Genomic DNA, 105,491 nt, shown 5'->3' with positions numbered 1-105,491 from the left:
ATAAACCATATAACATTCACTTTTCAGACTTGATGCCGCACCGCTTCCCACAATGATCAGACGCCTAAAGAACCCTACTAACCCAAAGTTGGGAGCAATGTTAATTGGGTGAAGAATGTCCAAGGAGACTCTTCCGCTGTGGGACATCTCATTGAGATGTATATCAGGCCTGAGAAATGCAGATTTCTTGAGAAAATAAACCACTCTTTCGACTCCCATTGTTTCTGTTCTGCAGGACATCAGGACTATTTCCTCTATGAGCTGAGCCAGCTGCCACCTGGGCCCTTCAGGGGCTCGGAGGAAGGGCTTTCTAGCCCCGCTGTCGCGGCTTAGTACTCGATCTGCTCCTAGCACAGTGACTGATCCCCAGACGGCACTAGCTCTCTCTGAATTTGCGCAGGGAAGGGGGCCACATCCCACTCTCTGCAGGTCTTGCGGGGAGGACCCCGGTGATGGCGGCGCTAAGGAGGAAAGGAAAGCAGACAGTCGCTGGAGCCGGTGGCAAGAACTCAGCGGCTTGCTCTTCGCCAGGCCAGAGGGGGTCAGATTCTTCAGGTTACTTTTGAAGAGTCTAGCTGGGCCCCGGGCGTTTCTAAAATTCAATTATCCTCACCCCGTAATTACAGTGCTGCAGTGGGTATGGGAGCAGCGGTGATATTCCTCTCATTTATTTTCCAAGTGATTTCAAAGTAATGATATCTCTTGCCGAATTTCCCTCAGAGCCCCTTCATCTTTGTAATAACCCTATTTCTCTCTTGGTTAAACTTGGTGCTTTCCAGACATTATGTCATCCGTTTGGGACTCTCATCCCACTGTAGTGGGCTGTCAGAAAGGGGCCAATCCCCACCACACCTTTTGTTGAAGCACTGGAAAAGGAGTGAGAAGTCCACCCAGAGATAAAGTGAAATAAGCATGCTTCCAACACACAGAGCTCTGAAGGGTATGAAGCCCGTAAACACGTATCCTAAAGGAGTGTTAATCTCTTAAAACCAAAGTTGGAGAGCAATCCCATGGCTTTTCCAGGCTAGTTGTCGATACTATCCACAGGAGAACTAGGCACCCTTCAAGGAGATTGCTGGGCAGAGAGGGGGCAGGACCAGACACCCCACCACCGGGCCTATCATGGCGTTCTCACTTGTTTTCAACCACACTAAAGGTGGAGCTGTCAAAGTCCACATAGGCAAGCAGAGCTGATAAGCTATCAGTAACCCATTAGGGAATACAATTAATTATTAACAAAAGGTCTTAACTCTCCATATCTTCCCACACACAAAATTCTTTAGGTATCACCTAAATCCTTCCTTGTTGCTGGGTAGTTCTCAGTTTCTCATTCCTGGTGCCAGGCTTGGAGACCCACTTCTCTCTGCTCCCCACTTTATCATTATTATTATTATTATTATTATTATCATTATTTCGAGACAGAGTCTCACTCTGTAACCCAGGCTGGAGTGCAGTGGAGCAATCTCAGCTTACTGTAACCACCCCCTCCCAGGTTCAAGTGGTTCTCCTGTCACAGCCTCCTGAGTAGCTGGGATTACAGGCACCCGCCACCCTGCCTGGCTAATATTTCTATTTTTACTAGAGACACGGTTTCACCATGTTGGCCAGGCTGATCCCAAACTCCAAGCTCAAATGATCTGCCCACCTCGGCCTCCCAAAGTGCTGGGATTACAGGCGTGAGCCACTGCGCCCGGCCTCTGCTCTCCACTTTTTCCTCTCATTACTCATTTTCACTTGTCAAAATTCTAACTCCCCAAAGTCACCTCTCATCTGCAAACTTCTGGATTTTTCTGAATCCAGAAGTCTGAACTACCCTTTCATATTTTTTGACTGTAACCCACATTAAAAACATTTAACACTGCAACTCCAATATAAATAACAATATAGCAAACAAAAATTTCACAAAATATCCATAAAGATATGCATTGCAATGCATATTTTTTTTAAAAAAAAGTGGTAACAAACCCACTAAGATGACTTCATGAGCATTATTAGGTTGTAATCCACAGAATTAAAACTTTATATGGTTTATGGTACTTATATTTTTTCCCTTAAAATTATTTCACGGCCGGGCGCGGTGGCTCAAGCCTGTAATCCCAGCACTTTGGGAGGCCGAGACGGGTGGATCACGAGGTCAGGAGATCAAGACCATCCTGGCTAACACGGTGAAACCCCGTCTCTACTAAGAAATACATAAAAAAAACTAGCCGGGCGAGGTGGCGGGCGCCTGTAGTCCCAGCTACTTGGGAGGCTGAGGCCGGAGAATGGCGTGAACCCAGGAGGCGGAGCTTGCAGTGAGCTGAGATCCGGCCACTGCACTCCAGCCTGGGCTACAGAGCAAGACTCCGTCTCAAAAAAAAAAAAAAAAAAAAAAAAAAAATTATTTCACTTTGCTGGGCACAGTGGCTCACGCCTGTAATCCCAGCACTTTGGGAGGTTGAGGCAGGCGGATGACCTGAGGTCGGGAGTTCGAGAACCCCCTGACCAACATGGAGAAACCCCGTCTCTACTAAAAATACAAAATTATCCAGGTGTGGTGGCACACACCTGTAATCCCAGCTGCTTGGGAGGCTGAGGCAAGAGAATTGCTTGAACCCAGGAGGCAGAGGTTGCGATGAGCTGGAGATCACGCCATTGCACTCCAGCCTGGGCAACAAAAGCGAAACTCCGTCTCAAAAAAAAAAAAAAAAAAAATTATTTCACTTTAATCTCCAACTAGACTTTAATCTGCCTTGATTACATGAGATTTCCCTATATACCTGTATCTCCTAATGTAACATCTTGCACATAACACAGTTTCAATAAATATTTGCTGGATGAATGAACGGGCTGGCTCACTAAAAGTTTGGTGTTGGGCAATACTTAAGGGAACATAGCACAAAAATCTGACATTTTCATTGCTACTGTTTCGCTTCTGACAAGACACCACAGCTACCTGCCAAAAGATACGTAGCCAGATTTCCCGTAGCTGAGGTGAACGGAACAGCCTTGGGAAATCAGCCAGAGAAATGAGATTCCAGCCCTGATTGTGCGGAGAGCGGGCTGGGGACTCCAGATGAAAGCCCTCTGTGCGGTTTGTGGTGACAAGGTAAGCAACTTGATCAGGTGGATGGGGCAAAATCCCTCTGCATCCCAGGTCTTAGGCCAGCTTTTCTTTTTTCTTTTTTTTTTTTTTTGAGATGGAGTTTCACTCTTGTTGCCCAGGCTGGAGTGCAATGGCGTGATCTCTGCTCACTGCAACCTCCATCTCCTGGGTTCAAATGATTCTCCTGCTTCAACCTCCCGAGTAGGTGTGATTACAGGTGCACACCACCACGCCTGGCTAATTTTTGTATTTTTAGTAGAGACGGATTTTTGCCATGTTGACCAGGCTGGTCTCAAACTCCAGACCTCAGGCAATCCGCCTGCCCCGGCCTCCTAAAGTGCTGGGATTATAGGCGTGAGCCACCGTGCCGGCCTTAGGCCCGCTTTTCTTAGTCTGTCTGGAGGTCAGTGACCAGATTTCTCTGGTACTTTCTCAGGGGAAAATGAATTTTCTGTTTTGGGATGGCTTAACAAATTTAAGAGGATTGGAAGGAATGTGAAGGTTCTATTCAACCCCAAATCATGTCAGAGGACTCAAGTACTAGCTCCCTGCATTGTCAGCTGAAAGAGAACAGTTTTAACAATTGTTCATTTCTGTTGTCATCTGATGGTTTTGACACACAAAAAAAGACAACTGGGAAAAGTACTTGGTTTAGTAAGCTATAGAAATCTGTGCATTTTAGCTAAGTTGTCTAATTTTTTGGTAAACAACTGTTCATAGTATTCCCTTATAGTATATATATTTTTTATTCCCTATAAGTTTGGTAGCAATATGCCCTCTTTCATTCCTGATTTTGGTAATTTGAGTCTTTTTTCTCTGTCATTCTAGCTAAAGGTTTGCCCATTTTTCTAATATTTTCAAAGAACCAACTTGTTTTGTTGATTTTCTCTATCGGTTTTCTGTTCTTCATTTCATTAATTTCTGTCCTGATCTTTATTTTTAAAATATTATTTTTGTCCTCACCTGTGAATGAATGTTTAGTTGGGAATACAATTCCAAGTTTACAGTTGCAATTTTTTTTTTTTTTTTTTTTTTTTTTTTTTTGAGATGGAGTCTCGCTCTGTTATCCAGGCTGGAGTGCAGTGGCACAATCTCTGCTCACTGCAACCTCTGCTTCCTGGGTTCAAGTGATTCTTCTGCCTCAGCCTCCTGAATAGCTAGGATTACAGGTGCACGCCAACACACCCGGCTAATTTTTGTATTTTCAGTAGAGACGGGGTTTCACCATGTTGGCCAGGCTGGTCTTGAACTCCTGACCTCAGGTGATCTGCCCACCTTGGCCTCCCAAAGTGCTAGGATTACAGGCATGTGCCACTGTGCCCGGCCTACAGTTGCATTTTAAAATTTCTATTCCTCTTGTCTTAAGGCATCTACTGTGGTTCAGGAAGTGTATGCTGGTGGTTTGACTTTCTTTGTAAGCAATCTCTCTAACTTCTGGTTGGTTTTGTCTAATTGACAAATAATAATTGTACATATTTATGGGGTACAATGTGATGTTTGGATACCTGTATACATTGTGGAATGATCAGATCTGGGTACTTAGCATATCTATCATCTCAAATATATATATAATATATATATTATATATACATATTCTTTTTTGCCTTGTCTTTGTCAGGCTATTCCTTTAAAAAAAATTCATTCCTTTGTAGTGGGAACATTTGAAATTCTTTTCACTATTTTAAAATATACAGTATTAGGTGGGGCGTGGTGGCTCACGCCTGTAATCCCAGCATTTTGGGAGGCCGAGGTGGGTAGATCACCTGAGGTCAGGAGTTCAAGACCAGCCTGACCAACATGGAGAAACTCCGTCTCTACTAAAAATACAAAATTAGCCAGGCATGGTGGCGCATGCCTGTAATCCCAGCTACTCGGGAGGCTGAGGCAGGAGAATTGCTTGAACCTGGGAGGCAGAGGTTGCAGTGAGCCGAGATCACGCCATTGCACTCCAGCCTGGGCAAAAACAGTAAAACTCCATCTCAAAAAACAAATAAACAAATAAAATATACAGTATTAACTACAGTCACTGTGCTGTGCAATGGAACACTAGAACTTATTCTTCCTAACTGTAACTTTATACCCATTGACCAATGTCTCCCCTTTTCCCCGTCAACCTCCCTCTACCCCCACCCAGTATCTGGTAACTCCCTTTCTACTCTCTACTTCTATAAGTTTGACTTTTTTAGATTCCACATACAAGTGAGCTCATATGGTATTTGTCTCTCTGTGCCTGGCTTATTTCACTTAACATAATGTCCTCTAAGTTCATTCAGGTTGTCACGAGTGACAGAATGTCCTGTTTTTTATTTAAGGCAGAATAGTATTCCATTGTGTAAATGTGCCACTTTTTAAAAATCCATTCATCCGTTGATGGACACTTAGGTTGTTTCCGTATCTTGGCTGTGAACAGCGCTGCAATGAACATGGGAGTGCACATATCTCTTCGGCATACTGATTTCTTTCTTCTTTTTGCAGACCGAGACTCGCTCTGTCACCCAGGCTGAAGTGCAGTGACACCATCTCGGCTCACTACAACCTCTGCCTCCAGGGTTCCAGTGATTCTCATGCCTCAGCCACCTGAGTAGCCGGGATTACAGGCGTGCAACACCGCACCCAGCTAATTTTTGTATTTTTAGTAGAGACAGGTTTTCAACAGGTTGGCCAGGCTGGTCTGGAACTCCTGGCCTCCAATGATCCACCCTCCTCGGCCTCCCAAAGTGCTGGAATTGCAGGTGTGAGTCACCACGCCCCACCCAGCATACTGATTTCAATTCCTTTGGGTATATACCCAATAGTGGAATTGCTGGATCATATCTGGCTGTTTTGTTTTCATGATTCTCAGTCCTTCATGTTCTATAGTTTCACTATAGTTTATCTAGCAATGGATATGCTTTTTTTAAATTTATTTTTTTGAGACGGAGTTTCACTCTTGTTGCCCAGGCTGGAGTGCAATGGTGCAATCTCAGCTCGCCATAACCTCCACCTCCCCGGTTCAAGCAATTCTCCTGCCTCAGGCTCCCGAGTAGCTGGGATTACAGGCATGCACCACCACGCCTGGCTAATTTTGTATTTTTAGTAGATACGGGGTTTCTCCAGGAGGCTGGTCTCGAACTCCTGACCTCATGTGATCTGCCTGCCTCAGCCTCCCAAAGTGCTGGGATTACAGGTGTGAGCCACAGCGCCCAGCCATATATGCTTTTCTTTATCCCCAGTACGTTTCTTCAGTTGGATGATTTTTTTTTTTTTTTTTTTTTTTTTTTTTTTTGAGGTAAGTTCTCACTCTGTCACCCAGGCTGGAGTGCAGTGGTGCGATCACAGCTCACTGCATCCTTAACCTCCTGGGCTCAAGTGATCCTCCCACCTCAGCCTCTTGAGTACCTGGGACTACAGGCATGTGCCACCATGCCTGGCTAATTTCTTATTTCTTTTGTAGAGACAGGGTTTCACCATGTTGCCCATGCTGGTCTAAAACTCCTGAGCTCAAGAGATCCACCCACCTTGGCCTCCCAAAGTGCTGGGATTACAGGTATAAGCCACTACACTGGCACATATCTTTCATTCTGGAAAATTCTCAGTCTTTGCATCTTCCATACTGTGTGCCACCTATTCTATTTTAACCTGCAGGAACTTCTCAGACACATGTTGGACCTGCTCATTCTCTCTGCTCTCTTCTCTTCCATAGGTCCTATTTATACCTCTTTGTGGGACAATCTAATGGACTGCATTGGTGTCCACAAGGCTCTGGAGCTTTCACAAGTCTGGGCCAATCTTTATGTTAATTTTTCAGCTTGTGGCCCTTCAGCATGCTGGTAACAAAAATTCAGGCTACACACATCTGTACGTGGTCCAGGCTTGGGGATTTTTCATGGATGTCTTTTTCACCGTATCCATTTCCCTGGTCAAACACCACATTTCCCTGTGGCTGCCCCAGCATGATTGGCACAGGGTTCTCTAGTCCCCTTCCAGCTTCCTGCTCTCTTCATGCAGGAGACTCAGCTGTAGCAATCCTGCACTTCGCAGGGGCTCAGGCTGTTATGTCCTGGCCCTACCTGGAATGAAACCAGAATCCTGGGAGCTGTGCTAGTACCACTCGGCTTCCCTTTCCTTCTTGTAACAAATATTAACCTTCCTCCCTTCCCCACTCCCTTCTCCTTTTTTCCCTGGTAAGTTTGTTATCGCTGATAAACCTACACTGACATATTACCCAGAGTCCATAGTTTACATCAGGGTTCACTCTTGGTGTACATTCTGTGGGATCAGACAGATTCATAATGACATGTATTCACCATTACAGCATCACAATGAATAGTTCCACTGCCCTAAAAATCCTTTGTTTCTGCCCATTCATCTCTCTCTCCACAATTGCTGATCCTTTTTTTTTGAGACAGAGTTTTGCTCTTATCACCCAGGCTGGAGTGCAATGGCGTGATCTCAGCTCACTGCAACCTCCGCCTCCTGCCTCAAGCGATTCTCCTGCCTCAGCCTCCCGAGTAGCTGGAATTACAGGTGCCCGCCACCACACCCAGCTAATTTTTGTACTTTTAGTTGAGATGGGGTTTCACCATGTTGGCCAGGCTGGCCTCGAACTCCTGACCTCATGATTTGCTCACTTCAGCCTCCCAAAGTGCTGGGATTGCAGGTGTGAGCCACTGCACCTGGCCAAACTGCTGATCCTTTTACTATCTACACAGTTTTGCCTTTTCCACGATGTCATGTGTTGCAGTCATATATAGCCTTTCCAGATTGGCTTTTTCCAATTAAGTAATATACATTTAAGTTCCTTTATGTCTTTCCATGACTTGATAGCTCCTTTCCTTTTAGTGCTGAATAATATTCCACTGTCGTGGTGCAGTTTATCCATTCACCTACTGAAGTACATCTTGGATGCTTCCAAGTTTTAGAAACAATGAATACAGCTCCTATGAATGTCCGTGTGCAGGCTTTTGTGTAGACATGAGTTTTCATCCCCTTTGGGTAAATAAACACCAAGGAGTATGACTGCTCTACCATGTGATAAGATTATGCATGTTGTTTTGTAATCCTGTTTACTTTTATTGAAAACTCTCTTCTCAAGTAGCTGTATCAGTTCCTGTGGCTCTGCAACCTCACCAGCATGTGACGTTGTTAGTGTTTTGGATTTTGGCTATTCTACCAGGTATGGAATGGGTACCTTGTTTTAATTTGCAGTTCCCTAAGGATATATGATGTGGAGCATCTTTTCATACGGATATATGATGTGGAGCATCTTTTCATACGCTTATATACCATCTGTGCATCTTTGGTGATGTCTGTACAGGTCTACTGCCGATTAAAAAAAAAACTGACTAGCTTCCTTATTAAGTTTAAAGAGTTCTTTGTATATTTTGGATAACAATCCTTGATCAGATGTGTATTCTGCAAATATTTTCTTTCAGTCTGTGGCTTTTGTTCTCATGCTCTTGATGTTCCTCATTTTTTGGAAAAAAGAAAACTCTAGGCAGGAAAAGTTACTAAGTAACTCAGCTAGCCACAGAGCCAGAAAGAAAAAACAGGGTCTTCTCTAATAATCCCAAGTCTCTAGAAAAATTAATTTCAGGCCCAAATTTTAAGGTTTTAAAATACACAGTCATTTCTAAAATTCCTTCATTTTTCACACCATTCAACAAAATGCTGCCCAAGTAAAAAGGACCCTGTCACACCGTACAGCAGTCCCTCCTTACCAGGGTTTCATTTTCTGAGGTTTCAGTTGCCCTTGGTCAGCCAAAGTCCAAAACTATTAAATGGAAAATTCCAGAAATTCATGTTAAAAATTGCAAACTGTTCTGAGCAGTGTGATGAAACTTCACGTTGTCCCACTCCATCCCCCGGGAACATGAATCATGTCTGTCCAGAATGTCCACACCAGTGATGCTACACATTAGTCACTTAATAGACATCCTGAGTTTCAGATTCAAATAACATAGTACCATATATGTAGGATTCAGTACCATCTGAGGTTTCAGGCAACCGCTGGGGGTATTCAAATATATTCCCCATGGATGAGAGACTACTGCACAGAAATGAGGTTCTTTCTAGAATGAGTTCAGGAAGCACAGAGTTTCTAAATACATAGGAAAACTGTAGTATTCTAAAGAAATGTAGTGCTTAAGTGAGCAGCTAGGTGCTTTGGGAAGGTACTTGAAACTTTTAAATTTTTTGGATACATAGTAGTGGTACGTATCTATGGCATACATGTGATATTCTGATACAAGCATATGATGTGTAAGAACCAAATCAGGGTAACTGACTATCACTTCAAACATTTATCTTTTTTTTTTTTTTTGAGACAGAATCTTGCTGTGTCACCCAGGCTGGAGGGTGGTGGCACAATCTTGACTCACTGCAACCTCTGCTTCCTGGGTTCAAGCAATCCTCCTGCTTTAGTCTCCTGAGTAGCTGGGACTATAGGCACACACCACCAAGCCTGGCCAAGTTTTGTATGTTTTGTAGAGTCAGGGTCTTGCTATGTTGCCCAGGCTGGTCTTGAAGTCCTAAGCTCAAATGATTCACCCACCTCAGCCTCCCAAAGTGCTGGGATTACAGGCATGAGCCATGGCACCTGGCTCATTTATCATTTCTTTGTGTTAGGAACATTCCAATTCCACTCCTGTATTTTGAAATGTACAATAAATTTTTGTTAACTATAGTTGCTCTACTGTGCCACTGAACACCAGATCTTATTCCTTCTAACAGGATTTTTGTACCCAGGGAAGGTATTTCAATGGTGGCAGACACACAGTGAGGTGCATGTAAAGAAGGGCAAGCGTTAAAAGAGTGGAGTGGTGAGGAGGCTGCCCTTGCAAGTGGACGCACTCTGGCTCTGACTAAGGTAACAGAAATTGTCTGATGGGAAAAAGAGAGCTAAAAACCACACACACACACACACACACACACACACACACACACACACACACACAGAGTAAAAGTGCCTCATCTGTCCGAGAAGTGAGGCGGCTACTGTCTTTTTCAATAAGTCTTCTTATCCAGCTCATGATGAAATTACCTGACTACTAACACTGGAGTTGCACCTTAAAGCAGAGTAATGAGTGTTTCTAGGAAGTGCTGCAGCTCTCTGAAGAAAAATAATTACATCAATATAATAATAAATAAATGACATTATTTCAAACACAACTACACATTGTTATACAAAGTTGTTTTTATTTCCCACCCCATGACCCAATCATTTGGCATTAAAACCGAAAAACAAGGCAAGAAAACCAAGAATAAAAAGTGAAGAAATTTTTGTATTATAATGTATTCAGCCATTTGTTCTGATTATCTAAGAGAAAAAGACTATTAGGAAGTCTAACTTCAACAGAAAAATTCAAAATGCTTCCAAAGAAAATCAGAAAACTGATCTGTTTAGCCAGAGACCAGTGGTTCACAGTGTTTGATTCCGTGGTTTTTAAATTCCAGGTCCTTGTCTCACCCTAATGTCCCACACTCCAAATGAAACCAGAAGTGCACCAACAACACCTATCCCTCCTCAACCTCTGCTGGGCACCGCAACAAACTAAAAACATTCTTGGTTTTCTTGTTTTAAGGAAATATTTTTTCTTTTTTTCTATATGCTAATCTTCTTTATATCATTTCAATTTTAGTATATGTGCTGCTGAAGTGAGCACATTTTAAGGATTTTTAAGCTAAAGTTTCTTTTCTCACACACTGTCATATAAAAGGGGTATTTCTGCTTTGTCCCCTCCCTGCCATTATACCAAAAAATAAATAAGTACATAAATACAAATTAGAAAAGGTTAAATAAGACTGGCTTTTAAAACCCAATAAAGCAAGATAAGACAGAACTAGGCCCAAAGAGACTGGGAGAAGATTCTAAAATGGAGGGGGGGGGGGGAAAAAGCAGAAAAAAACGGCTTTCCAAAAACACTGAAACCCATGGTATGTGACAACTTTCTAAACCGTCTGGACTTTGGTAGGAGTGTCACGTTTTCCAAAGCTGACTTCTGGAAATCTTAACCTGGATTCAGAACAATTCCAGCAAAGTGAGCCAACAGCCAGGAAGAGGTTATTTTGTAAGAGAAAGGGGGTCACTCCATTTACAAACATATATAAATAGAAATAAAGGCCACACACTTGGGAGAAAAGCTCACTAAAAACTCCCACCCCAACCTGAACTTTCCTAGCTGCTAGATTTTTTCCACCTGTTAAAAAACTAAAAATTACTGAAGACCAGGCACAAAGAGCAAAAGAGCATGTGTATATTTGGGGGAGGAAGAAATCGACATGGTATGCTGGAAAGTTACGGAAAGCCATGGAAAAAGCTTCATCTGCACTCTTTCAAGAGGCCAAGGGAAGCCATTTTCAAATCCAACTCAAGTCACAGGACATCATCAATTCAATCCCCAGAAAGGATTAGTCAGCAAGGGCCTACCTATGCCACAAACTGATTTTACTACGCACCTTGCACACCTGCCAGTAATAGCAGTATCTACTCGAAAACTTTGCTTCACAGACCTTCCACTGCCTTTCCCAGTTGCCTGACTTACTCTCTTTAGGAAACATGCGATGACTTCATTAATTATCATCTCTGGCTCCAGAAATGGGAACCACTTGGTGGGCACAGCTTAGAAGTGTAATGGCTGCTTCTGCAGGTTTCTGCAGCTCATGTTGGCTTTTTTTTTTTTTTTGAGACAGAGTCTTGCTCTGTCACCAGGCTGGAGTGCAGTGGCACAATCTCGGCTCACTGAAACCTCCGCCTCCCGGGTTCAAGGGATTCCCCTGCCTCAGCCTCCTGAGTAGCTGGGACTACAGGCGTGCACCACCATGCCAGGCTAATTTTTTTGTATTTTAGTAGAGATGGGGTTTCACCATGTTGGCCAGGATGGTCTCGATCTCCTGACCTCATGATCCACCCACCCCGGCCTCCCAAAGTGCTTGGACTACAGGTATGAACCACCGCGCCTGGCTGGAGGCTCTTAATGGTCCCCCAGAGTCACCTGCTCTCCTGCAGAGCGGCAGTACTACCGTAACTTGCTCTACATAGACAACAAGGCCATTTTCAGCTGTTACTTAGAAACTTACTTCTTGGCAATATTAGCTTTAAAAGACAAAAAAGAAAACTTATTCTACAGGGTTGAAGAAAGGGAAAATAACACAAAAGCCCACTTCAGTCTCCGCTGATTCTGCAATAGTCACAGCTGAGTTCAGAGGCTGCCTGTCTTCTCACCAGCCCATCTCCAGGCTGTGCAGTCACAGGAAGAACAGGTTCTCGCACAGCTGGATGGCTGGTTCATGATGCAGGATATGTCCTGACAGGAAAGCTAGCTTGTGGGCATACTTGCAAGGAGCTGGAACTCTGATGGTGCCAGGCCAATTCCAGTACATGTGGCACAGTTTGAAAGTCAGCCTGTAGGCCAAGAAGAATATATAAATCTCATCATCCTCCACCTTCAATTTGTGGCATGCAATACAACACAACACCCATAGGGATACGACACAGAGCACACCTTCCTGAAAACTGGGGAGCAGAGGAATATGTGATGCAGCTTTTTAGAATCATTATTTTTAAGTGGACTTGTTTCTATTCCCACTATTCATAAGTCAGACGACATGGGTAAATCTTCTCAATGTAGGCATTTCCCTGTTGTTTTTTTTTTTTTTTTTTTTTTTTTTTTTTAAGACGGAGTCTTGCTCTGTTGCCCAGGCTGGAGTACAATGGCGCAATCTCGGCTCACTGCAACCTCCTCCTCCCGGGTTCAAGAGATTCTCCCACCTCAGCCTCCCGAGTAGCTGGGATTACAGGCATGCGCCATCACGCCCGGCTAATTTTTCTATTTTTAGTAGAGATGCGGGTGAGGGGTTTGCCATGTTGGTCAGGCTGATCTCAAACTCCTGGCCTCAGGTGATCTGCCCACCTCAACCTCCCAAAGTGCTGGGATTACAGGCAAGAGCCACCGCACCGGCCTCCTGTTTTTATAGGAAAACAAAGAGAAAATATTTCTTGTTTACAAGAAAAGGCTGGAGAAAGGTAAGTACCCTAGTGGAGTATTTATATAATCTGAACTCAATGACGTTGGGTCTCAAGTCTGGCTGTATATCATAATCGCCTGGAACAGATTTTAAAAATACAGATGCCTCAGAATATTTGGGGGGAAGCCTGGCATCAATATTTTTTAAAGCTCTTTAAGTAATATTAATATAAAACCAGGATTTCTAATCACTCCTCAAAAAGACACCAGTATTGTCACAGATATGAAGAAGAAAGTCAAGAGGTAAATATATTTGAGGGTGAAGAGTGAATCCATCTTAGCTAGCACGCCGGAATTATTTAAGAAAGAGAAAGAGTAAGTTACTGACGGGCCCACCTCTGCATATGATCAGGGCTCAGGTTTGCGGTGTTGAGAACACAGACATAATGCGTAGGAATGCCACAGCCCTGCCGTACATGATGGGCAAGAAGGTAGAAATCCACCCTAGGAAGGAAAAACCACAAATCAGTGATATGGTCGGATTCGGCCAGACAGAGCTGGCAAAGATCCTGGAGATCATTCTAGCTCCTTCAACTAAGGCTCAGAGAGGTCAAATGACTAGACCAAGGACACAGAGGCCAGGCCAGGATTAGAACCCAGGTCTCCTGACTCAAGAGGCTACTGAAGAATGGTGGTGGTGGTAGCAGGCTGGGTGCAGTGACTCACGCCTGTAATCCTAGCACTTTGGAAGGCTGAGGCAGGCAGATTCCTTGAGCCCGGGAGTTCAAGACCAGTCTGGGCAACATGGCAAGACCCTATCTCTACAAAAAATACAAAAATTAGTTGGGCATACGCCTATTGTCCCAGCTACTCAGGAGGCTGAGGTGGAAGGATCGACTGGGCCTAAGGAGGTTGAGGCTGCAGTAAGCTGAGATCACATCATTGCACTCCAGCTTGGACAACAAAGTGAGACCCTGCATCAAAAAGGAAAAAAAAAAAAAATGGTGGTAGAAACTCCCTTATCTACCTTTAGAAGTTAAGCATACACTATCTTAGCAAAACAATGTATGTTCAACTTTACACTTAACAGGTAAAAGCTTTCTTGTTTTTAAATCTTTTTTTGTTTTGAGACAGAGTCTCTTTCTGTTGCCCAGGCTGGATTATAGTAGCCTGATCTGAGCTTACTGCAACCTCTGCCTCCTGGGTTCAAGTGATTCTCCTGTCTCAATCTCCTGAGTAGCTGGGATTACAGGCACACACCATCACACATGGTTAATTTTTGTATTTTTAGTAGACAGGGTTTTGCCATGTTGGCCAGGCTGGTCTTGAACTCCTGACCTCAGGTGATCTACCAGCCTCGGCCTCCCAAAATGTTGGGATTACAGGTGTGAGCCACCGTGCCAGGCCCTTAAATATTTTTTAAAGCTTCATTCTTTTAATGGTAGCATCTCTGAGATTCTAGTCCACACCTCTCCAGGAAACCTCCCCATTCCAATACTCAGGAAAGTGATAACATCTCCAACTTATTCTTCCTCCAATACTACATATTTTACTCACTTACCACTCACAGCTTGTTATTGTATGATCTACCACAGTTCCAGGAGTAGGAGTCACAAAGTGCTGAGGAGCAGCCAGATATAGATTAGTACTGATTTTCTTCTGAACTACGAACACCACCATCTTGGGCTGATAATTCTCAAAAGCCTCAAAACACTTCTGTAGTTGAGGAATCTCATAGTTGGCAACTGTCTTCAGTTGGCCATCAGACACTCCATCACGGTATACCACAATCTTCTCTGGTAGACAGTGGTTCACCTGAAATGACAGCCAGGATGTGGTGACTCACAGGGCCCTCAGGCTACGGACCACAGTCAGTGAGAGGCCTACTCACATTGTGCAACCTGGAGTCAGGGCAGATCCTTTTGCAGTTAGTCTCAAAGCTACTGTGCCTAGAGGGCAGGGAAAAAAAGCTTCTGGTAGTAAAACACGCCTGGTGTAGCAAAGGTGTTATAAAACATGAAAGCAAAACAAGCAAGTTATGAGTCATACGCATAAGGCTTATCCACAAACAATGCAAACAATTTCAAAGGAATGGTGGGAAAACTACAGGCTGAACCAATTTTCCTTCTATTGGATTTAACACTAATAACTGTCTGGGCAAAAAATGAGGTAAAGTGTTAGAGAAATTCTAACATAAGACCACATATGCCACAGATCCGCTGCCATCAGATTTTTACCTATTGGCAACATCTCAAGTTGCTGACAAGTAAAAGGACCCTTTACTAAGTATTATCCTACAATCTGGTATGCTGTGAAACATTTTTACTGGAACTAAGTAATGAGCAAACAGCTAGATATGTGAATTGTCTATGGGTCCAAATTAAATTAAATGCTTGCTTGAATCAATTTGAAGAATACTTTTTTCCCCATTTAGGGAATATAATTGTGTTTTAGTTGTGTTCAACTTCTTTTTTCTTTTTTGAGACAGAGTCTGGCTCTGTCACCCAGGCTGGAGTGCAGTGGCACGATCTCGGCTCACTACAAGCTCTGCCTCCCGGGTTCACGCCATTCTCCTGCCTCAGCCTCCAGAGTAGCTGGGACTACAGGCACCCACCACCATGCCCAGCTAATTTTTTGTATTTTTAGTAGAGACGGGGTTTCACCTTGTTAGCCAGGATGGTCTCGATCTCCTGACCTCATGATCCACCGGCCTTGGCCTCCCAAAGTGCTGGGATCACAGGCGTGAGCCACCACGCCCAGCAGGTGTTCAACTTCAATAATTCAAGAAGGGCCAGGCACGGTGGCTCACGCCTGTAATCCCAGCACGTTGGGAGGCCAAGGTGGGTGGATTACTTGAGGTCAGGAGTTCAAGATCAGCCTGGCCAACATGCTGAAATCCTGTCTCTACTAAAAATACAAAAAGTAGGTGGGCATGGTGGCAAGCACCTGTAATCCCAGCTACTTGGGAGGCTGAGGCAGGAGAATCACTTGAACCCAGGAGGTGGAGGTTGCAGCAAGCTGAGATTGTAACAAGAGCGAAACTCCATCTCGAAAAAAAATAAAGTAAAATAAATTCAAGAGGATAAGTTCAGTTCAACTTAAAATGGAAGTTCCCTTTAAAAGTGCTTTAATTTAATTTGGTTTTGATTCTAGTGGAGTGTGGTTCATTCTAAGTTTGTGTTCACACTTACCCTCAAAAACCTAAATTATGGGCTGGGCACAAGTGGCTCACGCCTGTAATCCCAGCACTCTGGGAGACCAAGGTGGGTGGATCGCCTGAGGTCAGGAGTTCAAGACCACCCTGGTCAACATGGTGAAACTCTCACCTCTACTAAAAATACAAAAATTAGTCAGGTGTGGTGGTGCACATCTATAGTCCCAGCTACTCAGGGGGCTGAGGCAGGAGAACTGCTTGAACCTGGGAGGTGGAGGTTGCAGTGAGCCGAGATTACACCACTGCACTCCAGCCTGGGTGACACAGCGAGACCCTGTCTCAAAAAATACAAAAACAAAAACAAAAAAAACCACCCAAAAACCTAAATTATGAATTAGGTTTAGATATAAATTACATATATGTATGCACTGTTCCTTACAGGTTACACTACAAGAAAATGTGATTTCCAAGAATACTTTTAAAAAATAAGCACTTAGAATCCCTTTACAAAGTTCTGAGTTTCAATTTTTTTTTTTTTTTTTTTTAAATAATTGAGGTCTCACTCTGTTGCTCAGGTTAGACTGCAGTGGTGCAATGATAGCTACTGCAGCTTCAAACTCCTAAGCTCAAGAGATTCTCCTGCCTCAGCCTGTCAAGTAGTTGGAACTACAGGTGCTTGTCGCTATGCCAGTTAATTAAATCAATTAATTATTTTTGAAACAGAGTCTCACTCTGTTGCCCAGGCTGGAGTGCAGTGACGCAATCTTGACTTACTGAAATCTCTGCCTCCCGGGTTCATGCAATTCTTGGTCCTCAGCCTCTCAAGTAGCCGGGACTAGCTGGGACTACAGGTGTGCACCACCATGCCTGGCTAATTTTTGTATTCTTAGCAGAGACAGGGTTTTGCCATGTTGGGCAGGCTGGTCTCAAACTCCTGACCTCAGGTCATCCGCCTACCTTGGCCTCCCAAAGTGCTGGGATTATAAGCATGAGCTACTGCGCCCGACCTAATTTTATTTTAAAACATTTAGAACTTTGGGAGGCTGAGATGGGCGGATCACGAGGCCAGGAGATCGAGACCATCCTGGCTAACACACAGTGAAGCTCTGTCTCTACTAAACATATGAAAAAATTAGCCGGGCATTGTGGCTGGTACCTGTAGTCCCAGCTACTTGGGAGGCTGAGGCAGGAGAATGGTGTGAACCCGGGAGGTGGAGCTTGCAGTCAGCCGAGATCGCGCCACGGCACTCTAGCCTGGGCGACAGAGCAAGACTCTGTCTCAAAAAAAAAAAAATAAATAAATTTTTAGAGACGGGTCTCACTATGTTGCCCAGGCTGGTCTCAAACTCCTGGCCTCAGGTGATCCTCCTCCCTCAGCCTCCCAAAGTGCTGAGATTACAGGAATGAGCCACCACTTCTGGCCCAGAATTTCAAATATTTTATTAATGACCCCCTTTCCTAAGAAGCCTCAAGCACTACATTTACAAGTATGTAATTCATCCTCACAGTCTCAGATTACCCCAGTTTATGATACCTTTATTTTTTTTGAGATGGGGTGTCACTCTCTTGCCCAGGTTGGAGTGCAGTGGCACCATCTCTGCTCACTGCAACCTCCACCTCCTGGGCTCAAGCCATCCCTCCTGCCTCAGCCTCCTGAGTAGCTGGGACTATAAGTGTGTGCCACCATGCCTAGCTAACTTTTGTATTTTTTGTAGAGACAGAGGTTTCACCATGTTGCCCAGGCTAGTCTCGAACTCCTGGACTCAGTGATATACCTGCCTTGGCCTCCCAAAGTGCTCAGATTACAGGTGTGAGATACCACACCTGGCCTGTAGTACCTTTAAAATTGTTTTTTGGCTTTCCAGCATCTACTCCATGTTTTCTCAGTAATAGCACTTGAGTTTCCTCCTGTCTGGTGGGACTATTAGTTAACGTGCCCTAACCCAACCCAAGGCTTCCCAACCTGTCACCACTACTGACATTTGTGGGTGGATAATTCTTCATCCTAGAGGGCTGTCCTGTGTACTGCAGAATCCACATTTAACATCATCCCTGGCCTCTATCCACTAAATGCCAGGAGCAATCTCTTACCCTTATAACTAAAAATGCCTTTATATATCACCGGCTGGGAGGACAAAATTGCTCCCAGTTGAGAACCACTTCACTAACCAAAGGATGTGTAGATGACTCAAGCCACACCAACAGACTGCTCCTCCCTTGCTCTCCATCTTGAGTAGGGAATGAAACACAGTGGAGTTTGACCCTTCAGTGGCAGTACCCCTTCAGGCCCCTGCTTCTGAAACCCCAGGAGTTAGCCTGAATCATGCCCATTTTCCAGCCTGGGGCTCCACCTTCTCACCAATCCTCTGAGACTCTGCAGAATCTTGCCAATTTCTATTCTGCTCAAGTTACCAGTTCCTGTTAATTCCCAAAGACTACTAACTGACTCGCTGTGTTAAAAGGTAGATAACCCAGGAGCTCAGATCTGGAAGAAACCCTCATTTGACAGACAAGGAAACAGAGAGTACACTGGATTTTGGATCAGGAGACCTTGGGACTGAGTCTGACTCTGCTGCTCCTTTAACTATGACCTTCAGGACTCAGTTTCTTCAGTTGAAAAGTGAAGAAAAATGATCACCTCACCTTCTCAGGGTTGTTAAAAGGGATAAAGTAAAATCTTAATATATATACACATATATATATGTATATATACTGTACACAAAAGTTGAGACTGAGCTAGATCAAGGATATACAGATATGCCGAAGCACAAAGAAGGGACTTAAAAAATCAACAGAGTGAGAAATAGAGGGCCGGGCACAGTGTGGCTCATGCCTGTAATCCCAGCACTTTGGGAGGCTAAGGCAGGCGGATCACATGAGGTCAGGAGTTTGAGACCAGCCTAAGCAACATGGTGAAACCCCGTCTCTACTAAAAATACAAAAATAAGCCAGGCATGGTGGCATGCACCTATGTAATCCCAGCTTGGGTGGCTGAGGCAGAAAAATCGCTTGAACCCAGAGGACAAAGGTTGCAGTGAGCGGAGTTTGTGCCTCTGCACTCCGGCCTGGGTGACAGAGTGAGATTCCATCTCAAAAAAAAAAAAAAAAAAAAAAGAAAAATAGAAATCAAATTTGACTTTGGTAATTACTGACATCACCTCCTTCTTTAACATTTGCCAACCAACCACTGAGTTCAAGGTACCACACTCAGCCCTATGTAGGCCTCTAACAGAACTGAAAGGAATCAAGGAACTGAAAAATCTAAAAATAATCAACAATGTTAAGCTGTCTAGGTCATCCAGTCTATTTTCTTCATTTTATAAGTTATAAAACTATGGTTGAGGGAGGAGTCAGAATATAAGACAAATTACAAGGCTGAAACATAACTCCTAAACGTGTTTTTTTTTTTCCTTTTTTGAGACAGGGTCTGCTCTATCACTCAACCTCCTGGGCTCAAGCGATCCTCCTGACTCAGCCTCCTGAGCAGCTGGGACTATAAGGATAGCTGGGACTACAGGAATGTGCCATCAAACCCAGCTAATTTTTTTATTTATAATAGAGACAAAGTCTCAATATGTTGTCCAGGTTGGAACTCCTAAATGTATGTTACAAAAACCACTTCAGTACTCAGTAGACACATGAAACAGTAAGTACTGAATGCTCTTGAAAGCAAGACTGTGCTTATTAATCTTGGTATCCCTTGGGCAAGGGTCAGTTAGGCAAAAAATATCTGCTGAGTATTTGAGATGTTTTTATGTGTGGCTCTATTCATTCACGGAACAAATACTTCATGTCCACTAGATATGAGCCATTGTATTTATCTTGGAAAATTAAAACATTATTATTATTTTTGAGATGGAGTCTCGCTCAGTCACCCAGGCTAGAATGCAATGGCATGATCTAGGCTCACTGCAACCTCCGCCTCCCAGGTTCAAGTGATTCTCCTGCCTCAGCTCCCCGAGTAGCTGGAATTACAGACACCCGCCATCATGCTTGGCTAATTTTTGTATTTTTAGTAGAGATGGGGTTTCGCCATGTTGCCCAGGCCGGTCTCGAACTCCTGACCTCAAGTGATGTGCCTCGCTGTCTCAGCCTCCAAAAGTGCTGGGATTATTACAGGCGTGGGCCACCGCGCTCAGCTAAAACGTTATTTTAATACAATCCAGATCCTCACAGAACTCAAAAAGGGGAGGCAGGGAGGCAGACACATAAAATAAATGCCCTCATTATAAATAACATAATAAAGATATAAATAAAATGCTTTGGCAACAGAGGAGTGTAAGAGATTTGCTCCCTAGAGGGAGAAATGTGTCAGGAAAAGGCATAAAGAATGGGTTGGCCGGGCACGGTGGCTCACGCCTGTAATCCCAGCACTCTGGGAGGCCGAGGTGGGCAGATCACCTGAGGTCACCAGCCTGAGTTCAAGACCAGCCTGGCCAACACGGCGAAACCCCAACTCTACTAAAAATACAAAAATTAGCCAGGCATGGTGGCGGGTGCCTGTAATCCCAGCTACTCGGGAGGCTGAGGTAGGAGAATCACTTAAACCCGAGAGGCGGAGGGTGCAGTGAGCCAAGATCACATCACTGCTCTCCAGCCTGGGCAACAGAGCATGACTCCGTCTCAAAAAAAAAAAAAAAAAAAAAAAAAAAAAAAAAAAAAAAAAGGCTGGCAGCAGTGGCTCACGCCTGTAATCCCAGCACTTTGGGAGGCCAAGGTGGGTGGATCAGGAGGTCAGGAGATCGAGACCATCCTGGCTAACACGGTGAAACCCCATCTCTACTAAAAAAAAAAATACAAAAATACTAGCCGGGCACGGTGGCAAGTGCCTATAGTCCCAGCTACTCGGGAGGCTGAGGCAGGTGAATGGTGTGAACCCGGGAGGCAGAGCTTGCAGAGAGCTGAGAGCGCACCACTGTACTCCAGCCTGGGCGACAGAATGAGACTCCGTCTCAAAAAAAAAAAAAAAAAAAAAAAAAAATCTGTTAACATGCTGAATTGATTGATTGATTGAGACAAGGTCTTGCTCTGTTGCCCAGGTTGGAGTAAAATGGTGTGATGATGGCTCACGCAGTCTTAACGTCCTGAACTCAAGCAATCCTCCAACCTCAGCCTCCTGAGTAGCTGAGACTACAGGGATATACTACCATGACCAGCTAACCTAAACAATTTTTTATACATATGAGGTCTCACTATGTTGTCCAGGCTGGTCTTGAACTCCTGGGCTCAAGTGCTTCTCCTACCTCAGCCTCCCAATGTGTTGGGATTACAGCCACGAGCCACTTTGCCAACTAAAAATTTTCCTTAGAGATGGGTCTTGCTATGTTGCCCAAGCCAGTTTCAAACTCCTGAACTCAAAAGAGCCTACAACCTCAGCCTCCTGAGTAGCTGGAACTACAAGCATGCACCACTATGCCTGGCTTATTGTGATTTCTAAGTAAATTAATAAACATTGAAAATTTTACCTTCTAATATGCTAATTATTGACAGATATGTATCCATATAAATAAAAACTCATTGGGGGCCTTCAATAATATTTAAGAATATAAAGGGGCCCTAATATCAAACATTTTGAGAACTCCTGAACTAGAGATACAAATCTAAATACAGATATTAAATTAAATAAATCACATGTGAGCTTAAGATTATCTGGGGGGCTTCAGGTGGTGAACCATGAATTCTGAGAAGCCCCACAACTCAGGACATGTGGAAAAGCTGGGCAAAATATGAAAACATGTAGTTTGTGAAGGCCTTAGATGCGGCACAGCATCAGAGGAGGAAGGACGGGGCCCAGGGGAAATCAGCCAAGCATGCGAAGGCATTCTTCCCTGGCAGGGCTGCTGATTCCACCATGGGAACTAAAAAGCTGTCAGGTGGAGGAGTGCTTTTTACTTTGAACAGCTTTACTGAAATATAGTTTGATATACCATAAAACTCATCCTTTTATTTACTTCACTATTATTATTTTTAGAGACAAGGTCTCACTCTGTCGCCCAGGCCTCAGTACAGTGGTGTGATCATAGCCCACTACAGCTTTCAACTCCTGGCCTCAAGCAATACTCACAGTTTGGCCTCCCAAAGCTCTGGGATTACAGATGTGAGCCAGCATGCCTGGCCAAACTCATCCACTTAAACTATACAATTCAAAGTTTTTTTATACTTTCAGAATTTTGAAACCATCACCACTATTTAATTTTAGAACATATTCATCACTCCGGCTGGGCATAGTGGCTCACACCTGTAATTCCAGTACTTTGGGAGGCCAAGGTGGGCAGATCACGAGGTCAGGAGATCAAGACCATCCTGACTAACACAGTGAAACCCCGTCTCTACTAATAAAAAAAAAATACAAAAAATTAGCCAGGCGTGGTGATGGGTGCCTGTAGTCCCAGCTGCTCAGGAGGCTGAGGCAGGAGAATGGCGTGAACCCAGGAGGCAGAGCTTGCAGTGAGCCGAGATGGAGCCACTGCACTCCAGCCTGGGGGACAGAGTGAGACTCCATCTCAAAAAAAAAAAAGAACATATTCATCATCCCAAAAGGTAATCCCATATCTACTGGCAGTCACTCCCCCAGTGCCTCCTTGACTCCTGGAACCTACTAATGTGTTTTGTCTTCATGGGTTGGACTACACTACACAAATAAAATCATAAACAGTTTATGGTTTTTTTTGAGACCGAGTCTTGCTCTGTCGCCCAGGCTGGAGTGCAGTGGCCGGATCTCGGCTCACTGCAAGCTCTGCCTCCCGGGTTCACGCCATTCTCCTGCCTCAGCCTCCCAAGTAGCTGGTACTACAGGCGCCCACCACCTCGCCCGGCTAGTTTTTTGTATTTTTTAGTAGAGACGGGGTTTCACCTTGTTAGCCAGGATGGTCTCGATCTCCTGACCTCGTGATCCGCCCGTCTCGGCCTCCCAAAGTGCTAGGATTACAGGCTTGAGCCACCGCGCCCGGCCACGGTTTATGTTTAAATAATTTGACTGAACATACTGTTTTCACAGTTCATCCATGTTGTAGTATGTCTCAGTCCTTCATTCCTTATTACAGAATAATATTCCATTGTATGCATATGCCACATTTTGTTTTGTTCATTCATCAGTCTGTGGACATTTGTGGATTTTTAAAATTTCATTTTATTTTTGAGACAGAGTCTTGCTCTGTCACCCAGGCTGGAGTGCAGTGGTGTGATCTTAGCTCACTGCAACCTCTGCCTTCCAGGTTCAAGCGATTCTCTTGCCTCAGCCTCCCTAGTAGCTGAGATTACAGATGCACACCACCATGCCTGGCTGATTGTTTTTGTATTTTTAGTAGAGATGCGGCTTCGCCATGTTGCCCAGGTTGGTCTCGAACCCCTGGCCTCAAGTGATCCGCCTGCCTCAGCCTCCCAAAGTGCTGGGATTATAGGTGTGAGTCACTGTACCTGGCCCATTTGTATTATTTCAATTTCTGGTCATTATGAATAATGCTGCTATGAACATCTGTGGATAAGTTTTTGTGTGGACTTATGTTTTCAATTTTCTTGGGTACACACCTAGGACTAGAATTCTTGGGTCATGTGGTCAATCTGTTTAACTTTGATTTTTATTTTATTTTACATATGGAGTCTATGTTGCCCTGGTTGGAGTACTGTGGCTATTTACAGGTGTGGTCATCACACACTACAGCCTTAAACTCCTGGGTTCAAGTGACCCTCCCACCTTAACTTTAGGAGTAGCTGGGACCACAGGCTTGCACCTCCAGGCCCGGCATGTTTAACTTTTTAAGGAACTGCCCAACTGTTTTCCAAAGCAGCTGCACTATTTTACAATCCCATTACCAATCTATGAAGTTTCCAATTTCTCCATGTCCTGGACAACACTTTTATTACTTGTCTTTTAAATTTTATCCTCTGCCCCTCCAGGTTTTTAAGCAATTCTCTGCCTCAGCCTCCCGAGTAACTGGGATTACAGGTGCATGCCACCGTGCCCGGCTAATTTTTTTGTATTTTTTAGTAGAGACGGGGTTTCACCATCTTGGCCAGGCTGGTCTTGAACTCCTGACCTCGTGATCCACCCACCTCGGCCTCCCAAAGTGCTGGGATTACAGGCGTGAGCCACCGCGCCCGGCTACTTAATCTTTTCCTTTAAAAGATCTTACTCTGTCACCAAGGCTGGAGTGCAGCAGCACAATCGCAGCTCACTGCAGCCTTGACCTCCTGGGCTCAAGCCATCTTCCCACTTCAGCCTTCTGAGTAGCTGGGTCCACAGATGTGCACCATCATGCCCAGGTAATTTATTTTCACTATTTATTTATTTATTTATTTTATTTTTTTGAGACGGAGTCTCGCTCTGTCACCCAGGCTGGAGCACAATGGCACGATCTCGGCTCACTGCAAGCTCTGCCTCCCAAGTTCATGTCATTCTCCTGCCTCAGCATCCCGAGTAGCTGGGACTACAGACGTCTACCACCATGCCCAGCTACTTTTTGTATTTTTAGTAGAGACGGGGTTTCACCATGTTGGCCAGGATGGTCTCCATCTCTTGACCTCATGATCCACCCACCTCGGACTCCCAAAGTGTTGGGATTATAGGCGTGAGCCACCGCGCCCAGCTATTTTTTATTTTTGTAGAGATAGGGGTCGACCTATGTGGCCCAGGCAGTCTCAAACTCCTGGGCACAAGCAATCCTCCCACCTTGACCTCACAAAGAGCTGGGATTACAGGCATGAGCCATCATGCCTGGCCTAAAATTTTTGACATCCTCGTGCATATGATGTGGTACCTCATGGTGTGTCCGTGCGTTCTTAAATTATGAGACTATTTTTTAGAGGAATTTTCAAGTTTACAAGAAAACCTGAGGCAATAGTACAGAGTTCCCATATGCCCTCCTCCCACCTCCTATTCCCATCCATAAACAGTTTCCCCTTTTGTTATCATATTGCATTACAGTACATTTGCTACAACTGATTACTAAATGTTGACACTTAAACTATAGTCCAGTTTACATATGTGTTATACAGTTCTATGGGTTTTGACAAATACATAATGTTAGCTAGTTTCACTGCCCTAAAAGTCCTGTGTGCCACCTATTCCTTTCTTCCCCTCCCAAACCACTGACAGTCACTTTTTACGGTCTCCACATTTGTGCCTTTTCTAGAATGCCATTTATCATATGGCTGGAATCATATATAGCCTTTTCAGATTACCATCTTTCACTGAGCAATATGTATTTAAGATTCCTCCATGTCTTTTCATGGCTCAATGGCTTATCTCTTTTAACACAATTAATATTCCTTTGTCTGGATGCATGACAGTTTATCCACTCACCTACTGAAGGACATTTCTGTTTCCAAGTTCTGGCAATAAGGAATAAAGTTGCTATAAACATTCACGTGCAAGCTTTTGTGTGGGCGTTTTCAACTTATTTGGGAAAACATCAAGGAGCGTGACTGCTGGTATGTGTATGTAAGCACATATTTAGTTTAGTAATTAGCTGCCAAACTGTTTTCCAAAGTGGTTGTACCACTTTCATTCTCACCAGCAGTGAATGAGCGTTCCTGTGGCTCCACACCCTCACCAGCATTTGGCATTACCAGTTTTTGAATTCTGGTCATTTACAGGTGTGTAGTGGTATCTCATTGTTTTAATTTGCAGTTCCCTAAGGGCATGTGATACTGAACATCTGCTTGTATGCTAATTTGCCATCTCTCTATTTTTGAGATGGAGTCTCGCTCTATCACCCAGCTTGGAGTGCAGCAGTGCAATCTCAGCTCACTGCAACCTCTGCCTCCTTGGTTCAAGCGATTCTCCTGCCTCAGCCTCCTGAGTGGCTGGGATTGATTACAGGCATGTGACACCATGCCTGACTTTTTTTTTTTTTTTTTTTTTGAGATGGAGTTTCGCTCTTGTTGCCCAGGCTGGAATGCAATGGTACAATCTCGGCTCACCGTAGCCTCTGCCTCTCAGGTTCAAGCGATTCTCCTGCCTCAGCCTTCCCGAGTAGCTGCGATAACAGGCATGCGCCACCACGCCTGGCTAATTTTATATTTTTAGTAGAGACGGGGTTTCTCCATGTTGGTCAGGTTGGTCTTGAACTCCCTACCTCAGGTGATCAGCCCACCTCAGCCCCTCCCAAAGTGCTGGGATTGCAGGTGTGAGCCACCGCGCCCAGCCGTATTTTTAGTAGAGATGGGGTTTCACCACGTTGCTCAGGCTGGCCTCAAACTCCTGGCCTCGTGATCTGCCTGCCTCATCCTCCCAAAGTGCTGGGATTACAGACGTGAACCACCACACCTGTCCTTACCTATCTATACACTTTGGTGAGATGTCTGTTCAGGTCTTTTGCTCATTTTCGAATTGGGTTGTTCATTTTCTTACTGTTGAGTTTTAAGAGTTCTTTGTATACTTTATATCAGTTCTTCATCAGATACGTGTTTTGCAAATATTTCCTCCTAACCATGGCTTGTCGTTTCATTCTCTTATCAGTGTTTCCTGGCAATTTTTAATTTCGATGAATTTTCGATGAAAATTTACCAATTTTTCCTTTCATGGGCTTTTGACATCATACCTAAAAAGTAATCACCAAACTCAAAGTCACCTAGATTTTCTATGTTTTCTATAAGTTTTATAGTTTTGCATTTTAAACATATGTCTATAATTTTAGTTTTTGCAAAAGGTGTATGGTCTATGCATGGAGTTTTTTGCATGTAGGTGGCTACTTGTTCCAGCACCATTTTTTGAAAAGACCACTGTTTTTCCACTGACTTGCCTTTGTTCCTTTATCAAAAATCACTTGGCTATATTTGTGTGGGTCTATTTCTGGGCTTTCTATTCTGTTCCACTTAGCTGTCTTTTCATCATACCACACAATCTTGATTACCGTAGTTTTTACAGTAAGTCTTTAGGCTGGGCAGCATCAGACTTCTGAAGTACTGTGTTGGCTATCCTGTGTCTTTAGCTCTCCATATAAACCTTAGAATCAAGTTTGTTGATACCGACAAAATCACTTGCTGGGATTTTGAGTAAGATTGCATTGAATCTAGCAATCAAAGTTGGGAAGAATTGACATCCTAATGATATTGAGTCTTACTATCAATGAATACAGAATCTCTCTCCATTTTTTAGATATTCTTTGATTTTTTTCATCAGTTTTATAGTTTTCCATGTGTACATCTTGTATGTAATTTGTTAGGCTGAAACCAAAGCACTCCATTTTCTTCTGCTAATACAAACATTTATCATCTAAAATTTCAAATTCTGATTGTTCATTGTTGGTACACAGAAATGAAATTGACTTTTTTTTTTTTTTTTTTTTTAAAAGCAATAGCCTTTTGTATAACTGTGTATCCTACAACCTTGCAATTCTCACTTACTAATTCTAGCAGGGCTTTTTTGTTGTTGCTTTCTTGGGATTTTCTACATAGATAATCAGGCTATCTGTAAAGATAGTTTTGTTTTCTCCTTCCCCATCTGCAAGGATTTAATTTCCTTTTCTTACTGCATTAGCTAGGACTTCCAGCATGAAGTTGATTAAAAGTAGTGATCTATCTTAGGGGGAAAGCATCTAGTTTTTCACAATTAAGTATGATGTTATCTGTAGGTTTTTTGTAGATTTTTTTTTTTTTTCCGAGACGGAGTCTCGCTCTGTCGCCCAGGCTGGAGTGCAGTGGCCGGATCTCAGCTCACTGCAAGCTCCGCCTCCCGGGTTCACGCCATTCTCCTGCCTCAGCCTCCCGAGTAGCTGGGACTACAGGCGCCCACCACTTCGCCCGGCTAATTTTTTGTATTTTTTAGTGGAGACGGGGTTTCACCGTGTTAGCCAGGATGGTCTCGATCTCCTGACCTCGTGATCCGCCCATCTCGGCCTCCCAAAGTGCTGGGATTACAGGCTTGAGCCACCGCACCCGGCCTGGTTTTTTGTAGATTTTAAAATCAAATTGATGAAGTTCTCCTCTATTCCCAATTTGCTGGGAATCCTTTTTTTTTTTTTGAGATGGAGTTTCACTCTTGTTGCCCAGGCTGGAGTGCAATGGCACAATCTCGGATCACTGCAACCTCTGCCTCCCAGGTTTAAGTGATTCTCTTGCCTCCTGAGTAGCTGGGATTACAGGCATGCACCACCATGCCCAGTTAATTTTGTATTTTTAGTAGAGACTAAAAATAGTAGTTTAGTAGGGTTTCCATGTTGGTCAGGATGGTCTCCAACTCCTGACCTCAGGTGATCCGCCCACCTCAGCCTCCCAAAGTTCTGGGATTACAGGCGTGAGCCACCGCACCTGGCCTGTTTTTTTTTTTTGTTTGTTTGTTTTTTTTTTTTTTTTTTTTTTTTTAAATTGTGAATGAGTGTCAAATGATTTTTCTTCATCTACTGAAGTGGTCATACGAGTTTTCTTCTTTAGCTTGTTGATGGATGGATTGCATTAACTGATTTTTGACTGTTGAACCAGCGTTGCATAACTGGAATAAAACCCACTTGGAAACTAGTTTCCTGGGGCTGCTGTAACAAAGTACCACGAACTGGGTGGCTCAAAACAGCAAAGATTTATTCTCTGATGGTTTCCAAGGTATCAGCAGAGCTATGCTTCCCCCAAAGGCGCTATGAACAAATTTTTGCTAGGCTGCAGTGGTACATGCCTATAACCCCAGCACTTTGGGAGGGCAAGGCGGGAGAACTGCTTGAATCCAGGAATTACAGACCAGCTTAAGCAACACTGTGAGACCCTGTCTTTACAAAAAAATTAAAAAATTAGCCAGAAATGGTGGCACATTCCCGTAGACCCAGCTACTCAGGAGGCTGAGGTGGGAAAACTGCTTCAGCCTGGGAGGTAGTAAGCTATGATCATGCCACTGCACTCCAGCCTGGGTGACAGAGCAAGACTGTCTCAGAAAAAAAAAGAAATAAAAAAACTTTCCTTGTCTATTCAAGCTTCTGGTGTCTCAATCCTTGGCATTTCTGGCTTGTAGAGACATTCTTCCAATCTCTGCCTCCTTCTTCCCGTCACCTTCTCCCGTTTGTCTGCATCTTCACATGGTGTTCTCCCTGTGTCCTATCCCTGTCTTCTTAGAATAATACCCGTCACTGGCTTAGGGCTCACTCTAATCTGGTCTTACCTCATCTTAATTTGATTATATCCACAAAGACCCTGCTTCCAAATATGATCATATTCACAGGTTCCAGGTGGACATAAATCTGGAGGAGCGTTATTTAACTTAGTATAGTCTCAATGCAGAATTCTTTTTACACAGGCTCATTCTGCTAATGTTTTGTTGAGGATTTTTCTGTAGTTTTCCTTTCTTGCAATGTCTTTATCTGGTTTTGGTGTGAAGTGGCATCTCATGGTTTTGATTCCCAACTCCCTAATGACAAATGATATTTATCTTCTTTTCATGTGCTTAATATTTGTATATACTCTTTGAAGAAATGTCTAGTCAAAATGTTTGTCCATTTTAAAATTGGGTTGTGTTTTTCTTGTTGAGTTGTAAGAATTCTTTATATATTCTGGATACTAGAACCTTTCTACATGTATTGGATGAATGACTTCTCCCACTGTATGCACTCTTTTAACTTTCTTAATAGTGTCTTTTGAAGCACAAAAGTTTCTAATTTTGATCAAATCTATTTTTTCTTTGGTTGCTTTTGCTTCCAGTGTCATATCTAATAAACTGTTGCCTAATATTAATAGAGATGGTCACAAAGATTTACATGTATGTTATCGTCTACAGTTTTAGAGTTTTTTTTTGTTTTTTGAGATGGAGTCTCACCTGTCGCCAGGCTGGAGTGTGCAATGGCATGATCTCAGCTCACCACAACCTCCAACTCCCTGGTTCAAGTGATTCTCCTGCCTCAGCCTCCTGAGTATCTGGGATAACAGGCATGTGCCACCACACCCAGCTAATTTTTTTGTATTTTTAGTAGAGATGCGGTTTCATCATGTTGGCCAGGATGGTCTTGATCTGACCTCGTGATCCGCCCGCCTCGGCCTCCCAAAGTGCTGGGATTACAGGCCTGAGCTACCACGCTCAACCAGTTTTATAGTTTTAATTCCTACATTTAGGTCTTTGATCCATTTGAAGTTACTGTTTGTATATTGTGTAAAGAAGAGCTTCAATGTCATTCTTGTGTATGTGGATATCCAGTAGTCCCAGTACCATTTCTTGAAAACATTATTCTTTCCCCCACTGAATGGCAAACTTGCTGAAAATCAGTTAACCAGCCATAGGCACATGGGTTTATTTTTGGACTCTCATTTTTACTTCACTGATTTGAGTCTCTCACTGATTTGAGTCTATCTCAATGCTACTACCACAGTCTTGTTTATCTCTGTAGCAAGTTCTGAAATTAGAAACTGTGAGTCTACTTTGTTCTTCTTTTTAAAGATGCTCTTGATTATTCTGTGATTTTGCATTTCCATATGAATTTGAATATCTGCTTATCCACTCCTGCAAAAAAAAGGTTACTTTTGCAATGGATCTTGTTGCATTTGTAGATTCACATTTGGAGAGTTAAACCAAAGTACTCCATCATTTTCTGCTAATACATAAATGTTGTTTTTATTTATTTATTTTTGAGATGGAGTCTCACCCTGTCACCCAGGCTGGAGCACAGTGACGTGATCTTGCCTCGCTGCAACCTCTGCCTCCTGGGTTCAGCCAATTCTTCTGTCTCAGCCTCCCTATTAGCTGGGATTACAGGCATGCACCACCACATCCAGCTTTTTTTTTTTTTTTTTTTTTTTTGCATTTTTAGTAGGTTTTGCCATGTTGGCGAGGCTGGTCTCAAACTCCTGACTTCCGGTGATCCGCCCACCTCGGTCTCCTAAAGTGCTGAGATTATAGGCCTGAGCCACCACACCTGGCCATAAATGTTGTTTTTAATTTCAAATTCCAATTGTTCATTGCTGGCACACAGGAAAGGAACTGACTTTTAAGAGACTGACTTTTGTGTAATAACTGTGTATCCTGCAACCTTGCTATTCTTGCTTACTAGTTCTAGCAGGGTTTTTTTTGTTGTTGGTTCCCTGGGATTTTCTACATAATCATGCAAACTGCAAAGATAGTTTTCTTTTCTCCTTCCCAGTCTTCCCAATATTGCATCTTAACAATATTGTCTTCCAATCCATAAACATGAGATGTCTTTCCCTTTATTTAGATCTTCAATTTCTTTTTTTTTTTTTTTGAGACGCAGTCTGGCTCTGTCGCCCAGGCTGGAGTGCAGTGGTGCGATCTCTGCTCACTGCAAGCTCCGCCTTTCAGGTTCACGCCATTCTCCTGCCTCAGTCTCCCAAGTAGCTGGCACTACAGGCACCCACCACCACACCTGGTTAATTTTTTCTATTTTTAGTAGAGATAGGGTTTCATCGTGTTAGCCAAGATGGTCTCCATCTCCTGACCTCATGATCCGCCCGTCTTGGCCTCCCAAAGCGCTGGGATTACAGGCGTGAGCCACTGCGCCCGGCCCAATTTTTTTTTTTTTTTTGAGATGGAGTCTTGCTCCTGTCGTGCAGGCTGTAGCAGTGGCATGATCTTGGCTCACTGCAACCTCCATCTCCCGGGTTTAAGCAATTCTCCTTCCTCAGCCTCCCGAGTAGCTGGGATTACAGGCATGCACCACCACACCCTGCTAATTCTTGTACTTTTAGTAGAGATGGGGTTTTGCCATGTTGGCAAGGCTGCTCTTGAACTCCAGCTTCAGGTGATCCACCCGCCTCAGCCTCCGAAAGTGCTAGGATTACAGGTGTGAGTCACCGCGCCTGGCCTACATCTTCAATTTCTTTAACAATGCTCTGTCGTTTCCAGTATGTCTAGTATTATTTATTTATTTAGAGAGAGTTTTGCTCTTATTGCCCATGCTGGAGTGTAATGGCACAATCTCGGCTTACTGCAACCTCCGCCTCCCAGGTACAAGCGATTCTCCTGTCTCAGCCTCCCAAGTAGCTCGGATTACAGGCAAGCACCACCATGCCCAGCTATTATTATTATTATTATTTTGTATTTAGTAGAGATGGGGTTTCACCATGTTAGTCAGGCTGGTCCAAACTCCTGACCTCAGGTGACCACCCACCTCAGCCTCCCAAAATGCTGGGATTACAGGTGTGCACCACCGCACCTGGCCTAGTATCTTTTTTGTTAAAAATTTTTCCTACATAGCTTATTTTTATGCTATCATAAATTGTTTTCTGAATTTCATTTTTGGATTGATCATTGCCAGTGTACAGAAATACAACTGATTATTATGTACTGATCTTGTATCTTCAACCTTGCTGCCCTCATTTATTAGCTCTAATTGTATGTGTGTACTCTTTAGGATTTTCTATATACAAGTTCCTTTCACTGTTTTACTTCTTTTCCAGTCTGGATCCTTCTGCAGTTTTCTTGTGATGGCTTTGTTTGGCTTTAGCATCAGGGTAATACTGACCTCATAGTATAAGCAGGGAAGTGTTCCTCCTATTTTGGGTGAAGTTTGTAAAAACAAAACAAAGCAAAACTGGTTTCTTATTTAAATGTATGGTCTAATTCCAAAATTTCAGTATTTTGTGTATTTCCAGGGATTTGTCCATTTAGGGCATCTAATTTGTTGGTATATAGTTGTTCACAGCATTCTCTTATAATCCCTGCATTTCTGTAAGGTCAGCGGCAATGTTACCGCTCTCATTCCTGATCTTAGTTATCAGATTCTTCTATTTTTCATAAATGCGCTAAGCTAAAGGTTGTCAATTTTATTTCCTTAACCCAACTTTTGGCTTCATTGATTCTTTTTCTAGTCTCCATTTCATTTATTTATGCTCTAATCTCTACTAATATTATTATTTTTAGAGACAGGGTCTCACTATGTTACCCAAGCTCGTCTTGAACTCCTGGGCTCATGTGATCTCCCACCGCAGCCTCCGGAGTACCTGTAACTACAAGCGTGAGCCACTGCACCCAGCTCTCTAATGTCTATTATTTCCTTCCTTCTCCTTGTTTTGGGTTTAGTTTGTTGTTGTTTTCTGTTTCCTTAAGGTGGAAGCTAGTTTGTTTTTAGATCTTTATTTTAAAATACAGTGTTTATAGCTATAAATTTTCCTCTAAGCACTGCTTTACTTACATCCATAAATTTTGATATGTTTTTAGTTTTCAGTCATCTCCCAATTATTTCCTAATTTCCCTTTTAATTTCTTCTTTGAGCCACTGGTTATTTTGAAGTCAGTCTTGTTTAATTTCCATGTATTTGTGAATTTCCCAAATTTCCTTTATTGATTTCAAATTTCATTCTATTGTGGGTTGAGAATATATTTTGAAAGATTAAAGTCATTTTTAAACGTATTGAGCCTTGTTTTATAGCCTATCATGGAGAGCAGTGCCACGTACATTAAGAAGAATGTGTATTTGGTGGCTGGGTAGAGTGTTCCATAAATGTGTTAGGTATGGTCAGACTACCTACAGTGTTGTGCAAATCTTCCATTTCCTTGTTGATCTTATGTCTAATCTAAGACTGAAAATAAAGTTTTGAAGTCTCAAACTATTGCTGAATTGCCTATTTCTCCCTTTAATTATATCAGTTTTTCTTTCCTGTATTTTTGGGTCTCTACTGTTAGGTGCACATATATTTATAATTGTTATGTCTTTCTCATGGATTGACCCTTTTGCTATTATAAAATGTCATTCCTTGTCTCTATTTACAAGTGTTACTTAAAAGTCTGTTTTGTCTGAGGCCGGGCACAATGGCTCACACCTGTAATCCCAACACTTTGGGAGGCTGAGGTAGGTGGATCACTTAAGGCCAGGAGTTCCAGACTAGCCTGGTCAAAATGGTGAAACCCTGTCTCTACTAAAAATACAAAAAAAAAAAAAAAAAAAAAAAAAATTAGCTGGGTGTAGTGGTGTGCACCTGTAATCCCAGCTACTAGGGAGGCTGAGGCAGCAGAATTGCTTGAACCCAGGAGGTGGAGGCTGCAGTGAGCCGAGATCATGCCACTGCACTCCAGCCTGGGCGACAGAGCAAGACTCCGTCTCAAAAAAATAAAGTGTATTTTGTCTGATATTAATATAGCTATTTCATCTCTTTTGGTTATATTATACCTATACTAGGCAGAAAGATTGCTTGAGACCAGGAGCTCGAGGCTGCAGAGAACTATGATCACACCACTGCACTCTAGCATGGGCAACAAAGACCCTGTCTCAAGAAAAAATAAATAGGACTACAGGCACAACCGCTACGTCTAGCCACATTTTTCTTTTAATTTGTACTGTCAAACACTATCTTTTGAGTGTTGAGTCCATTTGCACTTAATCTAATTATTAATAAGGTGAAATTTACATCTACCTTTTTGCTATTTGTTCTTCTATCCCTCATATCTTGGTCATTCTTTGATTTTTCCATTACTGCCTTATTTTGTATTAAACAGCCATTTTCCAGTTACTGTTATAATTCTCTTATTTACTATATATTTTGGAGTTATTTTCTTAGTGGTCCTTTTGGGGATTAACATCTTTTTTTTTGGAGACAGAGTCTCACTCTGTCACCCAGGCTAGAGTGCAGTGGCACAATGTTGGCTCACTGCAACCTCCACCTCCTGGGTTCAAGCAATTCTCCTGCCTCAGCATCCCAAGTAGCTGGGATTACAGGTGCCTGCCACCATGCCCAGCTAATTTTTGTATTTTTAGCAGAGATGGGGTTTCACTATGTTGGCCAGGCTGGTCTCAAACTCCTGACCTCATAATCTGCCTGCCTCGGCCTCCCAAAGTGCTGGGATTACAGGTGTGAGCCACCACCAGCTAAAATTAACATCTTCATTTACAATAATCTTGCCAGGCACAGTAGTTTATACCTGTAATCCCAGTGCTTTGGGAGGCTGAGGTGAGAGAATAACCTAAGCCCAGGAGTTCAAGACCAGCCTGACCAACATAGAGAAACCCTGTCTCTGTCTCTACTAAAAATACAACATTAGCTGGGCGTGGTGGCGCATGCCTGTAATCCCAGCTACTTGGGAGACTGAGGCAGTAAAATCACTTGAAGCGGGGAGGCGGAGGTTGCAGTCAGCCGAGATTGCGCCATTGCACTCCAGCCTGGGCAACAAGAGCGAAACTCCATCTCAAAAAAAAAAAAGAAAAGAAAAAAACTTTTTAAAGTTATTAGGCACAATGGTGCGTGCCTGTAGTCCTACCTACTCAGGAGGCTGAGGTGAGAGAATCACCTGAGTGCAGGGAGGTCAAGGCTGCGGTGAGCCATGATCAGGCCACTGCACTCCAGCCTGGGTGACAGAGCAAGACCCTGTCTCAAAAATATAAAAAAGTAAAATTTACAACAATCTCATTTGCTTGGTTAACACAAAGTTATTTTGGTAATATACAAACACTTTGCTCTCATGTGGCTCCATTCCCTCCCATCTCCTTTGTGTCTTTATTGTTGTACAAATTACATCTTTACACACTGCATTCACATCCAGCTACATTTACAATTACTGCTTTGTTTGTTGGTCTCTTAATCAGAGAGAAGAAAAATTACTAGCACAAATATGTTTTGGCTGTCCTTTATATTTATCTATGTAGTTATTTATTCTGGTGGTACTTATTTCTTCATGTGAATCCAAGTTACTGTCTAGGTGTCACTTCATTTCAGTGTAAAGGACTCCCTTTAGTATTTCCTGTAGGACAGGTCTGTTAGTGACAAATTCTCCCGGTTTTTGTTTATTTGGGAATATCTTAATTCCTCTTTTTTTTAAAAAAAGATATAATTCACATAGCATAAAATCCATCATTTTAAAGTGTAAAATTCAGTAGTTTTCAGTGTATTCACAAAGTCATGTACCTATCAAAATTATCAATTTTTTTTTTTTTTTTTGGAGACAGTCTCACTCTGTCACCCAGGCTGGAGTGCAGCAGCATGACCTTGGCTCAATGCAACCTCTGCCTCCTGGGTTCAAGTGATTCTCCTGCCTCTGCGTCCCGAGTAGCTGGGGCTATAGGCACCCACCACGATGCCCAGCTAATTTTTGTATTTTTAGTAGAGATGGGGTTTCACTGCAGGTGGGAGCCACTGCATTCGGCCCCAAATTTTCTATTTTCATCACCCCAAAAAGAACCTTGTCCCCAGGGCCAGGCGGGGTGGCTCATGCCTGTAATTCCAGCACTTTGGGAGGTCAAGAAGGGTGGATCACCTGAGGTCAGCAGTTCAAGACCAGCCTGGCCAACATGATGAAATCCCGTCTATACTAAAAATACAAAAAATTACCGGGCATGGTGGCGGGTGCCTGTAATCCCAGCTACTCGGGAGGCTGAGGCACGAGAATCGCTTGAACCCACAAGACGGAGGCTACAGTGAGCTGAGATCATGCCACTGCACTCCATCCAGCCTGGGCAACAAGTGAAAACTGTCTCAAAACAAAAACAAAAACAAAAACAAAAAACAAGGCCAAGCGCAGTGGCTCATGCGTGTAATCCCAACACTTTGAGAGGCTGAGATGGGCAGATCGCGAGGTCAAGAGATTGAGAACATCCTGGCTAACACGGTGAAACCCGGTCTCTACTGAAAAACAGAAAAAATTAGCCGGGTGTGGTGGCGGGCGCCTGTAATCCCAGCTACTCGGGAGGCTGAGGTAGGAGAATGGCGTGAACCCGGGAGGCAGAGCTTGCAGTGAGCCGAGATTGCACCACTGCACTCCAGCCTGGGCAACAGAGCAAGACTCCGTCTCAAAAAAAAAAAAAAACCAAAAACCAACAAAAAACAAAACAAAACAAAAAACAAAAACACAAAACAAAAAACTAAACAAAACAACCCTGTACCCAATAGTAGTTCCTCCTCATTCTTGCCCTTCCTCCTCATTGTCTGGAAACCACTAATCATCTGGTCTCTATGAATCTGAGCTATAATTCATACGCTACAATTCACTGAATTAAAGTTTTTTATTATATACCCATATATATGTAACCACCACCATAGTCAATTTTATAACATTTTCATCACCTCAGAAAGAAACCTCATACTTTTGAGTAATCACCCTATCCATACTCCAGTTCCCTCCTCGACCCCAGTCCCAGGCAACCACTAACCTTCCAGTTTCTACAGACGTTCGTGTTCTGAACATTTCTTATAAATATTCAGAAACTTTTTTTTTTTTTTGGAGACAGTTTTGCTCTTGTAGCCCAGGCTGGAATGCAATGGTGTGATCTTGGCTCACCGCAACCTCTGCCTCCTGGGTTCAAGCAATTCTCCTGCCTCAGCCTCCCACCCAGCTAGGATTACAGGCATGCGCCACTATGCCCGGCTAATTTTGTCATTTTTAGTAAAGACAGGGTTTCTCCATGTTGGTCAGGCTGGTCTTGAACTCCCGACCTCAGGTGATCCACCCGCCTTGGCCTCCCAAAGTGCTGGGATTACAGGCATGAGCCACTGCACCCGGCCCAGAAACATTTCTTCTATGTGATCTTTTGTGACTGGCTTCATTCACACAGCATATTTTCAAGATGTAGGTATTGCTTGCTGTTGATCCTGTTTATTTACCTGTATTCTTCTTACATTAAATTTATATTATTGTTCTTTCCTCTCATAGCTTGATAGTTATACTCTTTTACTCTTCCTTTAGTAGCTACCCTAGAGAGTACAACATCTATAGCGTACCAAAGTGTAATGTAAATGAGTACTTTTACCTTTTCCTCAACAATTCAAAGACCTATGAATATTGGGACATCATTTACTTCTTCCTGATATATGTGCTATTGTCATAAATTTCAATTTATAGGTACATACAAATATATAGCCACATGACATTTTTTTCATGTTTTAGATGGAATAGATTCATTTAAATTTACCTTCATAATTGTTACTTTTATTGTTACTTATCCCTTTAACCATTTCTAAACTTCTATCTGGGATCATGTTCCTTCTAGCTGAACAATGCTTTTTATATTTTCCTTCAATGTAAGTCAACCATTGTCTTTTCAGATGTTGTTTCTGCCTTCTTCAACCTACTTCTGAGCCACTTCTTATGTACATATTATATTTTAACCCCCCATCTATTGGCCTGTTACAGTTTGATTATTTTTATTTTTGTTTTTGAGAGACAGAGTCTCACTGTGTAAGCCCAGGCGAGAGTGTAGCGGCACAATCTCAGCTCACTATAACCTCTGCCTGCCTGGCAGGTTCAGGCCATTCTCGTGACTCAGCCCCCAGAGAAGCTGGGATTACAGGGGCGCAGCACCACACCTGGCTAATGTTTGTACTTTTAGTAGAGACGGTGTTTCACCATGTTGGCGGCCAGTCTTGAACACCTGACTTCATGTGATACACCCGCCTCAGCCTCCCAAAATGCTGGGATTACAAGCTAGTTTGATTATTTCCCGCTCACCTATCTTTCAGTTGATTCTTTCCAGCCTCAACTATATCTAAGCTACTGTTATCCATTGTTAGGGGATGAATTATGCCCTCCACAACATTCATATATTGAAGTCCTAAACCCCAGTACCTCAGAATGTGACTGTTTTTTAAACATAAGATCTTAAAAGAGGTACTTAAGGTTAAATGAGGTCATGGGGGGACCCTAATCCAATATGACTGATGTCCTCATAAGAAGAGGAGATGACGACACAGACACAAGAAAGACCAAGGCCCTCAAAAGAAACCGACTCTGCCAACTCTTTGAGCTTGGATTTCTGACCTCCAAAACTGTGAGGAAATAAATTTCTGTTGGGTAAGCCAGTTGGTGGTACTTTGTCAGTCATTTGTAGCAAACTAATACACCCATCTACTGAGTTTGATTTCAGTTAGTGTAGTTTTAATTTCTAAAAATTCCAATTACTTTTTTCATGCTAATTCTTTGTCAAAATTCTTAATGTTGTATTTCATTTCTTTGAATAATTTAAGTAAAAGTCATTTTTATTTTTATTTGCAACAAGGTCTCGCTCTGTTGAAAGGAGGAGTGCAGTAATGCGATCATGGCTCACTGCAACCTTAAACTCCTTGGGCTTTAGAAATTAAAGAAAATAAATTAGAAAACAAAAAAAAAGAAATTAAAAATTAAAAATTTTAATTTCTTTTTTGTAGAGACGAGATCTCACTATGTCGAGCAGGCTGGTTGCAGACTCCTGGCCTCAAGCAATCCTTCCACCTTGGCTAAAAGTTACTTTTAAATGTGTCTGATCAATTACCTGAAACCTCTGTAGTCAGAATTTATTATTTATTTATTTATTTATTTATTTTTGAGACGGAGTCTCGCTCTGTAGCTTAGGCTGGAGTGCACTGGTGCGATCTTGGCTCACTGCAACCTCCACCTCTCGGGTTCAAGTGATTCTCTTCCCTCAGCCTCCTGAGTAGCTGGGATTACAGGTGTCTGCCACCACACCTGGCTAATTTTTTCTATTTTTGGTAGAGACAGGGTTTCACCATGTTGGCCAGGCTGGTCTCGAACTCCTGACCTCAGGTGATCCACCCGCCTCAGCTTCCCAAAGCGCTGGGATTACAGGTGTGAGCCATCTCGTGCCCAGTTTAAATTTCCAGTTTTCAACAAAGAATTATGATGCTTGCCAAGAAATAGAAAAGTAGGACACATATGCATGGGGAAAAAAAGTCAACAGAAACTGTCATGGAGGAAGCCCAGACATTGGTCCTATAGACATAGTCTTTATATCAACTATTTTAAATATTGTTCAAAGAACTAAAGGAAACCATGTCTTAAGACCTTAAGGAAAGTATGAGAATGTGTCTCACCAAATAAAGACTATCAATAAAGGCACAGAAATTACAAGAAAGAACCAAATAGAAATTCAAGGGTTGGAAAGTATGGTAATTGCAATGAAAAATTTACTAGAGATGCTTAACAGCAGATTTGAGCAAGCAGAAGAAATAACCAGCAAACCAGAAGTGATGTCAGTTGAGATTATATCCAGTATAACAAAAAGAAATAAGAAAGAAAAATGAAGACAGCCTCTGAAACCTGGGAGACACCATCAAGCACACCATTATATAAATATTTGCTGTCTCAAAAGGAGAAGAACAAGAGTAAGGGGCAAAAAGAATATCTGAATAAATAATTAACAAAGATTTTCCAAATTTGAGGAAAAACATCAACGGACACATCTCCAAAGCCTAAGGAACACCAAGCAGGATAAACTTAAAGCTGACCTGCAACATCAGCTATCCCGGCCGGGCGCGGTGGCTCAAGCCTGTAATCCCAGCACTTTGGGAGGCCGAGACGGGCGGATCACGAGGTCAGGAGATCGAGACCATCCTGGCTAAGACGGTGAAACCCTGTCTCTACTAAAAATACAAAAAACTAGCCGGGCGAGGTGGCGGGCGCCTGTAGTCCCAGCTACTCAGGAGGCTGAGGTAGGAGAATGGCGTAAACCCGGGAGGCGGAGCTTGCAGTGAGCTGAGATCCAGCCACTGCACTCCAGCCCGGGCTACAGAGCAAGACTCTGTCTCAAAAAACAAAAAAACAAACAAACAAACAAAAACATCAGCTATCCCCTGGGTCTCCAGCCTATTGGTTCATTCTGCAGATTTTGAATTTGCCAGCCTCCATAACTGTGTGAGTCGATTTGTTAAAATAAATCTATACACATGCTCACAACTTATCAGTTGGTTTCTCTGGGGAATGCTAATACAGAATTAGCACCAAGAAGGTAAGAGAGAATAGAACTATACAGGAACAAAGTTTCTATATAATATTGCTATAGTCTGAATGTGTGTCCTTGCCAAATCTCATGTTGACATGTAATTCCCAATTATCAGAGGTGGGGCATGGTGGGAGGTGTTTGGATTATAGGAGCAGATCCCTTAGGAATGGCTTGGGCCATCCCCCAGTGATAAGTGAGCTCTTGCTCTGAATTTACACAAGATTTGGTCATTTAAAAGTGTGTACTACCTCTTCTTTTCTCTCTCTCACTCTCTCTCTCTCATTTACTCCTGCTTTCACCATGTGAAGTGCCTGCTTCTGCTTCACCTTCCACCATGACTGTAAGCTTCCTGAGGCCTCCCTAGCAGCTGAGTGGATGACAGCATTACGCTTCCTGTAAAGCCTACAGAAACATGAGCCAATTAAATTCCTTTTCTTTATAAATTACCCAGTCTCAGGTTATCTCATTACAGCAATGCAAGAACGGCCTGACACAACTATTAAAATTAATTTGGTATTAATCTGAACAAGACTTTTAAAAGTTAATATGCAGAAAAATCATCTGATAAAATCCAACATACTTTCATTATAAAAATACTCAGCAAATTAGGAGTAGAAGGAAACTTTCTTAACATGGTAAAGGAAATTTATTAAAAACTCACAGCTAACATCATATACAATTGTGAAAAACTGAAACCTTTGCCTCTACTATCAGGAAAAAGACAAAGATGCCTGATTTTAGCACTGCTATTCAATACCATAATAGAAATCCTAGCCATAACAATTAAGGAAGAAAAGGAAATAAACTAAGAAAATTAAGAAAGAAAAGGAAATAAAAAGAATTCAAACTGAAAAGAAAGAAGACTCCATTCCCATATGCAAATAACATTCTGTATCTAGAAAATCCCAAAGAATTAAAAAAAAAAAAAGCAATAAACAAACTACTAGAGCTCATAACCACATTCAGCAAAGTTACAGGGTACATGATCAACACAAAAAAACAGTTGTGTTTCTAAATACCAGCAATGAACAATCAAAAAATGAAATTAAAACTATTCCATTTACAATAGTATCCAAAAGAATAAAATACCTTAGAATAAACTTTAACCAAAGAGGTAAAAGACTTATACATGGAAACTACAAAACACTGCTGAAAGAAATTAAAGAAGATCTCAATAAATAGAAAGACATTCTGTGTCCATATGCTGGAAGACAGTATTATTAAGATGTCAATACTCTTCAGAGTAATCTAGATATTCAACACAATCCCTGCTGGGTGCGGTGGCTCAAGCCTGTAATCCCAGCACTTTGGGAGGCCGAGGCGGGTGGATCACGAGGTCAGCAGATAGAGACCATCCTGGCTAACATGGTGAAACCCCGTCTGTACTAAAAATACAAAAAACTAGCCGGGCGTGGTGGCAGGCGCCTGTAGTCCCAGCTACTCGGAGGCTGAGGCGGGAAAAAGGCGTGAACCCGGGAGGCGGAGCTTGCAGTGAGCCGCAATAGCGCCACTGCACTCCAGCCTGGGTGACACAGCGAGACTCCATCTCAAAAAAAAAAATAAATAAATAAATAAAAAATAAATTAAAAAAAAAATCCCTATGGAAGTTCCAATGGCCTTTTTTTGCAGAAACAAAAAAGCCTTCTCTCAAATTCATATACAATTCCAAGGGGGCACTGAATAGCAAAAACAATACTAAAAAAGAAAATAAAGTTGGAAGACTCACATTCTCCAATTTCAAAACTTATTACAAAGCAAAAATAATCAAAACAGTGTGTTACTGGCATAAAACGAGACACACAGATCAATGGAACAGAATTAAGAGTCCAGAAATAAACCCAAACATCTGTGACCAATTGATTTTCGAGTAGGGTGCCAAGATTTCTCAATGGGGAATCCTCTCAACAAACGGTGCTATGACAAGCAGATATCCAGATGCAAAAGAATAAAACTTGACCTTACTTCACCTTGTATAACTCAAATCAGTGACTTATATGTAAAAGTTTAAAAGTGTAAAATTGTTAGAAAAAAATATAGGGACAGCCTTCATGACCTTGGATTTGGCAATGAATTCTTAGATTGAGCACCAAAACCATAAGGAACAAAAGATACAATAAACAAACTGTATGTTATCAAAATTTAAAATTTTCGTGCAGCAGAGACCATGATCAAGCAAGTGAAAATCTACAGAAGGGGGGGAGATATTTGTAAATCATACATTAAATAAGAGCATAATTTCCAGAATATTTTTAAAACTCCTACAACTCAACAACAAAAAGACAAATAGTCCAGTTTTTATATGGGCAAAGGATTTGAATGACACAAATATACAAATGAGCAACAAGCACATGAAGGATGTTCATCATTGGTCATCAAAAAATGCAAGTCAAAACCACAATGAAATACTTCACAACAGTGATGATTCAAGCCTGGCGTGGTGGCTCACGCCTGTAATCTCAGCACTTTGGGAGGCCGAGGTGGGTGGATCGCCTGAGGTCGGGAGTTCAAGACCAGCCTGACTAACATGGAGAAACCCTGCCTCTACTAAAAATACAAAATTGGCTGGGCGTGGTGGTGCATGCCTACAATCCCTGCTACTCAGGAGGCTGATGCAGGAGAATCGCTTGAACCGGGGAAGGGGAGGTTGCGGTGAGCCAAGACCGCACTCTTGCACTCCAGCCTGGGCAACAAGAGTGAAACTCAGTCAAACAAACAAACAAACAAACAAAACAGTGATGATTTAAAAAAACAGAAAAGTCCAGGTGTGGTACCTCACTTTGGGAGGCCAGCAGATTGGGAGGCCAAGCTGGGCGGATCACCAGAGGTCAGGAGCTCGAGATCAGCCTGACCAACATGGTGAAACCCCATCTCTACTAAAAAAAAAAATACAAAAATTAGCTGGGCTACCCAGCTACTCAGGATGCTGAGACAAGAGAATCTCTTGAACTCAGGAGGTGGAGGATGCAGTGAGCCAAGATCGTGCCACTGTACTCCAGCCTGGGTGACAGAGTAAGACCCAGTCTCAAAAAAAAAAAAGTAAAAAAACAGAAAACAGCAATTGTTGGCAATGGTTTGGAGAAACTGAAAACCTCTACGTTACTGGTAGGAATGTAAAATGATGCTTGGCCACTGTGCAGAACAGCTTGTGTTTCCTCTGAAAGTTAAACACAGAACTACTATATGACCCGGCAATTTCACTCCTAGGTATATATCCAAAAAGAACTGAAAATGGGAACTTAAACAAATACTTGTTCAGGAATGTTAACAACAGCATTATTCACAATAGTCAAAACGTGAGAACAGCTCAAATGTTTATCAACAGTGAATGGATCAACAAATTGTGGAGTAAATACAATGGAATATCATACAGCCACAAAAAGCAAAAAAAGTATTAATATATGCTACAATATAGATAAACCTTGAAAACATGCTCAGTGAAGTAAGCTAAACACAAAAGGTCACACATTTAAAAATTACTATACAATATAGGTAAAACAGACAAATCAGTACAGACAGAAAGCTAATTAGATATTACCAGAAATTAGGAGAAGGTGTGAATAAGGAATGATTATTTAATGGGCATGGGGTGTTTTTATGGGGTGATGAAAATGTTTTTAAACTAGAGATCCTCTTACCTCAGCCCCCGAAGTACCTGGGACTACAAGCACGTACCACCACGCCCAGCTAATTTTTCTATTTTCTGTAGAGATGGGGTTTTCACCATGTTGCCCAGGCTGGTCTCAAATTCCTGGGCTCAAGCAGTCCACCTGTCTCGGCCTCCCAAAGTGCTGGGATTACAGGCACAAGCCCCTGCACCTCACCTATTTCACCTCAATTTTTCTTTTCTTTTTTTTTTTTAAGCAAGCAAGCAGGACATGTTGATGGCCAACAGTAAAACCTTCCAGGCTGGGAAGGCGAGTGGAACTCTGGGAATGGATATCCCAGTGTCCTTGCTTGAGGCAGTCAGTCCATCTGGCTCTGTGAAATGAGTAGACGCTGGAGACCTGCAGTAGTGCAAAGATAGGCTGAAGCTATTCTACATGTTCCTTTTGAACCCTGTGAAGCACTGTCAACAAGAACTGTTCTGGCTGAATAAGAGACTGCAGACGGCTATGGGGCAGATTCCCCAGCAGTAAGGCTCTGCACTTGGTTGGCAAGTTGGACTTACTCTGGTAGTCCCAGGAGGCTGTGACAGTGCCTGACATGAGCAGACACTTACTACAGACTGGGTTTTGCATACCTGCTGGTAGATGCAAACGCCCAATACTATGAAAGGACTAAAACAAGGCTGGGCGCAGTGGGTCACACCTGTAATCCCAGCACTTTGGGAGGCTGAGGCTGGGAGATCACTTGAGGTCAAGAGTTTGAGACCAGCCTGGTCAACATGGTGAAACCCCATCTCTACTAAAAATACAAAAATTAGCTGGGTGTGGTGGCGCACGCTTGTAATCCCAGCTACTTGGCAGGCTGAGACAGGAGAATCACTTGAACCTGGGGAGGTGGAGGCTGCAGTGAATCCTCACATCACTGCACTCCAGCATGGATGACAGAAAGAGACTGTATCAAAAAAAAAAAAAAAAAAAGGACTAAATCAAAAGATAATCCATCAATTTGGACCACGGAGTCACATTTCTTCAAAGAACACACTTTCATCGTCACAGTTAACGGTTTGGTAGATAATCAGAATGGGCAACTGAAACATCTGTTGTCTAAAGTGGAGGAAAGAAAAACCTAAAGGGCTGGCTTACACACTTTCATGAGTGTGTGCTCACACTCAACAGGGCCAGGGCCTAGAAAACATCTCCACTAGGCAGATTTCTCCCCTTTTTCTGACGAATTGAAGGAAGAGGAGTGAGCAGGATGCTGTTGTGACTTTATAATTCTTCCCTGGGGGCAGGATGTGGTACAACTATACTTTTCTCTTTCTTTCCCACATGACCTCAACAGTCTTTTTTTCCTACCTGATGTACTCCTGGGATCAGGGCTATACTGCAGGTGCCAGAAGCTGGGATGACTTCTGTATTAGTCTGCTAGGGCTGTCATACAAAACAAGCTCGCTTAAACAACAGAAACTTACTGTTTCACAGTTCTGGAGGCTGGAAGTTCAAAACCAAGGTGTTTACAGCCCTTTTGAGGGTTGTAAAGAAAATGATCTGTTCATGCCTCTCTCCTAGCTTCTGAGAGTTTCGGGGGTTTCTTGGCTTACAGACAGGTGTTCTCCCTGTGTCTTCAGATTATCTTCCATCTATGTGTGTCTGTCTCTGTGTCTAAATCTCCTCTCTTCATAAAAACATAGTTATATTGGAGCAGGGCCCACTCTAATGACCTCATTTTAATTTAATCAGATGCAAAGGCTTTATTTCCAAATAAGGTCACATTCACAGGCACTGGGGATTGGAACTTCATCTTCTTGGGGACACAAACTCATAACAAGCTCTAAGCAAGAAAGTAACTATACTTTTAAACCTTTATGTTAGAGTTCCTAAGGACCTGATGGGGGTGAATTGTACCTTCATTCCATCTGGCAAAACTGGGGTTCACAGGGAATGCAGTTATATTGCCTAGTAGTAGAGAAAGCCCACTAGTTCTATACCTGTGTAACACTGCCCTATATGAATCAGACTGGACTGAGGGGCAGACGTTTGCTAGGCTAGTATTGCTGCCAGTAGTCTAGATCAGCACAGTGGTCAAACTTAATGTCCCTTCCAAAAGTGGAAAGGTGGGGGTATAAATGGAGAAAAGGAAGAATGATATCTGAGGATTAGGGAAAGAACAAATGGTTATACAGTGAGCAAACTCCAATATTCCTTTTTTTTTTTTAGACAAAGTCTCGCTTTTTTGCCCAGACTGGAGTGCAGTGGCATGATCTCGGCACACTACAACCTTCGCCTCCCAGGTTCAAGTGATTCTCCTGCCTCAGCCTCCCAAGTAGCTGAGATTACAGGTGCCCGCCACCATGCCCAGCTAATTTTTGTAGTTTTAGTAGATACAGGGTTTCATCATGTTGGTCAGGCTGGTCTTGAACTCCTGACCTCAAGCCATCCACCCACCTAGGCCTCCCAAAGGGCTGGGATTACAGGCATGAGCCACTGAGCACAGCTCAAAATCCAATATTCTATTGGTGCCTTGGGAGAGGCTTAGAGTAAGATGTGATATTGCTTGTTAGCTCAACTAAACGGGATGCCTAAAGGGGTTACTGACCCATGTTTCTGAGAGGACTCCTGCTTTTGAAACCTGACAATGTTGAATGGAAGCCTACAAATCTAAGTGGCACGTAACTGGGAGACACTTTAATCATGCAGTATGAAGATAATCTGGACTAATTATTTATGACTGAGTATATCTACTATTATGCTACAAGATGAAATAACCCTAATATTGTTGGGAAGATTCAACTAACTCATTGTAAACAAGTCTTACGATGATGCTGATATTAATAATCAATTGTATTGGGAAATTAGGTTAAGGACACTACAGGATGTAATACTGATTAAAAAAATGACTGGGCCGGGTGTGATGGCTCATGCCTATAATCCCAGCACTTTGGGAGGCTGAGGTGGGCAGATTGCGATGTCAAGAGATGAAGACTATCCTGGCCCACATAATGAAACCCTATCTCTACCAAAAATACAAAAATTAGCTTGGGTGTGGTGGTGTGCTGGTAGTCCCAGCTACTCAGAAGGCTGGGGCAGGAAAACTGCTTGAACCCAGGAGGTGGAATTTGCAGTGAGCCGATATCGCGCCACTGCACTCTAGTCTGGTGACAGAGCGAGACTCCGATTAAAAAAAAAAAAAAAAAAAAAAAAAAAAAAAAAAAAAACTGGCCTGGGGAAAGTATCTGGCTCTTGAGATACGAGAGTAATCACAACCTGAGATAATTCTAACAAAACGGCATTCGGCTGGGCATGGTGGCTCAAGTCTGTAATCCCAGCACTTTGGGAGGCCACAGCAGATGGATCACTTAAGGTCAGGAGTTTGAGACAAGCCTGGCCAATACAGTGAAATCTCATCTCTACTGAAAATACAAAACTGAGCTGGGTGTGGCGGCATGTGCCTATACAGGACAGGACAAAAAAGGAAAGGACAGGATAAGGAAAGGACAGGGATAAAGACAAGGACCAGAACAGGACAGGACAGGACGGGACAGGACGGGACAGGACAGGACAGGACGGGACAAAGCAGGGTACTCAGCTGGGTGCAGTGGCTCACAGCTATAATCCCGGCACTCTGGGAGGCTGAGGTAGGCAGGATAGCTTGAGGCCAGGAGTTTGAGATCAGCCTGAGTTTGAAACCAGCCTGAGCAAGACGGTGACACTCTCTCTCTACAAAAAATACAGAAATTAGCTGGGTGTGGTATGTGCCTGTAGTCCCAGCTACTTGGGAGGCTGAGGTGGGAGGATCCCTTGAGTCCAGGAGGTTGAGGCTGTAATGAGCCAAGATCGTGACTCTACACTCCAGCCCAAGCAACACAGCAACCCTGTCTCAAAAAAAAAAAAAAAAAAAAAAAAAAAAAGGCGGGAGGGTGGGAAGGAAACCCATCAAGGAAAAGCCTGGTTACAGAAAAAGGAGAAGAGCAAAATCAACTCTTCAAGGAAAAGGATAAGAATATTTGGAAACATTTATGTAACACAGCTACAAGGCAACATGAGGCAAGATGTTAACAATGAGGGAAAACTGGATGAAGGATGTACGAGAACTCTTATCCTATTTTGCAACTTTCATTCCAAAATAAAAAGCTTATTTACAAAAAAAAAAAAAAAAAGAATATTTGGAAATATTTTATTATTGCATGCGAGTCCAGAGGACAAATGAGAGATTTAGAATGGAGAAAATGGGCTTTGGACTAGCAAGCCCTGAAGCAAAATGGGGCTGAAAATGTGAAAGATGGCAACTGTTTGGAGGTGTTGGAACTTCCGGTGGTTAATGCCATTCCTAGGGGAAGATATTAATAAAACTGGGGATCCAGAGGTAGTCAGAATCTTAGAACCCCAAAGCAAATTTGTTGAGGCTGCTGAGGAGTCAGGATAAGCTCTGGGAGAGGCATGATCAAAACTGTTTATTTTTTATTTGTTTTAGAGACAGGCTTTGTCAACCGGGCTGGCATGACCATAGCTCACTGGAGCACTGGACTCCTGGGCTTAAGGGATCCTCCCATCTCAGCCTCCTGAAGAACTGGGACTACAGGTGCACGCCACCAAGTCTGGCTTATTTTTTTCAATTTTTTTGTAGAGATGAGGTCTTCACTCTGCAAAACAGTTTACACACAAAGATTCCTTCCACTAGGAGCAGAACAATTCAGGAAATGGCAAAAGCTGGCACAGGACTGAAGCAATTCTCCTGCCTCAGCCTCCCAAGTAGCTGGGATTACAGGTGCCCGCCACCACACCTGGCTAATTTTTTTGTATTTTTAGTAGAGATGGGTTTTACCACATTGGCCAGACATAATGAGGACCTGAATCAAATGAAACCTTTTGGCCAGGTGCAGTGGCTCATGCCTGTAATCCCAGCACTTTGGGAGGCTGAGGTGGGAGGACCGCTTGAGCCCAGGAGTTCAAGACCAGCCTGGGCAAAATAGCAAGATCTCATTTCTACTAAAAATTTTTTTTTTTTTTTTGAGACGGAGTCTGGCTCTGTCGCCCAGGCTGGAGTGCAGTGGCCGGATCTCAGCTCACTGCAAGCTCCGCCTCCCGGGTTTACGCCATTCTCCTGGCTCAGCCTCCCGAGTAGCTGGGACTACAGGCGCCGCCCGCCACCATGCCCGGCTAGTTTTTTGTATTTTTTTTAGTAGAGATAGGGTTTCACCGTGTTAGCCAGGATGGTCTCAATCTCCTGACCTCGTGATCCGCTCATCTCGGCCTCCCAAAGTGCTGGGATTACAGACTTGAGCCACCGCGCCCGGCCTCTACTAAAAATTTTTAATAATTAGCCAGGCGTGGTGGCACATGCCTGAAATCCCTGCTACTCTGGAGGCTGAGGCAGAGCAAGACCCTGTCTCCAAAAAAAAAAAAAAAAAAAAAAAAGAATTCTTTTGATTCAGAGAACATTTATATTTAGACGAGCCAGTTTTATTCTAGATTTAAAATTAGATTTATTTTTCCTTTGACCTGGTTCTATGGAGTTTAATAAATACTACTTAAGTTCATAGTTCAGATAAAGAAACAAAGATCAAAACAAACTGTTATTTGACTTAGAATAGAGTTGTGATACTAGAAATTCAATGAAAATCGCCAGGAGGAGTGTCAGCTTAGTAATGGAAGAGATGGAAAAGGAATCAAGAGAGCCCCTGTGCTTGTAGTACACTGCTGTTTTACAAAATAGCCACAGTGGCTGGGCACAGTGGCTCACGCCTGTAATCCCAGCACTTTGAGACGCTGAGCGGAGTGGATCACCTGAGGTCAGGAGTTTGAGACCAGCCTGGCCAACATGGCAAAACTCCATCTCTACTAAAAATACAAAAAAATTAGCCAGATGCGATGTTGGGCGCCTGTAATCCCAGCTACTTGGGAGACTGAGGCAGGAGAATTGCTTGAACCCGGGAGGCAGAGGCTGCAGTGAGCCCAGACTGTGCCATTGCACTCCAGCCTGGGCAACAAGAATGAAATTCCGTCTCAAAAAAAGAAGAAAAGAAAATAGCCGGCCGGGCGTGGTGGCTCAAGCCTGTAATCCCAGCACTTTGGGAGGCCGAGACGGGCGGATCACGAGGTCAGGAGATCGAGACCATCCTGGCTAACACAGTGAAATCCCGTCTCTACTAAAAAATACAAAAAAAATAGCTGGGCAAGGTGGCGGGCGCCTGTGGTCCCAGCTACTCGGGAGGCTGAGGCAGGAGAATGGCGAAAACCCGGGAGGCGGAGCTTGCAGTGAGCTGAGATCCAGCCACTGCACTCCAGCCTGGGCGACAGAGCGAGACTCCGTCTCAAAAAAAAAAAAAAAAAAAAAAAAGAAAATAGCCACAGTAGGTCAGGCATGGTGGCTCACGCCTATAATCTCAGCACTCTGAGAGGCTGAGACGGGCAGATCACTTGAGATAAAGAGTTCAAGACCAGCTCAGCCTGGCCAACATGGCGAAACCCCGTCTCTACTAAAAATACAAAAAAAAATTAGCTGGGTCTTGTGGCACATGCCGGTAATCCCAGCTACTCGGGAGGCTGAGGCAGGAGAATTGCTTGAATCCAGGAAGCAGAGATTGTGGTGAGCTGAGATCGCACGCCACTGTACTCCAGCCTGGGTGACAATGAGACTCCGTCTCAAAAAAAAAAAAAAAAAAATTCCCCCGCAGTGGCTCACACCTGTAATCCCAGCACTTTGGGAGGCTTAGCAGGGTGGATCATGAGGTCAGGAGTTCAAGACCAGCCTGGCCAAGATGCTTAAACCCTGTCTCTACTAAAAATACAAAAATTAGCCAGGCGTGGTGGCACATGCCTATAATCCCAGCTATTCAGGATGCTAAGGCAGGAGGATCGCTTGAGCCTGGGAGGCAGAGGTTGCAGTGAGCTGAGATCGTGCCACTGCACTACAGCCTGGGCAACCAAAGTGAGACCCTCTCTCAGAAAAAGAAAATAGCCACAGCAGTATCTCTGGTGTCACATATTCTTTCAGACCCTTGCCACCCTTGGAGTAGGAGGTGGAATCAACTGCCCTCCCCTCAAAGCTGGGTGGGACTTTGTGACTCCCTGGATAAGTAGAATGCAGCAGACATGACACTGCATTACTTCCACTGTTAAAGCATAAAATGCAGCATGACTTCCACTGGCACTCTGTCTTGTGGAACGTTCAAGCTTTGAATCCAGCCAGCATGCTAGGAGGAGGCCCAGAGAGCCCATGTGGAAAGACCATACAACAAGGCCCACACGGAGAACTGGAGCCCACTGCTGTGCCTTGTCCAGTTCCTGACTGTGAACATTAAACTTGCTCATTTCATGCCACTGAGTTTCAGGGTAACTTGTTACATAGCCATCCATAACCAGTGTTCAAGTAATTTACAACCCAGTGGGAAGGATAAATAAGGATACAAATAACAAATATAAGGCAGCGTAGGGATGGAGCAGTGAGGGAAGAAGGGGAAAGGCTTCACAGCTAGGTCTTAGAAGACAGATCAAACTTCGAAGGAAAACAGTTACAACAATAACAAAAAGGAAAGTCTGGTAGAACTTGGTGACTCAGTAGCATAACATATGGACCTTGCCGGAGACAGACTTAAAAAAAAAACAACATAACCTCTAATAACTGAACAGTATTAAACTATTTTCAGGACGCTGTAGGAAACATTATTCTATAAAGAGACAAGGTAGAGCCTTAGAGACTGACTTCAATCATATGAAATTATTACATTTCTTGCTGCTTAGCCTCTATGCAAAGGTTAAGGTCTAACCCTGACCCTAAGAAATGAAAGGCACTTATCAGTGCTTCCTTTGATGTACTGGGCAAGGCAGAAATCAGTACCTTGCTTGCTCACTGTTCTAGACCCAGTATCAGCTTAATTACAGCAATCCTCCATGGTTAGCATTCTTTAGAGTTCGAGGGGTGATTTATAAGGAGGCATTTGTCTTGAACCAAAATGAAAAGAGCCAGCGCCTAATAAGTTATAAAAAGCTGAGTACACTCATAAGCTGCTTTAATTGCTGAAACTTATCCCCAACTTCCCTGATAAGGGCATGAAGATTATGTCTAGAGACATCAGGCTGACAACCTGAGAAATAATTATTACTTACTAAACCAAATGAAAGCATTTAGCTCTTTAGCTCTTTGAGCTGATCTGTACAAGCTGAAGCCTGAAAGGAGGAGCTCTGAGCTGCCTGCTCAGCAGCAGCTGTTTGGGAGACTCACCTTTGATGTGAGATCCCTCTCAACACATCAGACTTCCTGTAAAGTGTTCACATAGGTAATCCTTAAAAATCCCGAAACTTGGCCAGGCGCAGTGGCTCGCAGCTGTAATCCCAACACTTTGGGAGGCCCAGGCAGGCAGATTACCTGATGTCAGGAGTTCGAAACCAGCCTGGTCAACATGGTGAAACCCCATCTCTACTAAAAATACAGAAATGGACAGGCGTGGTGGCTCATGCCTGTAATCCCAGCACTTTGGGAGGCCGAGGCAGGCGGATCACAAGGTCAGGAGATCGAGACCATGATGAAACCCCATCTCTACTAAAAATACAAAAAATTAGCCAGGCGTGGTGGCAGGCGCCTGTAGTCCCAGCTACTCAGTAGGCTGAGGAAGGAGAATGGCATGAACCGGGGAGGCGGAGCTTGCAGTGAGCCGAGATCACGCCACTGCACTCCAGCCCGGGCGGCAGAGCGAGACTCCATCTCAAAAAAAATTACAGAAATTAGCTGAGTGTGCTGGTGCGCACCTGTAATCCCAGCTACTTGAGAGGCTGAGGCAGGAGAATCGCTTGAACCCAGGAGGCAGAGGTTGCAGTGAGCAGAGATCGCACCACTGCACTCCAGACTGGGCGACAAGAGTGAGACTCCATCTCAAAAAACAAACAAACAAAACAAACAAAAAAACCCCAGAGACCTGAGAATTTCTGTTCTCCTCACCTCATAAAACTTTTTTAAGGAGCCCACGAGGCATAACTTCAGGCTGTCCACAATCTCCTGATGCGGCATCTGGAACACCACCCGGGAATACCATTTTGTGAGGGTGCTGGGGTCAGGGTGAGCAGAGAGACAGAGAGAGGAAGATGAACAAATGCTCAACGGGGACAGCCTATGGCTTGTGTCAGTAACACAGGTTTCTCTATGAATCAATCCAACAACAAATACCTAGAAAATGCATTTATGCTATATGTAAGAACAAGTAGTGATATGGGGAAAAGATATATTTAAGTCATAAGCAGAACATAGATATGTGTACTTGTGGCCGGGTGTGGTGGCTCACGCCTGTAATCTCAGCACTTTGGGAGGCCAAGGCAGACAGATCACGAGGTCAGGAGATCAAGACCATCCTGGCTAACATGGTGAAACCCCGTCTCTACTAAAAATACAAAAAAATTAGCCAGGCGTGCCGGCAGGCACCTGTAGTCCCACCTACTCAGGAGGCTGAGGCAGGAGAATGGCGTGAACCCAGGAGGCAGAGCTTGCAGTGAGCCGAGATCGCACCATTGCACTCCAGCCTGGGCGACAAAGCGAGAGACTCCGTCTCAAAAGAAAAAAAAAAAAAGTGTAATTGTGGATATTTCCTACAAAACTGCTCCAACAGAAAAAATTTAACAACTTAAATATCCACCAAGAGAGGATTAAATAATGATACACAGAATAAATTCTGTGAAGCAGTTGAGTTGGTGGAGATTTATTTGTAATGGTATGGGAAAATGCACAGTTTAAGTGCATATTAAGCTAAGGAATAATGTGCCTAGAAATATCCCATTTGTGTAACTATATAGATGTATGTATGTGTATATATATCAGAGATATATATCACGTGTTAATATATGCATAAAAGAGAATCTGAAAGTATATACACATCAAACCTTTGGCAGCTGTTAATATGAAAAGCTGGACCATGAGGAATTCTCACTTTCTAAATTTCTGCAGATATTTGGAATGAGCATGCCTTTTTTTACAATTGGAACAAACAATCAAAAAAATCTCATTTCTGGGGGAAAAAATGCCAACAACAACAACAACAGGGCAGCACAGCCCCAGCCTTGGAAGAGGCCGCTCTTCAGCTGGGAAGCACATTCACACCGGTGCCAAGTTTGTTAAATAAGCTGCATAGCCAGGTGCAGTGCTCATGCCTGTAATCCCAGCACTTTGGGAAACCGAGGCAGGTGGATCACTTGAGCCCAGGAGTTCGAGACCAGCCTGGGCAACATGGTGAAATCCTGTCTCTACGAAAACAAGCTGGGTATGGTGGCGCATGCTTGTGGTCCCAGCTACTCAGGAGGCTGAGGTGGGAGGATCACCAAAACCCAGGGAGGCTGAGGTTGCAGTGAGCTGTGATCATGCCACTGCACTCCAGCCTGCGTGACAGAGTAAAACCCAGTCTCAAAAACCAAAAAAAGTTGCATAAACAAATTTCACAGCCGGGCACGATGACTCACACCTGTAATCCCAGCACTTTGGGAGGCTGAGGCGGGCGGATCACCTGAGGTCAGGAGTTCAAGATCAGCCTGGCCAACATAGTGAAATGCTGTCCTACTAAAAATACAAAAATTAGCCTGGCATGGTGGTACGCACCTGTAATCCCAGCTACTAAGGAGGCTGAGGCAGGAGAATCACTTGAACCCAGAAGACGGAGGTTGCAGTGAGCTGAGACTGCGCCACTGCACTCCAGCCTGGGTGACAGAGGGAGACTCCATTTCCAAAAAAAAAAAAAAAAATTTTTTTTCACATGAAGATAGAGGAAGAAAATGTTTATAAATCTTTATACTATAATACATAAGACTAAAAAGACTTGCTGGATTTATAATAAGATTAGGCACTAAAACGAAATAATCAAACAAGATGGCACTGTGAGCAGTACTTACAGATTGATGCTTGCCACGAAGCCAACCACGGAGCGCATGCCTCTACTGGGGTCATGGTAAACATCCATCCCGATTACCATTAACTGTTTCTAGTTTAGAAAACAAAAACAAAAACCAAATCCCAGACCTGAGCAATGCATTGTTCCATTTTTAATTACTGTCTGAATCGCAAAGCAACTTCCCCTTACTATTTATACGTGAAAGTAAGTTCTGGGAAAGAAAAAAAAAAAGACAGCAATCAACTTGACATTTTTTAAACACAATAAGCACAGTCAGAGATCTAGACCAGGGATCAGCAAAGGACTAAAGGGTAAATAACTTAGGCTTTGGGAGCCTTATGATTTCTGTAGAAACCACAGGTTGAGTATTCCCAAACCTGAAAAGCTTTTGAGCACCAACATGACACTCAAAGAGTTTCAGATTTTGGAGTGTTTCAGATTGCAGATTTTTGAATTTGAGATGCAAGCAAATGTCCCATACCCCCAGAAATCTAAAATCCAAAATGCTTCTGGTCCCAAGCATTTCAGAAAAAGCATACTTGACCTTTATTCAATTCTTTCTGCTTAACACAAAAGCAGTCATGGACAGTATGAAAAGAAGTACGGCTGTATTCCAGTGGAATTTTATTTAAAGACACTGAAAATTAACTTCATATAGTTTTCATGTGTCATGGAATAATCATCTTAGTTTTATTTTTTTCGCCATTTAAAAACATAAAAACCAGGCTGGGCATGGTGGCTCACACCTGTAATCCCAGCATTTTGGGAGACTGAGGTGGGCAGATCACCAGGTCAGGAGTTTGAGACCAGCCTGGCCAACATGGTGAAATCCCATCTCTACTAAAAATACAAAAATTAGTTGGGTATGGTGGCGGGTGCCTGTAATCCCAGCTACTCGGGAGGCTGAGGCAGGAGAATTGCTTGAACCTGGGAGGTGGAGGTTGCAGTGAGCCGAGATCATGCCATTGCACTCCAGCTTGGGCAACAAGAACAAGACTCCGTCTCAAAAAAACAAAAAACAAAAAACAAACAAACATAAAACGCATTCTTAGATAATTGGCTGAAGAGGCAGGGAGCCATTTAGACTACTGAGTAAGTGTTGAGAAGAGGAAGCATAATGAATAAGGAAAAACAAGAAAAAGGCTTGGAGGATTCTCTGGAGAGGCAAACTGAACCATTTTGGCATCACTCACCAGAGGAATATCCACTCCCCAGAGCTCACCACCCAATTTACAGTTAATCTGAAGTAAAATTTTCTGGGCCACACTCCGAAGCCTGGTGGGCTGACCAATGGTTCGAACATTGACAACCTATAATGAAGGGACCAAAAGGTGTCAGGAGAAGCAGGTCACTACCAAACCCTCAGAAAATCTGAACTCTAAAGTAAACATTACATTTGTTTAAGAAACTCAAGTTTAGAAGACAACATATTTCGCGTTAATAATTCTAATTCTAGGGTTTCTAGGCATGCATGCACATGGGCAAAATACAACCAACACACACACACACACACAAACACACAAACCCAAAACAAAACCAACAAATGAAAACTTTCAAAAGGATCTCACGCAGAGTGGAATGCTTTTTTAACTCCCATAGGAAAAATAGCTTTCCCCTTTCAGAATGAAGACTATACTCACTCTCAGAACTCAGTCACATGAAACCACCTGGTGACTCAACCTCGGAACAAGCGAAATTGCTCATTCGGAAGCATGAGGGCAGCTTATGAAGAGCAATCTGCTCTTTGCCAGGTTGCTCTAATCAGGAGAACCTTTCACCAGAAGGCTCTGCATGTACTGGCTTCTAACAGCTACTTTAGTCTTTGTGAACACACATATCACTCTTTTCAAGCCTCAGGAGAGGTGCCATCTGTGCCTCCTGCCCCAACACCCACTCACCTGGGAGGGCACTGGGGACTGCACACAGCACAGCTTCTTGATGGCCCCATAGAGATCATCACGTGTGCCCATGATGATGCAAACAACCATCTGTATCTTTCCCTTGAAGAGATAAGGTATATACAAGTCAGGCTCTGGAACTCTCTGGGGACTTTCACAGGATTCTAGTTGGCAGTATTCTGAGTACGCAAAGCCATAGGACCTTTAAGGAAGACAGGGAACTGAAATAAAGAGGGTGGACATTCCAACCAGAACAAGGTCCTTGGAGCTGAATTAGCATTCTTTGGCTCAGGGCTGTTCTGAATAGATAGGTAATATGTTACTATTAATTACCCAGAGCTGGCCCTGATTACCAAAAGATTTATCTATTAGGAGACTTGGATGGCTGGAAAAGGACTAGGTTTGAATGCATGGAAGGTTTACATTACTTGCTGCTTCCAACTCCATGTTTTTTACTACTCTCTTTGGTTTACTAAACAACTTGTTACATTCATGCCACAGAACTTTAACTGAGGAAACAGGGAATGCAATACTACAAGAAAGCATTCAGAACTAAATGCAAACTGGAAAGAAGCTATTGCCAAATGCATAAGCAGCCACTCCTAACTCTCTGGTGAAGAGACAGGATGATATTGTCAGCAGCACAGCACATGTCAATATCATCTATCCCTCACCGCTGAAGGGATCCAGTATTGAAAAAAGATGACCTTTCAAAGTCTGACTAAAGAAAAGCAGCATTCAAGCAAAGAAGATTGCCAACCCTTTATGCCAGAAACTGCTACAAATGGTAAATCAGTGGTACCCTGCTCCACATCAAGATTGGTGTGATGTTAAGACTGTTCAGAGGACACATTCAGCAATGACACCAAAGCATTTCCAAAGGCATGAGAACAGAGCTGTGCACTGGGAGCCTATGGACTGGACACAGCAAACAGGTGTGTTTTTTCAGGCCCTACAATGGCTTAAAAGTGTTTATGTTTCTTTAAATTAACATTTAAACATAGGAAGATACACACATATGCAATTCCAGGTTTTTGGCCTTTATTAACAAACAAGCACGTGAAGAATCATTTTGGCAATCCTGGGTTTATATCTCTAGTCACAGGGGTTACCCCCTTCAGTTCATTTAACTCCCCTCCTGGCCTACTTCACTAATTTATACTCCTTATCAGGCTTCTGGAGACATATGAGTTTTTGATTCCTCATACAGATGATAACAGAATGCCTTAAAGATGAACAGAGAGACAGCAAGGCCACTATAAGTTGGTAAGCGATATGAATGAAATTCACATCCATGCCACATGAAAACTGTCAGTTGTACCCTCTCAAAAAGGGAACACAAGAAGTTGTGAAATGGGGGAGCTGATGTACTGGGCTGGGTTATTCTTTTGAAAGCAGAGCAGAACTTTTCTACGATCAGGTCAGAGGGAGGCCATGGTAGAGTATGACAGGCATGGTAGATCAGGATGGAATTATAAAGAGAATACACAGGCTGGGTGCTGTGGCTCACACTGGTAATCACAACACTTTGGGAGGTGGAGGTGGGAGGACTGACTGAGGCTGGGAGTTTGAGATCAGCCTGGGCAACAGAGGGAGACCCTATCTCTACAAAAAACTTAAAAATTAGCCAGGAGTGGTGGTGCACATGTAGTTTCAGCTACTCAGAAGGCTGAGGCAGGAGGATCCCTTGAGCCCTCAAGTTTGAGGTTACAGTCAGCTATGATCTTGCCACTGTACTTTAGCCTGGACAACAGATCAAGACCTTGTGTCTAAAAAAAGAGACAGAGAGAGAAATACACCAAAGAAAGAACACAAGTGTGCTGTTGTGAATGATATACCAAGAGTGCTGGATCAAAAAGAGAATGCTGCTGGGCATGATGACTCACGCCTGTAACCTCACTGCTTTGGGAGGTTGAGGCAGCAGGATCATTTGGGGCCAGAAGCTGGAGACCAGCCTGGGCAAATAGTGAAACCCTATCTCTACGAAAAATTTTTTAAAAATTAGCCAGGTGTGATGGCCCACGCCTGTAGTTCTAGCTACTTGGAAGGCTGAGGCGGGAGGATTGCTTGAGCCCAGGAGTTTGAGGCAACAATGAGCTAAGATTGCACCAGTGTATTCCAGCATGGGTGACAGAGTAAAATCCTCCCTTTTTTTTTTTAAAAAAAGGTCTCACTCTGTTGCCCAGGTTGGAGTAAAGTGGCACGATCATAGCTCAATACAGCCTCAACCTCCCCAGGCTCAGGTGGTTCTCCCACCTCAGCCTTCTGAGCAGCTGGTACTATAGGTGCATGCTACCACACCCAGCTAATTTTTAGATTTTTTGTAGAGACAAGGTTTCGCCATGTTGCCCAGGCTGGTCTCAAACTCCTGGGCTCAAGCAACCTGTCTGCCTCAGCATCCCAAAGTGCTGGAATTACAGGCGTGAGCCACTGTGCACCCAGCCGACCCTATCTCTTAAAAAAATTTTTTTAAAAAGAACTCTATGATGCCAAGACAACTGAATTCTAGGATTGAACTCACCAGAACAATTTACCAGAATCTTCAATTCAAGGGCTAATTACTTCCAAAAGCCTTCCCCTTGCTTTTTTCTCTCCCTATTCTCCTTGTTCTATTTTATTTACAAACAGGTAAGAACCGAAAAGCCTGAATAACTAAGTTGTGAGTGCTATGACCTGGCCAGCTCTAGTGTTCCTGATCAGTCATCAGGACCTAATCAATGGGCCACCTGCCAAGTTCATCACCAGAGTAATTTTAATCTTGAACCAGGCCAGACTGAGGCAGCTCAGTAGTGAATCGTGCAAGACGGCACCTAACCCAAGCAGCTGCTTTCTGAGCACAACGTGTTCTATAGATAATGAACCACAGTTAAGTCAGCTATTCTCTCAGCCAGTTACGTGAGAAAAAGAAGACTAGAGTGAGGGTGCCAACATAGAGTGAGAGAAGCAAAATTAACCAAAGGGCATAAAGAACACTTTTCAATCAGTGTTTCATGTGCACACAGGGAAGACAAGCTCTGGGGCATCATCAACAGCAGATGGATAACCATGGTAAGTTAAAATTAAGTATTTAAGTATTTTTAAATGGACATCCTATAAATGTATTTGAATTACATTTTTACCTCAGCTCCTAACATGGATTGAATGGTTCTGACATAGGTCTCTATCCGGTCATCCTTTAGTTCAACCCAGGCCGGTGGGCTCATATGCATGCCAATGGGGCCAGCTATCTTCTCCAACATGTTGACCAGTTCTCGAGCCTGATCCATTGCTCTCTTTGGGTAAAAAAGTGCCCAGAAATGCATGGGGATCTAGGAACAACCACAAGCTACTTTTAATATTTCTCATAATTTAAACATCCCAATCTCACACTTAAGATTTCATTCTAGAGAATAAATTACTTTCACTCTCATTGCTTGAATCCTGTCTCATCTAACTCCTATTATTAACATGAATGTACATGATAAGAAAACTGGTGTAGTCTCAAAATGGAACGTTATACAGTAATGAGAATGGAAGAGCAACAACCACACCTAATAACAGGATGAAACTCACCAACACAAATTTAAGAAAAGAAGCCAGACATGGAAGAATATATAATCTGTGATTCCATGTATATATAAAGTACAGAAATTGTTGAAACCAATCTGTGCTATGAGAAGTCAGGACAGTGGTTACACTGGGTGTGTGAGGGGTAAGGGACAGGCAGTAACTGGGAGAATGGAGGGGGCTTCTGGAGTGTTGGTAAAGTTCTGCTTCTTAACCCTTGGTGTTGATTACACAGGTCTATTTAATTAAAAAAAAACTCATCAAGTTACACCTTTGTAAGTGTGCTTTTCATTTACATTTCAATAAAACATTTAAAAATATGCATTTTATATATCTGTTTATATATATCTGGCCACGAAGTCCATGTTGGTTAAAAATACAGAGAAGTAATTATACACCATATTGTACTTTGATACAAATAGCTAGTGTATTATTAGTTCCCTAGGTGAGGTACTGTTTTAATCTAATTTAATTTCTCTCATAGATACAAACAGTCTCTAGATACTCCCAGGGAAAAAGAGGGGGAAAAGAGAAAGAAAGAAGGGAGAGTGGGTAACAGGTTAGCACTATGTGAATTACCATAGCAATTTATTTCCTTTTCCTAAGTTTGTGGTCAGGCAAAGGGCTTACCTCTAACAACTCATCAACTGCTCTGTTTGAAGGATCTCTGTTCAGTAGGTAATTTAGAAAGGGGATTCAATTGGCACTTTCTCTCAAAAAGAGGACTCTAGATCATTCCTGCTTCCTAATTTCCACACTTTGGGGAATACTGGTCCTCTCTTTATAACTTCAAAAATCACTTACAGTCAAGATGGAAGGGTCTCTGGTTACTTCCTTAACCCAGTTTAGTTCCTGAGATGTGATAAACGAAGTATTTTTTAAGTTAATTCTTTCCATTGGTAGAACACGTCCTTCAATCTAAACAGAAAATAAACCATCTATGACATGAGCCATTTCAAACACTATTTAGAAAAACACTGCTACTGCTCTATGAGGCCTGCTCAGCTCCACCACAGACACTTGTCCTATTAGAACTTTTGAGACTAGCAGAATAATAAAGTTTCTAGCAGCGAAAGTCTCTGTCAATAAAAACCTACATTTACATAGGTAAAATTATTATAGGTACTAGTCTTTCATTATTGAAGCTTCCACATGATATCCCAAGAGAGGGATTTGAAAACACTGTCTATTTAGAACCACTGAATAAAGGAAAACAATCTTTAAAAAATATTTTAAAGGGGCCAGGCACCGTGGCTCATGCCTGTAATCCTAGCATTTTGGGAGGCCAAGGCAGGTGCATCATCTGAGGTCGGAGTTTGAGATCAGCCTGACCAACATGGAGAAACCCCACCTCCACTAAATACAAAAAATTAGCTGGGCGTGGTGGCACATGCCTGCAATCCCTTACTCAGGAAGGCTGAGGCAGGAGAATCGCTTTTGAACCCAGTAGGCAGAGGTTGCAGTGAGCTAAGATCGCACCACTGCACTCCAGCCTGGGCAACAAGAGCAAAACTCCGTCTCAAAAAAAAAAAATTTTTTTTTAAGGGAAAAATTGAAAGGAGAATATTAAAGGCAAAATTTCTTAATAAGGCTGAACAAAGACTATTATTTTATATTATCCCAGACAAAAGCTGAGGGGAACAAGGCATAAATATAATAAAAAGTTTAAATTATAATAATCAATTAGACCTAAATGTCCCAAAATAGCAAGATAATTAAGCTAATAATACATTAGTATGATGGGCTACTTTGTGACCATTAGTTACTTCCCAACTACATGAAATATGATCCTATTTTTGCACAAATAGTGTATATACGTCACGAAAACTGAATGAGTCCAAACTTAGTAGTGATTACCTCTGGGAGAGGTATAATTATGTAGGACTTTTACTTTTCATAATTTCTACTGTTTGCTTTTAAAAAAACCATTTTGGGCCAGGCGCGGTGGCTCACGCCTGTGATCCCAGCACTGTGGAAGGCTGAGGTGGCTGGATCACTTGAGATCAGGAGTTTAAGACCAGCCTGACCAACATGGCAAAACCCCATATCTAATAAAAATACAAAAATTAGCCAGAGGTGGTGGCAGGCACCTGTAACCCCCAGCTACGTGGGAGGCTGAGGCATGAGAACCATTTGAACCTGTGAGGCGAAGATTGCAAGAAGCCGAGATCGCGCTGTTGCACTCCAGTCTGGGCAACACAGTGAGACTCTGTCTCAAAAAAGTATTTTTATCTAAAATAAAAATGTTGTAATGACTTTCCTAATAACGTAAAAGTCTACTATTATTATTATTAGAATTCTTATTTTTTTTTTTTTGAGACAGAGTTTCGCTCTTGTTGCCCAGGCTGGAGTGGAATGGTGCAATCTCGGCTCACTGCAACCTTTGCCTCCTGGGTTCAAGTGGTTCTCCTGCCTCAGCCTCCTGAGTAGCTGGGATTACAGGCATGTGCCACCACACCCGGCTAATGTCGTATTTTCAGTAGAGACAGGGTTTCATCACGTTGGTCAGGCTGGTCTGGAACTCCCAACCTCAGGTGATCTGCCTGCCTTGGCTTCCCCAAGTGCTGGAATTACAGGCATGAGTTACTGTGCCTGGCCTTTTTTTTTTCCCTGAAACGCAGAATAGACTTTTATAGGGCTGCACCTGGCTCTATAAAACTCTATTATAAAGAGTAAGGCACCCATATTAGCAAAGGTATAAGAGGTAGACTCATGCTCATGAAGCCAAAAAATGTTAATCCTTTCTAGCATAAAATTGGCAACATAAAATAAAAGTATGGCTGGGTGTGGTGGCTCACACCTGTAATCCCAGCACTTTGGGAGGCCGAGAAGGGCAGATCACTTGAGGTCAGGAGTTTGAGACCAGCCTGGCCAACATGGTGAAACCCTCTCTCTACTAAAACTACAAAATAAAAATTAGCTGGGTGTGGTGGCGCACGCCTGTAGTCCCAGCTACTTGGGAGGCTGAGGCAGGAGATTCTCCTGAACCCAGGAGGAGGCGGTTGCAGTGAGCCGAGATCACTCCATTGCACTCCAGCCTGGGTGACAGGGTAAGACTCTGTCTCAAAAAAACATTTTTTTAAATAAATAAATAAAATAGAAGTATTAAAAACATAAACGTCTCTAAATTATTTTACCTTCATAAATTGAACTTAAGAAAATAAACAAGGGGGCTGGGCGTGGTGGCTAACGCCTGTAATCCCAGCACTTTGGGAGGCTGACACGGGTAGATCATGAGGTCAGGAGTTCGAGACCAGCCTGGCCAACATGGTGAAACCCTGTCTCTACTAAAAATACAAAAATTAGCCAGGCTTGGTGGCACGTGCTTGTAATCCCAGCTACTTGGGAAGCTGAGGCAGGAGAATTGCTTGAACCCGGGAGGCAGAGGCTACAGTGAGCCGAGATTATGCCATTGCACTCCAGCCTGGCCAACAAGAGTGAAACCCTGTCTTAAAAAAAAAAAAGAAGAAAAAGAAAAAAGACAATAAACAAGGGCTGGCGTGGTGGCTCACACCTGTAATCCTAACACTTTGGGAGGCCAAGGTAGGCGGATCACTTGAGGTCAGGAGCTCGAGAGACCAGCCATGGCAACATGGTGAAACTCTGTCTCTACTAAAAATATAAAAATTAGTCAGGCATCATGGTGTGTACCTGTAATCCCAGCTACTTGGGAGGCTGAGACAGGAGAATCACTTGGAATCCGTATCAAAAAAATAAGTAACACATACAAAGATTTAGTTATAAGGATGTACATTGCATCGTTATTTTTTTAAATTACTCAATTTTTTTTGAGATGGATTCTCCTTCTGTCTCCCAGGCTAGAGTGCAGTGGCCCATCTTGGTTCACTGCAATCTCCACTTCCTGGGTTCAAGAGATTCTCCTACCTCAGCTTCCTCAGTAGCTGGGTTTACAGGCGCGTGCCACCACACCCAGCTATTTTTAGTAGAGATGAGGTTTCACCATGTTGGCCAGGCTCTTCTCGAACTCCTGACCTAAGGTGATCCATCCGCCTCGGCCTCCCAAAGTGCTGGGATTACACATGTGAGCCAGCATGCCTGCCCTGCATCATTATTTAGAATAGAAAAACACTAAATTCAATTTTAATGTAAAAGGATAGAAAATCGTTAATAAAAAGTATCAGGCAGCCATTAGAAATACTTAGAAAAATATGACCAGGCACAGAGGTTCACACCTGTAATCCCAGGACTTTGGGAGGCTGTGGCAGGCAGACTGCTTGAGGTCAGGAGTTCGAGACCAACCTGGCCAACATGGTGAAACCCCGACTTTACCAAAAAAATACAAAAATTAGCCAGGCATGGGGGCAAACGCCTGTAATCCCAGCTACTCAGGAGGCTGAGGTGGGAGAATCACCTGAATCTAGGAGGCAGAGATTGCAGTGAACTGAGATTGCACCATTGCACTCCAGCCTGGGTGACAGAGTGAGACTCTGTCTCAAAAAAAATAAAAATGAAAAACTTAGAAAAATATTAAATGACATGGACAAACATTCAAAATATACTGACAACAAAAGGAAAGTCACATAAATATTGCACATGTGTGTCTGTACGTGTGCATATACCATCACATTTTCTGGTTTACCTTATGTACATCCTTTTGCAGACGGAGCCCCCAACGCATCAGTTCATTGGTGGCTGCCTCGTTCTTTGCAATTCTCTGCAGCAAGCATTCCAGAGCACTATGGTGTTGCTTGGGGCTCAGGTTGATTTGCTGGGCCAAATCCTAAACATAATTAAAATAAAGATAACTTATAAAAATAAAGATAACTTCACCAACATGAAGTTAAATAAACCCCAGTATGTCTAAAATGTTTCTCTTTCCCATTGAAGTCGGCCGAAATTTTCAAATATCTTCAAGGACTTACTAAATATATCTCTTAGGAATGTGAATGTGATATAAGGTTAAAAATCGACTGAGAGGATGAGGTGGGTGGATCGCTTGAGCCCAGGTGTTTGAGACCAACACGGGCAACATGGGCAAGACTCTGTCTTTGTAAAAAACTTTTAAAAATTAGCCAGGTATGGTGGTGCATGTCCTGTACTCCTGGCTACTCATGAGGCTGGGGCAGGAGGATCACTTGAGCCCAAGAGATTGGGGCTGCAGTGAGCCACAATTGTGCTACTGCGCTCCAGCCTGGGCAACACAGCAAGACACTATCTCCACACACACACACAAAAAAATCGAATAATAAAAGAATTTTAAACGTCATTGACGCTTTCTCTTTCGTGATGTAGAGATTTTATTTCTTTCTCAAACCATGTTTTAACTTTAAAATTCCTAAAAAAGCCTATGAAACAGGAACAAAGGGGCTTGATTATACTTATTTAAAATGTGGGGCCTGGCACACTAGCTCATGCCTGTAATCCCAGCACTTTGGGAGGCCAAGGCGGGAAGATCACTTGAGCCCGGGAATTTGAGACCAGCCTGGGCAACATAGCGAGACTCCATTTGTATAATAAAACAAATACTGAAAAAGAAATAAAATTTGGGAAAAAATGTGGAAAAAATGCCATGGGCGAGGCATCCAGCCAAACAAAATAGAAAACCATATTCAGTCTAACACTATATGCCATAGTATACTAGTCATTTAATGTTACCAGAAGTCACTTTTTTACCCAGAACTTGTCATGGTGTTTGACTCATTAATAGGTACTTGCTAAATATTTATTGTTGAGTAAAATCTGACAGGTATGCAGAAAGATTCTGAATCACATAAGTGAGTTCTTTCTTTATTCTTCTGAGATGAACAAATTGCACAGCTGTTATTCCCTCTAAGGCAGTCATTAGGGTCAGTAAGTCTATAGGGCTATATAGATATAGCTCTCTGATCATAAAGTCATCAGGCAACTAGGAGTTGTAAGGAAAAGGCCTTGACCTTCAAGGTAGGTAAAAGCAGAATTGGAAGGTAAACATGAAATAAATCTCTCACAGGAATTTGGAGCTTCACTTCAAGCTCTTTACAATGTTACTAAAAACTTTATGTGGCATGTGGGTCTAAGACAGACAAGGACTGGAAAGTGAGGCAGCAGAGAGAAGCTCAAGTGTGGACAGCCCCAGACAGAGTGTGGCAGGCTGGTTCTTGGGGTCTGGACTCACGCCGCGTAGGTGCTAGCTGCTGTACCCATCTCTGCTACTCAGCCCTGCCCACAGGAGCTGAGACCAACACCCCGAGGACACTCAGGGACCCACAAGATAAACTTCTATCCTCATCGCCTGACTTGTTTGCTTTTTGCCTCATTATCTTCTCCATGCCTTCAAATAAACTGAAGTCTTTAGAAACATTACAATAACTCAGCGATCTCAAAGAACCTCATTCATGGTCCTATGACCAGTTTACAATTATCCACCTGACTGCTGAGGATGAAGACAGAGTTATAATCCAGTCCCTCTACTATTCTAATGACCTTCAAAAGGAAGTTCTGATACGCTTTTTTACATCTTGTGTGGGAAGGTATCATGTTTCACAGAGGAGAAAACTGGAGCCTAGAAGAATGGACAGGCCCAGGTTACAATGCAAGCCAACATCAGAGTTGGAACGTGGCTCGGTTCTAACTCAAACTGCTAACCAAAAGGCTGCCTCACAAAGTGGGCATTTTCGGCTGAAAACACAGGACTCCGACCTTCATGGCTCTGAAGTCCTTCTTCATCTTCTCTGGGATTCCAGTCATAAAAGAAAGCTCAGGCAGCAGCAGGATTTCCCCTTTTAGCAGCTTTGAAAAGAGAACGAAGAGGGAAAATAAGGCAGTACAAGAGGCTCATGTTCCCCCGACCCATACAGGACATGCCATGGCCAGGGCTGCTCCTGCAGTGATAAACCTAACACATTAAGGAGTAAAAATCCTGGAGAAGAAAGCAGTGAAATGCTAGAAGTATTTTATCCTTTCTCCCTCAGTCACTATACATATAGCCTGTTGTATCAGGTCAAAGGAAAAATATTGAAACTGTCAAAGGAGAGTAAAAACTAGAAAAAAAAAAATCTGTCCTTCTTGGGCCTCAAGACAATGTTAAGACAATGCATCCTATCGCTAAGCAGTGTGCCTCAGTCTCACTGTATCCTACTGGTCTTCAGTCTTCATATTTAAAACAGGAGAGTCAGGTGACAAGGCATCTTCTTAAGCCTCTGGCCCTGTTAAAATAAATGTCTAGGCCAGGCGCGGTGGCTCACGCCTGTAATCCCAGCACTTTAGGAGGCCGACACAGGCGAATCACGAGGTCAGGAGATGAAGACCATCCTGGCTAACACAGTGAAACGCCGTCTCCACTAAAAGTACAAAAAATTAGCTGGGCATGGTGGCGGGCTCCTGTAGTCCCAGCTACTCGGAAGGCTGAGGCAGGAGAATGATGTGAACCCAGGAGGCAGAGCTTGCAGTGAGCTGAGATCGCGCCACTGCACTCCAGCCTGGGCAACACAGTGAGACTCTGTCTCATAAATAAGTAAATAAACAAATGTCTATACCTTTCCTCATGGATTCAGAGTTTTAATCTTCCTTCACAAGAAATTCTCCTTAACCCTTTAACCTAATAGCTTATGTGGATATTTAGTTCTGCCTAGTAAGGACTTCTAAAGCAGATCTTACCAGTGTGAGGGGTGCCTCTGGCTAGATGAGACAGACAAACACTTGCACAGCTTTCCGTAACCACACTACGATCACTACACCACAGCTCCCACAAAGCCATGAGGACGGCTAAAAGCAGCTGACAGGATGAAGAACTTAAGCTGGAAGTGTAGGTCTGACAGTCCTACTCACCATCCCATGATCATTCTGTCTCTCACTGGGCCTGTGAATCAGCAGTGGCTGGTCCTCTTCCTTAATTGTGATCCCATAATTTTTGCTAAAGCAGAGTACACGCAGGAAAAAATTTCAGAAGCGGCATCACTACTCTTAGAGCACCATAGTCTGAGTCTCTTAACCAGTACTGAGGTATATAATTTGCATAACACCCTTGTCAAGGAGCCACTAGAAACCAATCATAATATATTTATAACCAGAAAAAGTAGGCTCAAATTATGTTGCAATTAAATATAGGAGAAATAAGGCTAAAGGTTCAGATTTAACATCAGGCTAAAGGCCTTAGGCAATAGAAACATGAAATGGCAGTCAAATGATTAATGACTTGAATTTAATCTCTCCAGACTTCTAATGAAATCAGAAAAAGAAATACAATTCAAAGTCTGAGATTAATTTATATAGTAACTTCCAAATTACTAAAAGAATTGAAGCTGTAACGGCAGCATACTGAGGTCAAATCCCACAAACAAACTCATTCAATCTTAGACACATTACTAATTCAATTATTCTGAAAGTGTCAAGTGGTATGCTATTGCAGAACTCAATATCCTGCTGGAGAACGTGGATTACATCCAACCCCCACCCTGAGGCCCAAACCCAGTCTCTTCTTGCTACCTGTAGTATTCTAAGAATGTGATCTCTTTCCCATCAGACATCGTGAAGCTATCCTTTGGGGTCTTATTCCAATCCACATCATCAATACGATAGGTACGATTGTTATATCGGGTGATAACAATATTGCCAACCAGAAGCTTAGTACACTCATCCTGGAAGTGTTCTTTATTCTGCTGATAAATGGCATGCCTTTGGAAAGAGACAAAAGACTTTTGGATCACCGTGTATATCCAGAACAGTATGAAAGGGATAGGGGATCAAGTAATTGAGGAATCTAATCACAGCTATATAGCACCAGAAAGCTCCAGTTGTGTTAAAACATGGGACTCTTGGCCAGATGCAGTGGCTCACGCTTGTAACCCCAGCATTTCAGAAGGCAGAGGCAGGAGGACTGCTTGAACCCAGAAGTTGGAGACCAGCCTAGGCAATATAGTGAGACCTTATTTCTTTGGCAGGGGAGGGGAGGAAAAAGCTTAAGAGGACCTGAATTGCAGGAAATAGAGAATATAGGCCTACCAGGTATGATGGCTCACAGCTATAGTCCCAGCTATTTGAGAGGCTAAGGTGGGAGAACTGCTTGAGCCCAGGATATTGAGATCAGCCTGGGCAACATGGCAAGACCCCCATCTCTAAAAAAATTTAAAAATTAGCCAGGTGTGATGGCATACCTTGTAATCCCAGATACTCCAGAGACTGAGTGAGGTGGGAAGATAGCTTGAACCCAGGAGTTTGAGGCTACAGTCAGCTATGACAGCATCACTGCACTCCATCCTGGGTGACAAAGGCCCTGTCCCTAAATTAATTAAAATTGATTTTTAAAAATTTCATACTTCGAAATACTCATCAGATCATAGAAAGTTGCAAAATCTGGATGTAGAGTCTCATGTACAAAACTGCCATTGCTATAATATCAATAACTAGGCTACAGATCTTACTCCATTTTCATTGTTATTTACATACACTGGTGTATTTGTATGTGTATACAGTTTTCTCTCATTTATAGGTTACCACAATCAGATACCAAACTGTTGCATGTCACCACCAAAGGACTATTTCCTGCTGCCCTTTATATTCACACTCCCCCTCCTTCCCCAGATCTGGTTAACTACCAGCCTATTCTTCAGCTTTGTCATTTTGAGACTGCTATAGAAATAGAACCAAAAAGTGTGCAACCTTTTGAGATTGAGAAAACTTAATCTGGGGGTAGGGATGGGAACCCATGGCAAGCCACCTACAAGTGGCAATGGAGAAAAGCAAAGTTCTGTTAGCCTAGATTTGTAGTCTAAGTTGGGGTGAGCAGTGGATCAATCAGAAATTTAAGGGCTAAATCCTGGAAACCATCTATGTTTACAAGAGAGCCAAGAAATCTCAGCTAAGAGTTAAAAGCCAAAAAAAATGGGAGAATTACCTCTAATTTTGAATGCATTCTTCAATCTACACACAGATCCATTAGCAGAGATGGAAGCCTTATGGGGTCATGGGGTTTGAGTATAACCGCTCTCCAAATCATTACCCGAATGACTAAGCTCTACAGACAAGGGGGTGATCGCTAGGAAGCCAGGTTAAAATATGATAATAAGGAAAAACCGAGTAAAGACATCAGCAGCTGCACGCCACAGGGATAACAGACTCTTAGTCTAAATATGGATGGTCAGTTTAAAAAAAAAAAAAAAAGAAAGAAAAATAGGCTGGCTGCAGTGGCTCACACCTGTAAACCCAGCACTTTGGGAGGCTGAGGTGGGCGGATCACGATGTCAAGAGATAGAGACCATTCTGGCCAACATGATGAAACCCCGTCTCTACTAAAAATACAAAAATTAGCTGGGCATGGTGGTGCACGCCTGTAGTCCCAGTTACTCGAGAGGCTGAGACAGGAGAATCACTTGAACCAGGAGGCGGTGATTGCAGTGAGCCCAGATCATGCCACTGCATTCCAGCCTGGTGACAGAGCGAGACTCTGCCTCAAAAAAAAAAAAAAAAAAAAAAAAAAAAAAAATCAGAAAAATAAACAATACAGACTTGACAAAATGCATTAAACAGAAAGAAAAATAAGAGATCTCCAAATATTTGAAAATTACAATACACTCTAAACAACCCACAGATGAAAGAAAGCACAAGAGAAATGAGAAAATATCTTGAACTGAAGGAAAATGAAAAATCAGACAATAAAAAAATCAGGGGCTGCAGCTAATGCAGTGCTCAGAGGAACATTTGTGCCTTAAATTACATGAGAATGAAACACAGAACATACACATTTATGATCAAATAATAACTGACAAAGGTGTCAAGGTCAATCAGTAAGGAAGGACGATCTTTTCAAGAAATAGTGTTGTGATAATTAAACATGTAACAAAAGAAACTCAGACCGTTACCTGACATCACCTGTAAAAGTTAACTCAAAATGGATTGCAGATCTAAATATGACTCGAAACTATAAATCTAAAAAAAAACAGAAAATCTTTGCAATCTCGAGTTAGGCAACGATCTCTTGGATATGACACCAAAACCAAAACCTATGAAAGAAAAAGTATAAATTAGACTTCATCAGAATTAAAAATGTCTACTCCTTAAAAGGGACCACTGGACCAGGCATGGTGGCTCACGCCTGTAATTCCAGCACTTTAGGAGGCTCAGGCAGGTGGATCACTTGAGCTCAGGAGTCTGAGACAAGCCTGGGGAACATAGTGAAACCCCATCTCTACTAAACATACAAAACAGCCAGGTGTGGTGGTGCATGCCTGCAGTCCCAGCTACTCAGGAGGCCAAGGCATAAGAATTGCTTGAACCCGGGAGGCAGAGGCTGCAGTGAGCTGAGAAGGCGCCACTGCACTCCAGCCTGGGTGAAAAAGTGAGACCGTCTCAAAAAAAAAAATAAATAATAAATAATAAAATAATAATAAATAAATGGGACCACTGGCCAGGTGTGATGGTTCACAACTATAATCCCAGCACTTTAGGAGGATCACTTCAGCCCAGGAGTTCAAGAACAGCCTGGGCAATGTGGTGAAACTCCATCTCTACAAAAAAAAAATGTTTTTTAATTAGCTGGGCATGGTGGTGGACGCCTGTAGTCACAGCTACTCAGGAGGGTGAGGTGGGAGGATTGCTTGAGCCCTGGAGGCCAAGGCTGCAGTGAGCTGTGATTACACACTGCACTCCAGTCAACAGAGCAAGACTCTGTCTCAAAAAGAAAAAGTCACCTTTAAGAAAAATGCAAAGACAAGCTACTAAATGGAAGAAAATATGTGCAAATCATGTGATACATGCATATCGTTCAGCTGATAAAGGATTTGTACTTCTTATATGTAATGAATTACTGCACAGCTCAGTAAAAACAACAACCCAAATATTTAAAAATAGGCAAAAGATACAAACAGATACTTCACCAAAGCAGACAAATGAATGGGAAGTACGCACAGGAAAAGATGCTCTACATCATTATTCACTAGGAAAATGTAAATCAAAACCACAATTGGATACCACTGTACACTGGTTAAAATTTCTAAAATTAAGACTGACTAAACGAAGTATTGATGAGAATGTGGAACAACCTGAATTCTCAGGCACTGCTAGTGGGAATGTAAAATGGTACAGACACTTTGGGAAAGAGTTTCTTATAAAATTAAACACACACCTACTATATGACTTGCCCCTCCGCTCCCAGGTATCTACTAAGAGAAATCAAAGTGTATGTCCACACAAAGACTTGTACACTAATATTTATAGCAGTTTTATTTGTAACAGCCAACAGCTGGAAAGAACCTAGAAACAATGGGTGAATAAACTGTGGTAGAGCCACAAAATGAAACACTACCCAGCAATTAAAAGGAATGAACATTTACAACATACAACAATGCAAATGCTTTCAAAATAACACTGAGTGAAAGAAGCCAACTGAAAAACAATAGCAGGCAGGCAGGCAGGTGGGTGGGTGGGCTGTCGGGTGGGTCTTCTTCCTTCCCCCCTCTTATGCCTATAATCCCAGCACTTTGGGAGGCTGAGCCTAGGTAGGAGAAGTGCTTGGGCCCAGGAGTTCGAGACCAGCCTGGGCAACATAGTGAGGCCCCATCTCTATCAGGGAAAAAAAAAAAAAAAAAAGTATATAGCTGGGCGTGGTGGCAGGCACCTGTAATCCAAGCTATGCAGGAGAATCGCCTGAACACGGGAGGTGGAGGCTGCAGTGAGCCGAGGTCGCACCACTGCACTCCAGCCTGGGTGACAGGAAGAGAGTCCGTCTCAAAAAAAAAAAAAAAAAAGGTTACAAAAGAAACACAAAAAAGCACAAGAACATAGTGATTCCATTTACATAAAATTCTAGAAAATGCAGAATAATCTCTAGTGACAGAAAGCTGACCAGTATTTGCTGCCCATGGGGTGCAGAGGAGGAACAGAAGCCGGAAGAGGCTTCAGAGACACCTAAGTACATTTTGGGGCAATGGCTATGTCCATTTTCTTCACTGCAATGTTTCACAGGTGAAATATATCTACTATATATACATATATCAAAACTCATCAAACTGTATACTTTAAATGTGTGTGGGTTTTTTATGGATGTCAACTGTACCTTTACACATCTGAAAAAAGAAATAAATTAATGGAACAGAATAAAAGATCCGGAAATAGACTAAAACAGATTAACACTAAGTGTAGAATAAGGTGGTATTTCAAATTTGTAAGAAAAAAGATTACTGACTGGGCACAGTGGCTCATGCCTGTAATCCTAGCACTTTGGGAAGCTGAGGATGGTGGATCACCTGAGGTCGGGAGTTCAAGACCAGTCTGACCAACATGGAGAAACCCTGTCCCCACTGAAAATACAAAGTTAGCCAGGTTTAGTGGCACATGCCTGTAATCCCAGCTACTCGGGAGGCTGAGGCAGGATAATCGCTTGAACCCAGGAGGCGGAGGTTGTAGTGAGCCAAGATCATGCCATGGCACTCCAGCCTGGGTAACAAGAGCGAAATTCTGTCTCAAAAAAAAAGAAATAAGATCATTAAAAAAACGGGTTAGCCTGCTAGCCAATTTTAGAAAATTCTTTATGAATTTAAGATTAATATCTAAGAAACTAAACAATAAAATTAGATGAAAACATTCATATACTCCTAGGAATAAAATAAAATTCCCACAAACTGGAAAAGATGGATTACTCTGTCACCATAGTAACAAGTAGCCATAAGAATGAGTTTTAAGCCTGTTGAATCAATCTACATCAATTTACTTCAGCAAACACACTTTTGCAAGCCAACTAATCAATGTCATCCCCTTGTTTCTGTAAGCCAGCCAACCAGGGATGACTTAATCCAATACGCATACCTCTGAGGACAAATCAATCCACAAGAGTCTTGCCTGAGTAACCACCCTTCTTCAGAAGATGCTGACCTACTAGTCCATCTGCAAGTCTGCAATCCCTGAACTATACTCTTCCCAAATATTCTATAGAAGACCAATAGTCTCTAACTGCTGTAAGCAAGAAATTCAGCTTTCTTTTTATTTCCGATAGAACAGAGGTCTTATATCCTCTGACAATTTTGGAGGTCCAACCAAGATAATTTTGAAAACTCTTCCCAGGCAACATTCCAGAGATTTTCAGACCACCAATCCACTCACTGGGCCCTTGTGCTTAACTCTTTGTTCTTCAGATCTGCTGTCAAGTGAGTCAATCCCAACAACCATCTGAGGTGTGACTAGTTTCATTAAGCTCTAGTTGCTGAATCTGTTTTGTTATCCCAACATTTATAATCAAACAGCCTTTGTCATTAGCCTTAGGTCTTTATATAAGCCAATTAGACTTACTTCCTTACATAAAATAGACCGTTTGGTTTAGAAGTACAGCCTCCAGTATGTAATCAAACCTAGATCTTTGTGTGAGGTCATTAGCCTTTTTTTTTTTTTTTGAAAGTGTATCATCTGAAAATATTTTTGCCATTAACTTTTTTTTTAAAAAAAATAGGGTCTCACTTCATCGCCCAGGCTGGAGTACAATGGTGCAACTATGGCTCATCACTCACTGCAGCCTTGACATTCCAGCTCAGGTGATTCTCCCACCTCAACCTCCTGAGTAGCTGGGATGACAGATGCGTGCCACCGTGTCCAGCTAATTTTGGTATTTTTTGCAAAGACAGGATTTTGCCATGTTGCCCAGGCTGTTTTTGAACCCATGAGCTCAACCTATCCACCCTCCTCAGCCTCCCAAAGCGCTGGGATTACCGGCACAAGTCACTGCACCCAGTCATTTATGTTTTTCATTTGCTTGCTTTGCTTTTGCTGTTGTCTATACATATAAGGCATTTTTGTTTGTTCTGGACTGTCTTTTCTGCTCCACATAAAGAAGAGTACTCTTTAGAGGAAGCTGGATAAGGCTTCATACCAATTCAGGCCATTCCTGAGAGCTTATGGTTGGAGGCCCATTAGACCAGCAACCCAACTGTAAAAATTTGGTGAAACCCTCTGACTCCAAATGGTTCCTATCAGTAATTTTTCATCCACTGGCCCCGATCCTTCTCCTAGACTATCAATTCCACTTTTCCTTGTTGTATTCTGAGTTGAGCCCAATCTCTCTCCCATCCTGCAAATCCCCATTGCAGGGGTCCTTGTGCCCATTGCACTGGTTCTGAATAAAGTCTGCCTTATCATTCTCTAACAAGTGCCATGAATATTTTTTTCTTTTAACAGAAATCACAACTAGGTGCATTACAGTAAAACTTCAAAAGCCAAAGACAAAAATAAAAAAAATTAAAAAGATAACAGTATCACTAGTGATTGATTTGTCAACAGGAACAATGTAAACCAACAGCCAGGAGCAATAGCTCACACCTGTAATCCCAGCACTTTAGGGGGCCGAGGTAGGAGGATAATGTGATGCCAGGATTTCAAGGTCAGCCTTGGCAACATAGTCAAACTGCATCTCTACAAAAATAAAAATAAAATAGGCTGGGAACAGTGCCTCACACTAGCACTTTGGGAGGCTGAGGTAGGAGAATCACTTGGGCCCAGGAGTTCGAGACCAGCCTTGACAACACAGCAAGACCCTGTCTCTACGAAAAAATTAAAATATTAGCTAGGTGTGGTGGTGCATCCCTGTAGTCCCAGCTACTTGGGGGGCTGAGGTGGGAGGACTGCTTGAGCCCAGGAGTTTGAGAGGCTGCAGTGAGTTGTGATCGTGCCACTGCACTCCAACCTGGGTAACCAAGTGAGATTCCATTAAAAAAAAAAAAAAAAAAAAAGGGAGGAATGTAAGCCAGACAATATTTCTCAAAGTGCGAAAAGAAAATAACTGCCAAACCCAGAATTTTAAGTTAAAGGCAAGATGGTAAACATTTTTAGATAAAAATTAAAAGAATTTGTCACCAGCAGAGTCCACACTAAAGGACATATTACAAGCAGTTCTTCAGGCAAAGGGAAAATAATCCCATATAGAATCCTGAGATGCAAGAAGGAATAAAGAACAAATACAATTTCAGAAGACAACAGTAAAGAAAAACACCCAAAGCTCCCAAAGGGGTAGGATGGGGTGAGGAGAGACATACAAAGATTCTGGAATCAGAAATTAAAACAGCTTTAGATCTTTCAACAGTGAATCCAAAAGCAAGGACGATGGAGTAGTGCCTTCAAAATCCTCAGGGTAAAGTATCTCCTACCTAGATTTATAACCTAGAGTCATATACCCAGTCAAACTAGACAACTACTTTGTAAACTAAAGACATTTTTCAAACATGTAAGGTCTCAAAATCATTTCCTCCAATGTACCCTTCTTCTGGAAATACTGGAGTATATATGCTACACCAAAACAAGAGAATAAATCAAGAAAGCAGCAGTTATGAGATCTGACATACAGGAGATTCCCCATAAGAAGGGAAGAGGAACCCCAAGACAGTGATGGTCTAGCCAGCCTGGAGAGCAACCAGCCTAACTGAAGCCAATAAGGTTCTAACAGACATTTCTAAGATAGTATTGAACTCAGTAGGAATGGGTCACTGAATGAACTGACAACTTAACAGTGACATAATAAAGCAACCTTATTTAGTAAACCTTAGTTGACTCACTACCTTTTGGAAGTATGCAAACCATTCCCGGGTGATGGAAAGAAAAGCTGCTACATTTTCAAACACCGAGCTCTTCTCACTTCCAGGAAAATAAATGCTCTTCTGTGGTTTCCAGTGATCCATGAGAATAGGGAACGAAGGTGGTAGAACACCAAGCCAGTAACAGCTGCAGGGGACAAGGCAGGACAGCCTACAGAGCTCCCTGACAGACATGGACATGCTCTCGGGGCTGAGCAGTTACACTGAGAGCCAGGGTCCATGTCTGACATAACGGGGTAACGCCTGACACAGGCCTTCTCACTATCTTGGAGAAGAGGTCCTCAAAGCTAGATCTAAAGTGATCCAGATCACCCCAAAAATACGGTATTTGGACGGGAGGGGAATGAAACTGACAAAATAGCTAGTGTTTCAATATACAGTGAAGGGATTACACAATTGGGTGTGAATTTGAGCTTAGTGGTAAGTACATATAAAATTATGTACTTAGGAAAAAAAAGGCTGAGCATAGTGGCACAAGCCTGTAGTCCCAGTTACTTGGGAAGCTGAGGCAGAAAGATCACTTAAGCCCAAGAATTCAAGGCTGCAGTGAGCTATGATCATGCCTGTGAATAGCCACTGCACTTCAGTCTGAGCCATGAAATGAGACCTCGTCTCGAAGAAAGAAAGAAAGGAAGGAATGAATTTTTTTTTTTTAAAGTCCAAGATAAATAACCATGGAGAAAATAAAAATAAATTTCTTTTCTTTGCCCCCTAGACAAAGTCTTACTCTGCTGCCCAGGCTGCAGTGCACTGGCACAATCTCGGCTCACTGCAACCTCCATCTCCCAGGTTCAAGTGATTCTCCTGCCTCGGCCTCTGGAGTAGCTGGGACTACAGTCCTGTGCCACCATGCCCAAATAATTTTTTTCTTTTTAAGTAGAGATGGGATTTCACCATGTTGGCCAGACTGCTCTCAACCTCCTGACCTCAAGTGATCTGCCTGCCTTGGCCTCCCAAAGTCCTGGGATTATAGGCATTATGAGCCACTGTGCCTGGCCAAAACAAAATAAATTTCAATAAACATGGAAAGACATGCCATATTTTTCAATAGGAGGACTCAGTGAACAGTCTCCTTCGTCAATGACCATCAAAATGCCAACTTTTTTTTTTTGAGACAGAGTCTCGCTCACTCTATCGCCCAGGCTGGAGTGCAGTGGCATAATCTCGGCTCACTGCAAGCCCCGCCTCCCGGGTTCACACCAATCTCCTGCCTCATTCTCCTGAGTAGCTGGGAATACAGGCACCCACCACCACGCCTGTCTAATTTTTTGTATTTTTAGTAGAGATGGGGTTTCACCATGTTAGCCAGGATGGTTTCGACCTCCTGACCTCATGATCTGCCCACCTCGGCCTCCCAAAGTGCTGGGATTACAGGCGCGAGCCACTGTGCCTGGATTTTTTTTTTAGACAGTCTCACTCTGTCACCCAGGCTGGAGGGCAGTGGCACCATCTTGGTTCACTGCAACTTCTGCCTCCCGGGTTCCCGGGTTCAAGCGATTCTCGTGCCTCAGCCTCCCAAGTAGCTGGAATTACAGGCATATGCCCCCCCGCCTGGCTAATTTTTGTATTTTTAGCAGAGACAGGGTTTCACCATGTTGGCCAGGCTGATCTTGAACTGCTGACCTCAAGTGAGCCGCCTGCCTCGGTCTCCCAAAATGTCAGAATTACAGAGGTGAGCCACCGCGTCCGGCCAAAACAAAATAAATTTCAATAAATCGAAAGACATGCCATATTTTTCAAAAGGAAGACTAAGTGAACATTCTCCCTAGTCAATGCTCATCAAAACGCTAAACGACTTTTTTCTTATTTTCACTAAATTATTCAAAGGATCAAATGAAAGAGTATGTGGGTGACATTCACCATGAAAATTCTGAAAATAAAATTCTGACAAATATCGAAAACCAAAAAAAGTACAGTATTTTAGACAGAATCACATTAGTTTGGACCAATACACCAAACTGAAAGTTCAGAAATAAATCTAGGTATTTTAGCATGTAAGGTAGTGATTTGAATCTGTGGGAAAAAAGAATGTTTTTCAATAAACTGTATAATAGTACAGAGACAACCATCATAATCCCAACTTCCTATCAAGAAAAATCCATAGGGTTTGAAACACTGAAAATAGGCCCGGCGTGGTGGTTCATGCCTATAATCCCAGCACTTTGGGAAGCTGAGGCAGGTGGATCACCTGAGGTCAGGAGTTCAAGGCCAGCCTGGCCAACATGGCGAAACCCTGTCTCTACTAAAAATGCAAAAATTAGCCAGGTGTGGGGGGAAGTCCCTGTAATCCCAGCTGCTTAGAAAGCCTGAGGCAGGAGAATCGCCTGAACCCAGGAGGTAGAGGTTGCAGTGAGCCAAGATCATGACACTGCACTCCAGCCTGGGTGACAGGAGCAAAACTCTGTCTCAAAAAAAAAAAAAAAAAAAATTGAAAATAAAAATAAAAAATAACTAGTTCCGTTTTTTTTGAAGACAGGGTCTCACTTGCCTAGGCTGGAGTACAGAAGCACTATCACAGTACACTGCAGCCTTGAACCCCTGGCCTCAAGCAATTCTCCCACCTTGGCCTCCCAAAGTGCTGGGATTATAGGCATGAACCAGACCATTCCTGGCCAAGTAGACCTTTCAAGGCAGAAAAGCAAAGGCATTCACTGAAAGTACATGCAAGAAAAATAAACATATAAAAGCAAAGGCAGAAACCACAAAAAAAGAAATAGTAGATTTGAAGACACACACTTTTATTTAATAAACATTCTTGAATATTTACTATACACAATTAAATAAAACTTACAGGAGGCTATTGGCTTGGACTGGGCTCCTGCACTAGGCCCAACAAAGCAAACCAAAATGGGGTTACTCATGCTGAAGTTCCATGCCACCAAATAGAAACTAAGATCTTTATCTGACTTTCTGAGAAATCAGGAGAGATAGATAATAGCCAAATCCCCAAACAGGCCAGTTTTAGTATGATGAAGATATCTCCTCTGCTTTAACCTTTATAAGGAAAGTAACAAATGACCAATCTGCTTTTTGTTCTCTGTTTCTGATTCCCTCACCCTTTTCTGTCTATAAAGCCAACCTCCGCCGCTCAGCTCATCAGAACCCTCAAGGTGTTACCTAATTCATGAACTCCCAATAAAAGCCAACAATTGTGTCTTTTGACAGTACTAAGCCTTATATTAGGTCTAAGCGTACATGCTGAGCAAAAAGACATGGCCTCTGCCAGAGGAGCTGACAGTCTAGGAGAGACAGACAGAATAATTACAAAAAAGTTCAAGACATCTTCAGCTTCTCTTTCTCTTATCCCGCATGCAGTCAGGAAATCCACTTAAATGCTACTTTCAAAATACAGATGTCCAGAAAATGACTCCTTACCACCTCCATCGCTACCATTCTCATGGTTCCACCGCATTACCACAGCCTCCTGACTGGTGTTCCCACTTCCAACCTCAGTCTGCCAAGTCTATTCTCCACACAGCAACAACAGGGAACCTTTTACAATCCAGCTCGGGTCTTGCCACTAAAAGTCCTGCATTTCACTCAGTGAAGGTTAAAACCCTCACAAAAGCCCTATAAAGCCCTGTGTAATCAGCTCCTCCAATTGCTCTGCCCCTCCACCACCCTGCTTGCTCACTTGGCTCTAGCCACCCTGTGTGTGCCTGCACTAGGCCCGTTTCTGTCTTAAGGTCTGCGCCTCAGCTGTCCACCCACCAAAAGCTTCTTCTCCCATGTATTCACCTGGCTAACCCCTTACCTCTTTCAAGTGTTTGCTCAAATGAGCTTGACCACTCTACTTAAAACTGCAATTCTCTGCTCCCTTCCCCACTACTTCTGATTGCCCGAACTGTGTGCTCTACTTTTTCTTTTTTCCATGGCTCTTATCGCTTGTAATACATTATACAATTTATTTATTATATTTATTATTTACTATTCATCTCCCCTGGTGACAACAGAGGCTCTGTGAGGGGAGGGATCTTTGTTTTGCTATCTAACAGGTCCTAAGACTCTGGTTCATAACTGGAGCTTGGTAGGTATACACTGAAGCAATGAATGAAATGGTCAGAGGAGCAAACACAAGCCTGACAACACCTAGTGGTTGTACATAGCTGGTGGGAAAAGAAACTGAAACAATCTTCTACAGGGTAGTTTGTCAAGATATAGTTAACTATCATATTATATTAGATATATATTAAAAGGCTTCAGAATGTTCAGCCCTTCCATTAAGTAATTCTAATTCTGAGTACGTGGCCTAAAAAAATCAGATGTACAGAGACTTATGTATAAGATGAGATTTCATACAGCCACTAAAAATTATACACATCTGGCTGGGCACGGTGGCTCACACTTGTAATCCCAGCCCTTTGGGAGGCTGAGGTGGGCAGATTGCCTGAGCTCAGGAGTTCAAGACCAGTCTGGGAAACATGGTGAAACTCTGTCTCTACTAAAATACAAAATATTAGCCAGACATGGCGGCATGCACCTGTAGTCCCAGCTCTTCGGGAAGCTGAGGCAAGAGAATTGTTTCAACCCAGGAGGCAGAGGTTGCAGTGAGATGAGATCATGCTACTGCACTCCTGCCTGAGCAACAGAGAGAGACACTGTTTAAAAAAAAAAAAAGGAAAGAAAGAAAGAAAAAGAAAAAAAATTAGCGCAGGCATGGTGGCCTGTAATTCCAGCTACTTGGGGGCTGAGGCAGCAGAATCACTTGAACCCGAGAGGCAGAGGGTGCAGTAAGCCGAGATCGCACCGCTGTACTCCAGCCTGGGTGACAGAGTGAGACACTGTCTCAATTAAAAAAAAAACTATACACATCTGTATTCACTACAGTAACACATACATTGTATATTATTATATGCAAACTCAGTACGTGCATATATCAAACCAAGTTCTCCTAACCACAAATTTAAATAAAACTCCTTCTCAAAGCAGAGCAGATGTCTACTCAGATGCTTACTTCAGTATGACTAGGGACAAGGGCACATATATTCAGTGTAGTTATTCTACAACTAAAAATCTAAACAGGGCTGGGTACCATGGCTCATGCCTATAATCCCAACACTTTGAAAGGCTGAGGTAGGAGGGTCCCTTGAAGCCAGGAGTTCAAGACCTGACTGGGAAACATAGCAAGACCCTGTCTCTACAAAAAAAAAAAAAAAAAAAATTAAAAATTAGCTGGGCGTGGTAGCACACCTGTAGTCCTGACTACTCGGAAAGCTGAGGTGGTAGGATCACTTGAACCCAGGAGTTCAGGGTTACAGTGAGCTATGATCAAACGACTGTATTCCAGCCAGGGTGACAAACAAGACCCTGTCTCTGGGGGAAAAAAATAAAAAAGAGAACAATGTCTAATGTGTATTATTACCAGCTGTTACTGAACTTTTCAGAAAATCATCAGCAAGTTCAAGATAGATCCCCACTATTCACTCACATGATATCCAGCACAGAGTCATTTCGAATGACCTTATGGGAGACATCAGCTAGCAGGAAGAGCCCTCCATCTGTCCTTCGGATGCTAGCTGCGTAGCCTGGCCAGATCTGCAATCTGGAGAGAGAGGTGGTCTTAACTGTAGGATTTTCAAAGAACACATATACTTCCATGCCCCCATGTGAACAATACTTTGAGGTCATACTGCCCTTCCCTAATAGTAATGAGAAAGCCTCAGGAAACTAAGTTAACTGACATCATTGCAAACTTACTGAAAAACCAAACTAAGGAAGAGATTTAGTTGACAAATTGTATTCACTACCATAAACTACTGCTGAGACTATGGTACTAAATACAATGGTTGTAATGGAAAATTTCTTTCCAGAACATTCAAAAGTGAGGAAGGGGAAAAAAGCACCAACCTGTGTTGCTGTAGTACCATAGCACTTGTAGGGTCATAAAAGTTTCTCCCCACAAGCTTCATATCTAAAAGTTTCATTACCCTGAAATAAAAAGCAAGTATGAGTTTTCTAATAGAAGAGTAATAAAATTATGTTCCATTATTCTTAGCTACATTTGCCTTTGGAAGTCTGAATGGTTAGAAATATTTGTGCTCTTTGCAGAAGACAGCTTTTATGTTGAGAACAATCTTGCTAAAAGAAAACCAAAAACTGCCAAAGCCTTTGACTGAAAAAGTAAAGCAAAACAGTAGCAGTCTTTTCCATTTACTAGCTGACCAAACACTGAGTTGATTTCCCAGGTTTGATGTACATTACTTTTCACCATTAATTATGAAGAATGCAAGAGAGCACATTGCTAAGTTTGTGAATAACAGTGTGGCAAAGGGAGTTACGTTTTTTTCCTGGTAGTTCAGCTTACTAGGTAGAAATTAGGTTCTGTGGGCCGGGTGCGGTGGCTTACACCTGTAATCCCAGCACTTTGGGAGGCTGAGGTGGATGGATCAAGGGAGATCAAGACCCTCCTGGTCAACATAATGAAACATCATCTCTATTAAAAATATAAAAATTAGCCAGGCGTGGCGCCGCATGCCTGTAATCCCAGCTACTTAGGAGACTGAGGCAGGAGAATTGCTTGAACCAGGGAGTCGGAGGTTGCAGTGAGCCAATATTACACCACTGCACCACAGACTGGCGACAGAACGAGACTCTGTCTCAAAATAAAAATAAAAAAAAGAAATTAGGTTCTGTGTTTCATTAAATAAGAGGCAGTTTGAGAATAGCGGCTGTATGAAAATCAGGATGTTTCAAAAGAAGTTAAACAATTATGAGCTATCTGTAATTCAAAAATTCAAGAGACTGAAAAAAAATCCTTCCAGCAAATATTTTTACACACAACCTCTTTAAGTAGCCCCCTTGTTACTGTCACCATTAAATATGCACTATAAACAGCTGCTGTCAAAGTTCCTGAACACACCCAGAGGAACTCATTCTCCTAACCATCTACCTCCAAACCTAATTTCATATATTCAAATCTGGTTTACCACTTGTGAGATAATTTTTGAGTAAGCCCCAATACCATCCATTTATTCATTAAATGCTTCCAAAGCCATCTAGAATACACTGTCACATATTTCCATCCAAGCATCTTGAAGAACATTACTGCAAATACAAGACTGAAGTTAAAGGACAACAGAACTTCAGCTGTTTCCTTACCGACGGAAAACAACATTGTAGAAGGGAATGCACAGGTCAGAGCAAGGCTCCAGGATCTTTGTCATCTGAATCTTAATGCTGATTTCAGCACTGTCTGTTTTCCTTTGACTTTTTAACTCAAGAACCTAATAAATAAATACACACAGGTAAAACAAAATGACAAAACTAAGAACTAATGACCAAGTCCTAATCTAATTCAACTGTATTCTTAAGAACACTAAAATATCTTAAAACATTTTTCTACTTTTCCCCTCACTTTGTTGTCCACACTGGCAAAAGCACAGCATGACGACTACGGTTCAGAAAAATGATTTGGTAAGAGAATTCCAACCAAGTTTATATTTGCATTTTTTTTTTTTTGAGACTGAGTCTCGAGCTCTGTCACCCTGCTGGAGTGCAGTGGCACGATCTCTGCTCACTGCAGGCTTCACCTCCCGGGTTCACGCCATTCTCCTGCCTCAGCCTCCCAAGTAGCTGGGACTATAGGCACCCACCACCACACCCAGCTAATTTTTTGTATTTTTAGTAGAGCCGGGGTTTCACCGTGTTAGCCAGGATGGTCTCGATCTCCTTACTTCGTGATCCACCTACCTCAGCCTCCCAAAGTGCTGAGATTACAGGTGTGAACCACTGCACTTGGCCTACATTTGTAATTTTAAGTTACTCTTTATCACTGAAGTCACAGACTTCCAACCATTCCTCATGTGAGAAGGTGCTTCTTAAGGAATTCAAACCTAAAATGTGCTGTTATGTCCTGCAAAAATGTCTTCCCCTCTATGAACAGAAAAATACAACTCAAACGTACAGGAATTCTATGGTTTCCTACTCGTCAAAACACCAGTGCTGGGCCAGGTGAAGTGACTCACGCCTGTAATCCCAGGGCTTTGGGAGTTCAAGACCAGCCTGGGCAACATAGCAAGACCCAATCTCTTAAAAGCAAAACCAAACAAAAAACACCAGAGCACTCTTAGGGTTCATCTGAAAGCCCATTTCCTGTTTGGTCTTACTTGTTGAAGCTTAACAGGCAGATAGAGAATAGATCCATCAAACGCAGTGACGTTGCCGGTGACAGCTTGATGGTCCTTCAACATGCCGAACCTCATGCTTTTGCACTCCACATTGGGGCTGGAAAATAATGAAGAGGATTTTCCTTCAACTTGACTCACACAGCAATCTTTTTGTTTTTTTGTTTTTTTTTTTGAGACGGAGTCTAGCTCTGTCGCCCAGGCTGGAGTGCAGTGGCTGGATCTCAGCTCACTGCAAGCTCCGCCTCCCGGGTTCATGCCATTCTCCTGCCTCAGCCTCCCGAGTAGCTGGGACTACAGGCGCCCGCCACCTCGCCCGGCTAGTTTTTTTGTAGTTTTAGTAGAGACGGGGTTTCACCGTCACACAGCAATCTTTACCGCAGCTGTGCAACAGGTGCTAGTTACCCAGTAACTGCTGCTCCATCTAGTGGCCATATTAAAAATTATCTATCTGACTAGAACTTTGACTCAAGAATACCTGCTCGCAGCTGAAACATCAGAAAATATAGGTTAAAAAAAAATAAAAACCACCTCTAAATTCTACCACCAAAGGACATCTGCCTTAGCATGTCAGTGTATATTCCTTCATATATACATATTTGTTTTTGAGATGGAGTCTTGCTCTACCGCCCAGGCTGGAGTGCAGTGGCATGATATTGGCTCACTGCAACCTCCACCTCCTAGGTTCAAGCGATTCTCCCTTTGTTTCCTTAACATTTGTCAATCCATTTTCAGAGGAAGGGTTCACCCTGCCTCCCTTTTTTTTTTTTTTTTTTTTGAGATAGGGTCTTGCTTTGTCACCCAGGCTGAAGGACAGTGGCATGATCATAGCTCACTGCAGTCTCAAACTCCTGGGCTCAAGTGATCCTTCTGCCTCAGGCCCCCAAGTAACTGGGACTCTAAGTGTGCCACCAGACCTGGCTAACGTAAAAAACATTTTTTTTTTGCCCTGGCACAGTGGCTCATGCCTGTAATCCCAGCACTTTGGGAGGCCGAGGTGGGTGGATCACTCGAGGCCAGGAGTTCAAGATCACTCTGGCCATCACAGTGAAACCCTGTTCTACTAAAAATACAAAAAAATCAGTGGGGTGTGGTAGCATGTGGTTGTAATCCCAGCTACTTGGAGGCTGAGGCATGAGAATCACTTCAGTCTGGGAGATGGAGGTAGCACTGAGGTGAGACCGTGCCACTGCACTCCGGCCTGGGCAACAAAGTGAGACTGTCTCAAAAACATAAATAAAATAAAATTTTTTGTTGTTGTTACCTAGGATAGTCTTAAACTGCTAGCCTCAAGCAACTCTCCCTCCTCGGCCTCCCTAAGTGCTGGGATTACAGACATGAGCTACTGCATGCAGCCGTCTCCCCTCTTTAATGCTCACCTCTTTGCTGTACGTTTCACAACAAGCCTGTTTCCTAGGATCCAATTTCCCCTGCTTTTCTGGCTACTTCCCTCTACCTGTTGTATGTGCTCAGCTCTGCTTTCTTACCTCATAGAAACTATTAAAGCAAAAAAAAAAAAAAAAAAAAAAAAAAGAAAGAAAGAAACTATTAAAGCAATCCTGCTGCCTTCTATAATTATTCGATTTTCTCATTCCTCTTACAAACTTTTTAAATGACTGGCCAAGTCACTGGCTACTTCTTATGGCCTACGCCCTCCTTTGTGCTTTTCATCCTTCCTTTTTTTTTTCTCTCTACAACTCTAACAAAACTACTAGAAGATCACAACACCCTCAACAAGCAAATCCAGTTGCTTTTTTTCCTGTGGCCAAAGCCAACCACCTTCTCATTATCTTCATTCAAATGAGTCCTTCCTTTGGTCTTTATAACATACCTTCAGAATATTTTCTCCCTAACTGTTCCTTTCTTCTCCCTTTCACTCCACTTCTTCCTCTTGTGTCATCAACTAGCAGCTGTCCTTCATAAATTCAGCCTTCCTAGTATAGCTACCTTTAGAAATAGTATGGAAGTTTCTGGCCAGGCATGGTGGTTCATGCCAGTAATCCCAGCACTTTGGGAGGCTGAGGCAGGTGGATTACTTGAGGTCAGGAGTTTGAGACCAGCCTGGTCAACATGGCAAAACCCCAACTCTACTAAAAAAAAAAAATACAAAAATTAGCCAGGCATGGGGGCGCTCGCCTGTAACCCCAGCTACTAGGAGGACGAGGCAAGAGAATTGCTTGAACCTGGGAGGAAGAGGTTGCAGTGAGCTGAGATTGTACCACTGCACTCCAGCCTGGGTGACAGATTGAGACCCTGTCTCAAAACAAAACAAAACAAAACAAAAAGAAAAGAAATGGTATGAAAGTTTTTCTTCAAAAAGCTAAAAATAGTACTACGTATGATTTAACAATCCCACTTCTGGGTATTTATCCAAAGGAATTAAAATCAGTGTGTCAAAGAGATATATGTGCACTCCCATGTTCACTGCAGGACTATTCACAACAGGCAAGACATACAATCAATCTAAGTGTCCACCAATGGATGAATGGATAAAGTGGTACACATACACAATGGAATACTATACAGCCTTTAAAAAGAAGTACATCCTGTCATTTGTGACAATATGAAAGGATCTGGAGAGTATTATGCTAAGTGAAGTAAGATAGGCACAGAAAAACAAATACCATCTGATCTCACTCATACATGGAATCTAAAAAAGTTGAACTCATTGTGAACAGAGAGTAGGAACATGGCTACCAGAGGCTGGGGGTTGAGGGGTATGGGAAAATGGCAGAAGTTGGTTAAAAGGTACAAAGTTTCAGACAGACAGGTGGAGTAAGTTTTAGTGATCTACAGTAACCACAGTTAACAACAGCGTGTATTTCAAAATTCCTAAAAGAGATTTTAAATGTTTTCACCACAAAAAACAAGTAGGTGAGGTGACAGATATGTCAATTAGCCTGATTTAATATATTATGTATACATTATCAAAACATCATATTGTACTCATATACCCAACTATTTTTCTTTTTTTTTTTTTTTTTTTGAGACGGAGTCTTGCTCAGTCTCCCAGGCTGAAGTGCGGTGGCGCGATTTCGGCTCACTGCAAGCTCCGCCTCCCGGGTTCTCGCCATTCTCCTGCCTCAGCCTCCCAAGTAGCTGGGACTACAGGCGCCCGCCACTACGCCCGGCTAGTTTTTCGTATTTTTAGTAGAGACGGGGTTTCACCGTGTTAGCGAGGATGGTCTCGATCTGCTGACCTCGTGATCCGCCCGTCTCGGCCTCCCAAAGTGCTGGGATTACAGGCGTGAGCCACCGCGCCCGGCCAACTATTTTTCAATTAAAAAAACTGAGACTTCTATATCATCTAATTTTCTTCACAAGTATTTCAAAACACTTATTTTCACAATTCCAGCTAAGAACTTCCAGCTAATGACTCCTCTAAGATATTAAAAGAGAACACAAACTAATATAAACTCTTTTTAAATACTAATAAATTCTAAAACTATTGATATAAAACTGAAGTTATCTTTCTTCATTTTTCTCACCCCTAAATTTAACCCTAGACTGTCACTGGAGAGATGTCAGATGTTGGTATGATGGCTCATGCAGGGAAGGATCCAGGTTTCATGGGGCATGGATTTCACACCACTGGTGGGGGAGGGGGAGGGTTCTTTAAGAAAAAGAATACAAAACTACACATATGAAATAAGTTAAAAGATCACGGAAGACACCTAATGCAAGTTTTAGAAGGCCCTGAACTTAAGCTTCATTAATTTCACATTAAATTAACTTCTAGCCTCATGTATAAATCTATACTCTATGAAGTTAAAATCGGGATTGGTAATATAGCTAAATACATACACAAAGTTTAAGATTAACCTTAAACTTCCTGTAAGGATCTGAGTAAATGCATTATCTCATCGAGAGGTCCACCAGGAACTGTACAGGACAATATTCAGTTATTCCAGGGGAACTATTTTTTTACTGCCCTCTAAGAAGTGAACAATATAAAAGAAAGCTGTGAATACCTGAAAGTCACATGATATTGATAAACTGCTTCATTATGACATTGTATTTTGATGAGGTTCAGTCCCAAAGATTGAGGTGTTCCTTTTGATCCCTGCTTCACAATAAGCTCTCTAGAAAATAAAAACAAAAAGCAACTGCATGTATCAAAAACAAAAAACAAAATAACTAGCCAGCCCACACAACCAACAACAAAAAGATTGGGGGAAGTAACATTTTTTCACATTTTGCTACAGATACACAAATCAAGAATCAACACTTAAAAAAGCTGGCTCTGAAGGCTAATCATTAGCAAGACCTAATTAGATAAGCAAGGTCACCCTACCTTTCCTAGTAACATTACCAAATAAACTAGGCCCATTAACTAAGAACACAAGGATGAGTTCTATGGAGAAAGATGAAGTGTCACGATATTCTTCCTAAATTATTTCCTTATCTTCAATAAGACAAAGAATTGTCTCAATTGGGAAGGAAACGAAAGGCCGTGAGTCCACTCTTTTGTTGCATGCTATATGTCCACTGTCAACCACATTTAACTTTAGAAATTGTCCCATCTTGGCTGGATGCGGTGGCTCACACCTGTAATCCCAGCACTTTGGGAGGCCGAGGCGGCTGGATCACGAGGTCAGGAGTTCACGACCAGCCTGGCCAACGTGGTGAGATCCCATCTCTACTAAAAATACAAAAAAATTAGGCAGGGGTGATGGCGGGCGCCTGTAATCCCAACTACTCAGGAGGTTGAGGCAGGGAATTACTTGAACCCACAAGGCGGAGGTTACAGTGAGCTGAGATTGTGCCACTGCACTGCAGCCTGGGTGACAGCGTGAGACTCCGTCTCAAAAAGAAAAAAAAAAAACTGTCCCATCTCTTTGTCAATCTCCTACTGGCAAAAAACAAAACACCCTGCAATACTTATTACCCAGGGAGGACCCAAGAGAAATAGATTTTACAATACTACACACCAGCCAAAATGCAGAGTTTTCACGATTATTACTAAGTAGAGAAGGCAGTGCTCCTGACTTACTTTTCCTTGTGTTCCACAGTCAGGACCAGAGGGCGATCTGGAGAGTGCAGGGGGGACTGGGGCAGAGCTGGTAGCGATGACAGCTGCGGGGGATCCCGGAATGGTGCGCTGAAGGCACAGGGAGGCTTGTCCACTCCTCTGCCGATACCACCTGCTGCTCTTCCCAGTGGTAATAAAGCAGCATCCGAACTCCCTCTTCCAAGCATCCTGAAATGTGGAGAGAGAGGAAAATCAGGGCTTTTTATAATAGCTATGTCCCATCCAGATTATTCCCCCAACTCCACAACCTCTTCCTGGAGGAATCAGCTAAAGTGATCCAAGTTTGAAATTCTCTCAAACCACATATGCCAAGGCCAGGCACAGTGGCTCATGCCTGTAATTTTAGCACTTCGGGAAGCCGAGGTGGGCAGACTGCTTGAGACCAGGAATTCAAGACCAGCCTAAACAATACAGTGAAACCCCAAACTATAAAAAATACAAAAATTAGCCAGGTATAGTGGCTCATGACTGTAGTCCCAGCTACTTGGGTGGCTGAGGTGGGAGGATCACTTCAGCCTGGGAGGTCGAGGCTGCAGTGAGCTGAGATCATACCACTGCACTAAAGCCTGGGTGACAGAGACAGATCCAAATTAAAAACAAACAAACAAACAAAACACAACATATGCCACCATGACTCATTCACCAACCACTATTGACTGTCAGAGCCATCTTCCATAGTAGAATAGAGGAGAAAGTTTGACTCAACATAATTAAAGAATCACGATGGCTGGGTGCAGTGGCTCACGCCTGTAATCCCAGCACTTAGGGAAGCCAAGGCAGGATGATTGCCTGACATCAGGAATTTGGGACCAACTTGGCTAATATGGTGAAACCCCATCTCTACTAAAAATACAAAAATTAGCTGAGTATGAGGCAGAGGTTGCAGTGAGCCGAGATCGCAGCACTGCACTCCAGCCTGGCGACAGAGTGAGACCGTCTCCAAAAAAAAAAAAAAAAAAAAATTAGCTGGGCATGGTGGCACACACCTGTAGTCCCAGCTACTCGGCAGGCTGAGGTAGAAGAATCACTTGAACCTGGGAGGCGGAGGTTGCAGTGAGCCAAGATTGCCCCACTGCATTCCAGCCGGGACAACACATCGAGACTCCATCTCAAAAAAAAAAAGAAGAAAAAAAAAAAGTCCAGGCACAGTGGCTCATGCCTGTAATCCTAGTACTTTGGGAGGCCAAGGCGGGCGGATCACTTGAGGTCAAGAGTTCAAGACCAGCTTGACCAACATGATGAAACCCCGTCTCTACTAAAAATACAAAAAATTAGCTGGGTGTGGTGGCACATGTGTAGTCCCAGCTACTCGGGAGGCTGAGGCAGGAGAACTGCTTGAACCTGGGAGGCGGAGGTTGCAGTGAGCCAAGATCAAGGTACTGCACTCCAGCCTGAGCAACAGAGCAAGACTCCATGTCAAAAAACAAAAAAACAAAAAAAAAACACCACGATCAGGGTAATTTTTTAAGAGGACAAATGAATTTCTGAACAGCCCAGGGAGAACTACTTCTTACCCTTTTCCAATGTCTAGCTGTATTAACAGCTGCTGACTACTCTTGGGAAATGCACATTCTTTAGTATAAAACCAGACATTGATTGTTTATGAGCTGACACAACCCTTCTTAGAGTTGCTCTCTGAACTTACAGAGATATTCCATCTGAATTTGATAGTTACCTGAGAGGGTAACTTTACCCACCTATTCCAACCAACGGAGGCCTCTGCCATCTTGCTGTCCCCAGCTGCCAACACTTTTGGATCCCAAAAAGTGGGAGAGAGTTCCTCCTTGTCCTTGCGTATCAGATTAGCAGACAAGCCTCGACCTAAAATGCCTCTACCTGAAAGAAAGAACCGAACCCCAGCAATGACTATGAGTTAAACGTGTTTTACAGTTTTTTGTTTTTTTTTTTTTAAAAGCACAGTTATGTTTCTGAAGATAAACCATTTGGATTTTAGAAGAAACCAATCATATATATCACTGAATTTCTCAAGTTAGTTTTCCACATACCTGATGGAGGCATTTCCCGTTTCAGAGACGTCTTAGAAACTGTTTTAATGCCCAGGCCTCTGAACATGGAGACCAAACCCACAGACTCCTGTGGAAAGTCAAAGAATAAAGTTCCAAAAGGTAGTTTAAAACCCCAGAAACAAGAGCTTTCTTAGTCTTAGTATATAAGAAAAACCATCTTCAAATTCTATAAATGTTTTAAGAATAAAGAGAAACATTTTATAAACTTTAAAAAATACTTGTAACTATGTGATATTAGGTCTTAAAGCACAGTTACAGTTATAGCCCATGATTTGATATGCAGTATAACAAAACACAACAGAACAGAGTTAACTTTTCCATTTTGATTTGATAAACAGCATAACAAAATGCAACAGGACAGAATTAACTTTTCCATTTTTCTACTTCCTGCATATTCAAGGCAAGAGAGAACAAGTGTACTGGTTAATAAATTTCAAAAAAACTGGATCATTTATGAGTATCACAGGTTTGGGTAACCTGCTACTGTTTTCCTATGGCAGTCCTGAAAGTCTACTACTGTTACACCAGTTGGATCTGACCTGAATAAAAGCTACGTATAGACTCAAGCAATTCATTTGAGTCAACATGTAAGATTACTGTCATAAACTTTTCTCCTTAAAAAATATTACATTTGACAATGTAAACTCTACTTAAAATAATCCTAACTTCATTATTAGGTTCGTCCTACATTTGCTAACTCTCTTTGACATATTAATTATAGACAAATATTATTCTTGAAATTACTTTATAATTAAAAATTGAAGAACATACACGTTAAGTGTTCACATAGCAGCAACAATAACTGAAGATCCTGTTTTTCTTTAAGATTTGTTCATTGGGCAATGAGCCTTCCAAAATGAACAAATGTTAAGTATTATTATCTCAGAGGCAGGAACTGCTGCTACTATCATAAAGTCAAAACCAGGGTGAAAATCTAAATATTCAGAAAAGAACAAGAGGTTGTACCTTTAGCCCTAACAATTACAGATGGAGGGATGGAGGGATGATTGGAAGCTAGAGGACCTATGGTACTTACCAAGTCCATCTAGCGTTCATTATGCGGTACTTTTTCATACCTCTAGCAACTCTAGATTTGAAACATCTGCCCAGATGTATCTATTTGTTAAAGAAAAATAAAAAAAGACAACCTTGTTTCTGTTTAGGGTTTCCCAGTTTTGCAAGCACTTTGTTGTTGTTTGAGATAGAGTCTCGCTCTGTTGCCTAGGCTGGAGAACAGTGGCAAGATCTCAGCTCACCGCAACCTCCGCCTCCAGGGTTCAAGCAATTATCCTGCCTTAGCTTCCTGAGTAGCTGGGATTACAGGCGCACACCACTACGCCTGGCTAATTTCTGTATTTTTAGTAGAGACGGGGTTTCACCATGTTGGCCAGGCTGGTCTTGAACTCCTGACCTCAGATGATCCACGTGCCTCGGCCTCCCAAAATGCTGGGATTACAGGCGTGAGCCACCGTACCCAGCCCTGCAAGCACTTTGTAATCCATTACTTCTTCTGACGGCAGACAGACAGGTAAGCTATATGCCTCTCCTATGCATCCGGAAGTGGTCTTACCCTTTGTGCTGGCCCCCTCTGTGTGCTTGGCTCCTCTGGCTTTCCAAATACATGGCCTCTGCCTGCAGGTACTCCCCTGCCCAGAGCTGGGTCCAAAGGTTTAGAAGCTTGTAGCCAACAGCCTGGCATCCGTACAGCCTGGCACTGGGATGGGTGGACAGGAGACTGGCCCCTGAACGATGGTCGGAAAGGATCCATGGAAAGGCTGTAGAGAACACGTGTTGATCCTGTTGTGGTTAATTACCTGCCAGCATTTTCAAAAGATTAAGGTTCCCAACTGTTTTCCTTTTCCTTCAAGACACACTCACAAAGCATTAAAATAATATTTTGAGTCAGCCCAGTAACATGCCCAGCTTTCTACAACATATTCACTTCAAAGGCTTCTATCTGATCCGTAATATTTTAAACACCCTTCATTAACAATTCCTTACAGCAGTGGTCCCCAACCTTTTTGGCACCAGAGACTGGTTTCCTGGAAGATAATTTTTCCTTGGACCCAGGGGTAGGGGGATGGTTTCAGAGTGACTCAAATGCACTACATTTATGGTGCACTTTATTTCTATTATTACATTATGATAATAAAATATAATGATTATACAACTCACTATAATGTAGGATCAGTGGGAGCCCTGATCTTGTTTTCCTGCAACTAGATGGTCCCATCTGTGGGTGATGGGAGACAGTGACAGATCATCAGGCATTAGACTCTCATAAGGAGCACACAACCTAGATCCCTCAAATGTGAAGTTCACAAGACGGTTTGCACAATGAGAATCTAATGCCACCAGTGATCCAACAGGAGGCAGAGCTCAGGTGATACTACGAGCCATGGGGAGTGGCTGTCAATACAGATGAAGCTTTGTTCATTTGCCAACCTCTCATCACCTCGTGCTGTGCAGCCCAGTTCCTAACAGGTCCCCAACCAGTCTGTGGCCTGGGGGTTGGGAACCCCTGCCTTATAGGCTCACATCCTCCTTGAACTTATATTTTCTACCCAAATAGCCTCTCACAAAACGCAATCCTATAAGTTAACTAGCTGTTGCGTAAGGAAGCAGTTTTTTGGGAGGGTCTCCCTCTGTCGCCCAGGCTGCAGTGCAGTAGCATGATCATGGTTCAAGTGACCCTCACATCTCAATCTCCTGAGTAGCTGGGACTACAGGCATGCACCACAACACCCAGATAATTTGTATATTTTTTGGAGAGACAGGGTCTTGCCATGTTGCCAAGTCTGGTCTCAAACACCTGGGCTCAAGCAATCTGCTGCCTCAGCACCCCAAAGTGCTGGGATAACAGGCATAAGCCACCACACCTGGCTAAGGCAGTTTTTACGTACGGTGATGACTTTGGTTTATAAACAATTTTTTTTTTTTTTTTTTGAGACGGAGTTTCACTCTTGTTGCCCAGGCTGGAGTGCAATGGCACAATCTCAGCTCAACGCAACCTCTGCCTCCCGGGTTCAAGTAATTCTCCTGCCTCAGCCTCCCGTGTAGCTGGGATTACAGGCACGCGGCACCATGCTCGGCTAATTTTGCATTTTAGTAGAGACGGGGTTTCTCTATGTTGGTCAGGCTGGTCTCAAACTCCCGACCTCAGGTGATCAGCCCACCTGGGCCTCCCAAAGTGCTGGGATTACAGGCGTGAGTTACCATGCCTGGCGTATAAACAATTTCATAGTTAACATAGCCATATCATAAAATTATTGTCAATAAATATTTATTGAGTTTTTGCTTTGTTTTTAGCCTCTCTTTCCTACATAAGAGTCCTAACTTATTTCCAGTCTATGACTGCACTAACCTCTTTTCCTTGATCTGTTTAGTTGCTTCTCCAAATCTCTATCCAATTCTTCTTTACAAAATTCTTCCTTCAGGCTGAGCACAGTGGTTCATGCCTGTAATCTCAGCACTCTGGGAGGCCTAGGTGGGAGGACCACTTGAGGCCAGGAGTTTGAGGCCAGCGCCTTAGGAACACAGCGAGACCCTGTCTCTATAAAAAATTTAAAAATAGAAAAAAAATTTTTTTTAAACTCTCTTTCTTTCAGACTCCAACAGAAGTCTCCAGAGGACGCAGTCTTTCTGTTTCGAGCCTACAATACTTGCTCAGTCTCACAGGTTGCATTTAACACCCTTCTCTCCTCCAAGTTACCAGGGGTGAGGCTCTCCCTGGCTTCCCCACCAAATCTAAAGCCCATCAGGTCTCTTCAAAATCACTTCATAACCTGTAGGTTGGGCGTGGTGGCCCATGCCTGTAATTCCAGCGCTTTGGGAGGCGGGTGGATCACTTGACGTCAAGTGTTCAAGACCAGCATGGCCAACATGGTGAAACTCTGTCTTTACTAAAAATACAAAAATTAGTCAGGCGTGGTGGTGCATGCCTGTAATCTCCACTACTCAGGAGTCTGAGGCACCAGAATCGCTTGAATCCAGGAGGCGGAGGTTGCAGTGAGTCAAGATGGTGGCACTCCAGCCTAGGTGACAGAGCAAGATTCTGTTTCAAAAAAAAAAAAAATCACTTTATGACCTACAGATTTCAAGACACCCTCTTTAAGGGGTTCCTCTCATTGTCCTGACTTGCCCCTGATTCCTGAAAAATATTTCTTAACGGAAAAGATTTTTTTTTTTTAAGACAGGGTCTTGTTCTGTCATCCAGGTTGAGTGAAGCGGTGGGATCTTGGCTCACTACAGTCTCAACCTCCTGTGCTCAAGCAGTCCTCTTCTCTCAGGCTCCCAAGTAGCTAGGACTTCAGGTACTTGCCACCATACCCAGCTAATTTTTTTGTTTGTTTGTTTTTGAGGCGGAGTCTCGCTCTGTCGCACAGGCTGGAGTGCAGTGGCCAGATCTCAGCTCACTGCAAGCTCCGCCTCCCGGGTTTATGCCATTCTCCTGCCTCAGCCTCCCTAGTAGCTGGGGCTACAGGCGCCTGCCACCTCGCCCGGCTAGTTTTTTTGTATTTTTTAGTAGAGACAGGGTTTCACAGTATTAGCCAGGATGGTCTCGATCTCCTGACCTCGTGATCCGCCCGCCTCAGCCTCCCAAAGTGCTGGGATTACAGGCTTGAGCCACCGCGTCCGGCTCATACCCAGCTAATTTTTAAAAAATTTTGTAGAGACGGGATCTTACCATGTTGCCCAGGCTGGTCTCAAACTGCTGACCTCAAGTGATCCTCCCACCTCAGCCTCCCCAAATGCTGGGAGAAGCCTCTTCTTAACTTTCAAAAAGCCGTCTTGGCCAGGCATGGTGGCTCACGCCTGTAATCCCAGCACTTTGGGAGGCCGAGGTGGGAACCCCACAAGGTCAGGGGTTCAAGACCAGCCTGACCAAAATGGTGAAACCCCATCTCCACTAAAAATACAAAAATTAGCCAGGCATGGTGGCGTGCGCCTGTAATCCCAGCTACTCGGGAGGCAGAGGCAGGAGAATTGCTTGAACCCAGGAGGCAGAGTTTGTAGTGAGCAGAGATCACGCCACTGCACTCCAGCCTGGGCAACAGAGTGAGACTCCGTCTCAAAACAAACAAACAAAAATAAAATTTAAAAGCTGTCTTAAGTATTAGTTACAGAGAAATCACATACATTTAAAGAAAAGATTAACACACAATTCCCAAGTCCACATCATAGTGCAGACAGTTCAAGAACCTGAAAAATGTATTGAACTAAACTATCCTCTTTCACACTCTAAATGCAAGATATGACTCCCTTTCTTGAAGGCTATATTTAACTGCTAACACCCCTTTTCGGTGAGCCAGGCCTCTGCTCACACCTCCTCAACACCACCCAAAGAAACCCAAGCAATCAGTATGTTAAGTTACATACTCAGAAGCGCTGGACAGCCTCCCTTAAGTGACATCTGGAACCTTCCTCTCTGTCCATGTTTCCCTCAACCCCCAGCATCACTTCTATAGATTCAGGTAGCTCCCTCACAGGGCCCTCTCCCAGTGTGGGTTTCCCCTGGGATCAGGTAGCAGATACTTGGCTGACCGAAAGGTTCAATGGGAAAGGAACCCAGGATGGGCTGGGCCTGTCTCCCTCGCATCCCTGAGAGCGCGCTCCGTGCAGAGGCCTCACGACTCGGGCCTAACCAGAAGCAAGGCCCCCGAAGGGGAGTCCCACCCCCTTTCCACCCCGAGAAACGCACCTTTTCCCAAAGCCACAGCCCTGCCGGGGGTTCTATCTCCTCTTTCAGGCCAAATAAGGGGTCCACTTGGGCCTCCCCTGCCGTCCCCACCTGAGCACTTTCTCTGGGGCCTCAGCGCCGGGCCTCGAATAACGACTTCCCGTCCCCGCCCGACCCGCAACCCTCAGCACCTCCCCGAAGGGGGAGGGGAGAGGCCCGGGAGGCCGGCTCACCCCACGTGCTTGAGCAAAAGCCCACCCTGCCCGCCCCGGTGCGACCTTGGCCTGCCTGGCCTGCCTGGCCTGCCGCAACCGGGGGCACTCCTCTAACCTGGGCGCGAGTCCTCGTCCCACTCGCCCGGCTCCACCAGCCTCAGGAGAAGACGGCGCTCAACCCACGCCCCAGGGCCCACATGGTCCACGGCCAATTTCCGCTCTTCGAGGCCGCCGGGGCTGAGCCCATTGGCCACAGGACCTGTCGTTCACAAGAGCAAGCTATCTCATTGGCCCATCTACAAGAGAGGCTCGTCCTTTCCAGCAGGTTCGCTGTGCAGGGGTGGTTCGTGCGGAAGGAGCGCTGGAAGTTCTGTGACCCTCAGCGTTAAAATGTGTTAGGGTTTGGAGATCCTGACTCCCTTTCTGGGGGCAACTCCTATAAACAGATTTAGCCTAAGACTCGCGTGTTGAAATTGACTTGCCCCATTCCTGCCAGTTAGAGGATTAGCGATACAGGTGGTGAAAAAGAAAAGGTAAGCTCGAATGCGCATTCAGACACCTAATTCATATGATTTCTGCACATCACTTTCCTTATACATAAAACAGAGATAAAAACTAAAAACATCCATTCATAGGGTTGAATGGAAATGTACACACATAATGACATAACGTATGTAAAATACTTAGCACAAGAAGATGACCCTCGATAAATGTTGCCTATTATTATTTATTGATGCCTAAATCTGTGAGCCAAGAAGAACTTTCTAGGAAGCAGATTATTAGTGGTTACTTGAGCAACTACAGAATGATTTTACCCAAAGAAAGATTTCTGCCCCTCTCCCAACCATTTTGGCAAATAACTGCACCCCTCTCCCACACCCAGGTTTTACAGGGTGGTTGAGGTCAAGCTTCTGAAGGCTTTGGTGGATGCTATAGAGACATCCAAAGGCTCTGCATGGAATAGGACTAGAGAAGGATTAACCTTACCTTTTCCAGGTCTCAGATATCCCATTACTTGTTTTAATCCACACATACAAGGGCCCTCTCTCTCCTTCCCGAATGAGGATAGTCTGAAAATTATTGGAGCAGGATGATTTTCAACTCAGGAATCCAGTTGGCACGATGCACCTTCACTGTTCCTAGACAGTATTTGTTTACCATGATCTAACATTTTCACTTCCTTTACCACACAACCTTCTTAACTTGCAACTGTTGCAATGTTATGTTGTAAGCAATACTCCTGCCTGTGCAAATACTTAATGGTAGCAAGTGCAGTCAGAAACAGTTATACAAACTGTTTTGTAACGTTCATGAAGATCCAACTCCCTGTTCTTTTACGAACTCCGACCAAACTTTGCATGACACGCTTATTGTATACACACGAAACAATATTTTGGGGGCAGGATTCAGCAAATCTTCTAGTTGAAGTAAGGAAATAATAATCCTCAGATAATTTCCTGAACATGTCTTCTATTTGGGAATCTAAACCAAGAGCACCATCACAAAGGGTAGGCCCATTGAGTTTCCTACATTTCTATATCCTGTCCATCCGTGCACGTGTAGGTGGCCTTTGTACAGTATTTCTAGCCAATCCAGACATCATGAACACTACTTATTTAACCAAAGGAAAATCCATATAGTCTTGCTGTTGATTGGACATAAAAATGGTTGAAGCTTTCTGAAACGTGGAAATCTATTTAGAATCTTTCAAAATAATATATCTTGGAGATTATATTCCCTAACAGAATACTTTAATTGTTAATTAGCCATCCCTAGGATATTGATTAAAAAGGACACACATAATCTAATCACAAAAAGATGAGTATGTGAGGAGATGGATATGTTAATTAATTTGGTTTAATTCCACAATGTAAACAAATATCTGAATATTACACTGTACCACATAACCATATGTAATTGCTATTTGTTAATTAAAAATGAAAGGGGCAAAAAGAGTACATATATTACACTAAGAGAAAATTACAGTTTTTTTTTTTTTTTTTTTTTTTTTTTTGAGGCGGAGTCTCCCTCTGTCGCCCGGGCTGGAGTGCAGTGGCGTGATCTCAGCTCGCTGCAAGCTCCACCTCCCAGGTTCACGCCATTCTCCTGCTTCAGCCTCCCGAGTAGCTGGGACTACAGGCGCCCGCCGTCACACCTGGCTAATTTTTTTGTATTTTTAGTAGAGAAGGGGTTTCACCATGTTAGCCAGGATAGTCTTGATCTTCTGACCTCGTGATCCGCCCGCCTCGGCCTCCCAAAGTGCTGGGATTACAGGCATGAGCCACCGCAGATTTTTTTTTTAACTCAAAATTAAGTCATAACACCAAATTCTGTCCACCTGGCCCTGCCAGTCTCTAAAATTCAGAGTGAAAATTGCCCCGTAACTATACATAATCTGAATTTTCCTAAGCAGTCATGACTCCAAATACCCTGGGCACTTGGTCCCCATAAATATTTCTATTCCAACTATGTATTCTGATTTATTGTTGTTGTTGATGTTGTTGCTGTTCAGAAAATAAAATCACCAGAGCCACAGCAAGATTAAGGGCAGAAAATTACATTATTGGTGGGGCCTAAAACCTATAGGAAGGATTTCATTTAATGTAGACCTATGCAGTACATCTGGGTTCCTGGCAGAGAGAACTAGACATCCTTTCAGGAGAAATACACCAGGCTCCCAAAACTCACATGTAAAAGGTATCAATAAATATGAGCTCACAAAACACATCAGGCTGAATAACAGAAGGACACACAATCTAATCAAAAAAATGGGCAAAAGCCATGGTGGCTCACACCTGTAATCCCAGCACTTTAGGAGGCCGAGGTGGGCAGATGGCCTGAGGTCAGGAGTTTGAGACCAGCCTGGCCAACGTGGTGAAACCCTGTCTCTACTAAAAATACAAAAATTAGCCAGGCATGGTGGTGGGTGCCTGTGATCCCAGCTACTCGGGAGGCTGAGGCAGGAGAATCGCTTGAACCCGGGAGGCGGAGGTTGCAGTGAGCCGAGATCAAGCCACTGCACTCCGGCCTGGGCAACAAGTGCAAAACTCTGTCTCAGAAATAAAAAAGGCGGGGGCGCAAGAGATGTGAGTGGACCTGTGTCAGTCCATTAGTCCCTTTAGTGTTACTGTAAAGGAATACCTGAGGCTGGGTAATTTTTAAAGAAAAGAGGTTTATTGAGCTCATGGTTATGCTGGCTGGAAAGTTCAAGACTGGACATCTGGTGAGGACTTCGGGGTACTTCCACTCATGGTGGAAGGCAAAGAGACCCAGCCTGTGCAGAGATCACATGGAGAGAGAGGAAACAAGAAAGAGAGGGGAGGGAGGCGCCAGGTTCTTTTTAACAACCAGCTCTTGTTGGAACTAATAAGCCCTTTAGTAGAGACAGGGTTTCGCCATGTTGCCCAGGCTGGTCTTGAATTCGGTGGCTTATGGGTGTGAGCCAACACCCCTGACTGGAGCCATAAAATTTAATGGAATTTGTCCTTCAGTATCTGCGGAGTATTGGTTTTTAGGACCTCCCTCCATGGATACCAAAATTCACAGATACTCAAGTCTCTTATATAAAATGGTGTATTTTATATTTGCATATAACCTATGCACATTTTCCTGTATACTTTAAATCATCTCTAGATGAATTATAATACCAAATACAGTGTAAATGCTATATAAATAGTTGTTACACTGTATTGTTTAGGGAATAATTACAAGAAAAAAGTCTGCACCTGTTCAGTACTGATGCAACCATCCTTTTTGTTTTTTCCAAATATTTTTGATCTATGGTTGGTTTAATCCATGGATGCAGAACCCGTGGATAGGGAGGTCCTATTTAGATGAGACCTTAGACTTGCAATTGATACTGAAATGGTATAAGACTCTGAGGGCTGTTAGGATGGGGCGAATGTGTTGCATGTGAGAAGAACATGAATTTGTGGGGGAACAGAGGGAGGAATGTTAGGGAGTGAATTGTGTCCTCCTCACAAAACTTATGTTGAAGCCCTAATCCGCTGTATGTGGAGACAGAGTATGTAGGGAGATAATTAACGTAAATGAGGTAAAGAGGAGCTGTAAATGAGGTAAAGAGGAGCTCTAATCTGATAGGATTTGTGTCCTTGTAAGAAGAGAAAGAGACATAAGATCTCTCTCTATCTCTATCCCTCTCTCTTCATGGAAGCACAGAGACAAGGCCATGTGAGGACACAGCAAGATGGCAGCCATCTATAAGCTAGGGAGACGGTACTCACCAGAAATCAAATTTGCCGGCACCTTGATCATAGAATCGTAGCCTCCAGAGCTGTGAAGAAAATGTATGTTGCTGAGGCCACCCAGTCTGTGGTAATTTGTTATGGCAGGCCTGTCTGACTAATAGAATAACAGATGTCAGCAAGGATGTGGTGGAACAGGAACCCTGTCACATTGCCAGTGGGAGTGTAAAATGATGCAGCTTATTTGGGAAACATTTGGCAGTTTCTCAAAAAGTTAAACAAAAAATTACTGTAGGAATCAAATTTTCACTTCTTGGTAGCTACCTAAGAAAAATGAAAACATGTCCACACAAAAATTGCATGCAAATGTTCACAGCAGCATTACTGATAATTGCCAAAAACTTCACCTAAATGTTCATCAATTGGTAAAGGAATAAACGGAAATTTGTATGCTTAACAATGGGGATACATCAAAAAAAAAAAAAAAAAAAAAAAGGAGGCCAGGTGCGGTGGTTCATGCCTGTAATCCCTGCACTTTGGGGGGCCAAGGCGGGTGGATCACCTGAGGTCAGGAGTTCGAAACCAGCCTGGCCAACATGATGAAACCCCATCTCTACTAAAAGTACAAAAAATTAGCTGGGTGTGGTGGCAGGTGTCTGTAATCCCAGCCACTCAGGAGGCTGAGGTAGGAGAATCCCTTGAACCTGGGGGGTGGAGGTTGCAGTGAGCCAAGATCGTGCCACTGCACTCCAGCCTGGGCAACAAGAGCAAACCTCCATCTCAAAAAAAAAAAAAAAAAAAAAAAGGAAAATTGAATAAAGATGTGGTATATATTCACACAATGGATGGATTAATCAATAAGAAGGAACAAACTGCTGTGGCATGGATAAACCCCAAAAATATGTTAAATGAAAGAAACCAGACATAAGAGACCACATATTGTATGATTCCATTTATGTGAAATGTCTAGAAAAGATGAATCTGTAGAGACAGAATGTAAACTAATGGCTGCCTGGGTCTGAGGGTGGGAATTAGGATGAACTGTAAATGTGCATGGGGGCTTTTATTAGGGTGACAAAAATGTTCAAAAACTGATTTATGGCAATGTTTGCACCACTCATTAAATTTACCAAAAATTATTGAATAGGATAAATTATATGATACGTAAAATACATTTTTTTTTTTTTTTTTCTGAGATGGAGTCCAGTTCTGTCACCCAGGCTAGAGTGCAGTGGTGTGATCTTGGCTCACTGCAACCTCCGCCTCCTGGGTTCAAGCAATTCTCCTGCCTCAGCTTCCCAAGCACCTGGGATTATAGGCTCCCGTCACGATGCCCAGCTAATTTTCGTATTTTTAGTAGAGACAGGGTTTCACTATGTTGGCCAGGCTGGTCTCGAACTCCTAACCTCATGATCTACCCGCCTTGGCCTCCCAGAGTGCTGGGATTAAAGCATAAGGCACCACACCTGGCCTAAATTATATCTTAATAGAGGTATTTTTTTTAAAAACGCACGTTAAAAAACAAGCAGAGCACTTTGGGAGGCCGCAGTGGGCAGATCTCTTGAGGTCAGGAGTTTGAGACCAGCCTGGCCAACATGGTGAAACTCCATCTCTACTAAAAATAGAAAAATTAGCCAGGCATGGTGGTACACGCTGTAATCCCAGCTACTCAGGAGGCTGAGGCAGGAGAATCGCTTGAACCTGCGAGGTGGAGGTTGTAGTGAGCTGAGATCGTGCCACTGCACTCCAGCCTGAGCGACAGAATGAGACTCTGTGTCAAAAAACCCAAACCAAAAACAAAAAGAAACACCACAAAATAACATACAGAAACTACAGTGAACAGAACCAGATCCAGAAATATTTCAAAAAATAGTGTCACTGAACACAGAATATAAATAAATAGCATATTTCATAAATACGAAACAATATGTTTCAAGACATAAAGGTGGCAATTGCAACAATGAGTAAAGAGCAAAGGCAGGCCAGGTGCAGTGGTTCACACCTGTAACCCCAGCACTTCGGGAGGCTGAAGCGGGCAGATCACTTGAGCTCAGGAGTTTGAGACCAGCCTGGGCAACATGGCAAAATGCTATCTACAAAAAAATAGTAATAAAAAAAAAATTGGCCAGGAATGGTGGTGCGTGCCTGTAATTCCAGTTACTTGGGAGGCTGAGGTAGGAGGATCACTTGAGCCTGGGAGGTCGAGGCTGCAGTGAGCTCTGATTGCGCCACTGCACTCTAGCCTGGGCAACAGAATGAGACCCTATCTCAAAAAAAAAAAAAAAAAAAGGGTAACCAAAATTGATGAGGCAAGTTTGGCAAAGAACCAAAATAGAACTTATAAAAATGAATAATGTGATAGAAATTAAACACTTCAAGGAAAATTACACAAGAGAATATATACAGCTAAAAAGAGACATAATGAATTAGAAGATCAGCTGAAATATTTACCTAGCACAGAGACAGAGATGGAAAACATGAGAGGCTAAAAACACAGAGAACAGAGTGAAAAGGCCCAATAAAGTTTGAGATGGAGATAACACAGAAAAAAGAGGAAAGGCAATATTCAAAGATTTAATGGGTATGAGCTTTTTAGATTTGATGAAAGATACAAATCTTTAGCTTCAGGAAGACCAGTGACTCTGAAACAGAGAAGTAAAAAGAAATCTACACTTAGCACATCATCATTATAATGCAGAATACCAAAGGCAAAGAAAAGATCTAAAAACGCAGTCATAAAGAAAAAAAACACATTATCTATAAATGAGTGAAAAGTGGATTTAGTAATATTAATAGAAAAATCCTGGAAGACAGTGGTACAATATATCCACAGGCCTGAGAGACTAAGGGAAAAAAACCTGTCAACCTAGATATTGTATACCCAGTGAAATTTTATTTCCAAAACAAGGGTAAAATAAAGCATTTTCAAAGAAACATAAACTGACAGATTTACCTCCAACAAACCCTCTCTAACGAAATTTCTTAACATGAAGATAAAGCAAAATGGGCCAAGTGAGGTGGCTCACCCTGTAATCCCAGCACTTT

General features: G+C 42.9%; 1 protein-coding gene across 8 annotated transcripts; it reads right to left on the bottom strand.

Annotated features, from left to right (window-relative positions):
* Nucleotides 1–10,241: 10,241 nt before the first annotated feature.
* On the bottom strand, nt 10,242–99,835 carry PIWIL2 (piwi like RNA-mediated gene silencing 2). Of its 8 annotated transcripts, none has more exons than XM_073017985.1 (24): nt 98,357–99,825; nt 95,711–95,899; nt 93,917–94,160; nt 92,326–92,413; nt 92,017–92,155; nt 90,281–90,487; nt 89,259–89,369; nt 85,270–85,387; nt 84,263–84,387; nt 83,012–83,092; nt 82,593–82,706; nt 69,084–69,272; nt 68,427–68,511; nt 67,299–67,388; nt 65,260–65,400; nt 61,464–61,577; nt 60,233–60,421; nt 57,114–57,215; nt 56,409–56,525; nt 55,217–55,305; nt 53,286–53,391; nt 14,591–14,844; nt 13,426–13,533; nt 10,242–12,467 (listed from the first exon to the last, which is right to left on the bottom strand). In XM_073017985.1, exons 3-24 carry the CDS (start codon nt 94,112–94,114, stop codon nt 12,311–12,313), a joined length of 2,922 nt encoding a protein of 973 aa, XP_072874086.1. In that variant the 5' UTR covers nt 94,115–94,160; nt 95,711–95,899; nt 98,357–99,825; the 3' UTR covers nt 10,242–12,310. The 8 variants fall into 8 exon arrangements, with proteins under 8 accessions (XP_072874086.1, XP_072874087.1, XP_007960074.2 ...); XM_073017986.1 differs by lacking the exon at nt 98,357–99,825 and adding an exon at nt 98,048–98,202; XM_007961883.3 differs by lacking the exon at nt 95,711–95,899 and having other exon boundaries at nt 93,917–94,121.
* Between the last annotated feature and the right edge of the window lie 5,656 nt (nt 99,836–105,491).

This window comes from Chlorocebus sabaeus, chromosome 8 (assembly GCF_047675955.1).
Source record: "Chlorocebus sabaeus isolate Y175 chromosome 8, mChlSab1.0.hap1, whole genome shotgun sequence".
In the NCBI taxonomy this organism is placed as follows: domain Eukaryota; kingdom Metazoa; phylum Chordata; class Mammalia; order Primates; family Cercopithecidae; genus Chlorocebus; species Chlorocebus sabaeus.
This window is presented reverse-complemented; position numbering and strand designations above follow the sequence as displayed.

Bases quoted from the DNA above. Each gene is read 5' to 3' on its own strand.
- PIWIL2 (XM_073017985.1), bottom strand. From the start codon at position 94,114: ATGGATCCTTTCCGACCATCGTTCAGGGGCCAGTCTCCTGTCCACCCA. The intron at 92,156-92,325 runs GTATGTGGAAAA...TCTTTCTTTCAG, and splicing joins ACGGGAAATGCCTCCATCAG to GTAGAGGCATTTTAGGTCGA. The intron at 56,526-57,113 runs GTGAGTGGGTGT...CCTTCATTATAG, and splicing joins AGTCCCCAGTGCCCTCCCAG to GTTGTCAATGTTCGAACCAT.